This window comes from Dermacentor variabilis, chromosome 9 (genome assembly GCF_050947875.1).
Source record: "Dermacentor variabilis isolate Ectoservices chromosome 9, ASM5094787v1, whole genome shotgun sequence".
Lineage (NCBI taxonomy): Eukaryota > Metazoa > Arthropoda > Arachnida > Ixodida > Ixodidae > Dermacentor > Dermacentor variabilis.
The window spans coordinates 60,972,657-61,116,835 of record NC_134576.1 but is presented as its reverse complement, the minus strand read 5'-3'; the positions used below and the strand labels follow the sequence as shown (position 1 = coordinate 61,116,835).

Below are 144,179 nucleotides of genomic sequence, written 5' to 3'. Positions count from 1 at the left end.
ACACGAAAAGGCTTGTCTTTTTGTTATAGCCAAGGCGAAGCACCGGCACGGGATTCTGCTCTGTAGGCTTGTTGCCCAGAAAGTGCTCGGAGCAAACCTGCGTGTTACACATATTACGTTCGTAGGGCGCAAAGTTGAACGTGGCATTAAAATATACAGAGATCGAATACTCACTCGTGCATTTTCACTGGGTTGGTAGTTCTTCCTATTCACTGCAGCTATCCACTGGTGGCGCAGCTTGGCATTCTTCGTGGCGGATGGAAATCGGTGCAGGCTGAAAACACCGCACCGGCACGATTCCCTACGTGTGTTGTGCTCTTCGCAAACAGCGCTAAGCAACCTGCTCCTTTTGCGCTGGTTGTTTTGGCATCCAAACACGACGCAATGATGCCCAGATGACTTCCTGTACTTTGGATCCGCGTGAACGGGCACATTTCCGCACTTTGCAGTCCTAGCGCTGACGCTCGCCATGTGTGCCGGTCGCCGGCGAACACACTTTGGCAGCCCAGTACAAAATGGCGCCGGTCGATCGGGCAACCCGGGTGCGAGAGTATGCGTTCGGTTAGTCTGGGTGCGAGGCTGTTGTGTTCTGGTCTATAGTCGGCAAATGCTTCACAACAAATGTCTACGTCTACTAAATGACTATAATGAAAAACAAATCGATATTTGCGAAGTAAAATTATCTGACTTGTGCGCGTTCTTCCTAGGCTAACATTGACCTCTAGAACTGTTTATGATTTGAATTTAATTATACTGTTTAATGCCACTTTTACTACGCGTACGTTGTTATGAAATGTGCTGGCGTTCGAAGCTGAGGCGAAGTGACGTATGTTAACGCATGATGCCCCGTGTAGGGCAGTAATTAGTTATGTGTTTTTAAGTTTAGGTTTTGTCAAAGTGTATGACAATGTTGTGTTTAATATAATGGTTTTGTGAAAGTGTACGACCATGTGAAGAAATTGTGTGTGCCTCTGCTGCTGTGTTTGCCAGTACGGGGGCGAAGGACTTCCTCAAGCCATCCTCGAATGGCTTTTCCCTTCGCCTCCTATCGCATGTATATGTAATAAACCAATAAAGAATCAAGCAATCTATCAATGTCACGCAGTGAGGATAATTGGCTTTGCGACTCGTCGACGTTAGGTTAGGTTTACGTTATCTCAGGTTACGTTAGGTTAGCGTGAAAGGCTTTAGGCGTGACACAGCGTAATCTCACTGAAGTCTAGGGTTTGACGAAAACTCGTCTGGCGAGGAAATAACATGGCTGAATAAACGTACACTCGCCAACTGAAAAAATAATATTCAAAACACGGATTGACGTTTCGGCGCCCAATACGGGTGCCTTGTTCACAATGAGCGAAAGCATGCAGCTCATTCTACAGGCAGGTCTTTGGAACGGCAATGGGAGCATCGGTGTCAGTCTCATGTGCCAACATTGCTTTGGAAGCCCTTGAAGATAAAGCCCTCACGACGTTTCAGCCCACCCCAAAATTGTTCCTGCGGTATGTCGACGACTGTTTTTCTATTATCCGCCGCGAAGACGTCGTACCTTTTCTGTAGCACCTGAACTCTTTCCAAAGCACAATAGAATTCACCGTTGAAGAAGAAGTTAATGGTCGCTTGGCCTTCCTTGACGTTGAAGTCATGCGCACTGCATCCGGCCTTTCCACGAGTGTTTACCGAAAGCCTACACACACAGGGAAATATCTCCACTTTGATTCGGCCCACCCCCCCTTGGACAAAAACGATCTGTTGCCTCCACATTGTTCACCCGTGCATTCCGATTATGCTCGACTACTGACGCACGCAGAGCTGAGTTGAAGAGAGTGACGCAGGATTTGGTCAGCAATGGCTACCCCGGCCAGATTATAAAGACTGAAGAAAAGCGTGCAGCTGAACCCTCTGTAAGGCCGATGAGAACAAGAAAACGGGCGTCTCTCCCCTATGCACGAGGCGTGAGCGAGTCATTATCAAGAATTTTCATGGATTATGATGTACAAATCTGCCACGTCCCTTCAAGCAAGCTAAACCAACAACTCGTCCGAGTGAAAGACCGCCTCGAAAAAGAAAAGTTTCCGGGCGTCATCTACAAAATTCCTTGCCAGGACTGCCATGCGTGCTACGTAGGCGAGACGGGGAACTTTAAAAGAAGGCTACAGCAGCATCGCAATGATGTAGCCAAAGGACACACGGTCTCCAGCGCCCTGGCAGTGCACCACGAAAAGACTGGACACAGTATTAACTGGGATTCGGCTTCTATCATCGAAAGAGAGAAAAAATTATCATCCCGATTGCTCCTTGAATCATTCTGCTTACAATCTACTACTAACACGATAAACCGGACACGGGGACCCCTCCCTGAGTTGTACGCAAGCGCATTACGTCTTCTGACGCATATATAATAAAGACCACCATGCATTCGCTCATTGTGAACAAGGCACCCGTATTGGGCGCCGAAACGTCAATCCGGGTTTTGAATATTATTTTTTCATTTGGCGAGTGTAAGTTTATTCAGCCAGCGTAATCTCACTGCGGGTACGCCGTGCGGATTATTGTCTTTACCTCTAGGCCGTGTTATGTTCTGTTACATTAGGTTAATGTTAGCTTAACTTAGGTTGGGTTAGGTTAGGTTACCGGTACGTTAGGCTAGGTTAGCGTAAAAGCTGTCACGGTTGCGCCGCGTATTCTAACAACAGTTACTTCGTGAACATTATTGTCTTTTTGTCTCGACCTCCTTAGGTTAGATTTGCGTAGAGCGCGTTAGGGGCGGTGGCATATTCTCTTGGCGGTTGCGGGGGCGTCGATCATCACCGGCGCCCTTTCAGCCACTCGCGTTCAACCGCGGTTGCTAAGACAACTAGATTCCTTCTAGGCATTCCAGATTTTCAAAATTTAGAGGACGCTTAATATGACTGACAACTGGTTAGAACGTGTTGTCAGATGTTCATGTAATGACCATGATTTATAGTGATAGAATCCAGCACGCCGTTCGAGATATAAGTAGGAAATTTAATTTTAAATTGGCAAAGAAAGCCAGAAAGACCAGTAAGTGGTGAGGAATGGCGGTGAAATCATGACACTTCGAAATGAAGTCAAGAGGTTATTGTACGTAAGTCGACTGTCATTAAGTACCGTAAACTTATTGCTTAAAATTGGAGTTGCAATATTTTTAGACACTTGGGTTTTATTCTATGCATATTACGAAGTAAGGAAAGTCCACGCTAATGAGCCGCGCTCGCGTCGTCCCACATGCATGGCGGCGCACATGCTGTTGTACGCGCGGGAGTGTAGCACGAGTTTTCAAGTACCCAGAGTTTTATGATCTCCCTGTGATACAAGATGCCATCCACGAGTTGTGCCGTAAGTGGGTGCGTTTTTTACCTCCGTGTCGGCGCACTGTACTTACGCCGAGCTCTCCACCGACCGTCGGCAAAAGGAAAAAAGAAACTCTGTCGCCGACAGTCGGAAGACCGAGATCGGTGTCGGGTCGGCCTAGTGTGAGCGAGCATTTACCAATCGGCGTTCTCGCGGCGCGCTGCTTGTGGCGGGGATGGTGGTTTATAGTGCAAGTTGGATTCGTCGCTTCCCCTGCCGCATTCGTCCATCGAAACATTATGTTCGGATGCTGCTCCGTAAGGATCTAAATTCTGAGCACGCATGCGAGCGAAAAGCCTTTGTTCCAACTCGCTCAGGTCTTGAAGAGACGACATCGGAAATCAGAAGAGCACGCTTGGCTACAGCAACATGAACTGCGTATCACGTTGTTTCGTTTTCGATGCACTTTTTTCGTTTTAGTCAAATACCAAAGCAGTTGGACAGGAAATCGCAAAATATGCGTAGCTATTACCGCAGAACTACTTTAACGCTTTGGACAACATGAATCGCAGGAACAGAGCTACGGCCGCACTTGCCTGCCTCCCACTAGTGCGGCCCTATAATCGCTATCGCGCTGCAGATCCAAAAATTTCGATAAAGAAATGTTGCATGGCGTTTTCCGGGTTACTGCTTCAGTATTAGACGCTCTGGCCGGTAAGCTTTCCATTGCACTAAATAAAGTGGGTGCCATGAAATTTTGTTGTCAGTGCGTTTAAGCTACATCTTTAAGAGTGCAACGCGATAGCATTTAACCATCCCTGGCTGTTTCTCACGCTTCCGGGCAACTGGAGCGTATGTAACCTTGATGTTTGCCGGGAAAAGCTGGCCGCAAACGCTATGCACGAAGGCGAGCTTTGTGTTAGAAACGCGACCTCTTGCGTTGGCCGCGATGCGATAGTGTTCCTGTATATGCTCCCGCAGGGAACACAGTTTTGCATAACTTATCCGGCGCCGCTCGCACCAGTATTCGCAGAGCGCTATCACGCTGTGCAAAAAGACCTCAAATGTTGAACTGCACCACTACGACGCCAACTTTACTGGCGCGACGCCAACGTTTCCGTCAGTGTCACCGAAATTGCAATCAGTGGACCGTCGAGCGTGCGTTGCACCAAGCGGCCCCAGGTTGCAGGTACGGTATTCCGCGATGTTAAAGTAATGACTTTGGTGAAGCGCACCAAACTGGACAAACCGCACGGAAGGTGGCAAGGCTTCTTACGCGGTGCCTTGCGGACGGGCGAAACCGGCCCACTCCGAAAGGGACCGGGATATGCGAGATGTGTTCGCCTTGTTCACTGAGGTGAGTACGGTTTGTTTACCCTAAAACAGCATTTAGCTCGAGTAACACTCCTGTACACGCCGAAATGCGTACGCCGCCTGGCATTAGAGGTTGTTGTGCAATTTTTTTATGTATATGTGCAGCGCATGCAACACAGACGCGGCACAAAGAATGAACGACACGTCTGTGTCCCGCTGCACATGCACGCCGGGAACGTCAACTTGCCAACTCGACCAATTAGCTGTGCAGTTTGTACGATTGTTCTGTCTATGCCGGTCTAGAACAGTGTGTTCAAAACAGAGTAAAGAATGGCAGATACAATTGCCAGCTGCACCCTAATTTATCTCTACACTCTGTCTTTTCTTTTTTTTTGTCGACGTTCTGATTTTTCATGCGAGGTCGATTGACGTAATGGTTTTCATTGTTTTGTAGTAAGCGAAAACATCGTGCGCTTCCGCTGATGAGACAGCTGTGATAGCTTCAGCATATACCGCCCGCCCGCTTGTTCGATCAGCCTTAGTCGACGTGAGGGATGTAAAATTATTTTTGTATGCTTAATAAGCGTTGTGTTATAGAAAATGAACCTGAGTAGTATTTAGAGATAAAAAATTGTGTTCTCATATTACAGTCCGCAATATCTGAATAGTTACTTTGAAAGTTTGTTATCTTATGTGATTAATGTTATAAAAATGGCCGGTTGTTACTCTTAATAACTTGTTGCTTCTTCATTGGATTTGAATTCTGCCCCCCAAGGTTCCATGATCCAGCACTCATCCTCTGCTGCCACCAGCCATTGCTTATCCATTCCCATGTACGAAATGAATTTGATCTAGAAGCTCGTGCATTTTGAATCTTTTTTCCAAGGGCAGATTTGCTACTACGAAGCAGCCGTTACGTTCCCGGTATAAATCTTAAGAATAAGCTTTACATAAAATGTGCGCATGTGGACATTTGAAATGCGTTTAAATCTACGTATATGTACCGCTCATATCGAAAACGTGCAGCTGCTGTTAATGACGGTTAGCGATAAATGACTCTCACGGTTAACGGTCACTGACATAACTGCAGGCACGATAGTTGTCTCGGCGACGATCATTATTCGTCTGGTTTCGGCAGCCAAAATGTGCTCACATAATTGTCCACCACATGTGTGGGAAGTTTCCTTTAAACACTTTTTAAAGGATTTCTTGCCTTCCGCCCTCCGCGAGATAACTTTACATGCATGCTGAAAAACATTGCCTTTTGTCAACACGCAGGTCGCTTCCCTGTCTGTTTATATCGCTTTTATTGACATGAACTTGTTTTTGCAGCACGTATACACTCTCATAAAAACTAAAACCGTCACTTTAATTTGGCTTTGGTCCGAAACAAGTTTCCGGCGCTAAATATAGCTGCGTGCACATTCTTTCGATGCGGTGCGAGCAAAGCCGGATTTTGAAACATGCTGTGCTTAATATATTGCTTTTCGCCTTTCGTGCGTGGTTGGAGCGGCGCTTCAACCGCGTTATCAATGGGTTTTGTAATCAATTGTGATCATCGGCCTTGAGAAACGGATAAGTGTGACGTAGAGAGGAAGGAATAGCTGCGAAGCCCATGCGTACCATTATGGTGCTCCGTGCGTACCATTATCAAGCTGATGCGCTCCCCCTTCGACTTTGCGACAGGCAATGCAGTTGCTTTCAATCAGCTTGAGAGCGCTGCCTTATGATGCGGGTGGGAGCGCAGACGTGGTATTTTTTCATATTTCTTTAGGTTTGCTGGCCAGTGGTAAAAACATTGCACGCAATTAGTGTGTCGCTGAAAACACAGCAGTTAGATATCATTTGGAGGTACCTGTGGGTGCCTGGAAATGCCTCATTGACACTTTGATAATTAGAACAATACTTCTCGGATTAGATAATTAATTGCCTACAAATATCTTGGCGTCCATATTACTAGAAACCTCTCGTGGTCCATGCACGCTTCTTACGTAATTAAAAATGCTAACCGCATGCCGGGATACCTAAAACGCAATTTCACTAAGGCACCGTCTTCCCTAAAATTAATGTTATACAAGTCACTAGTCCGTTCAAAACTTGAGTACGCCGGAGAAGTTTGGGATCCCTTTCAGAAAAACCTAATTCACTCTTTAGAAATGGTACAAAATAACTCTGCTCGTTTCGTTTTTTCTAATTATAACCGAACTGCAGCACTTCTGTAATGAAATTAAACCTTGATTTGGCATCTTTAGTCTCTCGCCGTAAAGGCCTTAGACTTTCACTTTTTCATAAGATATTTCATCATCCTTCACTTCGCGATGAACTTATCTCCCCTCCTCAATACATTTCATCAAGGTTAGATCACAATAACAAAGTTGGAATTTCATTATGCCAAACCAATGTCATGTCTCATTCATTCCTTCCACGTACATCTGCCGAGTGGAATCGCCTACCAGCCTCAACCGCTACTATTGTTGACCATCAGCACTTCACGGCAGTATTAGATAACATTGTATAAACAGGAGCATTTCATTCGTGTTTCTCTACTGCCAATTGTATCACTGTTTTTGTATTACCGGAACACTGTATTACTGCACTGCATGCACCGTATTTAATTTTATTGACCAGCATTCCAGGAACACTCAGAGAACACTGTATAACCGAGAACCATCTATTTCTGTACTATTAACCATTTTCCTGCACTGTAATTTTTTTCTGTGTATTTGATGTAACCACTCCCCTCTTTAATGCCTCTGGCCCTGAGGGTACACGAAATAAATAAATAAATAAATTGCAATTGTCGCATTAAATTTCAGGAATGGAAGAATTACTGGCTGCTACTCCACTGTACTGGAACCAATATGCACTAGGTTTTCTTCGAGTAACGCAATTGCTCTTTTTTTATCTCTTGGTGCATGATAGTTTGGCCACCCTGTATAATTCACTCAGTAAGCAAAACGAGGCCAAGTCGGATTCACTCGAAATAAGAAGCAACAGTAGTCATGGGGAAAAATAAAACTGAGAGAGGCTGCAGTTTTGCCGGAAAGGCGAAGCAGCATTACTGATAGCGAAGTATATACGACAATTACACGAAGGATGATTACACCACCGAGAGATACCAGATTCTTGGTGGGAGAGGACTAAGGCTGTGAAACTGAACTGTCTGTCTCCTACTATGAGGTCTTTTAAATTCTGATATAAGGCCGTCCCTTGTTCAGTGAACAATTCTACGAGGTCACACAGGTGGGCTTCGCGGCTGTGCCACCACACGGACTGCTAACCAGTTCATCCTGATCATGCAGGTTTTCGCCCGCATCATCGTCGACCTCCTCGTGTCTGCCTTCTTGGCAGCCTCTTCTGCCACTTCGGGAAGCTTCGTGCCTGCTGCCAACGGAAGCGAACGCAGCGTCTGCCTCCTCCCTGTCGCCCATGCTTCAGGACGCTTGGCAGCGCCTCCAGCCCCGCTGTGGATCATCGAAACTAATCCGGCTACCGTATCGCCGTCGACAACATCATATGAGCAACCTATAAAGCTGCAACCACCGTCCACCGCGCACTGTGGGCTTCGCGGCTGTGCCACCACACAGACCGCTAAGCAGTTCGTCCTGATCATGCAGGTTAGTAGTTGGTATCAAGCTCCTTCTAAAAAATCAAGTGATTGCTTTTTGGTACAGCTGCCAAGCCCACAGTGCTGCATTTTACTTATTTCTGAATGAATTGAAGTCATACGCGCCTTGCTACTGCTATCAGGGGACATAGAGACAAACCCCGGTCCTGAAAAAGCCGTCCTCGACGAACTAAAAAAATTGTCTACTGGCCAGGCCACACTAATATCCGAAATGCAGAGCCTCAAGACCCAGCTAACGAACACAAACTGCACTATTGCTAATCTAAGCACCCACCTCACAGACTTAGAAAATCTCTGCAAAAATCTTTTAGCTCTCCGAACAGAAGTTGACGCCATTAGCACTAAGACCGGTCAACTAACCCATCGTATGTGCGATATTGAAGAGCGCCTTGACGACCTCGAGAAGCTTTTCCGGCGCAACAATTTAATATTCTACGGTCTTCCTGACACTAACCCGAAGGAAACATACGTTCAATCGGAGCAAATAATCATAAGCCACTGTCTTGAACGCTTTGGTCTTATAGTCGAGCCCAAAGATATAGAGCGAGCACATCGACTAGGGCGTTACACCACTAACCGCAAACGACCCATCATAGTGAAGCTTTTATCCTTCAAAACTAAAGAATCTATCCTCTCAAACAGTCCAAAACTAAAAGGCACAAATTTCAGCATTGGGGAAGACTTCACGCGTTCAGTTCGGACCGCCCGAAAACAGCTCATTGCCTTTGCTAGGAGCAAATCCGTACCATTTTCATTACGTTACAAAACATTGCATATTGGAGCCCAGCAATATATCTTCTACACTGCACCATGAATTGTCAAAGCCGTATCGTAGGGATGACGTCGCCGTCAGCAACCACGCCATCAGCACCATAAATGCGCAAGAGCGAATCTTTCATTTTCTGTACTTTATACTAACATACGTAGTTTTCTTCCCAAACGCGCGCTCCTGTCTAATCTAGTACAACCAACCGGCAGTAGTATACTGATACTAACAGAAACATGGCTCAATGACGACATTTCAGATACGGAGGCACTGGCTGACTTGCCGCACTTTAACATTTTTCGCCACGACCGCAAAAATGCACGTGGCGGGGGCGTACTCATCGCCACTAACAAAGAACTGTCATGCTCTCTAATCATTACATCTTCACAACTGGAATCGCTATGGGTAATGTGTCGTGCCCCTCCCGAAGCAATAATACTTGGGGTATGCTACAGGCCCCCTCGAACTGATCCATATTTTGCCCTCGAACTTAATGAAATATTATCCCAGCTTACTAAAAAACGCCCCAATGCACACATCCTCCTTTATGGAGACTTCAACTTCCCTAGCATTAATTGGCTCAATCAGGCTTCACAAACTTCAGGAAATACCGAAGCAAGCGAATTTATCAATGTTTGTCTCAACTTTGACCTCATCCAACAAGTAACAGAACCGACGCGCGTCACTTGTGAATCCTCAAACATTCTAGACCTTGTACTAACGAATAACCCCGAAAGCTTGAAATCTATCGCATATTTACGAGAAATCAGCGATCACAAAGTCATTCACGCCACTTTTAACTTCGTCCCCAAAACACGTCCCGTCTTCCGCAAAACAATTCACTTGTACGATAAGGCTTAACTGTGAAGCAATTATTAATGAATTACGAGATTTTCTGCCTGTTTTCCAATGCAATTTCGGTTCCCGTTCCCTCAATGACAACTGGCTAGCGATTACAGACAAAATTATTGACCTGACTAATAAATTCATTCCCACGGCGAGCTTTCTTGCCAATAAAATAAACCATGGTTCTGTAAAAATTTAAAAAGACTCGAAAATAAGAAAAAGCGCCTCTTTCGTACTGCGGAATGTGATGGAAGTCCGAGCGCATGGGACAGGTACTATTCTGCGGAAGACGCTTACTACGCTGCAATTCGGAAAGCGCAAGAAACATTTTATCATAACGACTTAGCTAAAATTCTAAAAACTAACCCTAGAAAATTTTGGGAAGTCATAAACCCGCAACAAACACATGACGTCACACTTACAAGCGATAAAGACGAAATTATGAGCGACGCTGTTTGTGCTGACACTTTGAACATCGCGTTTTCATCCGTGTTCACTGAAGTAGCCGACTTGCCTCTTCCTACGCCACCTACTGCGACACTGCCAATGATGGCCCCTGTTGAAATTTTGGTCGCTCGCATTTCATCCCTCATTGACAAATTAAAACTTTCATCATCGGCTGGTGTCGACGATATTAACTCAAAACTGTTAAAAAATACTAAAGAAATTATTGCAGTGTATTTTTCGATGCTCTTCTCACTTTCACTTGAAACAGGAATCTTACCAGACGACTGGAAAGAGGGCAAGGTCATTCCAGTCCACAAATCAGGCAACAAACAATCCCCCCTAAATTACCGCCCCATTTCTCTAACAAGCGTCCCAAGTAAAATTATGGAACACGTCATATACTCTCACATTAGGCACTTCCTTGACACTAACAATTTTTTTTCATCCTTCCCAGCACGGATTCCGTAAATCTTTATCTTGTGAAACCCAGCTTGCCATATTTCTTCATGATCTACACTCTAATCTCAACCTCAACCTTGAGACCGATGCAATCTTTCTCGACTTCACAAAAGCATTCGATACAGTATCACACAAACGCCTTATACTAAAACTCTCCGAGCTGAATTTGCACCCTAACGTTTTCGCATGGATCGTAGCATTTCTCAACAAACGCCCCGAGTTTGTTTCAATTAAAACTAGCCGCTCCAGCTCCCTCCCTGTAACATCCGGCGTTCCCCAAGGATCTGTACTCGCACCCCTCTTATTTCTCATATATATTAACGACCTGCCTGTACATATATCCTCCCATATCGGTTTATTTGCCGACGACTGTGTCATCTATCGCACAGTTACAAAGATTTCTGATCAAACTGCACTCCAACATGACCTTAACCTTGTACAACAGTGGTGTGATCTTTGGTTAATGAAGCTTAATCCTACTAAATGCAAGCTCGTTTCCTTTCATCGCAAACTTAATCCCCTATCATTGTCATACCTAATCTCCCACTCCACTGTCGAAAAAGTTCAAACATACAAATATCTAGGCGTCACCTTATCCTCTGACCTATCATGGAACGCACACATCAGCAATATCATATCACCGGCGAACAGATCCCTCGGTTTTTTAAAGCGTCATTTGGGTCACGCACCATCAGACATAAAACTTCTCGCGTACAAAGCACTCATCAGATCGAAACTAGAATATGCAGCGCCCATCTGGAGCCCGCACCAGGCATACTTAAGAAACGAACTAGAATCAGAACAAAATCGTGCCACTAGGTTCATCCATTCTTCATATTCATACGACATAAGCATATCATCCCTAAAACATAAAACTGATCTTGCTAATCTTTCTGTGCGTCGCCACATCGCCAGTCTTTGTTTGTTCCACAAATTATTTCACAGTCCGCTCAATCAAGCACCGTATATCATCCCACCGGCGCGCATATCCCCCCCGTACGTCCAATCCTTACTCAATCGCACGCGCACGTGCTCGCACCACTACTTTTGCAGCCTCATTTTTTCTTCGCACAGCAGTGGACTGGAATGGCCTTCCCCGGAACATTGCAGCGATCACGTGTTCATCAAATTTTGCGGACAACTTAACTACATTTGTCTCTCATGAAGATCACTCTCTCTAACCTTGATTTGTAAACCCACCCCTTATGTAATACCCCCTAACCGGGGTCTTTAAGGTAATAAAGTGATGTGATGTGATGTGAAGTTTCTTCAGGTGCCAAAAGTATATACTGATAAGGGTTAAGCGACAGCCGGAAAACCAGCGCAGTCTCAAGGGAACATCGGCCTCTGCACCAACAGCTCGTGATCTGCGCTCGCGTCCTACATTAATGATAGCGCCCATCTACTGCTTGCTTCCTGTTCTTGTTCTTCATTACAATAATAATAATAATAACAATAATAATCAGCCTGGTTACACCCACTGCAGGGCAAAGGCCTCTCCCATACTTCTCCAACTACCCCGGTCATGTACTAATTGTGGCCATGTTGTCCCTGCAAACGTCTTGATCTCATCCGCCCACCTAACTTTCTTCCGCCCTCTGCTACGCTTCCCTTCCCTTGGAATCCATCCCGTAACTCTTAATGACCATCGGTTATCCTTCCTCCTCATTACGTGTCCTGCCCATGCCTATTTTTCTTGATTTCAACTAAGATATCATTAACTCGCGTTTGTTCCCTCACCCAATCTGCTCTTTTGTTATCCCTTAACGTTACACCTATCATTCTTCTTTCCATAGCCTGTTGCGTCGTCCTCAATTTAAGTAGAACCCTTTTGGTAAGCCTCCCGGTTTCTGCCCCGTACGTGAGTACTGGTAAGACACAACTGTTATAAACTTTTCTCTTGAGGGATAATGGTAACCTACTGTTTATGATCTGCGAATGCCTGCCAAACGCACCCCAGCCCATTCTTATTCTTCTGATTATTTCCGTCTCATGATCCGGATCCGCAGTCACTACCTGTCCTAAGTAGATGTATTCCCTTACCACTTCTAGTGCCTCACTACCTATCGTAAACTGCTGTTCTCTTCCGAGACTGTTAAACATTTCTTTAGTTTTCTGCGGATTAATTTTTAGACCCACTCTCCTGCTTTGCCTCTCCAGGTCAGTCAGCATGCATTGCAGTTGGTCCGCTGAGTTACTAAGCAAGGCAATATCATCAGCGAATCGCAAGTTACTAAGGTATTCTCCATTAACTCTTATCCCCAATTCATTATTACATTAATCCCCGCGGCGAAATGGAGCCAACCTCGCGACTCAAGGTTATCAAAGGATGAAAGGGTCCTGATGCGGCTTGACGCGGCTGACGTGAGTCGATACCAAGGCGGCGCTTGTCCAAGGAGGGGTTGACCGGTTCAGTGACATAAGTGACGGGAGACCGGCACTCGATGACGCGGTATGGCCCGTGTACTTGGCAGCAAACTTGGGAGTGAGGCCAGGAGAGTTCGATGGTAGGTAGCTTACGCCAGACAAGGGATCCAACGGCAAAAGTCTGCACATGCTGATCGTTGTCGCTGCGATCTTTCTGGAAGGCTTGGCTGTCGGATGTGAATGAGCGTGCCAGCTGACGACACTCTTCTGCATGCTGTTCGCCGTGAGAAATTGGACTGAATTCGGAGGCGTCCGGGCGGTACCGTAAAATTGTGTCAAGTGTTGAGGACGGTTCACGGCCATATAAAAGAAAAAATGGTGAAAAACCAGTCGTTCACTGTTTCGCGGTGTTATATGCGTAAGTCGCAAAAGGGAGAACGACGTCCCGATTGGAGTGGTCAGATTCAATATACATCTAGAGCGTATCTCTCAGCGCGCGTTTGAAACGTTCGGTGAGGCCATTGGCTTCAGGGTGGTAGGCAGTAGATCTGCGGTGAACGACACGGCACGAGTAAAGGAGCTCTTGTATGACGCTGGACAAAAATCTCGGCCTCTGTCGCTCAGCGATTCCCGTGGTGCACCGTGACGGAGTATGAAACGACGAAATATGAAGGATGCGACGTCATGAGCACCGGCCGCAGGGAGTGAAGCTGTTTCTGCGTATCGCGTGAGATTGTCGACCGCGACAATTATTCAGCGATTGCCAGCGACAGAGCACGGAAGCGCTCCATGAAGGTCGATGCCAATGCGTTCGAAAGGGCGGGCTGGACATAGTAGAGGCTGCAGCTGGCCAGGAGTATGGCAACACATCTTCCGTTGTTGACATGCGGAACAGGACCGAATATATTCACGGGCAAATGTGTATATCATAGGCCAGTAGTAGTGTTGGCGGAGCCGCTAATACGTCTTCAACCCACCAGCGTGGGCATGTTGCAGATCAGCATGGAAGTGCGCACATAGATCGGTCCGCAAGTGCTTGGGTATGACCAGTAGACATGTACGTCCGTCGTCCTGGTAGTTGCGGCGGTATAAAAGCGTATCGCGCATTGTGAAATGCATGGCTTGGCGAAGAAGGGCGCGGGGTTTGCTAGCGGGTGAAGAGGCGCTCACTACATGCAAGAGGGAGGCAATCCACGTGCCTTTGCGCTGTTCTGAAGGTATGTCTGTGATGGTGAGAGCATTAAGCGAAAAGTTGACCGCTGGAGGTGGGCCTTCGCCGGATTTTATGGGCGATCGAGATAGCGCATCCGCGTCAGAATGCTTGCGCCCGGATCGGTAAACAGTGCGAACTTTGAATTCTTGTACACGAAGAGCCCAACGACCGAGGCGACCAGAGGGATTAGGGAAGCGAACCAGCAGAGTGCGTGATGGGCTCTTACCACGTCGAAAGGCCTGCCGTACAAATATGGGCGTAATTTTCCTAGCGTCCATGTAATTTCGAAGCACTCTTTTTCGGTGACCGAATAATTTCCTTCCGCCTTGGTGAGGGCGCGGCTTGCACATGCCCTAACATGCTCAGACAAGCCGGGCTTGCATTGCGCGAGAACTGCACCAAGGCCGACACTGCGGGCGTCTGTGTGTACTTCGGTTGGCACAGGAGGGTCTGAATGGCGTAGCACGGGTGGCGAAGTAAGTAAGCGGCGCAGTGTCGGAAAGGCGTCGTCGCAGGCGGGTGTCCAGTGAGAAAGATCGCTGGGGCCGGCGAGGAGCTTCGTAAGCGGAGTGATGATGGAGGCAAAATTTCGGGCGAAGGGACAAAAATAGGAGGCCAAGCCGACAAATCCTCGAAGCTCTTTGATGGTGGAAGGCTTCGGAAACTCGACATCAGCACGTACGTCCGATACCGGTAGAATTCCATCCTCGGAGACGACGTGGCCGAGGATGGCGAGACGGCGAGCCCCGAAGGGACATTTCTTCAGGTTCAGTTGAAGGCGTGCGCTCGTAAGGTAGCGGAGAAGCATGCGTAAACGAGAGATATGTGAGGCGAAATCAGGGGAGAACACGACGACGTCATCGAGGTATCAAAGACATATCTTCCATTTCAGACCGCGTAAAATGCCATCCATCATCCCCGCGAGCGTTGTGGGCGCAGCGCGAAGCCCTTGAGGCATCACTGTAAATTCATACAGGCCGTCCGGTGTAACGAACGCCGTCTTCGGACCATTACTCTCCGCCATAGGGATCTGCCAATATCCCGATCGCAAGTTGAGGGCAAAAAAATTCGGCACCTTGTAGGCAATCGAGGGCGTCGTCTATTCGAGGAAGAGAATAAACGACTTTGCGAGTAATCTTGCTGAGGCGCGGGTAGTCCACGCAGAGCCTAATAGAGCCATATTTCTTTTTGACCAGTACAACAGGAGAGGACTAGGGGCTGCAAGAAAGCGTGATGACCCCGCGCTGAATGATGGCAACTTTTTCCGTAATTACACAACGCTCCGCAGGTGACGCACGATATGGGCGCTGCCGTAAAGGAGCGTGAGTCTAAGTGTCAATCGTGTGAACAACCACATTAGTTCGGCCGAGTGACGCTTGCGGTCAGTAAAACGAAGTACGGAACTCGTGTAGAAGGGCAAGAAGCTGCGTTCGTTCAGCCGGAGCGAGGCCGCTGTCGATGGAACAGTGAAAAGAATCCGAGGGCGCGGCTTGGGACGCAAGGTGAAGTGTCAGGGCGTTCAGCTGATGATTTGGCTCAGGCTCAGAGGGATCCAGGGGCACGATAACATTAACGTCTATAGACGTTTTCATCGGGCGAGGAGGAAAGGTTGCGCGGCGAGCCTTTCCTCCTCTCTGGCTTGTGCGATCCGGCGCGGCGCTGCTTGAAAAAGTTGCTGTCGCGTGCTGCGAAACAAGTTCGAGATGTTTTAGATCCTACTTTGTAAAATTTACGCAATGTTCGTCTATATAAGGCCGTCAGGGAAGCCTTTAGGTGCATGGGTAACTACAGTACGTGGAAATATCCCTTGGGGGCGCAAACATCGGACGCGCATTACCAGCCGCGGTGTGTGCATATGTTGTGAACTATTTTGAGTATATCGGTTTTCATTCAACGAAGATAATCGGCGTCTCTGTATTACCAGCATGAAATGGTAAATGTGCTCACTATCTGATCGCTTGACATAGGAACTAAAACATAGGAACGCATGCTCGTGTGCGCCCAACCTAAGGCAACCATGAAACATCTAAGCGGCAGGCGCTACCAAATATTGGTGACACATCGTCATCGTTCTCCCGCATTTCAAGCGTACTAGGCTTGAAATCACTATATGTCTACGCTAGCCTTCTTACATGAGGCCGATGGCGCTGCTGAACACAGCGATCACTGTGGTTGGTGAACCAGCAAGATACATAAGCTATGTGCTTCGGCATTGCTTTCTTGCCCAGTAAAGCCATAATATATGATAGGGATCGCATAAAGAGAATGCAATGACTATTTTTGAGGAAAAAATTTTCGTAATACGTGTGAGTGCGTCGTAGAGAACGGAACGCACACAACCGGAAAAAGTGGTTATCAATTAATTAATTAAGTAAGTAAGTAATGCATTAATTCATTCATTCATTTTAGTTCGTCATTATGGTACATTATAGCATGTACAATATGCTGGGGGCACAGACTAAAAGCCGAAACTTCACTGGGTCTGTATCCGATAATTGCACTTTGACAGCGGCAACAAGAAATGTTCGTATGCGACAAACTTACAATGCCAAAACTATACATCTGAAAAATAAAAATAAAAGTGTTGAAATTAACATCACAAAGGAAGTACTTTACTTTTATGCACGACATCAAAGTTTATCAAAACTTGAAGAAACATTCCAGTAAAAAATCAAAACCTAACAGCAGCAGCATTACAGAAAACTACGAGTATGCTGGTTGTTTAAAAGAGTAGGCAATGTATATGCGATAATTTGTTGGCCATAGTTAGTACGGGTCCGGGGCGTAAAGCAATACGTGATTTCGTGCGTGTCATAAACGTGCACTCTTTCAGTCAAGTGAGCAAGTTCTTTCAAGCACAGATTGTTTATTTTAATGGCTTGTTTATAGCGTGTCATTAGTAAAGAATCGTACGAGTCGACAACAGGTATTACCTTTTGGTTTTTACAGATGGGCCCTCTGTGTGCGTTATACAGAGCATTGACAATCAAATGGACAGCCCTTTTCTGTCATCTAGAAAGCCTCAGAATGTTGGCAATTGTGGTGGTTCACCAAAAAAGGTAGCATTAGCACAGTTTTGAAAAGAAAAGTGAATTATACAACAACAGTTTTACTTTCTCAGCAATACAAAACGTATGCGCGGTAATATACCAACCGTGCGAGAAAGGCTGGAACAAAAAGAATCAGAACGATAACCCAAAGACATTGTTTTCATTTAAGAGTACGCCAAGACATTTCACAGCAGGAAACACCTCAATTTTTTGTGTACCAAGAAAAAGCGCTTTCGAATCATCAATAAATACTCCATATATGTAAAGTTGACGCTCGCGACGGTATAATATGATCTATTGTTGAAGAAGTAACGCGGATTCCGTGGAACGTGTAATACTAAAACCAAATTGCAACGGCGTCATGATGTTATGGCGACTCGAAACTTTTTCATTCTTATGTGTATCAACTTTTCAATAGCTTTGTAAAAATGGGCAGTATGGAAATAAGCCTGTAGTTTGACACATTATTTTCGTCACCGCCTTTGAAAATAACGGTAATTTTAGCAACTAGCGGCTGTCTCGGGAAATCGCCAGAAGAAAACATTAGATTTATCATACGCGTTAGGGCTGAGGCAATGACGTCAAGCGCGTACTTGACCGGTCGAATTTGTAGATGGTCAGGATCGGCGCAGTAGCTATATCTGAGGGATAAGAACACTGCTATAACTTCTGGCTGGGAGACGGGAAACAAATACGCAAATTCGAGTGTTCTCGAAGGCATAAATTCCATGCAGGAAGTATTATGCACACTGCTTGCGAAAGAAGAAAAAAAAATTGCTTAGAAGGCCAGCTAGCTTACGGCCAGTGAAAGTATTATGTAATTTGATCTTAGTGGAACCAGTGTTTTCTTTAGAATAACCTTCTAAGAACGAATTCAGCCTTTTCCAGACAAGTTCCGGTTTTCTAGATACTTCGTGACTAAACAAGTTATATAAGTATCGTTCTTTTTGTCTAAGAAAAAGGCTATTGGTTATATTCCAATGTTTCTTAAACGCTTGTAAATCGGAGGCGCTTTTTGTCCTAAGGAACCTTTGAAGCAGTGCATTTTTATCGATGATAGCTTTCAACCATTCCGAAGTAAGCCACGGCTTTCTTGCCTTAAGGGTACGGGTTTTTTGATGTGAGGAAAACTTATGGTGAAGGCTGTTTTAATTTTGTCTATTAGTAGTCCATACGCGCGAGTAGCGTTACAACTGCCATAGATGGAGCGCCAGTCTGTAGCTAATAAAATTGAACGAAAACGCTGCAACGTCTCCTGGTTTGCGTTACGGTATGTGACAGACTTTACATGTTTGTTTCTTAAGTTTCGTTTGTTAAAGCGTTGTATTATATATAGGGGCAAATGGTCACTAATTTCTGATCCGAGAACTACTGAGTCAATTGTCTGATTTTGACAGTTTGTCATAAAAGCATCAATACATGTTGACGTGCTTAACTGAATACGTGTCGGTTGTTTTATCACATTTACCAACGCATTTACTTCGAGCGTTTCCGCAAGCTGAGCCTGTGGCACTGAGTTCCTCAAGAAATCAATGTTAAGGGGGGGGGGGCGGAATGCTCATCCATCAGGGAGCGAAATGGATAAGAGTAAATTCAAAATGTCAAGAGCATCTTTGGTTATCAGGTACAATCAGTGCGAAAAAAACTTGCCTGGGCGTTACGTATTTGGGGACTGGAAATGATTGCACAGAAAAGAATAAGGAGATTGTGGAATGCATAAGCGCTGATATTAAGGGTTTCGCAAATCGTGCTGAAATTATCCTATTAGGTGACATGAATTCCCACACACAGGATTTAGATGGATTTAGAAATGTTTGGCAAATATGTATGTGAGTGATATGTCATGCTGCCTTGAACTGTAGGGGCGCAGAGGCTCTGTCAGGCATCTTGCCTTCACGTCTGCCCCCTGCACGGAGATAATCCGTGAAACAAACAATAAAGAAAGAAAGAAAGAAAAAAGAAAGAAAGATCACCTCCCAAATTCAGTTTGTAATTATTGTCGTAAATCCGAGCAAGAAATTTGTATAGAAAAGATAAAAATTAAGGCATTGTCCCTCCACGTGGGCAATATATAACCGATATAATACCATATTTCCACTTCACCGTAAGAATGGCATAATCATCTATAATTGCAGAATAATTCGAGAGCAGTTCGCTTTCACATCTGTCACGAACCATCAACGTAAGACCACCCCCTTTTCTACCGCGACGATTTAGAAAGTATGACTTATAACCAAGTAATTTGAGTACCTCCAGTTCATTTGCATACCAAGTTTCGGTCATCATAACTACGTCAAAACAAAATGGAGAGGGCGCTAGAATAGATGGAGGATGGAGAGGGCGCTATAAGGAAATAATATCGGGTTTAATCTCTCGTACAAACAGGCGGGTAACGTAGTAAAGCAGGAGCTCCCAGGTTTATTTTATGCGGACTACATTGTGTTGCTAGCTAACAAGCAAAGTGATTTGCAACGTCTGGCTAATATCTGTGGACAGGAAAACAACAATTTAGGTTTGAAATTCAGTGTTAGGAAATCAGGTGTTATGGTATTCAATGAAAACCGTGAACAGACAGTGGAGATACAGAGCCAGAAATACCTCGGTTAACAGAATATAAATACCTCGACATATAGATAAATGAAGGCAAGCGATATATGAAAACACAGGAAAGAACAGTCACAGTGAAGGGAAAAATAAATGCAGCCATGATGAAGCACAGAGCGCTATGGGGATACAATAGGTACGAGGTCCTCCGAGGTATGCAGAAAGGTGCAATGGCTCCACGACTTCCTTTGGAAATGCCGTTGTTTGCTTGAAATCAGAGGTACAATCAGGACTCGATGGGAATCGAAGATCAATGGGTCGTTTCGCATCGGGCGCTCACGGGAAGACTACAAATGAAGCTGTGCAGACTGATATGGCTGGACTAGTTTTGAAGTGAGGGAAGCTCGCAGTAAAATTGAGTATGAAGGAAGGCTGAGGAATATGGAAGAAAGTAAATGGGCTGGGAGAGTGTTCAGATATCTGTACAGGAAAAACATTGATTCACAGTGTAGGAAAAGAACTAGGAAGCTTACCAGCAAGTATGCGGCCTGTGGGGTGGGCAACACAGCAACAAAGAAGGTCAAGCGGAAAGTCAGAGACTGAAAGAATCTCATGAGCTGAGGCAATGGAAAAGAAACCTGCCATGAGTAACTACTTAAGAGGAAAAACGAAATCAGAAAAAAAAATTTATGATAACTCAAAGGGAAGCTCATTACTTTTCGAAGCGAGATCGGGATACCTTAGAACACGCCCCTATAAAGCGAAATATAAGCAGGAAGAAGAAGCATGTGCTTGCTTCGGTAAAGCTAGGGAAACTATGCAGCATGTTTTATTAGAATGTGAAGACGTCTACCCAGCGGTCCATTTAGGCACCACTGGCCTTGTTGAAGCGCTTGGGTTCATCGGGAGCAGTGGAAAAGCAACATGTCCGCAATAGGCATTAGTAAGAGGCGATTGAAGGATTGGGGAAAGAAAAGTAGGGAAACGACAAAAAACCGAGACGCACAAAAGCACAGTTCCCAATTGGGGATTAGAAAATTTGGGTGTAGTAGGTCATAGTATTTTTCCTTTTCTTATTGTTTAACCTAGGTAAGACATTAGGCAGCATAATAGCAAGAGCTTGGTGGTGAAACCCACCGGCCCGTTTCAAAGGGGACGCTCATAACATCCATTCATCCATCCATCCATGACAGCAGATTTATGGCAGGGAAATCCGAGCGGTGATATGGGCTCACAGCATCGGCAATCAGGCTGTAATATTTCAAAAAACGTCTTTCAACGGACATGCACCAGATGCTGCCGCTACTGCCAGAGTCATCCTCTTTCTCGAAAAGGAAAGAGAGAACAGGCTAACGCCGCTATACGACTTCGCATAGTCACGCAGCACAACATTTATACATCTATATAAACGTTGATGCAGTGTGCTTGTACCATGTGCTATATAGGACAAAGACATCTGTAATCTAAGCTGTCGAGTAACTTCCTCACGCACAGTCTCCTTGATCTGTGTCAGGAGCGCCGTGTGGTGGCCACCGATTTTGAGACTTTCTTTGCAAATTTAAAATTATAATTGGTACTTAAATTGCAAACATTGTCTTGGATTGTATCACTATAAACATGGTTTTTTCATTTCCATCAACGTATCGCAAAACATTCTGGCCAGTTGTCGATCCATTTAAGACCTGTTTTGGAAAACGAAACATTCTAAATGAATATGAAGTGTCTTACAAGACGTCGTAGGTATGGGCTTTTTTCAATTGCACGTAAATGAAATTTTTGATCCATGCATAGCACACAATGCTTATGCAAACTTTCTTCAATAGCTTCTGCTCTCCTGCAGCTGCTTGCAAATATTTTTCTGTGGATGCAATGTCCAGTACCTAACTACATTGGTTCAGTGGTCCTGGACAAGGGGCAACTGTTGCTGCCAGGGACAATCAAAAGTGAAAATGGGCGAGTTAACATGAAAGCATGGCTAAATTCAGAGCGCGAACTACTAGGACGCATGGTAAGGCATAAGAAAAGACAGGACACGGAGGTACTCGCAACTGAAACCTTTATTCGAAAGGTTAACGATTTTATAAACCCGATACACCCTACGTTATCAAACGCCATATAATGAGCAAAAAAACACAAAAGGAACAAAATAACCAACAAATCCGTGACTATTAATCGGTGTTAGCACGGCAAAAAAGAACCTATTGCGCTTCATGATGACGTGGGATGAAGTAGCACACAGGGTAAATGTGCCTGGTAGCGATGTTTCCTTAGAAGCCCATACATTTAAAAAATGGCGGTTCACCGGCGGTTCATGGTTCATGGGGCTAGCGCCACCTGTGTAAGGAGGGAACACTTCCGGCAGAAGAAAAAACAATGTGACGCCATATCCGTTAAAAACAGAAGTGACGTCATTTTGTTCTGAAAAGCACTAAATTTGTTTTGGTGGCCTGCCATTAGAGCTGTACATTCAAATGCCCCGCCATTCGACTTGATGGACGTTTTGAGGTTTCAGCGCGGAAAACGATGCAAGAAAAGGTCAGTCGTGCGGGTGTCTAACCGCACCCCTCAACAGAACATCCGCTCTTTCGAGGCCGTCGAAGGCTTTAGGTGTAGAGTGCTCATTCTATCTTCGGAGGCCAAGCCCGTTGGCCTGCCCAGTCGCACGAAAGCAACTAATGTAAGCAATTATCTAACGGTCATAAGTAACTACTTCTGACTGAACAGGTTGAGAAACGATGAAGCTACCCGCGTCACCAAATTGAGACAAGCGTCGACAAGCAAAAGAGCACAACGTGTGAAGGGGTACATAATATAACAGGTGAAATTTAAGAGCACACTTTTCTGCATACTTCAAGAGCTACATTGCTTTGCAAGCGATGGCACCGTTACGATGGGCACTAAAACAGGCATTTATTGATAATAATAAAATATGATACCGTTGTCTCTTCTTAACTCGTCACGCATATATAAAATTGATAAAGCATTTTATTTTTGTTGAATGAATCTAAATGCTTCTCACTTTAAAGAAACGCTTCTTTCCCAATGTTTTTTCCCTCCAAACGTAATCGCACTTCAATCGCTGCTCCCATAACCACCCTTATTGATGTCAGTGACATTTTCTTCTGAACCCCTTTTCGCCCGAAGCTTCGCGACCTATTTGGATAGACCTTTTAGGATATATCGGGTTTATAATGTCGTTAACCTTCCGACCAAAACTTTCAGTTGCGAATAGCGCTACGTCCTGTCTTTTCTTGTGCCTTAGTTTGTGTCCCAGTACTTTGCACTCTGAATTTAGCCATGCTAGGGATGCCCAGTAACAGAGTCCCTGAGGACGACGCCCAGTGGGTCCACTGTTTACCCAGACACGCAAGTGCTGAGGGACCCGTTTCTCAAGTTCTTATCAGTAGCATGAATGAATGCTGGGCTTTCCAGTGTGTGACATGGCACTGCTCGGGAGGTTTTGTTTCAATAAATATACAAGGCTGCTCATTTCTTTTGCAAAGGTTACAGTTGTATCCCTATTTATGGTTACGGTTGTGTCATAATAGTACCATAATTGGTTATAATTGCAATTCTATAATTGAGCAGCAGAGCAAAAACCAGTGCACGTATGGCATTGGTTTCCAGCCAGTGTGTGAAATACTAAAGTCACTATTTTAGTCAATGTAGTGGATACGTAGAAGTGGGTCAACGTCTACAACTGTATTTTCTCAGCTCACGCGCAAACGAAATATCGGTGCAGTCGTCATAGACCAGTCTTTAATGTGTTTCATCCACATTACAGTGGATTAAAGTATAGTGAGAAATGACATATTATTTACACTTGTGGTTCCTCCTGTCTGAACACTGGGCATTGACATTGAGCGGCAAGTCGGTTGCGTTCAGTCAGGATTTTGCCTTTCATGGCAAGAAGCGCTATAAGTCCATGTGCTTTCTCGACATAAACTTGCATTTTGTGTCGTACAGTACACCCCAGTCGACTCTCCGCAGTGTGCCCCTTGGAGGATACTCAGCCATAGTTTTCAAGCATGTTCTGTATCTGCTTTTGAAACCTCCCAGCGGGCTCCAATGATGAATGGTCAAGTTAGCACCTGACAGAGGGAGACAGATGTAAACGTGTTACTGTCAATGATATGTTTGTATATACATCTGTTCATAGGTGCATGTTGTCCTAGTCTAATGCATGCTCTTTTGTCGCAATGAAGCCCAGTGGGTCTTGAGTCTCTTTACTTGAGCCCAACGCCGCATGTTGTTTGAATGGAAAAGTAAACACATAGTCCTTCTACTAATCTGTATCTCAAAGATGTCTTGCCACAACACCAAGTTAACACAAACAACGATGAAAAGTTGACACAGTAGCATTGCCTCGTAGGCTGCAATATAACGGTACTCTCCATAAATTACTTTTGTTACAATATGTGATGAATTCAATATTGCATGTTTATACCATGCAAGTGCTCAATGCAGCTTAGCCAATCAACTGTCTTGGCCACAAGAGCTTTGCAAATGTCTTATCACATGCAGCTTGATTTTTGAATGTGCAACAGTACAATTACGTTTGCAGTACTCTGTTCATGGCATTCGCTTATCAAAGATCATATGCCTTTGATATTTGCTGTTTCTACTAATATCTGCGCTTACGGTTATGTATGATATAGTATGTGGTGTTTAGCCTCCGAAAGCTGCACATCGGCTATGAGATAAACAGTGCACAGCTTCTTAGCTACATTGTCAGTTGCAGTTAATTCATGTGTGAGCTCAATGTAAGGCAATTTTTGGCTGGTTAATGAATCAGATATGTACCAAAGACATTTGAAACGAATAATTCCCCATTTAATATTGATGGTTACCGAAACCCACTGCTTGCTCTGCACTACAATAGTGCATCAAACATTTTACCTGCGCAATTAGGATGATTAAACAAGTATTAGGATGGTTCTGCTAAAGGTTGCACAAAGACAGTTTATTTAGGCATAAATAATTGCACAACACCCTCAAACACAACTCGTGACTTCTTGGTGGCATTGGATAAGTGGCGAAAGGGACGCATTGGTAATGAGAGACGGCTCAGTGAAGGGCTCTGGAATAACTTCCTACAATCTGGGGTTCTTTAACACGCACTGACGTCACACAGTATACAGCCGCCTTGCGTTTAGCCTACGCCGAAACACGGCAGCGGCGGCTGGGATTGTACCCATCCGAGGGCGCAGAAACCAAGTTAGCCCGCAAGGACAGTGTTCACCGTTGCACTGCGCGAGAAATCATGAAACCGAGTTGAAAATTTTCTGCCTTTGGATAATGCTTAACAATTTCGCTATCTCAACTCAAAAGGACGCCCGCAGTGCCAGCGGCCAGCTTGGAAAGCACGCCAGCAAACAGACAGCGGTTCTTCAGTGGTCCTCTCCAACCAGCAAAATTGCGATGTAACGTATATATATGTAAACTGACCATAACGGTATGGCCCCGTAGGGGTGTCTGCGTCAGCAGGCGTTTGGTGTGTTGCGACACCACGGACCCGAGCACACGAGGGTTGGACCCTCCCGCGTGTAGCCGTGCGCGGCTTAGCCGTGTCTGGGGAAAGGAGGATCCTGGAGGTTGAGCTGATGTTGCGTGTTTGGAACTTCATGGCCCCCCGGCGGAGGCAACACACCTCTTTGGCCTCTGCTTCACATAGACGGCACCCTCGGACTGACCCACCCGGGGGAAATCGGTAGTTGCCTTTTCCTGTCTCTTTCTCCTCGAATCTTCGTCTTTCTCGCTCACTTTTTGATCTTTCCTGTCTTCTTCTCTCTTCGATTTACTTCCTTTCTCCACGGCGGCAAGGGTTAACCTTGTGTGGCTATCCTACCTTTGTTACACCATATTTGGTTATAGTGACGGCGTACGGCTGGCGTCGTGCAGGCTTGAACACAAGCTCTGCCGTGTCCCCTCGTTGGGCTCCGTGGTGGGCGGTCGGCGCTCTTGCCGAACACAAATATTTTCCTATGGCAGCGCAAGCCTCTGTTTTTTATGATCGGCGTCTGAAGAGATGCCACACCGAAGTACCATTTCATTTCTCCTTTAGCAGCAACGCTGCATCCTTCCCCAAATACTATGTAGTACACAGCGAAAGCAACATGCCAGTTAGAAAACTCTCCCCATTCCCTGTAGCCAAAAGCCTGAAAGATAAAATCGGACCGACATAAAATGTCTCCAAAATGTCTAGCGGGGACCTCCTCCTAGAAGTGAATATTAAAGATCAAGCAGATAAGCTGTCTGAACTTACCAGTATTGGCGACGCAACAGTGACTGTTTCAGCCCACAGAACACTTAATACAAGCAGGGGAGTAATATCTGAAGAAGACTTTATTGGATTAAGCGACGAGGAACTGCTGGAAGGTTTCCCGGAACAAAATGTTACCAAAGTACAGCGAATAGTAATCCGCAGAAACGATCAAGAAATCCCCACCAAACACGTTATACTCACCTTCGGAACAAGCGTAATGCCTACTTCACTCGATGGAGGTTATGTCAAAGTGAATGTGAGACCATATATCCCGAATCCCAGACGATGTTTCAAGTGCCAAAGATTTGGACATGCTTCACATGCATGCCGAGGACAAACAACTTGTGCTAAATGCAGCTCCAACGACCACCAATCAGAGCATTGTACCTCTTCGCCACATTGTGTTAACTGCAAGGGAGGTCACCCAGCTTATCCGCGGCCCTGCCCTTGCTGGAAAAAAGAAAAAGAAGTCATTGCTCTAACTGTTAAAGAAAAAATCTCGTTCTTCGAAGCCAGAAGAAGACTGTCGTACCTTCCCCGAAGAACTTATGCCGATGTGACGCAGGCGGGGGCAGCGTCACAGAGGCCTCCAGAGTCCTCCGAGCCCACGCGCAGTGGTGCCGCAGTGACTCCTCCTGCCCTCGTGATGGAAGCAGTCAGTACTGCTCCACCCTCTTCGACGGCCCTGCAGACACCAGTCCCGCAGGGCCCTAAAATCAAACGCACCCCAAGGCCCGAGGCACGTGTCTCGGGGCCTAACTCTCGGTCCTCCAGTGCCTCAGAGAGAGCGATGGAGGTCGACACAAAAACCCCGGTTTCATTGACAGCGGAGGACAAGCGCTCTCTCGCGCGCACGGTAAGACGGACAAAATCCCAATAACAACTCAAAATAAGAAAGCGTTAACCTAAAGGTTATAACTCATTTGTATTAGCCTTTTTAAATCCATGTCACCCATACCACACCTCTTAATTTTCCGTAGTGCCATTTCTTATCTTTGCATTTTAAGATGGCTTTTATTATCCACTGGAATTGTAGAGGGCTTTTACACAACTTAGGTGACATTAAAGACATATTAATAAACTTCTCTCCTATGGCCCTGTGCTTACAGGAAACAAACCTAGGCGAAAAACACAAAAACATTTTGAAAGGTTTCACTGTTGTACGGCACGACCGTACTCAGACGAACCGGCTGTCAAGTGGTGTAGCCATTGTCCTGCCAGGTGGTATAGCAGCCGCAGAAGTTCCCATTAACACTCATATAGAAGCCGTTGCTGCCACCGTTTTAGCTGATAGAACCATCACCACTTGTTCAGTATACATTCCGCCGCATTTACATTTTACCCTAAGAAACCTAGAGTTAATTTTAAACCAGCTACCCGAACCATTTTTATTAGCCGGTGATTTTAAGTCAAATAACACGTTGTGGAGTAGTCAAACAACTGACACCATGGGTCAAACGCTTGAAGATTTTATCCTAACAAAGGACATATGCCTTTTAAACACAGGTGCGGCAACTTACTACTCCCCGAGCACAGGAGCTATGAGTTGCTTAGATCTGGCACTGTGCTCTCCATCTCTTTTTGACGGTTTTCAATGGAGCGTTATTGACAACCCCAACGGTAGTGACCATATGCCTGCTATTATTAAAAGAAAATCTCCTTCTCCTACCATACCATTAGGACCACTCCGTTGGAAACTCCACCTAGCAGACTGGCCTCTCTTTACTGAAAATGCCATTCTGGATGACATATCAGATGAGTTAACCATAGATTATATGAATGAGAAGATTACCGCCTGCATGCTCGCTGCAGCAGAACAGACAATCCCACAATCCTCTGGCTTCTTAAGAAAAAACCTGAAACCCTGGTGGACGAAGGTATGTACACAAACAAACAAAACTACAAAACAAAGCGTGGGGTATCTTTCGGCGATACCCCCCCCCCGAACACAAGATAACCTACTCTCTTTCAAAAAAGCAAAAGCGAAAGCCAGGTACACAGGCAGACAAACCGATAGACAGTCCTGGAAAAATTATGTCTATAAACAACTCAATAACATCCAAACGAATGTGGGATCAGGTTCGCAAGTTTAGAGGCGACTACGCTTCTTACACTATCCCCATACTATCACCTTCAGGCACGCAAACAAATATAGAAGAACAAGCAGACATATTAGGGGAACACTTCCATGATATATCAAGCTCGGTAAACTATTCAGCTGCATTTCTTAAACATAAGCAATTAGCAGAAAAACTAAAGCTTCCGACCACAGGAAGTTTAGAAAGACTTGATAATGCCGCTTTAACACTGCCGGAAATCAATAGAGTACTCACAACTGACAAAAAAAACAGCACCTGGTCCGGACAGAGTGCATTACGTGATGCTCGCTCATTTATTTCCTAATGCAGTTGAAACCTTGCTTCGTTATTTTAATAAAATCTGGGAAACGCGAAAAATGCCGAAAGAGTGGAAGAAAGCCATCATTATCCCTTTCTAGAAAGCTGGAAAACCTCCCACAACAGCAACCAGCTATAGACCGATAGCACTCACAAGTTGTCTTGCAAACTCCTATGAAGCCATCATCAACATAAGATTGACATACGTCCTTGAAACAGAAAACATGCTAGATAACCATCAGTCTGGATACAAGAAAGGTTGCTCCACAACAGATCACCTAGTCCGGCTAGAAGCCGAGATACGTGCGGCCTTTCTACACAAACAATATTGTCTCACTGTTTTCTTTGACTTATAAAAGGCGTATGACACAGCATGGAGGTTTGGTATCTTAAGGGACTTAGCAGATTTAGGAATCCGAGGTAGAATGCTCAAATGTCTAGCCGATTTCATGTCCTACCGAACATTCCAGGTGCGTTTAGGAACGGCGCTGTCACGTGTATTCATTCAGGAAAATGGTGTGCCACAAGGATGCGTACTAAGCACAACACTCTTTATTGTAAAAATGAACTCTCTTAACAAAGTCATTCCCTCCTTTGTTATGCACTCCATATACGTCGATGATCTGCAAATAGCGTACCGCGCCTCAAACTTACAAACATGTGAAAAGCAGCTCCAGATAACAATTAATAAACTAACCGAGTGGGCTGAGAAAAATGGTTTCCGCTTCTCTACTCAAAAAACTGTTACACTGCTATTCCCGCAAAAACGAGGATTGTACTTAGACCCGGTTCTAAAATTGAATGATGTCGCACTGCCGGTAAAACAGGAATATAAATTCTTAGGAGTAATCTTTGACATAAAACTAAACTTCCTAGCCCACATTAAAACACTAAAGATTAAGGCAAATAAGGCATTGAATATCCTGAAAGTTTTATCCCAAAAGCACTGGGGTTCCGACCGAACGTGTCTTTTACGTATTTAACGGTGTCTTGTGCGTAGCTTTTTAGACTACGCTCTTGGTTTACGGCTCAGCCAGGCAGTCCTACATCCAACTACTTGATGCAGTACATAGCCTTGGATTGAGACTGGCAAGTGGTGCCTACAAAACGTCACCTATTCAAAGTTTATATGTTGAGTGTAATGAACCCTCATTACAGCAGCGCAAAGCATTACTAACATTCTCTTACCTACTCAGAATTCAGTCATCACCGCAACACATATGCTACAACATCCTCACACAGTGCAACTCACGCTTACACTACACAAATAAACCGAACATGATTAGGCCACTTGCCTTGCGGTATGAGCAATACTGTCAGGAATATGACATCCCCCACGAAGCCCTCCAGGTTGCCAAGAAACCACAAGGGTTGGCCCCATGGTACAATTTCACACAGTTGTGCGACTGGACATTAACACATTTAAGGAAAATAAACACTCCACACGAACACATCATACAATAATTCCGTGCTCTTCAGGACAAGTATCAAAATCTCATGGAATTCTACACGGATGGCTCCAAAACAAAAGAACACGTGGGTGTAGGGGCCGTAACAGAAAACTGGGAAACAAGTATCCATCTACCAACACATGCTTCTGTTTTCACTGCTGAAGTGTATGCTGTATGGGTTGCAGTTAAAAAGATTATCACTGGCAAGCACAAAAATAGTCATATACACTGATTCCTTAAGTACACTGAAGGCTCTAAACCTAAAATTTGAGTGTGAACGCCTGTTAGGGGACATACTAAACATGGTCGCGCTTAACAAATATGGGAGATCAATCCGCTTCTGCTGGTTACCGAGCCATGTTGGGATACCAGGTAATGAAGCAGCCGATAGATGTGCATCGATGGCAGCATTCAAAGACATAATAAACACAACACTTCCATATAAAGATAGTATCCGGGCCGTTAGGAACGCCCTAACTATCAAAGTGGCAACACGAATGGGACCATTGTAGAGAAAACAAGCTATATCTCACTGAACCCGTACTTGGTGAGTGGAAGTCGTGCAACCATCAGGAGCGCTTCTTTGAAGTAGTTCTATGCCGACTACAAATTGGGCACACACACCTCACGCACAATTATCTACTTACAAAAGAAGACGTGCCAACATGTGAAAAATGCCAAGAACAACTAACAGTCATGCATATACTACTCACATGCCCACACATTGAAGTACAAAGACAAAACTTTTTGCACAACCTATATCAAACGCACATACCGTTACATCCTGCTTTAATTTTAGGAGATGATTCGATAATCCCATTACCTGACCTGCGTAAATTCCTAGACGACACTGGCTTTTTAAACAAAATATACATTAACACGGCCTTTCTCCTCTTAAATAGTATTATAAAACACCTCGTGTTTGGCGCAGCATAGCCTTAGCCGCTTTTGCGCCACTAAACCACATTTACCCACCAACCAACCATAACGGTATGAACGCACGGGTACAACTGAATTTAGTTTGAGCCCTTCCTCAATAGCAATTCTCGTTAAAAATATGTTTCCGAACGGCTGATACAACACGCACGATCAATACGAAGAGACCTGGCTTTAGGGTGGAAAGTAAGGAAGTGCAAGGAGGTCACAAATACTGGCTTGCTTCGGTGCAACTTTGTATTGTCAAGAAGGATTTTTAGCTGGATTTGTTGGATGCATATTAATTTTGGCTGAACTATTCGATGACGGGACAAAAAAGGAAAGATAATCGAGCGCCAACTTGACAATATTTATTGTCAAGTTTCACTTCAGTTGGCAGTAAAGATTTAAATGAGCAATGAGTAATAAAACGAAGTTGGCAGCGAAATGAACTGTACCGCGGACCATTGAGGCATTAAATGCTCAGAATCCATACACTTTGTCCATGTCTGTTGCACATCTCATAGCTTCCGCCGATGAAAATACTCTTCAAGAACTGCAGACGCGCCAGAGCTATCAAGTACGACCCATTTCGAAGAGGTCGCATGATGACGATTTTGTTTGCTTCTTTGATTGGCTGGCGAAGTAGCACAACCCCGCGCGTTCCGTGTGCTTTGGTTCCCAACTGCTGTTTCTTTTTTAAGTTGTATCCTCCTATAGCACAGCCTCGCCTTCGAGGCTGTAGCTGCAGTGACATAAGTTTGTACTGCACGTGCCTCTCGGCCGTTTTATTCAAGAGCTCCTGGAGGCAGTTGTGCTTTTGTAGGGTTGTTATTTATTTACTTCAGAATACTGCACGCAGCATTGCTGCTCAAGCAAAAAGAGGTTTGCTTTTTTACGTCAACTGCAATGACAAAAGATCCACAAAGGCATTTATATTTGTACAATTCAACAACAAACGCTGCCAAACAATTCCACGCTTCCAAGTCTGAGCGCAAAAGACACTCAGGAAACGCCTCGTCCTCGCAGAGTACGGGTGGATAACATTCGAGTGAATAATTTTAGTTGACTGTGTTGGGCAGAAAAAAGCCACCAGGGGGCCGAGTGGAGCGCACGCGCTTCGCATGGGCTGCTGCTTTTATCGCGAGTTATTGCAGTTAACCTTAACCAAACTTCACGATATTGTGTCATTGAACTCGACAAGGCAATCGGCATCGAAAGTCGCCAGAATTACCGCGGTGAGTGGATTTGTTTTCCTTGAGACACCGAGCAACGAGCACCTCGACATATTCGAACACCGTTCTCCGAACGCCGCACGCGCCCCAGGAGCGGGCCCGCGTGGCCTCGCGAGCACCGAGAATGGCAGGGGAAACGAACGGCAGTGCTCACGAAATGGACATAGAGAACAATAGCCAAGACTCCACAGCGGTCCAGAGCAACATGGAATTCGACGAGAACAGCGGCAAGACGCTTAGTCAAGCTGGCCCATGGTTCCAAGCAATCAAGGCAAGAAAAAACAAGAAGGCGCTGAACGAGGACCGCATACAAGAGGGAGGAAAGCAAGAAAACCCCCAGAACCAGCAAGGAGGACTGAACGCGAGGAGCAACCCGAGAGTGGAAGCAAGCATGCAAGCCAACAGCAACCACCAACGGCAGCAAGATCAGGGAAGCCGACCCAACGGCAAGCCACCGCCGCGACGCGTGACGCCGCCGCTGCCAGAGAATGATTACAAGGTGGTATACCGACCAAGAACCGGCATGAAACTGTCCAGCTGGCCGGACGAGAAGATCGCCGAAGGACTTGCAAGGGCAAGTGGTTCTCCTTTCAAAGAATTTTGCGCGAACGTAACCATCCAAACGCAGTGGAAGCAGAACCTGATAATTGCCAGCACCGCAGACGAGGACTACGCACTGAAGCTCGGTTCCATCAGCAGCATCGAACTTGGGGCGGCCACATACGAGATGACGCCGTACATCAAACCGCTCCCAGGAACAGTACGTGGAGTCGTGCACGGTATCACTGCGTATACGACGGAGAAACGACTTGCGGAACTACTGGCAGCCAACAACTGTGGCATCCTGCATGCGAGGATGCTCGGCAAATCCACCTCAGCAGTTATCACCTTCGAAGGTCCGCACATCCCTTTCTATGTGAAGGTGGCCGGCTCGTACACACGTTGTCGCCCATACCGCAGATCGGTACAGTATTGCAAGGCCTGCGGAGAAATCGGCCACCGGCAGGACGTATGCCCCAACCCAGACAAACATATCTGCAACCGGTGCGGGGTGCAGAACCCACAAGTAGATCATGATTGCCAGTTGCAGTGCAAACTATGTGGACTACCTCACGAGACGGCAAGCAAGGAGTGCGAGAAAAGGCTCAAGCCAAGACCCCCACCCCTGTACGTGAGGGAGAGAAGTCAATCAAGAGGCCGACAACCACCTATAACAAGGGAGACAAGTTCAAGCTCCTCGCAATATGGAACAAGTAAGCCACAGCAACAACAGCAGAAGATCACCTGGGCGGAAGTGATAGCCAGTTCCAAGTCGACAACCGATTCATTTCCCTCACAGCCGACACAAGAGCGAAATTCGAGATACGAGGAAACCATCTCCTCTCTTAGAAGGCAAAACGCCGACCTGATCAAGCGGAATGAAGTGCTCATGAAACGTCTAGAAGAGCAAGAAGGTCGCCAGGAGGAACGCGACAGAAGAGCTCAGGCTAGGGAACAAGCCCTGGAGAGGAAGCTCCAACATCTCATTGACGAATTGCAAAAACAGCAGAAACTGACCACAACACCAACGCCGCCGAGGGAACATACTCTCCCGATGGAGGACCTCGATTCGGGAATAGAGTACAAGATGAACAAGGCCCGAACCGAAGACAAGGCCGAACTGAGAAATGAGTTCCGAGCCGAACTGGCTCAGGCCGTCGACACCATAAGCAAATCTGTGGCAGCCACCGTCCAAGCAGCCGTACAAACGCTCCGCCAGGAGATCACCCAGATGGGCAACGAACTCAACCAACGCATCTCCATTCTAGAAAGGGAAAAAGAGCAGGCAAGGAAAAAGCCAAAATGCCCCATCAGAGAATCCCAGATGAACGAGACTCTGGGAAGCCAGGATGGCGAATAGGATAGCAAAGAAGAAAGAAGCGACCGAAACCCTCAAAATTTGGCAGTGGAATTGCAGAGGAATAAATCGGAAACGGCAAAATTTACTTCACCTATGCGCCCTACACCAACCTGACGTCATCGCGTTACAGGAAACAGAAACAAATAATATTACGATGCGCGGCTACAAAACGTACATTGCCCAAGGAAGGACCCGGACCGCCGTCCTCATCAAGAAGCACTACACGACGCAGCAGCACCAAATCAACCACAGAATCGAACACACTCTGATTGAGCTGGTTCCTCCCAAGAAAACCCTGCAGAGCCTCTACATCCTGAATGTATACAGTCCTCCGCGCGACACACTAAAGGACTTGGACAAGTTCCTGAGAGAAGTGAAGAAAGTCACCAACGGTCAAAAACTTCTCGTGGTGGGTGACTTTAACGCTCCACATGTGGCTTGGGGCTACCGATCAACCAACAAGAAGGGTATGGACGTGCACAACGCGGCACAACACCACCAGCTGACGTTGTGGACCGATCCTCTAATACCAACTAGAATCGGCAACAGTGTCTCCAGAGACACCAGCCCAGACCTGACCTTCTCCACTGGCTTAAGGCAAGTCGAGTGGTCGAGACTGGACGAGACTCTGGGCAGCGACCATCATATCATCCAGACTGAAATCATGCACCACAAAACCCCTGTGAGATTAGGTCATGCCAAAATTACGGACTGGCCTGCTTTCCGGAAAGACGAACACCCCAGAAGCCTAGAGGACATCGAGGAGTGGACTAAGAACGTGATGGACTTGGTTACCAAGTACACAAAGACCATCCAACTCACTGCGGACAATCCCGAAGTCGACCCACACCTACTTCACCTCTGGGAGGCCAGGCGAGGACTTTTGAAGAGATGGAAGAAGCAGAAGAGAAACCGCAAACTCAAGATCCGCATTGCCGCAGTCTCGCGGCAGGCGGAGGAGTATGCTGAAAAACTCGGACGTCAGAACTGGAATCAAATGTGCGACCAGTTACAGGGAACCCTCAGCAACCGAAAGACCTGGGCCATTCTAAAGACCCTTCTCGCGAAGACGGAATCAAAAACTGTCACGGGGCAACACATACAAAGACTTATACACAACTTCCAGGGAACTGAAGAAGAAGCGCTCGAAGCCATCACCGAGAAATACATCGGAGACGAGCAACAACGGAAGACGCAGCCGGTCATTCACCCGGAGTACGAGGGGGAACCCAATCCGGATTTAGACCAACCTTTCACCAAGTCGGAGATCGTGGCAGCCTTAAGAAATCTGACAAGAAACACGACGCCCGGCAGGGATAAAATTAACAACAAGACCCTCCGTAACCTGGACGACGGGGCAACGGAGAGTTTACTAAAGTTTATCAATGAAAGCTGGGAGAACGGCAGTATACCGGCTTCCTGGAAGCACGCGGACGTAACGATGATCCCGAAACCCGGCAAGCCGATCAACCTACAGAACCTGCGTCCGATCTCTCTCACGTCGTGCGCGGGAAAACTCTTCGAGCACATGGTCCACAATCGTCTCTCGCCCTATCTGGAAGAAGGTGGGCACCTGCCGAACACTATGTTCGGTTTCCGGCCTAACCTCTCCACCCAGGACATTCTACTTCAACTGAAAGAAGAAGTCATCGACGGCCTCAGCACATTCCACAAGAGTGCCATCCTGGCACTCGACGTGAAGGGAGCCTTCGACAACGTCTCACACGAAGCAGTGCTAAACAGCCTACAACATACCAACTGCGGACGGCGGACATACAACTACGTCCGGGACTTCCTGACGGGTAGAACGGTGACCATAGGCCTGGGGAATCTCAGGACCGAGAAGTTCCAAATACCGCAGAAAGGAACCCCCCAGGGGTCGGTGATCTCCCCGTTGCTGTTCAATATAGCGATGAGGGGATTGCCGAACCTCTTGGAGAACATCAGGGGTATCCGTCACGCAATGTATGCAGACGACCTGACCATGTGGACGTGCACGGGATCGGCGGGCGAACAACAAGACGCCCTGCAGGAAGCCATCGACAGGACCGAGCATTATCTGCACCGCTGCGGTCTTTCATGCGCGCCGGAAAAGTCGGAGCTCCTGATCCTCAAAAAGAGGACAAGAGGGCGGCCTCCGCAGGAGACACCTGACCCAACGTTGACACTAAATGGAGTCAACATACCCAAGGTGGACACACTCTGTATTCTGGGCCTCACTCTCCAGAAGGACGGTGCCGGTCTCGCCGCCATTAAAAAACTGCAAGCGACAGTTACCCAAGTCGCGCACTTGGTGCGAAGAGTGACAAACAAAAAGCACGGCCTGAAAGAGCAGGACACAATCAGATTAATACAAGCCCTGGCAATCAGCAGAGTCACTTACGGCACCCCGTACCTGGGTCTCAAGAACAGCGAGAGAGACAAATTGAACACCCTAATACGAAAGACCTACAAGCTGGCACTGGGGCTTCCACCGACGACGTCGACGGAGAAGCTACTCAGCCTGGGCATCCACAATACTTGGGAGGAACTAGTAGAGGCCCACAAGACGAGCCAGATAGAGCGACTCAAGCTCACCAGCACGGGTAGGGACACGCTAATAAGACTGGGCTACCCAGTCGAATATGAGTCCAGAAAACAGCGGGTTCCTCTACCCCTGAGGGAGAAGATCACGGTGGCCAGCATCCCGAGAAACATGCACCCTGAATACCACAGAGAAAGGAGGCGAGCGAGAGTGAAAGCTCTGCGTAAGGCCTACGAAGGACCAAAACAAGGAGAAGTCCGATACACCGACGCGGCGAAGTACAAGAACAGAGCGGCCCACGCTATCAGCGTGATCAACGGCCAAGGACAAGAGGTAGCAGCGGCCTCGGTAAGCACTCCAGACATCGACTGCGCGGAAGAAACGGCGATAGCCCTGGCGGCCACTACGGGCCAGCAAGAGGAAGATCTAATCACGATCATCACCGACTCACAAACAGCATGTAGAAATTATCAAAAGGGCCGCATTTCCAAACAAGCCCTGAGCATCCTCGAAAAGCGAGACAATTTTCCAGAGGTGTACATTGTCTGGGCCCCGGGACACGAGTCCCTGGCGGGTAATGTAGCGGCTAATGCCGCTGCCCGAGATCACATTCTCCGGGCTATCCCACCAGGTTCACGAGCACCGGTAGACCAACAAGATAGCGTCCCGAAAAGATACGCCGATATCCTGAGCCACTACAGACTGGGTAGAAGGATCTATCCACCCCCGCATCCCCAGCTGACAAGAGAAGAGGCGGTGATCTTCCGAAAACTACAGACCGGCACATTCCCGCACGGCACCCTGCTACACGCAATGTACCCTACGACCTATGCTCACAAATGCGCCTTCTGCTCTACGCTTAATACCCTCTACCACATGGTATGGGAATTTCCACAAAATCCATCGACACCGCCCATCACCGGACCAACCGTCGAGCAGTGGGAGGCCCAACTGATAAGCTCGAGCCCTGAAGACCAGCATCGCCTGGTGAGCAGGGCCAAGCTATCAGCTCAAGCCCACGGCATCCTGGACTAGGGACGCCGCCCACCTCGGACGATTTTACCGTCGGCTCATTTCAACTAATAAAGTTTATTCCTCCTCCTCCTGTGTTGGGCACGTGAAACATAAGTTTCGCGCGGCAGAACAGTTCTATTCTGATAGATCAAATAAAGCATTTTTAGTCTCGTAACCTTTCGCCGCTTTCTTCATAGCAAAACCTTTATGCTATTTTTTTCTCACGAGTCATTGTCATTATCTTTTACGTAGTTAACAGCGGTCCGTTTTGAGACCTCTTTACAGTCATAATACACCTACATTTTCGACTTAACTTGATCAGATGTATGCCTTAAGAGGCAAAGCCGGAAATATCATTACTAATATAGATGAGATAGTTCAAGTGGCTGAGGAGTTCTACAGAGATTTGTACAGTGCCAGTGGCACCCACGACGATAATGGAAGAGAGAACAGCCTAGAGGAATTTGAAATCCCACAAGTACCGCCGGAAGAAATAAAGAAAGACTTGGGAGCTATGCGAAGGGGGAAGACAGCAGGGGAGGATCAGGTAACAGCAGATTTGTTGAAGGATGGTGGGCAAATTGTTCTAGAAGAACTGGCCCCCCTGTACACGCAAAGCCTCATGACCTCGAGCCTACCGGAATCTTCGAACAACGCTAAAATAACCCTAATCCATAAGAAAGGGGACGCCGAAGACTTGAAAAATTATCGACCAATCAGCTTACTGTCTGTTGCCTACAAAGTATTTACTAAAGTAATCGCAAATAGAATGAGGAACACCTTAGACTTCAGTCAATCAAAGTACCAGGCAGGATTCCCTAAATGCTACTCAACAATAGACCATATTCATACTATCAATCAGGTGATAGAGAAATGTGCGGTATATAACTAACCCTTATACATAGCTTTCATTGATTACGAGAAAGCGTTTGATTCAGTCGAAACCTCAGCAGTCATGGAGGCAATACGGAATCAGGGTGTAGACGAGCCGTATGTAAAAATACTGAAAGATATCTATAGCGGCTTCACAGCCATCGTAGTCCTCCATAAAGAAAGCAACAAAATCCCAATAAAGAAAGGCGTCAGGCAGGGCGATACAATCTCTCCAATGCAATTCACGGCGTGTTTACAGCAGGTATTCCGAGACCTGGAATGGGAAGAATTGGGGATAAGAGGTAGTGGAGAATACCTTAGTAACTCGGTATTCGCCGATGATATTGCCTTAGTTAGCAACTCAAGGGACCAATTGCAATGCATGCTCACTGACCTGGAGAGGCAAAGCAGAAGGTTGGGTCTAAAAATTCATCTGCAAGAAACTAGAGTAATGTTTAACAGTCTCGGAAGAACACAGCAGTTTACGATAGGTAGGGAGGCACTGCAAGTGGCAAGGGAATACTCCTACTTAAGGCAGGTAGTGACTGCGGATTCGGATCTTGAGACCGAAATAATCAGAAAAAATAATAATGGGCTAGGGTGCGCTCGGCAGGCACTATCAGCTCATGAACAGCAGGTTGCCATTATCCCTCAAAAGAAAACTGTATAACAGCTGTGTCTTACCAAAACTCACCTACCGGGAAGAAACCTGGAGGCTTACGAAAAGTTCTACTTAAATTGAGGACGACGCAACGAGCTATGGCAAGGAGAATGAGGGGTGTAACCTTAAGGGATAAGAAAAGAGCAGATTGGGTGAGGGAACAAACGGGAGTTAATGACATGTTAGTTGAAATCAAGAAAAAGAAAGGGCCATGGGCAGGATAAGTAATGAGGAGGGAAGATAACCGGTGGTCATTAAGGGTTACGGACTGGATTCGAAGGGAAGCGAAGCGTAGCAGGTGGCGGCAGAAAGTTAGGTGGGCGGATGAAATTAAGAAGTTTGCAGAGACAACATGGCCACAATTAGTACATGACCGGGGTAGTTGGAGAAGTATGGGAAAGGCCTTTGCCCTGCAGGGGGCGTAACCAGGCTGCTGCTGCTGCTGCTGCTGCTGCTGCTGCTGCTGCTGCTGCTGCTGCTGCTGCTGCTGCTGCTGCTGCTGCTGCTGCTGCTGCTGCTGCTGCTGCTGCTGCTGCTGCTGCTGCTGCTGCTGCTGCTGCTGCTGCTGCTGCTGCTGCTGCTGCTGCTGCTGCTGCTGCTGCTGCTGCTGCTGCTGCTGCTGCTGCTGCTGCTGCTGCTGCTGCTGCTGCTGCTGCTGCTGCTGCTGCTGCTGCTGCTGCTGCTGCTGCTGCTGCTGCTGCTGCTGCTGCTGCTGCTGCTGCTGCTGCTGCTGCTGCTGCTGCTGCTGCTGCTGCTGCTGCTGCTGCTGCTGCTGCTGCTGCTGCTGCTGCTGCTGCTGCTGCTGCTGCTGCTGCTGCTGCTGCTGCTGCTGCTGCTGCTGCTGCTGCTGCTGCTGCTGCTGCTGCTGCTGCTGCTGCTGCTGCTGCTGCTGCTGCTGCTGCTGCTGCTGCTGCTGCTGCTGCTGCTGCTGCTGCTGCTGCTGCTGCTGCTGCTGCTGCTGCTGCTGCTGCTGCTGCTGCTGCTGCTGCTGCTGCTGCTGCTGCTGCTGCTGCTGCTGCTGCTGCTGCTGCTGCTGCTGCTGCTGCTGCTGCTGCTGCTGCTGCTGCTGCTGCTGCTGCTGCTGCTGCTGCTGCTGCTGCTGCTGCTGCTGCTGCTGCTGCTGCTGCTGCTGCTGCTGCTGCTGCTGCTGCTGCTGCTGCTGCTGCTGCTGCTGCTGCTGCTGCTGCTGCTGCTGCTGCTGCTGCTGCTGCTGCTGCTGCTGCTGCTGCTGCTGCTGCTGCTGCTGCTGCTGCTGCTGCTGCTGCTGCTGCTGCTGCTGCTGCTGCTGCTGCTGCTGCTGCTGCTGCTGCTGCTGCTGCTGCTGCTGCTGCTGCTGCTGCTGCTGCTGCTGCTGCTGCTGCTGCTGCTGCTGCTGCTGCTGCTGCTGCTGCTGCTGCTGCTGCTGCTGCTGCTGCTGCTGCTGCTGCTGCTGCTGCTGCTGCTGCTGCTGCTGCTGCTGCTGCTGCTGCTGCTGCTGCTGCTGCTGCTGCTGCTGCTGCTGCTGCTGCTGCTGCTGCTGCTGCTGCTGCTGCTGCTGCTGCTGCTGCTGCTGCTGCTGCTGCTGCTGCTGCTGCTGCTGCTGCTGCTGCTGCTGCTGCTGCTGCTGCTGCTGCTGCTGCTGCTGCTGCTGCTGCTGCTGCTGCTGCTGCTGCTGCTGCTGCTGCTGCTGCTGCTGCTGCTGCTGCTGCTGCTGCTGCTGCTGCTGCTGCTGCTGCTGCTGCTGCTGCTGCTGCTGCTGCTGCTGCTGCTGCTGCTGCTGCTGCTGCTGCTGCTGCTGCTGCTGCTGCTGCTGCTGCTGCTGCTGCTGCTGCTGCTGCTGCTGCTGCTGCTGCTGCTGCTGCTGCTGCTGCTGCTGCTGCTGCTGCTGCTGCTGCTGCTGCTGCTGCTGCTGCTGCTGCTGCTGCTGCTGCTGCTGCTGCTGCTGCTGCTGCTGCTGCTGCTGCTGCTGCTGCTGCTGCTGCTGCTGCTGCTGCTGCTGCTGCTGCTGCTGCTGCTGCTGCTGCTGCTGCTGCTGCTGCTGCTGCTGCTGCTGCTGCTGCTGCTGCTGCTGCTGCTGCTGCTGCTGCTGCTGCTGCTGCTGCTGCTGCTGCTGCTGCTGCTGCTGCTGCTGCTGCTGCTGCTGCTGCTGCTGCTGCTGCTGCTGCTGCTGCTGCTGCTGCTGCTGCTGCTGCTGCTGCTGCTGCTGCTGCTGCTGCTGCTGCTGCTGCTGCTGCTGCTGCTGCTGCTGCTGCTGCTGCTGCTGCTGCTGCTGCTGCTGCTGCTGCTGCTGCTGCTGCTGCTGCTGCTGCTGCTGCTGCTGCTGCTGCTGCTGCTGCTGCTGCTGCTGCTGCTGCTGCTGCTGCTGCTGCTGCTGCTGCTGCTGCTGCTGCTGCTGCTGCTGCTGCTGCTGCTGCTGCTGCTGCTGCTGCTGCTGCTGCTGCTGCTGCTGCTGCTGCTGCTGCTGCTGCTGCTGCTGCTGCTGCTGCTGCTGCTGCTGCTGCTGCTGCTGCTGCTGCTGCTGCTGCTGCTGCTGCTGCTGCTGCTGCTGCTGCTGCTGCTGCTGCTGCTGCTGCTGCTGCTGCTGCTGCTGCTGCTGCTGCTGCTGCTGCTGCTGCTGCTGCTGCTGCTGCTGCTGCTGCTGCTGCTGCTGCTGCTGCTGCTGCTGCTGCTGCTGCTGCTGCTGCTGCTGCTGCTGCTGCTGCTGCTGCTGCTGCTGCTGCTGCTGCTGCTGCTGCTGCTGCTGCTGCTGCTGCTGCTGCTGCTGCTGCTGCTGCTGCTGCTGCTGCTGCTGCTGCTGCTGCTGCTGCTGCTGCTGCTGCTGCTGCTGCTGCTGCTGCTGCTGCTGCTGCTGCTGCTGCTGCTGCTGCTGCTGCTGCTGCTGCTGCTGCTGCTGCTGCTGCTGCTGCTGCTGCTGCTGCTGCTGCTGCTGCTGCTGCTGCTGCTGCTGCTGCTGCTGCTGCTGCTGCTGCTGCTGCTGCTGCTGCTGCTGCTGCTGCTGCTGCTGCTGCTGCTGCTGCTGCTGCTGCTGCTGCTGCTGCTGCTGCTGCTGCTGCTGCTGCTGCTGCTGCTGCTGCTGCTGCTGCTGCTGCTGCTGCTGCTGCTGCTGCTGCTGCTGCTGCTGCTGCTGCTGCTGCTGCTGCTGCTGCTGCTGCTGCTGCTGCTGCTGCTGCTGCTGCTGCTGCTGCTGCTGCTGCTGCTGCTGCTGCTGCTGCTGCTGCTGCTGCTGCTGCTGCTGCTGCTGCTGCTGCTGCTGCTGCTGCTGCTGCTGCTGCTGCTGCTGCTGCTGCTGCTGCTGCTGCTGCTGCTGCTGCTGCTGCTGCTGCTGCTGCTGCTGCTGCTGCTGCTGCTGCTGCTGCTGCTGCTGCTGCTGCTGCTGCTGCTGCTGCTGCTGCTGCTGCTGCTGCTGCTGCTGCTGCTGCTGCTGCTGCTGCTGCTGCTGCTGCTGCTGCTGCTGCTGCTGCTGCTGCTGCTGCTGCTGCTGCTGCTGCTGCTGCTGCTGCTGCTGCTGCTGCTGCTGCTGCTGCTGCTGCTGCTGCTGCTGCTGCTGCTGCTGCTGCTGCTGCTGCTGCTGCTGCTGCTGCTGCTGCTGCTGCTGCTGCTGCTGCTGCTGCTGCTGCTGCTGCTGCTGCTGCTGCTGCTGCTGCTGCTGCTGCTGCTGCTGCTGCTGCTGCTGCTGCTGCTGCTGCTGCTGCTGCTGCTGCTGCTGCTGCTGCTGCTGCTGCTGCTGCTGCTGCTGCTGCTGCTGCTGCTGCTGCTGCTGCTGCTGCTGCTGCTGCTGCTGCTGCTGCTGCTGCTGCTGCTGCTGCTGCTGCTGCTGCTGCTGCTGCTGCTGCTGCTGCTGCTGCTGCTGCTGCTGCTGCTGCTGCTGCTGCTGCTGCTGCTGCTGCTGCTGCTGCTGCTGCTGCTGCTGCTGCTGCTGCTGCTGCTGCTGCTGCTGCTGCTGCTGCTGCTGCTGCTGCTGCTGCTGCTGCTGCTGCTGCTGCTGCTGCTGCTGCTGCTGCTGCTGCTGCTGCTGCTGCTGCTGCTGCTGCTGCTGCTGCTGCTGCTGCTGCTGCTGCTGCTGCTGCTGCTGCTGCTGCTGCTGCTGCTGCTGCTGCTGCTGCTGCTGCTGCTGCTGCTGCTGCTGCTGCTGCTGCTGCTGCTGCTGCTGCTGCTGCTGCTGCTGCTGCTGCTGCTGCTGCTGCTGCTGCTGCTGCTGCTGCTGCTGCTGCTGCTGCTGCTGCTGCTGCTGCTGCTGCTGCTGCTGCTGCTGCTGCTGCTGCTGCTGCTGCTGCTGCTGCTGCTGCTGCTGCTGCTGCTGCTGCTGCTGCTGCTGCTGCTGCTGCTGCTGCTGCTGCTGCTGCTGCTGCTGCTGCTGCTGCTGCTGCTGCTGCTGCTGCTGCTGCTGCTGCTGCTGCTGCTGCTGCTGCTGCTGCTGCTGCTGCTGCTGCTGCTGCTGCTGCTGCTGCTGCTGCTGCTGCTGCTGCTGCTGCTGCTGCTGCTGCTGCTGCTGCTGCTGCTGCTGCTGCTGCTGCTGCTGCTGCTGCTGCTGCTGCTGCTGCTGCTGCTGCTGCTGCTGCTGCTGCTGCTGCTGCTGCTGCTGCTGCTGCTGCTGCTGCTGCTGCTGCTGCTGCTGCTGCTGCTGCTGCTGCTGCTGCTGCTGCTGCTGCTGCTGCTGCTGCTGCTGCTGCTGCTGCTGCTGCTGCTGCTGCTGCTGCTGCTGCTGCTGCTGCTGCTGCTGCTGCTGCTGCTGCTGCTGCTGCTGCTGCTGCTGCTGCTGCTGCTGCTGCTGCTGCTGCTGCTGCTGCTGCTGCTGCTGCTGCTGCTGCTGCTGCTGCTGCTGCTGCTGCTGCTGCTGCTGCTGCTGCTGCTGCTGCTGCTGCTGCTGCTGCTGCTGCTGCTGCTGCTGCTGCTGCTGCTGCTGCTGCTGCTGCTGCTGCTGCTGCTGCTGCTGCTGCTGCTGCTGCTGCTGCTGCTGCTGCTGCTGCTGCTGCTGCTGCTGCTGCTGCTGCTGCTGCTGCTGCTGCTGCTGCTGCTGCTGCTGCTGCTGCTGCTGCTGCTGCTGCTGCTGCTGCTGCTGCTGCTGCTGCTGCTGCTGCTGCTGCTGCTGCTGCTGCTGCTGCTGATGATGATGATGATGATGATTGATTCTTTGTCCCTTTGCGGCTTGTTGTTGCAGTTGCTGATGTTGTATTGTTTCTATGGAAACTTCTTTTAGTAGCTGGGGATGTAGAAGAGAATCCAGGCCCCGAGTTAAGCCAGATTACTAAACAACTAAAGGATATCGCAACCGATATAAAGATATCAAAGAACATCGGCTAACCGGAATTGAAAAGAAGATAGACGCCCTCTCCAAACTTGAAGAAAAAGTAATCTCATACAAAAAGAACATATTGCAGTTGGAAAAAGCTTTTAAAATATTAGGAAGCAGGGTTGATGATTTAGAAAACCACAGCAGAAGATCAAATCTTATTGTTTACGGACTTCCCGAGGATGAGGGCGAAAACAGCTCTACATTGGAACACAGTGTTAATCATCAAGGAAATCCTTGGCCTGGAGCCAGTTGCCATCGAACGAATACATCGCTTAGGCAGGCCGAATAAAGACAGAAACAGACCAGTAATCTTAAAGTTATTTCACTCAAGCAACAAACCAGCGATACTGAAGAAAGGCTATAAATTCAAGAACACTAAGTACTCTATAGGTGAAAACTTCAGTCGTAGAGTGCGGGAAAAGAGAAGAAACCTCTGGGAAATCGCTAAATCAAACCGTGAGAAAGGTGAAAAGGTATCCTTATTCTTTGATAAACTGTACATAAACGATAGCATGTTTGTCTGGGATGATGAAAGAAGCGTGAGAGTCGCAGTTCAAAAAAACGCCGAAAGAAGTCGATCAGTAACTCGAAGCCACAAACATTCACAGAAATAACACTGCTAAATGTAAACGCGAGAAGTATTGTAAATAAAACTGAAGCATTAGAAAACCTGTTACTCGAGCACAGCCCTGACATTGTTGCTATTACTGGAACATGGCTTTCATCTTTCATTAGAAATATACAGCCACGAAATAGCACCCCCAAATTACTCAGTTATCCGTAAAGATCGACCAACTCGAGGCGGAGGCGTAGCTCTGCTTATTAAGAAGCACTTACCCTTTGTATTGATGCCCGTCGTTCCAGATGTCGAGACTGTGTTCTGCAGGATTATGTGCGATGATTTTGCTATACTTGCTGGTTGCTTCTACAGAAATCGTCTTTCTAGTCACGAAAGTGTTATTGCTGTACAGGAGATTTTGCAGAAGCATGCTAGCAACCGAGTTATTCTTATGGGAGACCTCAATTTAGCTGATATTGACTGGAATACCATGCACCACACTTCACTCTCTTCAAATTCGCTCATTGATTTGATGCTAAATTTCGGGCTTCATCAAGTAGTAACCTCTCCTACGCGAACACAAGGAACAAGCGCTAACATCCTAGACTTAATACTGATTAGTGACAACTCCCCCCTTGATCTACTGAACTCGGAGATCATAAATGGTATCTCAGACCACAACATACCAAAATGCCAGCTGCCCCTCGGATGCACTGCAACAGCCAAAACTAGTGAAATTATTGTCCCTAATTTTGAAAAAGCAGATGATTCCGCTATACTAACCTATTTAGCGCATGAATACTAAGAATTTTACGAAACTGCCAACGAAAGTTCTGTCCACGTTAATGATCTCTGGCTTCATTTCAAGCGTATCGTATCGCACTGCATGCGTCATTACATCCCGAAAAAAAGTAAAAAATCGAACAAAAAAAATCCTTGGGTAACACGCGATATAATTCATGTCAAGCGCATAATAAAACGCTTGCGGCGTAAGATGAAAAAGAACGGTGCAAGTACACAAACAAAATCGCAACTCTCCCGCGCTGCCGACGAGCTCAAGTTAATGACGAAGCTTGCGATGCGTATATATTTCAATGAAACATTGCCTAACCTTGTGAATCACAACCCTAATGGCTTCTGGAACTTTTTCCGCGCACGCCCCGCAACGACACCAGATCGTCCACGCGAGGAAAAACTGGCACTCGCTGATAAATTTAACCAACACTTTCAATCAGACTTTACTAAAGATGACGACACGATTCCATATTTGCCACCGTCATCATTTCACACTATTGACACATTAACAATAAACGACTCCGGAATATTTAAGCAGTTACTTGAGTTAGACGTGAAGAAATCAAACGGTCCAGATAACATCCCCAACGAGTTCTTGAAAAGATATGCTGAATGTAATAGTAAATATCTTGGCCTTATTTACCGCAAGTCACTTTCGACGGCAGAGCTACCTGAAGACTGGAAAATTGCCAAAATTGTACCGATTCATAAGTCATCCAATACTAACCTGCCATCTAACTACAGACCAATTTCGCTTACCAGCACATCATGTAAAATTTTGGAACACATTATTGTCAAACACTTAACCGCATATTTCGAAGAACATATTCTAGTAGATGTTCAACACGGTTTTAGAAGAGGCTTATCGACAGTCACTCAGCTAACAGAGGTCGTACACGATCTTGCTTTAAGTATTAATAATCATAATCAAACTGACCTACTTTCACTAGATTTCAGTAAAGCGTTTGATTGTGTGTGCCATACTAAACTAACTGTCAAAATTACAGCTGCGATTGGCAATGGACCTATTACTGCATGGATAAAAAACTTTTTATCTCACCGATCCCAATTTGTCATCATCGAAAACATCCCATCTGCTCCGGTGCCTGTCACATCAGGGGTCCCACAGGGCTCAGTAATAGGTCCGCTGTTATTTTTACTTTTTATCAATGACATTACAAATAACATTGATTGTAAAATCAAACTGTTTGCAGACGACTGCATAATATACAGAGAAATACGCAATCACCAAGATCAAGTTCTGCTCGATAATGCACTACCAAAAATAACCGAATGGTGTGATAACTGCCAAATGACCATTAATACAAACAAAACGGTTTCCATGACAGTAACTAGAAAAAAGCACCCATAGTTTTTCCACTACACACTTAACAGCAGCCTCGTAACTAGAGTTCAACAGCATAAGTATGTTGGTTTAACAATAACGTCCGACCTTAACTGGACAGCACATATTAACAACATTACTTCTTGTGCATTACGAAAACTCTTCTTTCTCAAAAGGTACCTGCGGTTGGCACCAACTAACGTCAAACTTTTAACTTACATTACATTTGTGAGACCTGTCCTTGAGTATGCTAATGTCGTATGGTTCCCGCACACTAAATCAAACATATCTAAACTGGAAAGGATCCAGAGAAAGGCAATTAGGTTTATCCACCGAAAATACCGGCGCTGTGATTCCCCTACTCTTCTTCTAACACAGTCAGGGCTTGCAACTTTGGCTGTACGAGAAAAACGAGCTCGTCTAAAATTTCTGCATTAAATATTACACAGCCGACTAAAAATAAATGCCTCTGCATACGTTACCTTTTCTGAATCCCGCGTACTTCGTCATAATCATGCATATACACTAAACGAGTTCCTATGTAATAACGATACTTTTCAGTCTTCCTTTTTCCCCCGTGTTGTGCGCGAGTGAAATAACCTAGATGCATCTGTAACTAACACAGTATCGCAGTCTGATTTTGTTAAGTTATTAGAAAACGAAATAATTAATTAGGAAAGAATACATCTTACGCATATATAATTGTCAGAACCCCCATTTTTTTAACTGTAGCGAAACGTTTACCCCCTTTGTTTCTTTCTTTGTTTTTGTAACACAGTAATAATCCTTACGTACATGTAACCTGGCGTGTACTATTTCTGTGAGTTTCTCTTGTTATTCATATTATTAGTGTTGTAAAATTGTGCATTGAACCTGTTTTATGTATTTTCATTTACATGTTTTCATGTTCTTACCATTCGGTATATAAGCCATGAAATGTATGTATAATCATATGCCCACCTGCTATGGTCTCGATATGAGACTGGCAGTATTGTAAATAAATAAATAAATAAATAAATAAATAAATAAATAAATAATACAGATACAATGCATTACCATATGTCGTGGCGCTCTTTGGCCATAGCTACCTATGCGCCATTAAATCATCAAAGAGGATGAATGTAAAGCCTACGCGCTCTCGAGGCGTTCATCCAATTACTTGACATTATCATTAGAATGCTTTGTTCCTTCCTATTATTTGTTTTCTCCCACCAAAGGTCATGGGTTCAAATGTCTTAACTCTACCTTAATGAACTGTGTGCTAATTAACTTCGCCCTAATTAACACAAGTCGTGGATTCCACTCGAACCAAAGGTGGAGGGTTAGACTCCCACGAAGGGTCGTGGGTAAGAGTAGCTTAATTAACTGTGCATTAGTTAATGTCGCCTTAATTAACATGGGAAGTCCTAAGTACGACTCTCACCAAAGGTCGAGGGTTCTGCCGCCAATTTTGTGTCACTGAATTTTGATACCATAACTCCGGAGTGGTCAAATTTTCGACCCATGAGTCACCTAAGGCTCTCCCCTGAACAACAAAAAAATGCCGCAGCCTCCGCTTAGGCTTATATTGGAGTCACACTGTGCGTTTTCGATACCGATCAAGCTTCATCGCGATTAGAAATAGCGTACAAAGACTGCAAGTTGGGCAAGTTCCTTTTCGCATCGTTTATAATGGATAAAAGCGCGCTGTCTAGCACCAGTATTACCCAGAATTCCACCCTTATTCAGCGGCAGGCGATTGTGTATATCGCGCATAAAAAATAAAGAGCGTGAAAACAAAAATGCGGTACATAAAGCGTTCTATCCTATAACGCACGTTGCTCTTCCTGTTGCGTGTGATCAAAAACAAAAGAAGGAAAACTGTTTCTGTGTCACACAAAGTGACATTCACTTTGAAGCAACTGAAAGCAGGTGTTTTGTGTTACCTAGAGTGACGGCACTCTACCGGTAACCGGCGAAGTACATGGACATTTCAAATTTTCCATCACACAGCCTTTGGACAGCCACAGAGCCTTTGGACAGCCGTAAGATGGCTTGCATCGCCAGCATCTCGGTAAGCCTCCGTCTGAATTAACATTGGCCCGATAGGAAATTAAATGTCACTGGGAACATATTCGTCGTTCGCAAAAAAATTTTTTATGCGCCAAGGTCTGGCAGCCGAAATGTGGGCCGCTAACGTTCCCTTTGAATATGAAAAAGTTCTTGTTATAGCGAGTTATATTTCTAGCCTCCATTTAAACTTTGATCTTCTTGGTCGTATATCTACATGCGCTTACCTAACATATCTATTCAAGGCAATTTAGTCTTATTTTTCTCTCTAATTTCGCACATGCACCAAATTCGGTTTTAGAATATGAGTACAATGGTACGCTAGGTAAGTTGTTATTGTTGCATCGTGGGAAAATCGGTTGATGTGAGTGTCCTAAAAACCTTACTTTCGCGTTCTTTCTTGCGTTTGTCGTTTTACTGCTAGATTGAACACAGCAAAACATTCTGTCCTCTAAATGTGTGTCTATGAGAACCTGCATGGCTCGGTTTATGTTTCATGTGCTTTATTACAAACTCAGTGTTATTAATGTGTAGCAACGGCTTCTCTATGCTGTACTCAAACGTTATAATGCTTGAAATGCTTGGGATGTAAAATATATATGAAAAGAAAAAGAATGCTGACGCAGGCTTTACAACGGTTACGCCTCACACAAAATTTAGATATGCATCGTAAAGGCTTCGGTAAAATTTCTAACGTTACTTAGACTGGCGCGTATTAGTTTCTATCTTTTGCAGAAGGGAGAGAGACGCGGAAAGAATAGAAGAAATGGGCGGACCGATCCAAGATGTCGCTGTAATAAAATATCAAATGCAACATTTTATCCGCTAGTAGACGAAACCGCAACATTAAAATGTTAGGAGCAACGCGACATGCTGATTTAAAAAAGAACGACGCAGCATTCTAATTTATCGCAATGTTTCTAAGGGTACGATGAAAAATTATCAGCAGTTTCTTGAAATAATATGTATAGTGGCAGATGCATATTTGAAGTTTCGAATGCGAATGGAATATTAGTATTCTTAGTCATATTCCAAAAGTAACTATTCGGTAGTTTCGAATAAATGAAGCTAGCCAAACATTTCGCAACAACTGACTGTTCAAGTCTTCATTCTGTGCTCCGTCTGCTAAATACAGTATTGCAAGTTATCAGAAGTGAACAAGAAAACGACAAAGGTTATCGAAAAAATGCAGAAACAGTGGGCAGAACGGGTTTTCTTTTCGATTTTCACGCAAAAGCTTACGTAACAATCTGAGGGTATTGGTTGTAGTCTGTCTTTTAATAGTATTGAAACTCTATCCACGTAGCATTTTTATCTTTCACGAAACGTCCAGAGATGTTTTTCCTTCAAATTAGCGCTTTTACTCGTGCTTCCGGTGCATAAGTCCTAGGCATCTGTTTTTCCGTTTTTTAGCCATAACGTCTGATATTTTTCGGCAACCATTTATTTAGCGTTTTGTAAAGGTCTATTTCATACAGCAGGCATTCATCCTTGGAAGCCTTGTTTACAACCAAGCTCTAAAGATGATGAGAGCCTATTCGCGCAGTTTTTATTGACGACTACTCATCCTGTGTTTAGGTCTGATTCTTTATCCCTTCAAGTAAATTTTTCTTTTTCTTAGTATAGGAGTGGTACTTACAGCAGAAATAAGTATTCCTGCTGTGTAAACGTAGATGCAGTTCGATATTCGATTATTACTATCAGTATTTCAATACGTATTCGAAAAATTTGGTATTTGCCCACCTCTAACTAACATCCACTTTCTCTAAGATCAGTAGTTTTAGCCACACGCAGAGGAATCGTTTTACAAAGAACGTAAAGCAACAAATGCTTCCGAAACAGTGGTTGATTCCCATTCAAAGTGGAAACTTCACTCCTCTTATACGTCGCGCTGGGGTCGTCTGCGTCAGCAGGTGTTCGGTGTGTTGCGACACCACAGACATGGGTGTCGGACCCTCCTGAGCTTAGCCGCGCGGCCTTACCAATGTCCGGGAAAAAGTAGATCCTGGGGGCTGAGCCAGTGCCCCTCGGCGCGTCCCTAGCTTCATAAAGGCGCCACCCCCGTGACAGACACGCCCGGGGTCGCCCCCCTCTTCCTATACACCTCTTCATTCTTTCACTTTCGTCTCTTCTTTACATCGTGTCCTGCCTCCTCTTGCCTTCTCTTCAATTTAATGGCGGCTAAGGTGAACGCGGTGTGAGGTATCCAGCCTTTGGTGTGTTAGATTAGGTTACAGTGAGGATGTAGGCTCGGTGCATACAATTGACTCTTCGAGGGCTTCGTAGCGTCCCCTGGTAGCGTCCGTGGTGGGCGGCTGCTATGGCTGCCTGAACAAGCCTGAATCTGCATCGCTTAATCTTCATTCCCGGAACTACCCCATCGTCCTTCATCAAAAAGAGGACGCACCAGTGAAATATTTGCTGTACTGAATGACGCGAAAAAAGAAGTTTCCGCGGCATATCACGTGTAAATCAGGGACAGCGCCTGCGCTAACAAAGTACCGGTGGCTACTACTGGGAAAGGAAGCGATTTTTTTTCGATCGCCGCTGCCGTTGCTATCGTTAAAGGCGTGCACGCGCGCTCCGGCTTCCTGCTGGTTGGACTTTCCGTTTCCCTTTATGGGCACGCCGTTTTGCCAGGAATGTGAACATTGAGCCGCGGTTTCTCTCTTTTTTCTTTCGACCTTTTTTGTATTTCATCTTTGAACACGCAGTTTTCTGGTTCCTGTACGAAAAAATCGCCAATTTCGAATAGGAATCGAATGTTTTCTATTCTCCTTGGTCTTTGAATCCAATAGTCGCTACCAATAAGTACGAATATTATCACGTGGTGGTGACGTTGAAGAACACAGTAGCAATGCTGTGAAAGACAAAACTAACTTTTATTGGGCGAACCGGTGCCCACAAAAAACAGGCTACACTTATAGCAGAGCGATGGCGGCGAACACGGTCAGCGATCGTCGAAAATCTGATCAGCGGGTCAAGCGTGTCGGCTTTTTTACATCAGTCATCGAATGCTCCAGAGTAATCGTTGGGACCCGCGTGCCTTCCACAAAGTTCTACATTATTCGCGTCGCGCACACATGCAATCATATTACACAAGGTTCGGTCACAGTCAGCGGATGGAAGCATCGATAACATTCCAGAAACTCCCGATACGTGCAGGCGCGCCCTGCGCTGTGCGATAACATTTGTTAGGCGGTGAAACGTGTCGCCCGATAAAGACAAACAAGTACCCGTGCCAATATATTTCGAACATTTTTCTAATATTCCTAAAACTAAGCTACGAAGAAATCTTCCTTTTAACGGAGCAGGCTGCATTGTCCAGGGAACGGGACTTTTCTGACTTTAGAACGATCAGTTACACTTTCCAAGAAGTTGCTGTATATGCGAACAAACAGCTCATTTATTCCTAATGGCTCATATTTGGTGTTAATAAAGAGGGCTTCATAACGTAAAATGTTATGGGAGAAATTTGGTGATGGTATTTATTTATTTATTTCACCATCAACAGCTTCTTGTTCAACATTATTCATCAATAACCACTTCCCCAACTGGCGGTTGTCCTGCAGCACCCTAAAATTCTGTGCTTTTCAGGGTAATTCAGTTGGGTTCACTTACTTTTTACTCACAACTTCCCGCTAAGTGCCTTGTAGCAAGGCAATCACACCTGCAATCAATACATTTTAAAACAAGGTCTTCCTTGGCGAGTTCAAATCACCTTATGATTCGTTGGATGTCTGTATGTAACCACTTTCTCCTCGTAATTCGATTATTTGAGGCATTGTAATGTGTGTTCGACAGCGAAAAGGCGTCCAAATATAGCTTGGAATGAATAACACGAACCTGATTAGCGTAGCGGTATGTACGGAGCAGTATTAGGCAACCTTCCTCACGATACCGTCGCCATCACCTGTCCATTATGACTTATTAAACATGTCTAAGCATCTTTTGAACTGACACATCGTCGTAATAAATTCGCTTTAATTGTTTCTGTTATTGCTCATTATGCGACAGCCCCTCGTGGGGTTCTTAGGAAAATATAAATGAAATGAAATAATTTGAGAAGAAAGGCCGAAATAAAACCCAGATGACCTCGTGGAAACTGCACGCGCCTAAAACCGGAGCTGCAAGTGTGGCTTTATTTAACGAAAAATGTGGGCCGATTCCGAAGGCAGTGTTGTCTAAAAAGGACAAAGGTAAAATTAACAAATGTCCAGTAAATGGCAAGAGTAGGTCGGTGCTAAAGAAGTGCAGAAAGGTGTAGGTGAAGTTGAAGTGACTCAACAGCGGTTGGCTTTGAAGAAATAAAGACCAGGTCTTCTGGGGGACCGTCTCTCTCCTGCGAATAACGAACACGGAAAAGAATGGAAAAACCTGCTTTTTCGATGTGAACCGCTGTTGACTCACCTTTCTTATAGGTGTAAACGACACATTACAGGTATTGTAGTCCTACCTATCCACGGTACACACGCACAATGGAAGTGAAGAATATCTCTCTGCATACGGTAGAACGAAGCTGCAAAGGTAACTCATATTGGTTTCTGAGAAGAAATAGCCACAATTGAAGAAAAATTCTAACCGACCTGGCGTTCAAACTTGGGGCCCACGCCTCTATAGGGTGGTCGCTCGACCTTCTGGGCAAACCAGAATGCTAGCGGGCCATAGAGCGACGTCAAATTTACGAGGTTAAGGATAAAAGAAATGCTATCCTTTTGCGATCACTTTCGTGTTATTACTTTAAACACACCCTAGGGGGTGGTAGGGTTACACGAATGAAAATATTAAATGCTGTACAGTTTGCTACGACGCCTTACGCAAGGTAACTGCTGCTGTGAAGTCAGATGAACTGGCGATGGCCGGGATGTCGTAACCGATGTCGTTGCAGTCTGGCTGCTCGATGAAAAAAATACGAAGGAACTCGCCTCACGATGAATGTCGACAGTAATGCGACTAGCATAGTAGCAATGTAGTGATATACCCTATTCCTGTAGTGACAATAAAACTTTCGTTGCTTCGTGTCTGCCACAAACTCCGATATCGTCCCACTTTGCACTTACTTATGCCAATATTACCCATGAGCATGGTGGCACGACGACGACGAAGGCGGTATAACGACAACGGCATGAGTACAATGAGATGCCGATTCTTTAGTTGTGATTATGGTGTAACCGCAGCACCACGACCATGACCACATGAGGGCGATGAAATGACGGCTGTATGACGACGATGGTGCGACGATGCCTGTATGAGGACAACCGGCTGAAGCTGTAGTGACGGCCATGTCACGACCACGGCGACATGAAGGCGACGGTATGACAACGGATGCCTGATAGCGTCTGTCTCACGAGGACGCAGTGACGCTGATGGTATGACGACGGTGGCGTAATCACGACTGAATGATGACAGCAGGATTAGAATAGAATGCCGAACAAGGAAAGATGTCGATAGACCGACGAAGGTGGTATGACAACGGCAGAAAGACGACAACGGGACGACGTTACTGAAGTGATGAGGATAGTGAAATGACAGCGTGACCAAAATGGTCCGCCAAGACGGCATGATAAGCGTAGGATGTCGAAGTTAAAATTACGACGATGTAATGACCGCAACAGCATCACGACAACGGCATCACAACGAATGCAACATTCTTCCTCACATCCTTGTGAATTTAAATCTGGCGTCCCTCAAGGCACAGTGCTAGGTACTTTAGTCTTTTTAAGCTATATCAATGACATTTCGCCTAACATCAAGTCACCCATAAAACCGCCTGCAGACGACTGTGTCCTGTGCCCTAGAAAACCCACAACTTTCTTCAAGCCGACCCTAATCGTGTCACTGACAGGTGTAGTACTTGGCTACTGACCCTTAACGCGACTTAATGTAAAAGTATGTCAATCTCGCGTTTTTATTCCTCTTGTAAACTTTACATTGAATGGAACGAAATCAGAACAGATAGTACTTACAGTTTACCTGGTGTTTACATGCCGAATGACTTATCATGCCCTCTCACGTCACCTACATTACTAACAGCATTAGTTATACTCTTGGTTACATTCGCCGAAACTTTCGTAAAGCGCCAGCGCACCTTAAACGATAGCTGTATCAAACATTATTTCGTCCAAAGCTCGAATACGCTTCTGCCGTATGGGACCCACCTCAATGAGAATTGACACCTTAGAATCTGTCCAGAACCAGTCAACTTGATTTATACTCAGTTTTTATGCTCGTACTGCCAGTGTCACGACGACGCTGACGGAGTGCACACGCCTCGTATGGGCTCCGTATATTTCAAACTCTTGTGGCCAAACAACCATCGCTGGACCCAAACTAACGTCGGAACCAGTTTCCTGAAGTGGTCAGCTACCGATCAAGACCAGTGCCGACGCCAGGGACCCAGGACAAGGGTTTCTACAACCAGAATATTGCTATCCCTAACGAAATCTTCAGCTCTGCCGTCTGGCCGAGAAACAGGTGAGCCGCAGCTATGAACGTGCGCGGCGTCGCTGTCACCAGCGCGGCTTCCGAGGACTTCGCCCAACGACTCGCACCTCCGTAAGTAAGCCTCCTCTCGTTATGGAGGTAGTAGAGGCTGAAGGCACCGAAATAGCCCACGAATAAATTTCCCTTGAAGCAGGGTGGCTTGTCAGCCACCGTAAGCAACTGCAGACCACGCAGGCATCATCCCTACTCATAAACGGATCCCTCCGTGCTACAGCAAGTGCACGCAGAGAGTACCCAGCAGTCCGCACTACGCCCACGCGCACCATGGCAACCACGATTTCAGAAGAACGATATCAAGTTCGTCATTCGCCCGAGAGACGGTGTCAACGTGTCCGAACTAGGAGATGCCCAGATACGCGACTCAATACTACAGATCACAGACATTACAACCAAAGAAGCCGTGTACGACATTTACCGCTCATGCGCGGATAATAACGTCATTGTAGTTGGCATGCCAGTCATGTCTAACGCCGAAACATACTGCCGTATCCGCAGTGTCCCCATCTGAGCCATCCGCTACGCTGCCACAGCATACACCACACCGCCGGAGGACACAGCCAAAGGAGTTATACATAACATGCTTTCATATGACACGGAACAAGACATTACCAAGTTTCGTTTACAAGAAGAACCCTGCGAACCTGCAGGCCCGACGCATGGGCAATACTAATTCAGTGCTCATCGTATTCGATGGAAAGCAAGTAGAGTACCATGCATAATACCGCGGAGCAGAATACAAATGCTATCTACATAAGAAGAGCATCGAGTTCTGCGAAATCTGCGGGACCATCGGCCACAGGGACGATGTATGCCCCACTCCAACCCAGAAGAAATGCAAGAGCTGGGACACAATAAATCCGCCGGCTGATCATCCCTGCCACCCTTGCTACGCGCTCTGCGCCAAAGACCACCAGGCTGGTGATAGGGCCTGCCATCGCCGCTTCCAGGAACCACACCTCCTACTCCAACGACCATGGGAACGCCTACGACTGGAAGAGCGCGGACCAGGAGACGGGGCCATCGACTTCTGCAAATGGAGACTCAGCTCCCCCAAAACTGAAGTCGACGCCACAACCGCAGTCCCCCGAACGCAGCAACTCACGAGGACGCAGTCGGTCTCACGGACGCAGCCACTCCCGAAGTCGCAGTTAGTCACATGGACGCAGCCACTCCCGCAGCAGACCGGATTCCACGCGTATGCAGCAGCAAGGAAATGCCAGCCTTAGAACTACCACAGTTAAAGTGCAAGCTAGGCCAGCATTGTCTCCCACACAGGTCACACCACACCACTTATAGCAACCGCAGTGAACACAGTTAGTGACGCTACCATGCACAGCTTCATGCAGGAGCCCCGATCTTTACGTGCTGAGATACAAGACCTCGTGACAGAAAATGCTAAGCTCAAATCAAAACTTACAGACACACAAACCAAACACTTACCATCAAATGCGGACATCCTTCCTGTACCTGCAGTAGATTGCCCGCAAGCCATCCAACAACCAACAGCGCAAAAACGCAAAGGTCTCGAACGAATCTCAAAAGCACCAACACTAGCATACACTTCAGAAGGAAATGCAGCTGATTGAGGGCCTCTCAGCTGACAACAGCGGATAGAACGCAACCTCAGCGAAGCATTAGACTGTAAGCTTGCCACATTGCTCGACGCCTCCATTGCAAAGACTCTCGAACGTGCAGTGGACACCCTCCTTACTGCGAAATGCGAAGCGCTACTACTGCCCAGAATTGAGCAAGCCTTTGCAGCAAGAGAACAACAGTCACAGGAAAAAATGGACGACACGCGCAAAGTGCTTCAAGACATGGTTGCGACTCTGGCTCAAAATCACAACACCCGGTTGACAGAATTGGAAAACACCCTACTCCGTCCCAGAGCAGGTCCCCTAAAAAAAGCCGCACTCGCCTCCCGACAACAATGGCTGCGAGTAATCCCGAACGAGTTACCTACTGCATTGGCAGACGAACTGCCGGGACTTCCGGCGAAAACAAGCGCATTCAAAGCAATACGTTACCCCTCTCGCACCACATACTTCTTCCCCCGATGGTATCGCATTACAACAGACCGGAGAACCGGCTAAGCTGTCGGGATACGCGGCATACACCGCAGTTTGCGATCATAGCCGCAGGTCCCAAGTAACCACACTAGTCAAGCGAAACATTCTGGTTATACAGCACCATACGGGCATTGATACAACAGTCCGCATTGTCTTGGAGATCATCCTGTCCGCAAGGCGCATGCAAAAGACCTCCTTCATCCTCAATGTATACAGCAGCCCCAAACAACAACATAGGTTTCTACTACTTTTCACCAAAGCGGATCAAGTAGCCAGGGGTCCTCCCTGTTCATCATAGGGGACCAAAGCACCCCTGCTGTAGCATGCGGATACCCAATGGTATCCAATGGCAAAGTTGGCCGCAGCGATGGCGTAGAGGTAGAACACACGCCTCGCGTGCAGAGAGGTCCGTGGTTCGAATCCCGGTGCCGCGCAATTTTCCACCGGATTAAAAAAAATCCGCGTGTTTATAAAATTGCATAAACAGGCCTGGAGTATGGCCTGATCCTGGTGACCAGAACCGGTAACGCACTCCCTCACCAGAGCAGGATTGCCCACCCTGGTGTAGTACCTGGCCACAATCTCCTATATGAATACAACACGCAAACCCCGGCCCTCAGTCCCCAGCAGCTGCGAAGCAACTGACCACGGCGGTGGTCACACCTGCGACGCAGCAGAGGGTGCTAAGAATCCCTGGCTCCGGACAGGCCGCCATTGGAATATGAACCTGGCAACGTTTAACGCTAGAACGTTATCTAGTGAGGCGAGTCTAGCAGTGCAATTGGAGGAATTAGAGGGCAGTAAATGGCATATAATAGGGCTCAGTGAAGTTAGCAGGCCAAAAGAAGCATATACAGTGCTAAAATGCGGGCACGTCCTGTGTTACCGGGGCTTAGCGGAGAGACGAGAACTAGGAGTCGGATTCCTGATTAATAAGAATATAGCTGGTAACATACAGGAATTCTATAGCATTAACGAGGGGGTGGCAGGTCTTGTTGTGAAACTTAATAAGAGGTACAAAATGAAGGTTGTACAGGTTTACGCCCCTACATCCAGTCATGATGACCAGCAAATCGAAAGCTTCTATGAAGACGTGGAATCGGCGATGGGTAAAGTCAAAACAAAATACACTATACTGATGGGCGACTTCAATGCCAAGGTAGGCAAGAAGCAGGCTGGAGACCAGGCAGTGGGGGAATATGGCATAGGCACTAGGAATACCAGGGGAGAGTTATTGGTAGAGTCTGTGGAACAGAATAATATGTGGATAATGAATACCTTCTTCTGCAAGCGGGATAGCCGAAAGTGGACGTGGAGGAGCCCGAATGGCGAGACTAAAAATGAAATAGACTTCATACTCTGCGCTAACCCTGGCATCATACAAGATGTGGACCTGCTCAGCAAGGTGCGCTGCAGTGACCAAAGGATGGTAAGAACTCGAATTAGCCTCGACCTGAGGAGGGAACGGAAGAAACTGGTACATAAGAATCCGATCAATGAGTTAGCGGTAAGAGGGAAAATAGAGGAGTTCCAGATCAAGCTACCGAACAGGTATTCGGCTTTAACTCAGGAAGAGGACCTTAGTGTTGAATCAGTGAACGACAATCTTGTGGGCATCATTAAGGAGTGTGATAGAAGTCAGTGGTAACCCCGTTAGACAGGATACCAGTAAGCTGTCGCAGGAGATGAAAGATCTGATCAAGAAACGCCAATGTATGAAAGCCTCTAACCCTACAGCTAGAATAGAACTGGCAGAACTTTCGAAGTTAATCAACAAGCGTAAGACAGCTGACATAAGGAAGTATAATATGGATAGAATTGAACAGGCTCTCAGGAACGGAGGAAGCCTAAAAACAGTGAAGAAGAAACTAGGAATAGGCAAGAATCAGATGTATGCCTTAAGAGACAAATCCGGCAATATCATTACCAATATGGATGAGATAGTTCAAGTGGCTGAGGAATTCTATAGAGATTTATACAGTACCAGTGGCACCCACGACGATAATAGTAGAGATAATAGTCTAGAGGAATTCGAAATCGCACAGGTAACGCCGGAAGATGTAAAGAAAGCCTTGGGAGCTATGCAAAGGGGGAAGGCAGCTAGGGAGGATCAGGTAACAGCAGATTTGTTGAAGGATGGTGAGCAGATTGTTCTAGAGAAACTGGCCACCCTGTATACGCAATGCCTCATGACTTCGAGCGTGCCGGAATCTCGGAAAAACGCTAACACAGTCCTAATCCATAAGAAAGGGGATGCCAAAGACATGAAAAATTATAGACCGATCAGCTTACTTTCCGTTGCCTACAAAGTATTTACTAAGGTAATTGCAAATAGAATCAGGAACACCTTAGACTGCCTTCAACGAAAGGACCAGGCAGGATTCCGTAAAGGCTACTCAACAATAGACCACATTCACACTATCAATCAGGTGATAGAAAAATGTGCGGAATATAACCAACCTTTATATATAGCTTTCATTGATTACGAGAAAGCGTTTGATTCAGTCGAAACCTCAGCAGTCATGGAGGCATTGCGGAATCAGAGTGTAGACGAGCCGTATGTAAAAATACTGAAGGATATCTATAGCGACTGCACAGCCATCGTAGTCCTCCATAAAGAAAGCAACAAAATTCCAATAAAGAAAGGCGTCAGGCAGGGAGATACGATCTCACCAATGCTATTCACAGCATGTTTACAGGAGGTATTCCGAGACCTGGATTGGGAAGACTTGGGGATAAGAGTTAATGGAGAATACCTTAGTAACTTGCGATTCGCTGATGATATTGCTGGAGGGGCAAAGCAGAAGAGTGGGTCTAAAAATTAATCTGCAGAAAACTAAAGTAATGCTTAACAGTCTCGGAAGAGAACAGCAATTTACAATAGGCAGCGAGGCACTGGAAGTCGTAAGGGAATACATCTACTTAGGGGAGGTAGTGACGGCGGATCCGGATCATGAGACGGAAATAATCAGAAGAATAAAAATGGGCTGGGGTGCGTTTGGCAGGCATTCTCAGATCATGAACAGCAGGTTGCCATTATCCCTGAAGAGAAAAGTTTATAATAGCTGTGTCTTACCAGTACTCACCTACGGGTCAGAAACATGGAGGCTTACGAAAAGAGTTCTACTCAAATTGAGGACGACGCAACGAGCTATGGAAAGAAGAATGATAGGTGTAACGTTAAGGGATAAGAAAAGAGCAGATTGGTGAGGGAACAAACGCGAGTTAATGACATGTTAGTTGAAATCAGGAAAAATAAATGGACATGGGCAGGACATGTAATGAGGAGGGAAGATAACCGATGGTCATTAAGGGTTGCGGACTGGATCCCAAGGGAAGGGAAGCGTAGCAGGGGGCGGCAGAAAGTTAGGTGGGCGGAGGAGATTAAGAAGTTCGCAGGCATGGCATGGCCACAATTAGTACATGACCGGGGTTGTTGGAGAAGTATCGGAGAGTCCTTTGCCCTGCAGTGGGCGTAACCAGGCTGATGATGATGATGATGATTGCGAAGGCAGCCCAGAAATTGTCTCACCTCAGTAAGTGTTTCAGTGCTGTGCTCGTAGTAGTCCATAAGAGTACAAGTGAAAGCATGTTTGTGTGCTAGACGCCCACCCACGCACAAAAAAAAACACAGGACTTGTGCACTGGCCCTTTCAGAATCACAATCCAATTTCGAACGAAGCTCTTTCTCTTGATCAGTTGCATTACATAATTGAGGTGCCCGTAGTAATTAAACTACTTGCTTCAACACGTTGCCCCTAAATGACGCGCCCATTCAAAACATTAACAGGACAATTTTCACACATCTTCTACATATCCACACACATTTTGTTTCTTAGTAATACCCCCGTTTTCAATAAATTTTATCTCGGTGACATTTGTAGTTATACCAAAAAACAAAGAAAATTCTTCTGTTTTCGTGAAGCGTAGGAATAACGCTTCACTTTTGGTTTAGTTATTGTTCAATTATGGGGTTTTACGCGCCAAAACCACTTTCTGATTATGAGGCACGCCGTAGTGGAGGGCTCCGGTAATTTCGACCACCAGGGGTTCTTTAACGTGCACCTAAATCTAAGTACACGGGTGTTTTCGCATTTCGCCCCCATCGAAATGCGGCCGCCGTGGCCGGGATTCGATCCCGCGACCTCGTGATCAGCAGCCTAACACCATAGCCACTGAGCAGCCACCGCGGGTGGTTTAGTTATTGTTAACCCACACACTCTTAACTTTGTCCATAACCTGTTCCTTACTATAATTAAATATAAACAGGCTGCCTCAACAATTCATCGAGAACACCAGGCAAATCTACTACAAACAATGCGTAACGCACGGAAATGCAAGTAGAAGAGGGTGCAGTAATTATTGCCAAAGCTTTTTATTCGAGCCATCAACGTCGAGGTTCCTGATAACTCAGGTACCCACGTTTCCATCAAATGTAAACTCGGTGTGACGTCGGGTTCTCCTGGGACACTGGGAAACAGTGTAAAATGCCTATATAAAGCTTCTGAGCACTTGCGAAAGGAATCTTTTTTAAAAGGTCTCTATTTTATCCACTCACATATTACTTCGTGTACATATTTTACATAGTGTTGTTCTCCTTGTTTTGATGCGAAAGCGTCGAATGGCCTATTGAGCGAAAAAGTTGGCGTCTGTTAACTGTAGCAGCGAAACAACACCTAAATTCGCATTGCCATTGGCTGCGACGCCACGTTCCGAGATGCGCCTCGACCGGCCTCGACAGAGCAGAGCGGGCGAAAGGGAACGCCGGCTGCCGCGATAGCGCGATAGGCGTTGCGTGAGGAAAGAGGCCATTTCCGCACCCTTGCTGAGGGCCTTGCTGATAGGACCTCGTGTGCAACGCCAGGTGCTTTCAGCAGCTATCTCCCTGGGCACCTCGCATCTACTCTGGAGGAGTTACTAGCCGACGCGTTTCCCTCCCGGCCCCTGGTACAGCGGCTCCTGTCTCCGCCAGCTAGTGGGCCTCCGTGCCTCCCCCCCCTCCATTTGTCACCACGCGGAATGGGTGCTCGAGCAGGTCAATGCTCTGTGCTGCAAGTTCACCGGGTGCATGAGCTGAAGGCAGCCCTAGGACAAAGCAAGCGACGGAGCGTTCCGGTAGCCGATATAATAACGTTCCAAATGCTTCTGAACCTGCAAGATGCAGAGCAAGATCGTCTCCTGGAGTACTTCAACACTATCTGGAGCACTGGGACTCTCCCGGACAGCAGGCTCACCGCGGTGATGGCGCCACTCCTTAAGCCACGGAAACTTGCGGCGGCGCCCTCCTCGTACCGGCCAGTGTCTCTCCCCTCTGCCGCCTGTAAGGTGATGGACAGGATTGTCTTGGCACGCATGGAGTAGATCGCCGCGCAGGTACAGTACATCCCGGAGCAGCAGACCGGCTTCAGGCGCCACTGCTGCACTGCCGACTCCATTGCCAACGTCGTGGCCACGCTGGAGGATGCAAAGAACAGTGGTGACGTGGCCCTTCTCGTGCTGCTTAACGTGCAAAGGGCCTTTGACAGCCTGCCCCACGTGTCATCGAGGCCTCCTTAGATATCCTCGGTATCACTGACAGCCTCAGGCGCTTTGTCTCTGCCTTCCTTGCGTGAAGAACGTTCCGAGTACGAGTGGGCCAGGCGCCCAGCACCCATCGAGCCATCGCCACCGGCGTGCCGCAGGGATCGGTGCTGGGCCCGTTTCTGTTCAATGCAGCCCTGGCAGATCTGCCAGCTGCACTACCGGCAGGCACCCCTTACCACACACAATGCTCCATCTACGCTGATGGTGTGGCGTTCTGGATCCAGGGACGAAGGCGGTGTCATCTGGAGAAGCCATCTGGAGATCACTGCAGGGGGCCCTGATCGCGGTGACAACATTCTTCGCGAGCGTCGGCTTACCCGTCTCTCCTGCATAGGAGGTCCTACTGATCCACCAGTTGAGAATCGGCACCGACCCCCTTTCGTGGAAGCAGACAGTGACTCAAGGCACTCCAAGATCCAAGAACACTGACTGATGCCGGCTAATGACCACTGTCACTGCTCGTGTTGCAACGGGGACTGGGGCATATGACAGGCTACATCATGCACCAGACGGCCAAGTTCTCCTGGACCGGCTACGAAGCCTGCCGGCTTCACGTATGGGTAGCCTGTGCCGCCTCTAGAGGAGACAGTTCCCCACCTACCTTTGGCAGTGGCTCTTCTTTCTCCCCATCACGCACCTGCGGACATGCACTTCTCCCTCAAGGTTATAGCTAAGCGGAGAGCACCAGCCGCAGCCCTGCAGCAGGCGGCAGCCTGCAAGTTCCAGGTGTATTTGGAAGGACACCTGCTGGTGTTCGCGGATGGTTCAGTCCTCCCCAGCGAGTCCGAAGCAGCGGCGTGCACAGTTGCAGCTCTGGCCTGTCACAGGCAGTGTAGGCTCCCGTTAACAGCAAGTTCTACTGCAGCTGAGCTCGTGGGGCTGCACCTGGCTGCCGAACTTCTTGCTGAGCGTCCTCCCCAGCAGCCGGTGGCGGTGGTGTGGGGCTCTAAGCCAGCGCTCCAGGCCCTCGTCAACCCACGGCGGGCAGGACTCACAGGGGTGCTGATGCTTGCCAAGTTAACGGGTCTAGCCACCGCCGGAATCCCAGTATCCTTCCACTCGCTGCCCTCACATGTCGGGGTACGCAATAACGAGGAGGTGGATACCTACGCCAAAGTTGCCCATCATAATACAGTCCCGGTTCCCAGAGCGGTAGTGGCTTCGGACTACACGAGATATGAACTATGGTTCCTGCTGACTTCCATTCACCCGTACCCCCGGATTGCTAGTGGCAGGGCCCCGAAGCCTCTTCCAGAGAACGGCCTGTCTGGAAGAGAACACTCCACACTCCTGCGCTTGCGGACTGGCTGCACCTGTACTGCAGGCCGGCTGTTCGCTAAGGGCCGCGCCACGTCACCTGCCTGCAAGAGGAGCGGAGACCCTGAGACTCTGGAGTACCTTCTCTGTGCCTGCCCATCCTTGGCACAGGAACGCTCCATAGTCATCAGCACTTACAGACGCGACGGCCTTATAGCGGCCACAGAGACGGACCTGCTGTTTCTGGTGTGTCCCCAGCTCCCTGCACTGTGAAGCCTGCTGGAGTTTATCAATTCGACTGGAATAGACACCCGGTAAGCGCCCGCTGCAACGCTGGCTACTTTACTGAGGACTGCCGCCTGCCGCGCATAGTGCAGCCTGTTAGGCAACATCCTCCCTCTTTCTCTATTATCTTTCAATTCTTACTCCCTCTCCCTTGAGGACGCTTCGATGTGCTCCTTCCCGAGTTGTAGAATCAAGCGTCTTTACTTTCTTTAGATCAATCTCAACATCATTTCCGCAACGCGTTGACCGATGGGCATCACCGTGTAGCTGGCATGCGGCGTTGGCACTGCAGGCTGCTGCTGCTGCTTGCTGGCTCGGGCAGTACATATCGCTGTGGTACATTACTCGCAGTGCGAAACTCGCAGGACCGCTCAGCGCCGTTCAAGTGGACATTAACTATTTCGCATTCAGAACTTATAAGAAGTGCTTAGGTCCGACTCAGGGTATCGACCAAACGGTAAAACCGGGGAATTCTCAGAGATTTTCAATAGTCTGGAAATACTGAGGGAAAAGTCAGGCAACTTGTGCTTCTATCAGGGAAAAATAGCTGTCATTTCATTGAATGGGAATGAATGATGGCTTGAGTATAAGAGGAGGCAAATCGTAACGAATTGTCTTTGACGCTGTGTCGTCGGCTGGAGGAGTTGCCAGTATAGAATCGACGACCGATCTTCTGGACACACAATTTTTGGGACATGCCCAATAATGCAGACGGCTTCGCGGGGCCACCACCTACACCATAGAGTCAATACGTAAGAACGTCAATGATCAAAGCGAACGCTGCCTACAGGTCTTAGAGCTTTTTCCGACGTGCCTGCGGTGATTTGAGCCCTTAAGGGCAGTAAAAGACATGCATTTATTTTTTCGGCCTGCTCGATTTTTCTGACGCTTTCGCGTCCCCTAGGGAGTTCGAAAAATTGCACGTTGACTGTACAAGTGACCAAGAGGATGGTTCAAATGGTCCGCGGGGCGAGCGCGTGGCGTAACGAGGACGCGAACAGAAAGGCCTGTCGCATTGGGGAATGACTGAGATCGCAACTGTGCCGCCTCGTTTTTGAAGGACCTTGATCTCAAAAAGCAAAACGTTGGCTCACTCCGAGATGCAGGCGACCCTCATCCGAACTAAAATAAACTCTTTAACGCAGTGAAATGCAACACTGATGCCTTGAGTGTGGGCTGAGAGTATGTCAGAACAGCTGAGATTGACTTTCCAGCTGCTGAGAGACTCTCACTTGTGACAAGGCTCGGGCCTAATAACAATGAACTTGCTATCGGTTCATAGAAATAGCTCATTTCCGAAAATATTTGCTCCTGTATACATCTCTTTTTATTCGTAATTGAATATGTTGGACTCAATTTTCATTGGTGCTTACCATTCCTTTTTGAAGATATTTTATTTGTGTGCATTTCACTGACCCCTCCCTTCATTTTTCTATTTTGAATAGAATGGACACTACTGTTTACTATTCAAACTGACTGAAATCGTTTTCCTAATGTATACTAGAAAGTGACAGCATTGGTCGACATGGTGTGAGCCCGTCTTGACATAAAACAAAGTTCTGTGTCACTTAGAAAATTTTGCAAAGGCACTCAGGGATCACCTGGAAAAGTCAGGGGACATGAAAATATCAACTTGGTAGACAACCTTTAATGCTATAAACTTGATATTTTGATTTTCTGGACATATCCTATTTTGAAACATTTTTGTAAACAAAACGAAAGCCTAAATCAGACATCTGCTTCTAGCAGTCACTGGATATTTACTTTTCCTTGAAATTCAACTAGCCTCGTCAAATTTCGTGCATTGGTTGCCGGGAAAAACGATTTCTCATTTACCCTACATTTAGATAGGAGCCTCCTACCTAACACATGCACTTGACACCTTCGCCGTAAAACATTGAGCACAATCCCGTAGAAATTGAAGTTACGCGGATTCATCTTTAAGATCCAGTTAAATGTTTGTTCAGCAGGAAAGAGCCCGATGACACTCACATGAAGCTTTCGCAAAAAGCAAGAATATGGACAACGTCTTTCTTCCCACAAAAAGGTGCAGTATATACCAGCACATGCCATAAAACAACAGCCCAACTGGTGTGGACAACACCAAAACAAAGGATTTTAAGTTTATTTGACTTCTTGATACTGTGTTGACCCCTGCGTAGCATGTAATCTTCCCTGAAGTAATAAGGAAGGCCAAACCACAAGTAACCTACAAAAATGTGACTACTCACTATATAGGGGAAACTATGTACAAGTGCACGTTAGGTCATTTTTTCTCCAAATTAGCTGGTACAATGAACACCGCGTTTCATACTTAACTAGAAATAATACACGTTTCCAAATTTGTTTTTTATTAGATTCACGCATATGGCTTTGATTATTCTGTAAAAATGGAGTGATTACGTGTTAATATACCACTAGATGAATTTATGGTTGTAAGAAGGCGTTTAGATTATATTGCACATAGAGATTCGTTTAAAAGTCACCATCTTGTCGAAGAGGCGCTCCTCTGAAACTCATGGTTTCAGTATTAGGCTATAAATGCCATGCAGTCAGATCATAAATCAATGAGAAGGGGATGTTTTGCAAGGTGAAATAGAGCTAAATAAAATATTTTTACATTTACTAACAATTTTAATATTATTTCCAACCCTGCAATTGCATTACCTGAAAAATGCACACAAGTTTGTCTTATATGTAATCTGTAATATAAAGATTATAAGGTTATCATCTTTGAAAAATTGTCGATACGGCTGTTTTACCAGAACAATAAAATCCAACTGCAGGAACTGAAACATTCTTTTAGAGCATAGCGTAGATACGTACTTAACCATTCCTTGTACTTTTACAACTATTTTTTTAACTTGCGAATGGCACGGACAAGTCATGTAGACTAGGTTTACAGTAAACTTACCCGAGAAATCGGCATAAATCAATCCGAAATTTTGTCGAAGAAACGTACATTCCTCCAATAGAATTTGACTTTCACTGTTGGGGCTACGCATACAGATACAAATTGCTTAAGACGGGAAAAAAACGTGATGGACTCACCAATAAAATAGCATTCAGAAACTGTACTCCCCGATACTGGAGTAAGCGTACAATATTTTTCAGATGAATTACAGACTGAATGGTGACCTCTGGGACGACACCGCGTCGTCTGCAATAATCGTAATCACTACCACCGTGTGTGAATCCAGCGAACGTTCTCCTGACAACTGACGACGTTCTGCTTCTACGCGCGAACGTTAAAGCAATGACGAGTCATGGTTATCAAGAACAAAAATATTGAAAAACCAATCCCTTAAACACTAATAGCCACCTCAAAGAAATAACTGAAGATTTGAATGTCAATGTATAAAAGAAGCGCTACAAATTTTTTAACAGAGTGATTGCGATCAAAGGCAAAGAATGAAAGGCTGTCTGTTATTTGTGCCATGATATTGAAAGTGAAATTGATATTGATATTGATATTGAAAGTCAAAAAGATATTGAAAGTGAAATGTGCTTTACCACGTGCTTTCTGACCTCGTCAATGGGCACCGTGACTGCATACTTGCGTTAGAAGCTATCTGAAATCATGCATTGACATTTTGTAGGATCTTTACTTTCTGTAAATTTTGCACGCACTACTTGTAGTGGACCACAATTCGCATTCCGTATGTTAAACATTCTGTTTTAATAGCCATGTGCCTGTAAGTCTGTGTTCTAAGGGCGTACATAGTCCACGTTGCCTTTTCTTTACTTCCTAAATGTCTAACTTGCACTGTGCTAAAACTTACTGATTTCGCTGAGCAATTTATGAAACGGGTATTTTATGAGGTGATAGTGACATTCCCCGAGGAACATATCGTGATATTGTCACTTGGTGGTGACGTTAAGAACACATTAGCAATACTGTGAAAGACAAAACTAACTTTTATTGGGCGAACCATGCCCACAAAAACAGGCTACACTTGTAGCACAACGATAGCGGCGAACACGGTCGGCGATCGTCGAAAATCTGATCAACGTGTCAAGCGCGTCGGCTTTTATACAGCAGTCGTCGAACGTTCCAGACTAATCGCTGGGACCCGCGTGCCTTCCACAAAGTTCTACACCATCCGCGTCACGCGATCAAATCAGATACCAAAAGGATCGGCGACAACAGCCAGCGGATAGAAGCATCGATAACTTTCCAGGAACTTCTTATACATGCAGGTGCGTCCTGCGCTGTGCGATAGCATTTCTTAAGCGGTGAATTTCACCCAGGAAAGATCAACATGTAGACGTGTCAATACCCCCTCTTAAAAAGCATCGACCCAATGCTGTAAACAAACAAAACTAATAAACAAAAACACCCGTAGCAAAGAAACAACAAAATAAGGAAGTTCATCAGCGTGCGTGAAAGGGTTTTAGACGCACTACGTGGACCACTTCAGATCGTGCCCGGCGCCACTGTGACTGCGAAATGCCGTCTGGCACGACCTGATAGTCCAGTTCGCCAACACGTCGGATGATCTTGTAGGGTCTGAAATAACGTCGCAATAGTTTCTCACTGAGTCCTCGTCGACGTATTGGGGTCCAAACCCAAATACGGTCACCGGGCTGGTGCTCGACGAAGCGTCGTCGGAGGTTGTAGTGTAGGCAGTCGGTACGCTGCTGGTTCTTGATCCGTAGGCGGGCGAGCTGTCGGGCTTCTTCGGCGCGCTGGAGATAGGTAGCGACGTCAAGATTCTCCTCCTCAGTGACGCGCGGCAGCATGGCGTAGAGCATCGTCGTCGGGTTCCTGCCGTAAACCAGCTTAAACGGCTTGATGTGTGTTGTTTCTTGCACCGCCGTGTTGTAAGCGAAGGTTACGTACGGTAGGACGGCATCCCAGGTCTTGTGTTCGACGTCGATGTACATTGCTAGCATGTCGGCTAGGGTTTTATTCAGGCGCTCCGTAAGACAATTCGTCCGTGGGTGATAGGCAGTTGTCTTCCTGTGCCTTGTCTAACTGTACTGAAGAAGGACTTTACAGCTCCGCTGTAAAGGCCATTCCTCTGTCGGTGATGAGGACTTCTGGGGCGCCATGTCGCAGCAGAATGCTTTCGACGAAAAATTTTGCCACTTCGGCTGCGCTGCCTTTCGGCAGGGCTTTAGTTTCAGCAAAGCGGGTGAGCTGGTCCGTCGCCACGATGATCCACTCATTTCCGCGCGTTGACATCAGAAACGGCCCCAACAAGAACATCCAGATCTGCTGAAAAGTTCGGCAAGGAGGCTTGATCGGCTGTAGTAATCCGGCTGGCCTAGTGGTTGGTGTCTTGCGTCGCTGACAGTCTCGGCATGTCTTGACGTAACGGGCAACGTCGCCAGTTAGGCGCGGCCATTATTACCTTTCTTGTATCCTCGACAGCGTCCGAGAGAAGCCGAGGTGCCCGGCGGTCGGATCGTCATGTACGGCGCGCAGTACTTCTGGACGCAGCGCCGACGGAACAACAAGAAGGTAGTTCGCGCGGACTGGTGAGAAGTTCTTCACAAGCAGATTGTTTTAAAGTGTGAAGGAAGATAATCCACGCTTAAATACCCTAGGGACAATGTCGGTGTGCCCTTCCAAATATTCGACGAGGCCTTTTAACTCCGGGTCTGCCCGTTGCTCTTCAGTGAAGTCTTCCGCGCTTATCATTCCAAGGAAGGTCTCGCCATTCTCGTCATCTTGCGGCGGCGAGTCAAAGGGGGCGCGTGATAGGCAATCGGCATTGGAGTGTTATCGTCCGGACTTGTAGGTTACAGTGATATCGTATTCTTGTAGTCAGAGGCTCCACTGCGCCAGTCGTCTTGAAGGATCCTTTATATTCGCTAGCCAGCACAACGCGTGATGGTCGCTGACCACTTTGAATGGCCTGCCATAAAGATAAGGGCGAAATTTAGCTGTAGCCCAAACGATGGCGAGGCATTCCTTTTCGGTCGTGGAATAGTTGCCTTCCGCTTTTGACAGCGACCAGCTAACGTAAGCTATCACCTGTTCAACTCCGTTTCTTCTCTGGACTAGAACGGCATCGAGGCCTAGGCTACTGGCGTCAGTATGGATTTCTGTATCCGCGTACTCGTCGAAGTGCGCAAGTACCGGCGGTGACTGCATGCGTCGTTTGAGTTGTTCAAATGCGTCGGCCTGCGGCGTTTCCCACTTGAACTCAACATCACATTTAGACGTGTGAATGGCTCAGCCATGCGTGAAAAGTCCTTGACAAAGCGCCTGTAGTAGGCACACATGCCAAGGAATCTACGCACTGCCTTCTTGTCGATGGGTTGCGGGAACTGTGCGATGGCAGCTGTCTTTTCCGGGTCTGGACGGACACCAGATTTGTTGATCACGTGGCCTAGGTACAGAAGCTCATTTTAAGCGAAGAGGCATTTTTCCGGCTTCAGAGTAAGCCTTCACTTGATGACTTGATGGCCTCTAGTACTGTCGCAAGTCGCCTGAGGTGATCGTCGAAATTTCCGGCGAAAACGACGACGTCATCCAAGTAAACGAGACAGGTCTGCGACTTCAATCCTGCTAAAACCGTGTCCATCACGCGCTGGAACGTTGCAGGTGCCGAGCGCAGTCCGAATGGCATAACCTTGATCTCGTAGAGGCCGTCTGGGGTGATGAAGGCAGTATTTTCGCGATCTCTTTCATCGACTTCTATTTGCCAATAGCCAGACTTGAGGTCCATCGACGAGAAGTATTTAGCGTCGCAGAGCCGGTCCAATGCGTCGTCTATTCGTGGGAGGGGGTACACGTCCTTCTTCGTGATCTTGTTCAGACGACGATAATCGACGCGGAAACGTAGGGTTCCGTCCTTTTTCTTCATCAAGACTACAGGAGATGCCCACGTACTTTTCGACGGTTGGATGATGCCGTCGCGCAGCATTTCGTCGACCTGGTGCCTTATAGCCTCACGTTCTCGCGTAGAAACTCGATAAGGGCTCTAGCGGAGGGGTCGATCACACGCGTATGTTATTATGCGATGCTTTGCGACTAGCGTTTGTCGAAGCCTTGATGACATCGAAAAGCACTCTTTGTATCGTCGAAGTAAGCTTCTCAGCTGTTGTTGCTTAATCATGGGGAGGCTTGGATTTATGTCGAAGTCTGGTTCGGGAACTACGGTCGTCGGGGTACGTGCGGCAGAATCCGAGAGGACAAACACATTGCTGGTTTCCAGAATTTCCTCGATGTAAGCGATCGTCGTGCCCTTGCTGATGTGCTTGAACTCTTGGCTGAAGTTTATCAGCAACATTTTCGCGTTTCCTCAGTGCAGTCGAGCGATTCCTCTAGCGACGCCAATTTCACGGTCGAGCAGTAGACGTTGGTCCCCTTCGATGACGCCTTCTACGTCAGCGGGTATTTCGGTGCCGACGGAAATAACAATGCTCGAGCGAGGCGGGATGCTCACTTGATCTTAGAGAACACTCAAGGCGTGGTGACTACGAAAGCTCTTCGGCGGTATCGCTTGATCTTCCGACAGCGTTATCGATTTTGACTTCAGGTCTATGATTGCGCCGTGTTGGTTCAGGAGATCCGTGCCGAGAATGACGTCTCGTGAACACTGCTGGAGATGTCACGTGGTGGTGACGTTAAGAACACAGTAGCAATACTGTGAAAGACAAAACTAACTTTTATTGGGCGAACCTGTGCCCAGAAAAACAGGCTACACTTATAGCACAACGATAGCGGCGAACATGGTCGGCGATCGTCGAAAATCGGATCAGCGGGTCAAGCGAGTCGGCTTTTATACAGCAGTCGTCGAATGTTCCAGACTAATCGCTGGGACTCGCGTGTCTTCCACAAAGTTCTACACCATTCGCGTCACGCGATGAAATCAGATACCACAAGGTTCGGCGACAAGAGACAGCGGATAGAAGCATCGATAACATTCCAGAAACTTCCTATACATGCAGGCGCGTCCTGCGCTGTGCGATAGCATTTGTTAAGCGGTGAAACATGGCCACCCGGGAAAGATCAACATGTACACGTGTCAATATACAGCAATTGGTAGAGCAACAATTATTAGCTGGCACATCACCTATCTATTTATTTTCATTTTTAAACCTAAAGGTATTGCCGATTACTTTGTTAGGAGCACCCAGAAATCGTTATCTTCAAAAAAAGCTGAGGTTGAAGATGCCAAACTTGGGACTGTTTCATTCTTAAAATACTTGCATTTTTTTCTCACATTTCAAAGGCTGCCATCTTGAGCACCTATTCTGCGCTTCAAAAGTGTGCCACCGGTGACCTCCGCGGCCTGTCCATCTACACCATTGCCCTAGCAGTCACCGTTCTTGTTGCGGCGTTTACCTGGCGCTCCCGAAGAAAATGTCAGGGTCTACACCCCAAGCTGCAGCCGCCCGGACCGAGAGGAATTCCCTTTTTGGGAAACTTTGATATCAACAAACCGGGCTTCTTTCACACCAAAGCAATGGACTGGGTCAGACAGTACGGACCCTTGTTCAGGCAAGTACACACGATTTCTTTTTCGTCTTGTCATAAGCACACCGTATTAATAAATAAGGTGCTCCCAGAAAAGGACTTCGTTCAATGGAATGAGTTCTCCATTGAGTTTTCTCTCAGGTATCACCTGTCATGTTCGTCAGAGTTTCTTGTGGTTATATATATATATATATATATATATATATATATATATATATATATATATATATATATATATATATATATATATATATATATATATATATATATATATATAGTGAAGTACAGTAAATCCTTGTCAGCCGACACAAATGGAAACTCGCAGGCTCAACAGGAGCAAGTCTGGCGGGCCCTTTACTGACCTAAATTACGAAACGATCCTATATTTCTCAACACATAAGACAATAGGACTCTGTACACGCGTGTAATCAAGGCATAATGCTACATTTTTAATGCAATATATCGCTGAAATTTATTAAAGGCACAAAGTTGTTTGCAGCCAGAAGTGCAGAGTTTAGGAAAATGCATGTCCTCTAGGATTAGAACTTATTTATAGTACCAGTGTGCCGCTGGGCTAAACGCGCTGCATGAGAATGAGGAAGTAGGAATCCGTTGAGCGGCACAAGCAGTTTGACACGCCGACGAACAAGAGATGTCTCCGGCCTAGCACTGCTCTCGACGGGAGTTGACTCGCCAGTATGTGGTATGCAGAGGCAGTTTGGCATGGGCTTGCGTATTCAGTAAAAATCAACTATGCATGCATTTTCCATTTATTCGTGAGTGTTGCCAAACATCATGCTGTTGAGGTTGTGCACGACACTGCAGCGTAGGGTACAAGAAAACTAATTCATTGTATTCATTTCTGTTAATAGAACAGCTTTAAACTATGAACACAGAGAGAATGATGATTTGGGTGAGTTATACCATAAAATATTTTTACGAAGAGGAAGCTCGATACAGAAATGTACGTGCAACAATTTGCATGGGAAAAAGTTAGTAGTAATAGCGCTGGCTGGTACAGAGGTCGCAGCTTCCCGAGACAGTCTACCACTTCCCCTTGGTCTCCGTCTTGCGCGCACAGTCCTGTCCAAGTGCACCGTAACATAACCCCTCGGGGCTGGGGCGCCATCCCGGCGCTTGTTAGATTGATAGCGAACCATATGAACACTGCAGTTTCGAAGGGGACACGTGGACGACGTCAGTGCGTAGCTGGGACGAGGACAGTGTATCAACAGTGGCGATTTCGTAATTTAAGTTACCTAATAGTCGCAATACCAGGTAGGGCCCGGTATGGCGTGGCAGCAGTTTTTCGGACAGGCCGACATGGCGACTTTCAGTCTACAGAAGAGCTAGATTTCGGAGAGAGAACTGAAAATTCGGGTGGCGACTGTCGTAGCGAGTCTCTTGTGACGCCTCTGCCATTGTGAGTCGTGGCATATTCCGTCGTAGTCCGCGGCACCGAAGGTAACAAGGTGCCTAATGGCAGAGTAGTATGGCGACCAAACAAGGGGTAGAAAGACGAGAAACCGGTGGAATCATGACGAGACGAATTGTACGCAAATGTCACTGAGAGCAAAGTGCAGTGCCAGTCGCGATGGTCAGCTGAAAGGCACTTAGACAACATCTCTGTAAAGGTGTGATTCAGTCGTTCAATCAGTACGTTCGTTTGTAGGCGATATGCAGTTTCGAGCTTGTGTTCGGTGGAGCAGGAACGAAGTACATCTTCGACAACTTGGAGCAAGAAGTAGCGCCCACGTATGTCAGCAGGTGCCTTGGCGCGCCATTGTGAAAGATCACGTCTTGAAGTAAGGAGTCTGCTTGATCTGTAGCACAGCAGGACATGTCTAATGGCATATCGCGTCGCTATAGGCAACGACTATCAATTTGTTCTCTTTTTTGGATACGCGGAAGCGGCCAAAGAGATTCATGTCGACACGGAAGAAAGGCTCCGTTGGAACACCAATTGGATGAAGGGGCTAGCAGGCTGGGCACATAGCCTCTTTCGGCGCTGGGAGGGATCGCAAGCTGCAACGTATCGTCGCACACAGCGGTAAATGCCTGGCCAGAAGAAACGACGTCGAACTCTGCCGTAATTCTGCGGGAAGTGCCAAGATGTCAGCCATGGGCGAGTCGTGGAACTCAGTAAGAACAGTAGAACGGAGATGATGAGGTACAACTAGCACTAAATTTGGTCCATCAGAGCTGATGTGGCGTCGATAAAGAATGTCCTCATGGAGCACAAGCATTCTGGTTGAGCGATCTGATTGTCCTGAGGTCAAGTGCCCAGCGATCGGTCGGAGATAATCATCATTTCGCTACTTAGTAACGATGGCGCAAAAATCAGAAATATCCAAAGGGCAAGTGTCAGAATCCAGTTCATTGTTGTCAGGAGGATCGAAGGAATGGTGAGACAAGCAGTCGGTGTCCAGTTGTAAGCGGGCGGACATGTATAGGTACATCACAATGAAAGGATACTCCTGAAGTCTGAATGGCCAGCGACCAAGGTGGGCAGTTGGGTCTTTCAGTAATAATAGCCACCACCGGGCATGGTGGTCCGTGATGACATAAAATGGGTGGCGAAAGAAGTAAGGGCAAAATTTAGCCACTGCCCATACCAGAGTGAGGCACTCGCTCTCGGTGATAGAAAAATTGCGCTCTGAAGGGGACAAGAGGCGACTGGCGTAGGCAATGATACTCTCGACTCCATTTTGCTGTTGGACGAGGACCGTGCCTATTACATAGCTACTGGCGCCTGTGCGAACTTGAGCTGGTGCCGATAGACCAATGTGGCCTAATGTCGGAGGCTTTATCAATAAGTGGATGCGGGTGTAGAAGGCGTCCGCTTGTTTGTGGCCCAAAAAGAACGCAGTGTCCTTGAGAAGATCAGTCAGTGGCCAGGCGATATGCGTAAAAGTTTTAACAAACCGACGAAAATAAGAGTATAAGCCCACAAAGCTGCGCACACGTTTTTCTGAGCAGGGTACAGGAAAGGTATTCAATGCATGAATCGTATCAGGATCAGGATGTATACTGGCAGCCTTGACAGCGTGGTCGAAAACTTGGACTTCGTCGTGTCCGAAATGGCACTTTGGAGTTAAGTTGAAGGCTAGCCTCCCTGAAGAGTTCAATAATAGTGGCCGAGTGACTGAGGTGGCTGTCAAACGTAGGGGAAGATATAATGGTATCGTACAGATAACATAAGCAGGTGGAGCCGAAGGAAAGAGTTCATGATTCTTTCGAAAGTTGCTGGGGCATTACACATTCCGAAAGGCATAACATTTAAATGGTAAAGGCCGTTCGGTGTAACGAAAGCGGTATTCTCATGGTCGAGTTCATACCGGTTTGAAGGCCAGTTGAAGACAAGTATTTTGATCTGTGAAGCCAGTCGAGAGGCGTCGTCAACCCGAAACAGAGGATACACATCATTTTTCGTGATCTAGTTCAGTTGACGGTAGTTGACACAAAATCGCCAGCTGCCATCCTTCTTTTTGACCAAGGCAGCCGGCGATGACCAAGGACTCGAAGAGGGCTCAATTAGACTTTGATTAGCATCTGGTCTACTTCACTTGGATAACTTGGCGTTCTGCCTGAGACACGCAATAAGGTTGCTGGAGGATAGGACTAGCATCAACGGTGTCATCTTATGGGTCACAACGGAAGCCTGTCCCAGCGGGTGATACTCAAAGACGTCGCGATAAAACACCAGGACGCGATAAAGATCCGCAGTCTGTTCGGGAAGCAGGTGTTGAGCGAACATCTTCGAATACATGGCGGGATTGGACGTTGCGTAATTGATCGGACAGCAGTTGGCTGCAGACGGGCACGGAACATGTGGTACAGAGATGGCGGTATCATTCGTGGGTGAAGCGTTACCAAGTTACGTGCCTTTCAGGATAACTTGCTTACATGAACCGAAGTTTAAAACACGAAGAAAACGCCGTTATCGGCGACTGTCGCAATTGTATGAGGAACGGCAACTGTGCGTACTAGGAGAACACTGACATTAGCAGTCAGCATATAGTCACCGTTAGTAGCAGGTGGTAAGCATGTCAAAGGCATATACATGTCGGCTTCAGGCGGCAACCGTACGAAGCCTACAGAACATAAAGGAGGCTTATCTGATTTTGGAGGACAGCAGTGAATAGGCAGCTCGAGTTGGAAGATGCTAGCAGCGTAGTCAATCGGTGCTGAATGGTGCGGAAAAGTCAAGGTCAAAGATCAAGTCGTGGGAACGCCATTCCAGAACAGCAAAGAAAATGGATGTGTCGAAACTAGCAACAGATAATCGGGCAGTGCACATACGAAGGATAGTGTGCGTTCCTTCATCAGCAACCCGGATAGCACGAGATGCGGTAGGTGTAAGGACGTTCTTCAGGTGGCAACGAAGACGGTTGCTCATCACCGAGATATGGGCCCCAGTATCAACAAGCACTGGCACAAATATACCGTCAACTACTACATCAACTATACTGCGTCTAGTCGGCAGGGTGAGACGATTTGTCGGAGAGGTCGACAATGCAGCGTCCCCACCGGGAGCTGCATCTTTTAGTTTTACGAAAGTATGAAGCCAGGTCGGAACGACGGCGACAGGCGACAGGATTGAGGTGACCTGGACAACGGGCGACGACTTTGCGGCGAACGGGACGGTGACTGCTCGGCGATGGTAACTGACGATGCCACGCAGTCGTACCGTCAGTGGCGTGCAGCTTCGGCTCCGCTTGCGGCTGGATTTGGCGAAAAGCGCCCTCTGGTTGAGGGCTGTTCGAGAACGGCATCTAGGACCAGTGGTTGCAACAGTATCGGGCGACGTGACGAACGCGGTGACAGGTGAAGCAAATAGGTCGTTCATACGGTGTTCGCCACTCTGCCATGTTGCGAAAACATCGAGGGATCCATTGATTGGGAGTATGCGTGAGCGAAGGACGCTTGGTTGGCAGGGAACTGGCAACGGTGTAAATTCACTGGAAGCTGACATTGGCGAGTTCTTGGCGCACAATTGCTTGAGCAAGGGGAGCCATAGGAGCGCATGTGTCATTAGCATGCGCATACAAAGCCGCGGGACGCATGGCTTCAAGCTCACGGCGTACGATCTTCGTCAGCTGCTCTGAAGGCAGCTGCTGCCACGAAGGAGAGTCCTGTCTGTTTTCAAAAGACGATGTTGCAGCCGTATCGGGAAGCTGTGCAAGTGACCGAAACATACGACGGATTTTCACCTGCTTGAAACGCTTGTACTTGGTGCTAATGTCATTAACCGATGTCCAGTTCTTGTAAATGAATAAATTGAAGGCGTCAACGGCGATACCTCTTAAGACATGCGCGACTTTTTCAGACTCCGGCATTTCAGCGTAGCCCTTGCGGTAGAGTGCCAGCACGTCTTGTATATAGGCGACGTAGCCTTTGGCGGACGTCTGAACTCGTGATGCAACATCTTTCTTGGCGACAGCCTTCCAACCCAGTGGTTTCCTGGATCACGCGGATGCGTGATCCAGGAACCTCCTTGCAGTCGACAGTCGACACAGGCGCTGCCAATCTAGGCAACATCTACTACGACATCGGTGAAGATCCGAAGCGGAAGCCACTGCGAAGCTCCGTTCTGAGTCGTTAACCCCGGACTTCCGCGAAATGTTACGAAGACACAGCCCGATGCACAAATAGAAATGTATGTAACTATTTACATGGGGAAAAGTTAGTATTAATTGCGCAGGCTGGTAGAAAGTTCACAGCACCAGGATAATAGGTTAGGATAAAGTAGGATATCTTCCTACGATGGCGCGCACCCGCTGCGGGAGACTGGCCAAGGTTTGGACGGTATTAGGAAGACGCTGTTATCACAAAAAGCGGTAAAAGTGTCAGGTGGAAATGAAGAAAAATATTGCTTGAAGACATTCGGAGAATCGCCTTGAAGCAACTATGAATTCTTCCACGGCTGAGTAAACATCCCTGTGGTAGTTTCCAAGAATTTCCTAGATAAAGCTATTTAACATTGAAAAATTTAAACTAAGTTGCCTGAACGTTGGGCCTAAGATATTTTTTCCTTAAGGAAGAAAAATGGTGGCAGAACAAGAAAAAATGTTCGGAAGTCTCATCTTCTCTACATACTGGGCACAGAGGGGAGGGTGCTAGACCAGCCTTGTGACGATAAAAGTTAATTACTGGTGTTCCACAGCGTAATCTGGTAAAAATTCAGTTTTTCTGGTGTGCAAGGAGTTTTTGTGCTAAGAAAATAGGAGATGTCGATAGTCTGAAAAATTTGCTATAGCTGGATTTGAAAAGTCTTGAGCAATTGCATATCTCCTGCACCTAGCTGTAGCTAAGTAAGGTGATGAAGGAAGTAGCGATAGCACAGGGCAATTGAGGGCCACTTTCGCGAGACTGCCAACCATGTCATTCATATATGATCCCTTATCACCAGGAATCCAGAGTAATCTAATTATGTTTATGTGGATAAGCTCCAGAAACCTATACGTAGCAGTTTCAGGACAGGCTACCACTTCCTCTTCGTATCCCTATTGTACGCACGGTCCAGCCCAAATGCGCCGTATCAATATGATTTTATGAGAGAGTTTAACGGTATTTTCTACTTAATAAATATCGGGGTTATGCAATCGAGGAAGCAGTACAAAGAAGAAAGAAGCGGTAATCTTCTCGTGCGACATATCGAATATGTAGATTTTTAAGCTGGAAAACATGGCACCGACGTTAACCTGCAACATGCTACAAAAAATTGGAGGCTTATCAAGGTTAAGCTCAGTGGATGCGAAGCATCCACTGGGCTTAACCTTAGCGTATCCTTAGCGTTTGGAGGCATCTTGACCGCATACACGCCCGGCGCAAAGACGCTGGCGCGGTTGCGGGCACAGAGACTGATGCGACGGCGGGCGCGCGCCGCTTCATCCCTGGCGTGACGTCACATATCACGTGATGCAGCGATGGTGGCGTCGCCGCCGCGTCGCGCGCGACGGCGCGAACCGAAGCGTGGAGGCCTCCGCCGGGCGACGTCCGACGGCGCGATATGAGGCCCCATCTGCAGCCGGTGTGACGTCATTACGTGACGTCACATCATGTGATCTCACTTCAGGGTCAATGGTGGCCACCGCCGGGAGGCGACCGACGGCGCGATATGAGGCCCCTTCTGCAGCCGGTGTGACGTCATAACGTGACGTCATGTCACGCGACCTACTTGAAGGTCACTTGAAGGGCAATGGTGGCCACCGCCAGGAGGCGACCGACGGCGCGATATGAGGTCGCATCTGCAGCCTGTGTGACGTCATCACGTGACGTCATGTCACGTGACCCCACTTCAGGGTCAATGGTGGCCACCGCCGGGCGTCGCGCGAAGGCCCGAAACCTACGTTAATATGCTTCGCATAATAGAACGGCCTCTTGGAAAATGAACAGAAGATATCTTCAATGCATTTTGAATATCTGCCTCCAAGTTGTCGGGGGTCTACTGCGGCACCAGTACTAATACTGGCGTAGATATCTTATAAAGGGTTGTCCAAAAGGAAACAAAACAAAATTTTGATTTGTTGCTATAAAAATGACTTCCAGTTAGCATCTTTCACTCATGTTTTTCGGTCCCGCGGCATTGGCGACAGCGTCACGCAAGGCATTGCAGTTTCCGAGAGCATATTCTCCTCAAATGGAAGTTCATGACAAAATTCGCTGTCTTCTTCTGTAAACAGAAATTACCGGCTAAGGAATGCACGAGGTGTGGTAGTTGGTTTGTTCGCCCGTTTTAGTTCAGGGACCGCATTACGTGGCCTCGGACGGAGCCGAAGGTTTTAAGGTGGAGCGTAATTCTTGTAACAAACTGTAGGTTTGTTACAAGAACTACCAAATGGAGCTACGAATCATTTCAACTACTATGACAATGATAAGTAGCACATGGGATTGCCTGACCTGCAATCCGAATGGTTCCAGCAGGCGCATCAGCAGACACGCGCTGTTCACAGCGCTAACCAACACATGCGATACAAGCCTACTTAGCTGGCGCTCCCCATGGTAAATCAGTGGATACAGCCATGTGCTATTCGTGGGCAATGTTCACATTGTCGCACATGCGCAAGAAAGTAGGCAGAGACTGATTTATTTAAATCAGATGCTTTATGTATATCGTGCAAAAAGCTGTTCAGATTGTGGAGGGAAGCTTAAGCCAGTTGGTTCACGTTGACACACCAGCCAGCAAATAGCGCCAACATACGAAGAATTTTGATCAGTTAGCAGGCACTTTTTAACTAATAAAAAGCATTAACTTTTTATTAGTTAAATGGAAGAGAAAAAAAGACAGCCTCCTCGTGTGCTCACCTCTCTCTGAAAATATTTAGATCAGTTATCTGTGCATTGCTTATGTGCGTGTGTGTGGGTGCGCCACGTGAAACGAATGAATTGTTGGGCTACGAGTTTCGCGAGTGTTGTGGCGACCTTTCTTAGCTCTTCGAACGTTGTATTAGGGCGGGGCTGTTTACTGTCAAACATTAGGTACCGCCTTTTACAACATCCGTCTGCCCACTTTCTTTCTTGAAAACGCTGACTTAGATATAGACTTCTGCTGGAACTCAGAAGAAACTTGATATAATGATGGCATCGAGGATTTCAAACCATGGTGGCTTCATTTCAGATTCAAGATGCTTGCAGTGAATGTGGTCGTTATCAATGATTACGATCTCATCAGAGACACGTTGTCGAAGGCAGAGATACTGCACCGCCCGACAGCTTGGTTACTGAAGGAGACCACAGAAGGTTTGGGCACTTCATATATTTTCTTCCATAATTTTGTATCCTTGTAGGGATGCGCTGGTCCCACATGAGCGCAACTGCAGCACCAGTCAATAACCATCACCTCGAAAAGAAACTGCAGTAGTCAGCGAAATTACCTTTGCATTCAAATAATTTGTAGGCCAGATTTTGAAATATTTAGGGATAGCAGGTTGCTAATGGGAATAGACCACGTTACTCCTCGTGACAAATTTGCTGCGTGCCCACTCGACAACCATTGTCTGGTTCTAGCTCGAAGAGGTATGGGATGATTACGTTTTACACTCGAAAAACAATTATTATATTTATAACACTTCGACCAGACCGCCTGCGTGCCATCACTCAGAGATTACTGGAAAAAAATACACTAGGCCAATACCCAAGCAATACAGAGGCTCGAAGGCAGCAAGAGAACTTCATGCGTTTGCCAGTGATCCAACAGGGACTGTCGCTGAAGCCAACGTTTGGACAAGGTGGCCCTGACAATAAAGAAACGCTGGCTTCAGCGACATTTTGTTCGGTCACTGGTAAACAAGGGGAACAGAACAAATCCCGAAGCACGAAAATATCGACTCGCCGAGGCATATATTTACCTTCTTTGGGTATATATAAATAAGTACATCTACTGAGGGCAGGTAGTGATGAGACTGAAATAATCAGAAGAATAAGAATGGGCCGGGGTGCGTTTGGCAGGCATTCTCAGATCATGAACAGCAGGTTGCCATTATCCCTCAAGAGAAAAGTGTATAACAGCTGTGTCTTACCAGTACTCACGTGCGGGGCAGAAACCTGGAAGCTTACGAAAAGGGTTCTACTTAAATTGAGGATGACGCAAGGAGCCGTGGAAAGAAGAATGATGGGTGTAACGTGAAGGGATAAGATATCATGTGCGGTCTCTCTTTCTCCATCAAGAGGTTCCCGTGTCCATAATTTCTTTAGTATGTCCATTGGTCGTCTAATGTGTCGACCATAAAATAAGTCAAAAGGAAAATGCCGAGACTGGACTGGGGCCCTTCTCTATAAGCAAATAATAATGGCGCCAAGTATCTGTCCCAATTCTTCGGGCTTTCCTAGCACATGCGCCGTGCCATTTGCATTAAGGTATCATTGAAAAGCTCAACAAGATCATTTGGCTTACAGTGCTTTGGTACCGTTGGCAAACGTGGAAAGGACAGTAGTTTTTGGATTAAGCGTGAAGTAAATGATGGACCTCGGACGCTCACGATTTCCGCGGTATTCCCACTCGCGAGAACATTTCCACCTGAGCTGCTACCATCTCTGCTTCAATACTCGGTAATGCAACGTCGTCAGGATACCCCTTTGCGCAGTCTACCGTTGTTAGGCTAAAGCGATTTCCTTTTGCCGATGTCGGTGAGAGTAGCCCGATTATACCAATAGCCACAAAGGCGTGTCAGTCACCGGCATGTTCTTTAGGGGGACATGTCAGACCAGGTCTCTCAGAACAGTACGCTGAGAGTCGTCACAAGAGCGCACAAATGGGGTCATCCCAGCCTGCATGCCTGGCCAATAAAATTCTGACATTCTAGCGGTGGTTAGGTGATACCTTTATGGCCTGCTAAAACTCCTTCATGCGCCATCTTAAGGACGATCCCTCTGGCGGAGGCTTAGGGAAAAAAGTTGGTCAACTTCCTTCCTATCAGCCATCTGTAGTGTCGGTAAAGTATGCCCTTTATCAAAACAAATTCTACGTTTGCTCATCTCTTCGTCGTTGCCTTCACGATCGACGAAAAACAGCCCTACAAGATACGGTATGCTCGCTGCAATTATTGCAGAACTTGTGGACTCACATCTAGGGCGTTCCATGCAGCAACAGGTAACTTTATTTTCTTGGTTCTCCTCGTTGACGCTGCATTCACAGCCGCTCATTCTTCGGACATGCAGAGGCGTTGAACAGGCTCCTCTACTGGTGCCGATTCTTTATGTAGACTTGCGACATCAGACGAGCCATGTGACGTGTTAGAACCAGTGGGGTAGAGTACCCCGCCGATGTTTCCAAGCACAACGTCATAGAGTGGCCTTTCCATGGACAATGCCAGTGCTGTTCCTCGGAAGAAGGGGAGTCTACGTAGACTGTTGCCTTTGGAAGCTGCTTACATGAACCGTCCAGAAGGTAAATAGACGCATGACACCAATCGAATTATTCTCCTGTACCAGCGAGCGCCTGACAACCACGGTATTGCATCCGGAATCTCTCAGCGCTGTCACAGGATACCCATCGTGATATCCGGTTGCCGTTGGTATCTCCCGGGTCAGAAGACCAAGATAAATATCCTATCCATCTGTTTTCGTAGGTGTCCTTACTTTCTTTTCTGGTTTAATGGTAGAAGCCGGACATTCCTCATTCTGAGTGGCAGGCATCCGGTCGCAGTCAGCAATAGCACTTGACGCCTCCTCGTTGTGGCTGTTTACGTTCGGGCAGTCGTCAGCTTTGTATCCATGTTTCTTGCGTTCCCAGCAAGACGAGGACTTCGGTCTATTTGACCGCGTCCAACAATCTGCAGCACGGCGTTCTTGGCTGCCACACAGAATCATCATCATCAGCCTGGTTACGCCCACTGCAGGGCAAAGGCCTCTCCCATACTTCTCCAACAACCCCGGTCATGTACTAATTGTGGCCATGCCGTCCCTGCAAACTTCTTAATCTCATCCGCCCACCTAACTTTCTGCCGCCCCCTGCTACGCTTCCCTTCCCTTGGAATCCATGCTGTAACTCTTTATGACCATCGGTTATCATCCCTCCTCATTACGTGTCCTGCCCATGCCCATTTCTTTTTCTTGATTTTAACTAAGATATCATTAACTCGCGTTTGTTGCCTAACCCAATCTGCTCTTTTCTTATCCCTTAACATTACACCTATCATTCTTCTTTCCATAGCTCGTTGTGTCGTCCTCAATTTGAGTAGAACCCTTTTAGTAAGCCTCCAGGTTTCTGCCCCGTGGGTGAGTACTGGTAAGACACAGCTATTATATACTTTTCTCTTGAGGGATAGTGGCAACCTGCTGTTCATGATTTGGGAATGCCTGCCAAACGCACCCCAGCCCATTCTTATTCTTCTGATTATTTCCGTCTCATGATCCGGATCCGCCGTCACTACCTGCCCTAAATAGATGTATTCCCTTACGACTTCCAGTGCCTCGCTGCCTATTGTAAATTGCTGTTCTCTCCCGAGATTGTTAAGCATTACTTTAGTTTTCTGCAGATTAATTTTTAGACCCACTCTTCTGCTTTGCCTCTCCAGGTCAGTGAGCATGCATTGCAATTGGTCCCCTGAGTTACTAAGCAAGGCAATATCATCAGCGAATCGCAAGTTACAAAGGTATTCTCCATTAACTTTTATCCCCAATTCTTCCCAATCCAGGTCTCTGAATACCTCCTGTAAACACGCTGTGAATAGCATTGGAGATATCGTATCTCCCTGCCTGACGCCTTTCTGTATTGGGATTTTGTTGCTTGCTTTATGGAGGACTACGGTGGCTGTGGAGCCGCTATAGATATCTTCCAGTATTTTTACATATGGCTCATCTACACCCCTATTCCGTAATGCCTCCATGACTGCTGAGGTTTCGACTGAATCAAACGCTTTCTCGTAATCAATGAAAGCTATATATAAGGGTTGGTTATATTCTGCACATTTCTCTATCACTTGATTGATAGTGTGAATATGGTTTATTGTTGAGTAGCCTTTACGGAATCCTGCCTGGTCCTTTGGTTGACAGAAGTCTAAGGTGTTCCTGATTCTATTTGCAATTACCTTAGTAAATACTTTGTAGGCTACGGACAGTAAGCTGATCGGTCTATAATTTTTCAAGTCTTTGGCGTCCCCTTTCTTATGGATTAGGATTATGTTAGCGTTCTTCCAAGATTCCGGTACACTCGAGGTCATGAGGCATTGCGTATACAGGGTGGCCAGTTTCTCTAGAACAATCTGTCCACCGTCCTTCAACAAATCTGCTGTTACCTGATCCTCCCCAGCTGCCTTCCCCCTTTGCATATCTCCTAAGGCTTTCTTTACTTCTTCCGGCGTTACCTTTGGGATTTCGAATTCCTCTAGACTATTTTCTCTTCCATTATCGTCGTGGATGCCACTGGTACTGTATAAATCTCTATAGAACTCCTCAGCCACTTGAACTATCTCATCCATATTAGTAATGATATTGCCGGCTTTGTCTCTTAACGCATACATCTGATTCTTGCCAATTCCTAGTTTCTTCTTCACTGTTTTTAGGCTTCCTCCGTTCCTGAGAGCATGTTCAATTCTATCCATATTATACTTCCTTATGTCAGCTGTCTTACGCTTGTTGATTAACTTCGAAAGTTCTGCAAGTTCTATTCTAGCTGTAGGGTTAGATGCTTTCATACATTGGCGTTTCTTGATCAGATCTTTCGTCTCCTGCGATAGTTTGCTGGTATCCTGCCTAACGGAGTTACCACCGACTTCCATTGCACACTCCTTAATGATGCCCACAAGATTGTCGTTTATTGCTTCAACACTAAGGTCCTCTTCCTGAGTTAAAGCTGAATACCTGTTCTGTAGCTTGATCTAGAATTCCTCTATTTTCCCTCTTACCGCTAACTCATTGATCGGCTTCTTATGTACCAGTTTCTTCCGTTCCCTCCTCAGGTCTAGGCTAATTCGAGTTCTTACCATCCTGTGGTCACTGCAGCGCACCTTGCCGAGCACGTCCACATCTTGTATGATGCCAGGGTTAGCGCAGAGTATGAAGTCTATTTCATTTCTAGTCTCGCCGTTCGGGCTCCTCCACGTCCACTTTCGGCTATCCCGCTTGCGGAAGAAGGTATTCATTATCCTCATATTATGCCACACAGAATGCACTGAACTTTTTCTTTCCCGCCCTCTGTTTCACACTTCTTGCTGGGCAAGACTGATTTAGTAGTCTCTCTGTCCTGTTTTCCTCTGGAGATGTTTGTCGCGCCTTGCGTCTCTGAATAATTGTCAGCTGCTTGGGCTAGCTGGCCGAGGTCGCGGCATCGTCGCTCTTTCAGGAAGACGGCGAGCCTCTCATGGCAGCGCACCAAAAACTGTTCCACCACAATCTTATATTTTAATGCATCATACGTTTTGTGTTTTCGCCATCTACTGCCAATAATCAAAGTACCCGAGAAGTCGACCAGCAAACCGCCCTGCTGTCTCGAGATTATGTCGCTTAGCTTCGCGAAAGTTTTGTCGGTATCCTACCTTGCACCGGAACCTCTGAAGCAAAGTTTGCTTATGGTTTTCATGATCTGTGGCATCTTCCCAAGCTATGCGTCCCACCACACTTAAGGCTTCACCTGACAGGCACAAGCTTAAAAACAGCACCCACCTGTCTCTTCTCCATTCCTGGCTGGTGGCTACCCGCTCGAAGCACTGTATGTACGTGTCGAGTTCGTCGCGCCCCTCGTTGTAGGGAGGAATAAGCCTGTGAGAACTTTCGTATGCTTCACCGCTGATTTCCCCACGTTCTGTACCGGTTTCGACCATCCTGGCCGCGTGCGCTGCAAGGAAACATATAGTCTCTAGCAGAGTTCGGTCTGGCGTCAGACGAGCGATCTCCTGTTCGTGAGCCACTCGTGCTGCTTCCCTGTCCTGAGCTCGTTTATCACGCTCTGTTATGTTGCTCATCAACCCACTCTTTCAGTTCTTTACCTGACAAGCCAAGGTCTTCGCCAATCGCAAGAACATCTCTCAGTCCATTTCCATTCATAAAACACAAGCGAAGTGTGGCTCTGAAGGTAGGGAGTAGCGCTTACTCCTGTCGCGGAGTCCAGAAATTGTAGCGCTTAGGACTATTCGGCACCTTTGCTAGTGCACAGTGATGCGGAAGAAAGAGAGACTTGTTTGTGGACCTCGTTCTATTGTGAACATTGAAGGAAATTGAAAGAACAACAAAAGAATAGAAAGAAAGTTAATAAGCTGTGTAACGGGGCATTCAGTACGTCCACACACGAGCACTCGAGAATGAATGAGTTGAAGCACTCCCGTGCGGAGAGGCTCACGGTTCCGTCGTCACCGCACTGTAGAATCCCCGTGCTTGAGCCGGATGCGACGATGACACGTTCAGGCATGGTTCTCAGGCATGGTTCCCAGCATGGTTCTCGGATGGCACGCTCACGAGAAGCAGCGGCAGCCTGCAGACGCCATTTATAGCACGGCCACGGAGCCTGGTTCGTACGCCGCTTGCAACCCACATGCGGCGTTCGCACGTGGGGACCGCGTCTAGCACAGCAACTACTGTGTCATACTGGAACGCTGCTCGGCGCAGCTCCGGTATGGCAGCTCACGGACCTGTGACCCTTGGGTCCACCAGCATCTCGAACACTGGCAGCTGGAGCCCTGGTACTTCGGACACCCTCGTCCGCGCACGGGTCTGCCGTCTTCCGCACTTTGCAACACACGTCTCGCCCGGCAGGACCTAGTTTACCCCAGGAGCTCGGAGTTGCTGTCCACCTGGTTGAAACACTTTGAGATCGCTTTGTGCTGCCGCTCTTGTGCACCCGTTCACTTTTTCCTTACCTAGGGAGCTTGGGTGTCCGCTCCAATTTTCTCGCGGCACTTGCATATTACAACAACCAACATATATACCTTTTTTCCACTTTTTTGCGTGTGTGTGAAAATGCCATGGTATTGCTTTTTATTGTTTCCACAGAAAATTGAACAGTATCTGCGTTTCCTCTTGTGAAATATTTTCCTGCTTGTCTGAAGTTTGTGTGGGTTCTGTATATTGTCTTCACAAACTTTGGTGCTATGTTGTGCTTCACCCAAATGAAATTTCCAAGAGTCAGAATAACGAAAAACGTTGATAGAAGAGCGGACATATTTGTACGCCTTTTGGGAGGGCGAGATTGATACATATTTTCTCGTGGTACTAAGATGCAAACGTGCCCATTTCAACACTAGCATTTACATTGCATTGGATGACAAGAAGCCACGGTAAACACTGCAGGGTGCAGGAAGTACTGAGCTTATTCACAGTTACCTACGCATCATTAATACAGCTTGCCAAGTTGCTGTTGATGGAGGTTCCAAAGGGGAGAGGTGTCTTACGCCTCCATGCATTAGCAAGACGTTACATTTTTGTGTGATTTCGGAGAAACAGGAAGGACGGGATTTCGAGATTTGGTGTGCCGTAATTTGCAATTGATCACCCCGTAACTTGCAATTTGGCTGGGTCGGGGCGGGGGAAGACACTATGCTGCGTACATACGTAGTATTCATCGGGTTGCAGCTTGTGTTGTAGTTAAGTGCCCCATTCGCCACGCATAGACGCATACACCTAATAAAACAGGAAACTTAGGTGAAAAAAAACGTCATAACGTCCTAGATTGAAATACGAATAGGTTCTGAAATTGCTCTATTGATTGCTCTAGGTTATAGGTTTTCATTTAGCAGACAACAGCAATGACAGAAAATGTATTTGCTATTTTGCTTTGTAGCATAGTAAGCGTGCATTATCTGCAGCATACTTTCCTGCATATTGTTGGATCCTTTATTAAAGCAACAAGCTCTTGTTCCAGCTGCAGGCTCTCAAAAGCAGCCTTGGCCGCACGCTCTTTTCCTATGTGATGCAGTGCCGCACAAAGCTTGCAGGACGCTTCTTGCGGTTCCTTTTATTCATTGTACTTGCGCTGCTGCTTCCACTTCGAGGTTCTGGAGACTGACTTTCCACTGTAGAATCCATGGTGGATGCGGAATCATCCGTGTGTACACTGCCGCTTAGCTCCATGTCCTATGTGGCCGCAACCTCACCGTCGTCTGGTGCATAGTATACTTGTGCGTAGTATACATGACAGGAAAGTGCACCTGTTAGTGAACCTGGTAGCAGTTTTACAGCTCCACTTTGAAGCCGGAATAGCAACCATTGGCACTGTATATGTCGAACAAACAAAAAACACCTCAAATAAAAGCGCGTCACATGACAGCTGGCTAGCAAGAAGCATCTTTGATTGAACATTCATCCCGTACAGCATCTAGTACAATATATGATTTGACCTTCAATGTGACCAATTTCAGCCAGTATAGCTATATCGCAGGCTGTGATAAGTTACACACAACAAATCGCAAAAAAGAGATGGCGTGTTTACAGGCACCACACAGCTTCATCAATTTTCAGCGTAGTACTCTAGCAACATCACATGTGATCTGAAATATCACACTGAAAAGCTTGCACGCTTATAATGTACAAAAAGCCGGCTTATGGTAATAAGCCATTAGTAGCTTTAGTGTAATGATGAAAATAGATGATTACGTCCAAACTTTCCTCCACAAGGTCGCGGTCATTTGTTTGGAGAGATCCAAGGAAAGAATGAAGTTGCCAATAATATGGCAATTCAATTTCCATCGCACCTGTTGTTCTACCGCAACATCGCAGCTTTCTGCAAAGAAAGGTTTCTTTAAAGCATGAAATTCTGCACCATATAAATGTACGTATCTGGAGCATTATCAAAGGTAAAAACGTGAAAAACAAACAGGGTGCCAGCTTCACTTGAAAGGAGCGGTGAAGCACCGACCTGCCCCTCCAGACAGAGATAGTACATTCGCAAAATCAAGACAATAGCGCAGCGGTACACGAACAGCGCATTCAAAATTAACTTTTTAACACATTAGGTATCTGCAGTGAATCTAGATATCGTTTATTTTCGATATATTCGTTGACCCACAGGCAATCACTGAGGGGAGTGGCACACAGAATAAAAATGCACAGCATGAAATAAAGTTCATCAGGGTGGCTGTTTGGGCTCTTGGCACTGCATCAGTAAGTTTTAAAAAGCGCAAACCGTAAACGGACGAAAGGGCATATAACCCAGCGTCTGTGAATGTCTGATATGTGCCTTCTCGTCCGTGTCGGCTTCGCACTTTTTTTTTACGCAGCTTGAAGGGCAGAACGGGCTTGTACCTAATTAATAGGAGATGTTAAAGCTGTCAGGCACTCAGGCAAATTTAAGCAGGAAGAAAATGTCATAGTTCTTAAATGAAAATCTACGAACGCGAAATGCACACTACCTTTCTGCGGCAATATACTTGCAGACGTGTCGCGAGCGCAGTTTTAATTTTTGTCCGCTTAGCGCGAGCCGACGTTAGAGCATTGAAACAGCCCAGCGGCGTTGAACCTGTATAGAGCGATTAGTAAAAATGATCACGCAAGATAAGAAACGGTGCGCTTTTGCCAAAACCTAGCCCAGGAACGCTGCGTATCATTCGTTGTTTGCAACGTGTCGCACCAGGGTCGTGAAGGCGGAGGCATAACATTTCGGTGCGCTGTGCTTACACGTCACACACATTGCCAACACAATTCATCGTTTCGTTGTAAGCAAAAAAATAATACCACTTCCCGGTATTGCTTTATTCAGATTTGAAAGCTTCTGTCGTACTTGCTTGTCGTTATACGGACCTGCTCCCGCCGGCCGACCAGAGTTCAGAGTCTAGTTGCCCAGAGTTCAGTTGTATATATATGCGAGTAGCGCGTGTTTGCGCGTGCAGAGCGGTCGGGTTCACCTCCCAAATGCGTATCAGGGCCTCCGTCATCACGACGGGCACGTTTTTAGGAGAATGTTTTGCCGCTAGCCGAGCTGCACGCGTCGGAAGTGGGGGCCGCCATTTTTATCACTTGCGGTTTTTACTGAAGTGTCCCACCTCAGTTTTCGGCAACCATGGTTAACGGAAGAACTATACCAGTCAGGTTTATCGTGTGACTGAGTGTAACTGCGGTTAGCCTTAACTGCGCTCAAACTTAACTGCGGTTAGACTACCCGTGTTACATGGGTATTAGTGTTCATACATTATTAACTACAGCGCGACAGGACGACAACCGACAAGAACGCACTGCGCTCTGTGCGTTCATTGTGTTCTTGCCATTTGCATTTCGGTCATTCTTTAGTTAATGATATCTCTTTTCACTGCTTTAGTTCGTGCAAGCGTAGCATAGTCTGCCATTACCGGGGGTTTTGTAGTTCGACTTGGTGTTTCAAGAGTGACGCATTGTGGCGCACGCTCAGACCACGTCAGGGAACATCCGGTTTCTGCAGGTCTCGCTGTTCTTGGCGGTCGGGAATGGCGGGAGAACAGGCGGTTCGTGACGCAAGCGCTCGTGGACCTCGGCTACGGAAAGCAAACCATGTGGGACCGAGTTCAGGCAAGTTTGCAACTATGGGCAGAAAAATGGCATGGGCAGAACCATGTGGCTTCTGCTGACTGCACACGGCGATATTGGTATTTATTATGCAGGCAAAAGTGGTTGAATATGGCTTTTCAAGTGTTTAACATTTCATATGTTACTTGTGCAAACATGCAATGGTCAGGGCGAGACTAGAAATGAAATAGACTTCATACCCTGCGCTAACCCTGGCATCATACAAGAAGTAGACGTGCTCGGCTAGGTGCGCTGCAGTGACGACAGGATGGTAAGAACTTGAATTAGCCTAAACTTGAAGTGGGAACGGAAGAAACTGGTAGATAAGAAGCTGATCAATGAGTTAGCGGTAAGAGGGAAAATAGAGGAATTCCGGTTCAAGCTACAGAACCGGTATTCGGCTTTAACTCTAGAAGAGGACCTTAGTCTTGAAGCAATGAACGACGGTCTTATGGACATCATTAAGGAGTGTGCAATAGAAGTCGGTGGTAACTTCGTCAGACAGGATACCAGTAAGCTATCGCAGGAGGCGAAAAATCAGTTTTAGAAACCCGAATGAATGAAAGTCACTAACCCAACAGCTAGAATAGGACTGGCACAACTTTTGAAGTTAATCAACAAGCGTAAGACAGCTCACATATGGAAGTTTATAGGGGATAGAATTGAACATGCTCGCAGGAACGGAGGAAGCCTAAAAGCAATGAAGAAGAAACTAGGGATAGGCAAGAACCAGATATATGCGTTAAGAGACAAAGCCGGCAATATGATTACTAATATGGATGAGATGGTTCAAGTGGCTGAGGAGTTCTATAGAGATTTATACAGTACCAGGGGCACCCACTACGATAATGGAAGAGGGAATGGTCTAGTGGAATTTCGCATCTGTGGACAATTGCTCTAAAATTTATGACAATGAAGGCATAAAAAGCGCAACAAACAAAGCGACAAGAACATCTGAACCCACAAGCACGAAGATCAGAGAAATCCATGCACTTCCCATCATCACCATGGTGGGCCAGCGACTGCAGTGCCAGAGTTCCTTCTAGTATATTGCAGGGAACTCTATGATGAAAGTAGCATCGCGCAGCCAACACCTTCTCTATTTTTTAATGCCAGTGCAATTGCTCGCTCCCCTATGGGAGGTGTTGGTGCGCCTTAATTCAGTAAGTTGCCGCGATGGGCCACTACCCAAATGGTACGACTAATTAATGGTGAATTCCATTGAGAGAACAGGAGCAGAGCGCAGCGCACTGCGGAGTCGGTTGGCAGCGCAGTAAGAACCGTAACACTCGACCCGCCACTGCAATGCGGCGTACATCCGGAGAGCAGGTTAGAGGGAGACGTGTGTGGTGAAATGTACCATGTGACCCAAGCAATCGACGTCCCAGCATTCTCTGTGGGAGAGCGGCAAGAAATGTGTAATCGTGTTGTGGTCGTAAGGTGTTCGCCAGTTCGCGGCCACGTATAACATACATTTGTGCAACGCCGACGTAGCATCCGACGCATTCGGTGACAGAAGATTTCGCTGCTGTCACCGTCAGGCCTCTGAAGCGCTTCAGCAAGGCAAGACGCTTTGCTGCCGCTGTCCTCCGTGCATCCGACGAGAAGCAAGATCGTCTAGAAATGCCAGTATGTGTCGCTGAATCGTTACGAAGCTCGTTCATATCTATGACGTCAAAGTCAAAGCAGCAACCACGCTTGGCTGCCGCCATTGCCGCCGCGCTCGCCGGCTGAAGCAAAGTAAATACAAATAAAGGGGATATGGTGGCTTGAATCACGTGACTTTCCCAATACTCCGTTTTTCAGGCGAGAGCAGTGCGGACTGCTCCCGACTGATCTCAGCGCAGCGAAACTGGTCTTGTTCCAGCGCCGGCTGACGGCGGTGCCATGCACTCTTGTTCGACCAGTGAAAGACGCCACACCTGGAAAGACCACTTTCAGCGTGCTTTTGAGTGCTCCTTTTCTTCCCCTGGAATTCACGATTAGCTACGCATGCTCTCCTAACGCAGGCGTCTGGGCACGCGCCACTGCCGTTCCCGATAAGAAGTATACTCGCGGACAACTTTTCTTGGCTATGAAGCGAAGGCTACGAAAACTAAGCGTGCCTCTTTCACCGCTGCTGGAAGTAGGCCCGCAGTTTTGCTCTCGTTTTCTTTCGTGGGAAATAGAAAACAATACTTTTTCGATTTTTACAGCACGTAACTTGAAATGATACGTAACATTCACCGGTCAGCTATTGGTATTTTACTGTATTTTTAGTTTGCTCTTTCGAGCTTTCGCACACCCGAGGCTGTCGCACTTTTTGCACATTCATCAAACGCAAAATGCCGCCTGTGTCTTCTGGTGAGTGTCTGTCGCTTGCTGTTCTGCTAATCAACTCCCCTGAGAGGCTGGTGGCCGACTTTAGCAACAAAACACTGTTGAAGCACACAAAAACAGTTTGTCCAGCGTCTACGCGTAAACCAAGTGAACCAGTAAGGGAATCGCAACCATCAGCATCTACGAACTAGTGAGCCAGCGGACTGCTGCGCCGGCTCTACCGACGCCAGCGTCGGTTGCGTGTCCGAGTCCTAATCCACGCTATACAGCTTCTTCGGAGCTCCGACGCAGGCTGTGATGCTCGCTGTTCAGAACATGGTATGCGAGTAAACATTGATTCACGCCGAGGTAATCTGCCTTGACTAAAGTAAAGAGATCGTGCAACTTTGGCTAAACCGAAACCGGTGCCGAGCGTGCCTGGACTACAATGCGTACGAATACAGTCATGTGCGGAAGCTCCGGAGCTTTTGCTTCATAGCCAAGAAAAGTTGTGTGTGGGTATAGTAAACGCTCCGTCCCTGCGTCTGTCAGGTGTCAGGTTGTTACTAAAGCCCCTTAAACCTCGTAAAGTAGCGACACTCTCCTCCTCCGCCTTCACTCCTCCTCGCTTCCCCTCTCTTTCACGCTCCCTCCTCGACCGTGGCGCCACCTACACTCCTCGAGCGTAGCAACGGCGCCAACATGCGCTCCTCGCCACTGCGTGGACGCTTCTCGAGCAAAAAAGGCGCTGATGCACGGCACCAGGGCCCACGTGATGCTATTAAGCCAATAGTGACGCGGCGTCGGCCTCGGCCAGAGCGTGCGAGAAGGAGGCGGCATTCTTCAAAGCATGGCACTACTTTACGAAGTTTAAGGGGTTCTAGTTATTACGCGTCTGTCATCCTTCCTCCGACTTCCGCTTGAGGCGCCACCCAGAGGGTGCTCTCCCCCACCGCCCTAAAGCAGGCGCGAACGCTAGCCCACGGGGGAGAGCGCGGAAGGATGATAGGAGAGGTTGTTGACCGGTCGGGACGGCCGCATCTGGCGGGCATTGAAAAAAATTGAGGAGGTGCTGGCGTAGTATAGCGACTCGGCGAGGGTGTGTGGAGCCTAGCGAGTATAAAGTTGGCGTTGCACAGCTAGCAGCGCGGCGAGGGTCGGTTGAGCGTTGCGCGGGAGAAGGAACGGTGCGGCGGCGACACAGGTGCTCTGACTTCACTGCTCTCCGATAAAAACCCGCGCGCACGCTTCAGCGGTCCTGTTTCTCGCACTGGAAAAAAAATTAGGCGTTGCTCTGCTATCGCAAACACCAGAGAGCAGCGGAGCTGTGGGAAGCCCAGCAAAAGTTAGACTAAGGGTGCGATTTGGCACTACTTAACTGGCCTTCTTCCAGCTCCGCTGGTCTCTAGTGTTTGCGATAACAGAGCTACGCATAATTTTTTAATAATGTTTTCCATTCTTTCCTTTTGGTTACCCGTACATAAAAAGAGCCCATCGGATTGCCTCAGCAGCCACTCTAGCACAGTACACCCTCCACAAGCCCATTCTAACAGTCATTTTTTTCTGCGCACAGCACGGGACTGGAATGGCCTGCCCACCGAAGTTGCCAATATCATCGACCCACGTGCATTTCAATTCAACTAAGTTTATTCAAACATCTCTAGATGTTTAGGGGCACGGACAGAAAGCCGTGAAAAACTTCACGCAACTCATCGAGAACATCCTATTGTAACTTGGGTTATCTTTGTTGGCCATTTAACCGCCCACTCCCTCATGTAATGTCTCAGCAAGAGGCCCCTTAACGAAATAAATAAACAAAAAAAACTGATGCGACTGGTGCTCCCTCTAGAATATGGTAATCGTTTTCTTAAATCCACTGAAAGTTAGTTCAGAAAAAGTGCATAAAATATTGGCTAAAGAACACTAAATTTTATTTACAATGGTATGGCTATTGGCTCTGAAGGAATGCGCTGGGGCGGCCAGGGAAAGCGAAAGAGGCCTGCCGTGGTTGCTTAGTGACTTTGATGTTGCGCTGCTGAGCAAGAGGTTCCGGAATCAAATGGCGGCCACAGCGGCCGCCTTTTGATGAGGGCGAAATGCAAGAACACCTGTGTACTTGGATATAGGTGCATGTCAGAGAACCCCAGGCGGTCAAAAATATTCCCGAGTCCCCCAGTAGAACCTGCCTCATAATCAGATTCTGGTGTTCACACGTAAAACCCCATAACTTAAGCTTAAAACACAACAGCTTTGATTCTGTGTATACTGCCGCAGGCTTCCATAGTGAAGGCCCACAGTGATCGGAGCGTTCGTCTCCTGGTGTTTCTTCAAGGTTTGATGCATGACCACAGGGATGAAGGATCGCAGTGTTTTAACGCTAAAATTACTTTGCAAATAAAACCAAAATTTTGCCCCTACACCTAGCCATTACTGCTAAAACCGCATCCCCGCATTCGGATCCCTGGCGGTCATCTTCCAAGCTCCTTGAGAAAGCGCCTTTATTCTCTGATTCCCCGCAGGGGCGTCTGCGTCAGCAGGCGTTTGGTGTGTTGCGACACCACGTACCCGAGCACACGAGGGTTGCACCCTCCCGCGTGTAACCGTGCGCGGCTTAGCCGTGTCCGGGGAAAGGGGGATCCTGGAGGTTGAGCCGATGCTGGGTGTTCGGACCTTTAAGGCCCCCCGGCGGAGGCAACACACCTCTTTGGCCTCTGCTTCACGTAGACGGCACCCCCGGACTGACCCACCCGGGGGAAATCGGCAGTCGCCTTTTCCGGTCTCTCTCTACCCTCATCTTCGCCTTTCTCTTCTACCTTTAATCTTTCCTGTCCTCTCTTTCACTTCTTGTTCCTTCCTTTCCTGGCGGCTAGGGTTAACCTTTGTGTGGCTAACTACCCTGTGTTACGCCATATTAGGTTATAGCCGCAGTATACAGCTGGCGTGGGCAAGGCTTGCTTGCAAGCTCCTGTCCCGTCCCCTCGTTGGTCTCCGTGGTGGGCGGCTGGTACCGCCACCGAAAAATACAATTTTTATGGCGAACTCTTTTGCTTCAAGCGATCGCCCTCCTAACAAGAGAGGGCGCACCGATGTCACTGCCGAGTTCTTTACGAAAACCAAAAGCAACTTTCCCAAATTCCACGTAGTTCATAGTGAGCATTCAGAAATTTCTGCACGATATGTCTCTCCTTTCAATGTTACAAGGACTCTAACAGACACCATTGGACAAGGATATAAAATAAAGAAACTAGCAAATGGGGTCCTTCTTTTGGAATTGTTGTACCAACATCAGTACGAGAAACTTTCAGGAGTAACAGCCTTCGGTGACATTCCCGTAACAATCAGCCCTCACCGATCACTAAATACCATTCGTGGCGTCATTTCAGACGATGACCTTAAGTATATGACCGAACAAGAACTCCTTAACGGACTAAAAGAACAAATGTCACAGATGTGTACAGAATAAAGATCAGACGGGAAAACAAGGAAATCGAAACAAAGCACTTCGTCCTAACGTTCGCATTGAGCACACTTCCTGAATCTGTGGAGGTAGGCTACACCAATCTGAAACTCCGACCTTACATACCCAACCCGCGACGCTGTTTCAACTGCCAAAGGTATGGCCACGGCTCACAGAGCTGCCGGGGCCAAATCACATGCGCTAAGTGTGCTTCCCATGATCACCCTTCAGACAACTGTGAAGTTGAATTACACCATTGTATAAACTGCGAGGGCAATCATCCTGCCTACTCGCGTAGCTGCCCAACATGGAAACAAGAAAAAGAGATAATCACACTCAAAGTAAAAGAAAATATCACTTTCAGGGAAGCGCGAAAGCGACTTTCATTGGTGCAAAAAAAAAAGCTATTCCGTTGTGCTGCAACAGGGCGCGGCAACACAGTGGTCTTCCCAGCCTGCCCAGGTCACACACAGTGAGGCTCGGGCGGAGACTCCAGCGCCCACAGTGGACGCAGCTAGCGTTGCGCCACTACCTCAAAAGCAAGCCGTGCGGACCCCCAGGTCAGCAGGCTCTAGGGTCCCTCCCCACGCGGCGAGGCCCAACTTGAAAGAAACTGTGCGTCCAGCCCGGGCGTCCAGCGTATCTGAGGATACAATGGACACAAGTCAAGGAAGCCCTGTACCGTCGACGTCGGGTGAACGGCGGGGCTCCTTGGATCGCCACCATAAAGAGAGGCTTCCAATCAAGTGGCCTGAAAACACAGCTTAGATCCTCTTTCACTCCACACATATAATACAAAATGGCTTTCGTACACTGTAATTGGAGGGGACTTTTACATAACATAAACGACATAAAAGACATACTGACCACCCTCTCACCCGTGGCCGTGTGTCTACAAGAAACATACTTAGGTTCCAAACATGAAAACATACTCAAAAAGTATAAGGTGTTCCGCCGCGACCGAGAGCACGAAAACAGGCTCTCAGGTGGCGTTGCTATTATAGTTAAAGAGGGGATCGCAGCTAAAGAACACCATCTTAATACTAAATTAGAAGCTGTGGCAGCCATCCTGCACACATTTAAAACAATTACACTATGCTGTCTATACCTGGAGCCGCATCTAGGAGTAACTATACATGAACTGGAGCACCTTATAGAACAGTTACCCGAGCCATATTTGATAGTCGGAGATTTTAACTCGCACTCCAGCTTTTGGGGTAGTGACAAAACCGATAAAAGAGGCCAAATTATTGAGGATCTTATACTGAGTAATAACCTATGTTTACTAAACACTGGAAAACCAACCTATTGTTCATCTACCTGAGGAAAAATGAGCTGCATCGATCTCTCCATTTGTTCACCCTTTAAAATGGGACGTACTAGACAACCCATATGGAAGAGATCACCTACCTGTACTAATCAGCTTAATATCCTCACCGGAAGTAATCCCGACAAAACCACAACGGTGGAAGCTCCATTTAGCCGACTGGGCCCTTTTTCAAGAGAAAGCCAGCCTAGAAAAAATTGTGTCAGATAATCTCACCATCGACGAAATAAATGAAGCTTTTACAAACTGTATTATTGACGCTGCAAACCTAGCTATACCCCAGTCGTCTGGAGTAGTAAAACTATATCACAAAATTTGGTATACACAAGAATGTCGTGAAGCGAAAAAAGAACAAAACAAAGCTTGGGGAATATTTCGCAGATACCCAACTGCAGAAAACTTTATAAGCTTTAAGAATGCGAGAGCAAAAGCTCGATATATCCGCCGCAGTGCTGAAAAGAATTCATGGAAAAGCTACGTGTCCTCTATAAGCAGCTCAACCACATCAAAACAAATGTGGGAGAAGGTACGAAAGCTAAATAACAGCTATTCGCCATTTACAGTTCCACTTCTCGCAGCCCCCGGTATACAGACAAGCATAGAAGAACAGGCAGATATATTGGGCGAATATTTCTCGGCAGCTTCCAGTTCATCACATTATACAGAATCATTTCTAAAAATCAAAAACACGGCTGAGAAACAAAGACTACCGATAAATAGCAGCAGAAATGAACCATACAATACTTTAATTAAAGTTCAAGAAATCCATAGGGTACTGTCCGCTGGTAAAAAAACTGCACCTGGCCCCGATAGAATACATTACCAAATGCTAGGCCATCTATATGAACATGCCGTAAAAGCCCTTTTAAATTTTTTTAACAAAATTTGGATATCGGGGAAGATACCTGAAGCATGGAAGAAAGCTATAATTATTCCACTTTTGAAACCCGGTAAACCACCAAACTCCCCCAGTAGCTATAGGCCTATAGCCCTTACCAGCTGCCTGGCGAAGTCATTCGAAAATGTCCTGAATATTAGATTAACCTTCGTGCTAGAAATCCGTGAGCTGCTCGATATCCATCAATGTGGTTTTAAAGAAGGATCATCCGCTAATGACCATCTAGTTCGCCTTGAAAACACAGTACGAGAAGCATTTATACACAAACAACACTGCCTTGCTGTTTTTTTCGATTTAGAGATGGCATATGACACAACCTGGAGGTTCGGGATTCTTAAAGATCTGGCCGACCTTGGCATCCACGGCGGGATGTTGAACAGCATAAAAGATTTTTTGTCTAACCGTTCGTTCCATGTGCGCCTAGGCTCAACCCTGTCGAAAAATTTCGTTCAGGAAAATGGAATACCTCAGGGGTGTATTTTAAGCACAACATTTTTATTATAAAAATGAATTCCATTAGCAAAATAATCCCAAAGTCCATTATGTATTCAGTATACGTCGACGATCTTCAGATAGCCTGTACATCATCAAACATATCAACATGCGAAAGGCAGGTACAGCTTACAATAAATAAACTAGCAACATGGGCAGACAGAAATGGTTTCCGCTTTTCTCCACAGAAAACAGTGGTCATTCTCTTTTCACTGAAACGAGGAGTACAGACAGACCCCACCCTACACCTGAACGAAGCCACATTACCTGTCCAAAACGAGCACAAATTTCTAGGCGTAATTTTTGACAAAAAACTCACCTTCCTTCCGCACATCAACGCGCTGAAAAAGAAAGCATCTCGATCCCTGATCATACTTAAGGTCCTTTCACGCAAACACTGGGGTTCTGATAGGGTATGCCTCCTGCACATTTACCGTTCTGTTACAGGCTCCTGCTTAGAATATGGGTCCATAGTGTATGGCTCAGCAAGGAAGTCATATTTGAACCGCCTTGACCCAGTACATAATTTAGGTTTACGTCTTTCAACTGGTGCATACAGGACGTCTCCTATACACAGTCTATATGTAGAAACAAATGAACCACCCCTTTCAGACAGAAGAACCATGCTTACATGCTCATAAATCCTAAAAATTCGTTCACTGCCGAAACACATCTGCTACCCAATAGTTACAAGGTGCCCATCACGAATACTATTTACAAACAAACCCCAAGCAATAAGAACACTTCTTCTCCGCTTCGAGGAGAGATGCCAAGAACTAGATATAAGGGACACATTGCCTCAGATAGCCCGAAAACCCGATCCACTCCCACCTTGGTATTGCCAGCCTTCAGTGTGCGACTTCACATTAACACATCTTCAAAAAAAAACAAACACCACATGAACACATAACACAAGAATTCTTGGCACTAAACGAAAAATACATGGAATACACAGCGTTTTATACTGATGGCTCCAAATCGGCAGGATACGTGGGCAGTGCCGCAATACAAAACATTTGGGAAAATACGGTACGCCTACCTGAGTGTGCATCCATTTTTACTGCAGAGTGCTACGCAATCTCTCTAGCTGTAGAAAAAATATTAAATGAGAATATTGAAAACAGCATAATTTACACAGATTCACTAAGCGTACTAACAGCACTTCAACCTAGAAATGCAATTACACCATTAATCGGCGTCATCCTACATAACATACGAAAAACCACTAGAAAAGGACACAACATAAAATTTTGCTGGGTGCCCAGTCACGTCGGAATCGGTGGCAACGAAAAAGCAGATTAATGTGCAGCGAAAGCTCGACATAAAAAAATCATCCAAACAAAAATTTCTTACAAAGACTGTATGAAATTAGTGAACCATAAACTGAGGAATAAATGGCAGACTACATGGAATAGTGAAGTAACCAATAAACTACACCTAGTAAAACCTGTTATAAAAGAATGGAAGACATGCTCACACCAAGAACGCTTCATCGAAGTAATTTTATGTCGCCTTCGCATAGGACACACGCACCTTACACACAACTTCCTCCTGACAAAACAAGACAAGCCTTGCTGTGAAAAATGCGGAAATGAACTTACTGTAAACCACATCTTATTAACATGCGTAAAACTCGAAACACTAAGGAAAAAATACTTTACTTCGTTTTATAATCAACACATCCCCTTTCATCCAGCATTGATCTTAGGCGAAGATGCACTTGTGGATACCACACATGTTATTAGCTTCTTAAGAGAAGCAGGTATCATTGAAAAACTATAAATGAGCCTATCCCCAACTTCATCTTGGTGTACACCTCACCCACCTTCTCATATTTGAGAAGAAGACTGAGGTCTTTAGTTTGTTGGGATCCTCGGAGTCCTTGCCCAGACAAGGATCGTCGCCGAGGTGACCCAACTTTTTAAAAAGAAATTTGACCTTGCGTTTGGCGCATGATAGCCTAAGTTGCTTATGTGCCATTAAACGCAACACAACACAACACAACACATTATTCTCTGATTGGGCGCAGGTCGAAGCTCATCATCTCGTTGGCACAATTGACAAATTCGGCGGTGCCCCCATTTTGCCGCGCGACTTGTTGTTCCGGTCTGCGTGCAACAACGTGGTAACGTTCCTGTTCGGTCGACGTCTGGACCTCGACGATCCACGCCGGAGGGACATGGACGAGCACCTCGAGGGATTTCTGCTGGGCAGCGCTGCCTCGGCGATCGACTGCCGCCCGCAATGGCTGAAGAGGCTCGAGCGCCGCCTATGTCCCCGTTCGCCCCGCGTGACCGTTGAGAACCTGGCTAATGAACTTGAAGCCATGTCCAAGTGAGTTCACACACCTAGAGTAATGGGAGAGGAACGCGAACATTTGTGTGAAGGCCCCGCGGATGTGTGGCGCGATTGCCGCTGATAAAAGCACAGCACTCGCGGTATGATTTTTGCGGTAATAGAAATGATACAAATATGTACATGCAGCAGCTAGACCTACGTGAACATTAAATGAATGCAGGAGTCGTGGACTTGGTGGCTGCTCTTCCCTCTCATGACACTTTTATATCTCAATCTCATTCCTGTTCGCTTCCCTTACATACTGACTTAAAGAGCTAACCTTATTCTACTAGCTTAATTAAATTAAGCTAGTAGAATAAGGCTAGCTCGTTAAGTCAAATTCTACGAAAGAGAACCTTTATACGATATTTGACTTTTTGGCATGTTATTCAACAACAGATTTTCGCCCTTCAGCAACGTCTGAGCAGTCTAACTTTTTCACGTGAGCATGAGCTCACTCCGGACGGCAGGCATCCGGTCTCACTCAGCAATAGCACTTCGCGCCTCCTTGTTGCTGCTCTTTACGTTCGCGCACTCGTCAGCTTTGTAGTCACGTTTGCTGCGTTTCCAGCAAGACGAGTACTTCGGTCTTTTTTACCGCGTCCCAAAATCTGCAGCATGGTGTCCTTGCTTTCCACACAGAAAGCACTGAACTTTTTCTTTCCCGGCCTCTGTTTCGCAGGTCTTGTTCTGCAAGACTGATTTACTAGTCTCTCTGTCCTCTTTACCTTTGGCAAGGTTTGTCAGGCTTCGCGCCTCCAGATAAGGGTCAGCCGCTTCAGCTAGCTTGTCGAGGTCGTGGCATTCTCGCTTTTTGGCGAGAATGGCGAGCCTCTCATCGCAACATACGAAAAACTGTTCCGCTACAATCATATGTCTTGAACTTCGTATACAGGTGAATATAGGCGAACTTCGTATATAGGCCAAGTAGTTACGGGCCCCCATAACTATCTGGCACATATACAGCTATATGAACGTGCTTATACATACAGCTTTCACGAGGCTGTCTACTATAATCACTAACTTTCTTCTCTTGCTAGAGTGCCCGAACGTTACTGTATTCGTTTACACACTAACTCTCCACATCCCCAACATTGCTCAATAACTACAAACTGCAACTAGCTAAAAAGTTCTTCATTGGGATCAGGCCTAATCCTTCCTAATCCAGTATATTTAACTGTTCTTGCAAGTATACAGTGTAAGACGTTGGAGCGAAGGCTTCTTTATCACTGACACCTTCTTTCGCAAGTATTTTTCCTCTTTTCTTGCGAAGAATCAGCGTAGCCACGACATTTCTGCAAATACTGACATATTCGCATAAGCTACCGCTCATCTTTGACGACGCGTAGAAAAAGTGCGTAAATATGAACAAGTTGGCTTGCAATCCACCAGCTTGCAACTCAAATTCTAGATCCTTAAAATAATCAGCAAGAGCACGTTCGTCTCCCTTGCAGGAGAGAAGTCCAGCGAGCGATGCACATGGACGTATCCCAGCGTAACAAAGCTCTCATCGACATCTACAACGAAAAGCTAGAGGACCTCGGCTGCGGACATGACATCTTTACAGGCAAGTACTGTGCCTTTCGTCAATTCATCAACATCACGCAGGACCAGCGTCCTGCTTTAGCTACACGATAAGGACTTTGGCGGATGCAGTTAGCATAAAGGGTGTTGATACTATGAGTGACAGCGGAAATACTTTCGAACTTTCGAAAAGGCAAAGCTAGCAAAGTCAACGACATCGCCATCGGGCTCTCTAAGAATGCACAGTAGGCTATACGGGACATCGTAATAAACGACTTGGGTTTAATTTTGACCACCTCTCGCGTTCTTAAACTGCGCAAAACATATTTGCATTGCATAAAAACCTGAAGAAAGGCGCATTTGGTGGCGATGTAGAGGATTATTTGACGAATGACGACAGTGCGAACCAGGAGAGCATCAACGCTTGGTCAGCGCGGTGCGTGATTGTAACCATCACATGGAGTGGGATGGCTACAGGCATTAGGAGGACAACAGAGAGAGAAAATTGTAAGTGGAAGGCAGGGAGGTTAACCAGGACTGAGCGCGGTTGGCTACCAAAGTTCACGGAACACCAATGCGTCTGAGCCAGTGTGAAAGATTGGAATGGCGGGGCGGTTGGAGTTGGCGACAGGCAACGAGAATGGGGCAACTTGAACAATAGGCGACGAATTTTCGGCGAAAGAAAATGCGGAGTGCGTGGGGATGCTTATAGAGGGTGCCATTTGGTCGTACCTTCCGAGGTACGCATCATCGGCTCAGTTACGCTATGCGGAAGCTTGGTGGAGGAGCATAATCGTAAGTGTATTGCGCGAAGGTTGAGCGTGGACGAGACAAGTGACAATGATGAGCGCGTTCAGACAACTCAAGTCTTATTATCAATGTTCCGTATTATAGAAGGAAGTCAAAGAGCTATCTGAAAAAGAAACAAGAATTAGTGAAGGCGGAAGCAAGGAAAACTAGCAAGTAGCAAAAAGTGAAGCCATCATAAAGAAACAAGAAAAATGAAAACCAATTCAGCGCCGAAAACACACTAACATAGAGGGGATCATGTACCGGCAGGAGGAGTGAATAAAGAGACTAAAGCGCTCGTCCTGCCTTCATGGATGCGATCGCGTTGATGACGGTAAGTTAATGATTGACATGCACCAACTAGCCCAATGCAAGTACTGCGAGAAAAACAAGAGATTCAAAAAGAAATGTACAGTAGCACAACAACCGCCTGTCATAAGCGCGCTTTCCTAAAAGCTGGAGCGCTTTGTCGGATAGGGCAATGGATGGCTGGCTGACGCATGCGCGCTGCTCTCGCGTCCCTTGTGCCGCTTTGAGACACATACGCAGGTTCACTGAATGAATTTTTGTTATTTTAACACTTTAATTGAATGGGATAGCTACATGGGCTTGTATATATGTTGCCTTCTACCTTCTCGTAGCGCAGGCAGAATGAGAGGGACGCGGAAAGTCAAATTATAGACAAACGCACAACGCAACAGATTTATTTCCAGTTCGTGCAGGCGTACTCATATTTCTCAAAACACCATAAGACAAGTGTACATTGTCGGCAAATATGAAAAAGACCGGAAAAGCCACTCGAAGGACACTTTTGTAACCAGATTGATTATTTATAAGCGTGTCCGTTTAACGCGCACAGAAGTAATCGAGCTCTTTTATTGATAAAGAAATTGACGGCTTACAGGCGCAAGTGCTTAAATTTTGGTGCCATAACGCCGGACGGTCGTCGACCCGTGAGCCATCTAAGTATTTCGCCTTGAGAGTTGAGGTCCTTTCGAACCAAGCAGTACCAACATGCGCTTGTGTTTTGTGCCAAAAAAGCCTTCTTTCCTGTTGCGCACATTGCACGCGTATTCACGCCAGCGCTCGTTAAGGTATCTGTTAGCTCCACGTAACAGGCGCCAGACGATAGAGGAATTCTGAACACAAGCTTCTGTGAAGAGTCAACATGCTAGGTTTCCTGTCTGACCATGAAGAAGCCTTTACGCTTTTCGTCAGCCCATGTTTTCTTTGAAAGGTGGCAGCGCCTGCGTGGAGCTGAGAAGACTGACACCCGTGCACACCCGTGCGTTGGTCGACCTCCTTAAACCGATGGGATACCGGGTGCATTTATGGGATCGCTGCGACCTTGTCGAGCTTTCCTGTGTCCCTTCCATTCGCATCACTGTGGTCACTCTCCCAGGCCTTCATTTTCCTTAGGATGGGCTGAGCGACTGGCATCACTGTATTGAAAATCGGAATTTAAACTTAAGGAAGAAACAACTTTTACTACCAGTAAAAGAAAGCCCAAGTTTAAGAAAAGCCCGAGTTAAGTTTCAAAAACTCCACTTAGGGCCTACTTGTAGATGTGTCACTTTCGTGGGTAATCAAGCGTCATAGAAACGAGGCTGCAAAGGATTAATTAATCTGTCATAAATTGAAGCATAAAGGATCAGGTTCCAGTCTTTTGATCGCAACATGGACGCAATATCGAAAGTAAAGCTTGCGACTTTTAGAAAGGAACCACAGCATAACGAAGCGTAGAAATGTTGGTTAATTTTGTCGATTCATTGTTTTTCCTCCACAACTGCCACAACTGGCAGCCGTGGCTATAATGTGGCCTTCACTATGGTCATTCTGTCGGCGTCTCTCGTGCCCACGTGTGCTTCGCTAACCTCGTGTGTGTCGCCTTTGTGTTTTGCTGCTTGTTATTTAAATGCATTAACATTCTTAGCATACTTCACGCACAATCCGAGGGCTGTGTATGTATGTATGTATGTATGTATGCATGTATGTATGTATGTATGTATGTATGTATGTATGTATGTATGTATGTATGTATGTCAATGCCTACCGCCATCGTTACGTTGGCCAACTAACCAAACTCTCTCGTGATGCGGCGAATCGTCAGGGTTTCGAAGCCGCGGCAATGTAACATGACGTCAAAAACTGAGCCCAAATTATTTTTGTTGATGAGGAAATCACAGCCGTCCTCAGCGATCCCCTTGAGTAGATGGCCAACTTTGTCCTCTTCTGACATACGTGGGTTCGCCTGCTTACACAGCGTCAAGAGCTCCTCGGCGCAAGCCTCACCAAGTTGAGCCCTTTGGGCGAGTGATAGTCCGGAACGCTTTTTTTTTTTTTGCAGTGGTGTCACCAGCATACCTTTTGATTTCTTCAACGACAGTGCTGCAGGCTGTCGGGGTGTCCTAGTGATGCTCTTACCAGACCAGCGCGGCATCAGTTAACGAGAACACTACATTTCTAAGCTGCTACTTCGAGTCACATTTGTTGGTCTTCCTCACCCTTTTGTAATGCGTCAGCCATTCATCGACGTCTGGCCTAGTTTTTCCTCCGAAGGAGCGTGGCTCCCGATGCGGCTGGTAAAGACCAGGAGGCGAGCACGTCGAAGTGCCGGCGTCAGTGGACATATGTCGGGTAGCGATGGCGGACGGCAGGCAAGACGATAACAGCGTCGAAGACTTGGAGGGAAAAGTTCCGTGGTCGCACGGGCTAACCAGCACGTCCACCACAAATGTCGCAAGGCGTGAGGCGTTTATTTAGAAGGCTCGGCGCTAACGCTCTGGATGGGGTGAGACCAGCCGACAAAAGCAAAGTCCTCGTCTTCCTTCTTTTCCACCTCTCCTTTGCTTAGTATGGATGTGCACAAACTGCGCATATGCAATATTAACAACCAACCGGCTAATCGGTAGGCTATCTTCTGCGACTCATAGGTGGCCCTAGAATGTATTTTCTCGGCTCTACGTCGCGGGTCGTGCGAACAACTCGTGTCGGAGATACGGGAAACGCACCGTCGTGTGATCGCAAAAGGACACGAACGTCGTGTTTCAGCGGCTGATGACGTGTGTATTGTCAGCACGGAACACCCAGAAACAGCGGAAGAGATGGCGATTGCGCTTGCGCTTACCGACCGACCCCTTCGGTGAGGTAGGTCTTAGCGACTCATAAGCCGCAGTTCGTGACTACGCGCGAGAGCGCATTTCCTCCGAAGCTCTCCAGATCCTAAGGAAAGCTGGTCGACAGCACTTCGATAGCACCGCGACCATGCGGTTCCCAGCTCATGCCGCCACCCCCACCGACGAGGCCCGCCCCCTAACTTGAACGAGGTAGCACACCGCTCTGCTCGAGAACTGACCCACTGCGCAGAGCTTTGAGTTCGTACCTCGTGGTTCGAAACATGCGAGAACGCTTAGTCAGATACAACGACATCACAAGCACTACCAGGTAGGCAGGAGGATGATTCCTGCACCTCACTCCAAACTGAAATGTCGCGAGGCAGCCGTCTGGCGACAACTGCAGACACACACCTTCCTAAATCCGGTGCGATTGCGGCACATTTTCCACGCGCACTACCCGAGTGCTCTTTGCAAGTTATGTCAGGCAGCTAGAGCTACGCTCTCGCAAATGTTGTGAGAGTGTCGTGTTACATCAGCTAAAATGGCAGTAGCTCCGGCGGCTCTTGCGTCTGCGCGGCTCCCACCTCAATATCGACGCAAGAGTGGCCGCTCCACCGGGCCCGAGAGGCGGCGACAAGGCAAGGCCTCAAAGTCCCCTCATGGGAGACCTGAGCCCAGGTCGTTAAACTTTGCCGGATTTAAAATAAAGTTGTTTCCATCGATCCAGCGGCTGCCGGGTCATTGCGGTATTTCCGGCAACGACCTAACAGACGCGGATGCTAGGAAAGACCACGAAGGAACAAACCTTCTTGTTTCTGTACAAGGTGGTTGTTAAGGACTGACCCAGCCAATTGTTTAGCAAGCTAGCGCACCCTATGGAATTGAAGAAGCGGCACGCTCCTGAATTCAATCACCATGGATTGCATTCTCTTGACAGCATTGATCTATGCAACTGCGGCTGTTACCTGGGCTTCCGCGAAGTGAAGAAAAAACTCACTGCCGCTTACACGTGGGGGCTACGTTAACTAATGCATATATATGTTTGATTCTAATGACAGATAGAGGACTATAGAGCATCTACTGTGCTACTGCCCATCTTTTGAAAATGACAGGCAGGACATCTGCACAGCTCTAAATCATTTGTATAGAAAACCATTGAATTTGAACAAGATGTTGGGACCATGCCCTCGCATATCTCAGCCGCAAAAGGTCACAAAAGTGCTGCTGCAATTTTTCAAAGCTACCGAATTGAGTGACAGATTGTGTTGCGGACTTAGTGATCATCAGTGATATAGAACATAAAACTGTTGCTACGGTCGCCGATATCCACAGCGGACTTTCTCTTCTTCTCTTAATCTTTCCCTTCCTTTTTCCCTTCCACCAATGTTGAGTAGCCAACCAGTCCCAGTCGTGGTTAACGTCCTTGCCTTTCATTTATCATTTTTTTCTCTCTCTGGGTATTTGCCGCTCATGAATAAACCTCTTTTACGCCAACTTCAGACACTAGGTATGTGTCGCTTGGCATATGCGGCATTTCATAATAATTGTAATATAAAACATATTTTACTTCAGCTTCATTACCTTAAGGACCCCTCGATAAGGGGTGGGAATGCATCGTGCAGATGGGGAATGACGGCGGAATTAACCTCAAGGCAGTTCTCCAGCGCCTTCGACAGTACGGTGTCAAGCTAAGGAAGGATAAGTGTACCTTCAGGATGCCTGAGGTTTCGTACCTTGGCCACAAGGTCAGTATGGGAAGGCAGCAACCTCTGAAGAAGAACATGGACGCTATCATGAAGGCGCCAACACCCAAGAACGTGAGTGAACTGCGTTGCTACTTGGGTCTTCCCAAATATTATAGCAAGTTCCTTCCCAATATGGCCAGCCTGCTATTCCCGCTCTACAATTTGCTAACGAAAGAGCGTCGCTGGAATTGGGGCTGTCAACGACGGGAAGCGTTTCAGGAGTCAAAAAACGCTTTTTGCAATGCCAAAATGCTCACTCATTTCAACCCCTCACTGCCGCTGCACTTGGAATGCGATGCGTCACCGAACGGAATCGGAGCGGTACTGTCCCATTGCATTGGCAATGTGGACAAGCCTATAGGTTTTCGCTCTCGAAGTCTTACAAAGCGAAAAGAAATTATTCCCAACTGCCGCTTGAAGCGTTCGCCCTAGCATTCGGGGTATCAAAGTTCCGAGACTACCTACTGGGAAGAACATTCACCTTGATCATAGGTCAGAAGCCGATGGTGGGTCTATTTCGCGGAGATCGTCCCACGCCCATCATGGCTGCCAGAAAAATTCAGCGTTGGTCCTTGCTGCTGGGAGCATACCAGTACAAGATCGAGTACAAACCTGGTTCGGTCAACCTGAATGTAGACGCGCTCAGTCGCCTTCCTCTAGAAACCACCGAGGACACATCAGAGAAGCTGCACGAGTACGTGCACTCGCTGCAGCAGCCGGATTACACACCCGTTTCTTCGCAGGCAATGAGACAGTTGACCGAGAAAGATCAACAACTTAGAAATGCCAAGTCCTACGTGCTTCGTGGTTGGCCAAAGGAGCGCAAAGCACCCGATCCGTGGTTGGACCCATACTTCGCACGAAAGAGTGAGCCGACCGTTTACGAAGGTTTCAGTTACTGGGGCCACAGAGTCGTAATTACCGAAGCTGCTCGTGGTGACATGCTTCAATTCCTGCACGAGACGCACCAGGGAATGTCTGCAATGAAGGCATTGGCCCGTACGGTCGTGTGGTGGCCCGGCATTGACGGAGTTATCGAACAGATCAGTAGGAATCGTACTACATGCATACTAGCAAGCGCAATGCCACCGGCAAAAATACCAGTAAGCTGGCCACTAACGCACGAGAATTGGTCACGTGTACATTTGGACTATGCCGGTCTAGTGAATAACACCATGATCCTAGTGGCCATAGATTCACATTCGAAAGGGATGGAAGCAAATCCAGTGCGTCATGCCACAGCACGATCAACAGGTACATCCTTGCGTGCAGTCTTCAGCTGGCTTGGCATACCAAGAACCATTGTGACAGAGAACGGAACTAAGTTCATGTCAGAGACTTTCATGAAGCTTCTCACAGGAAATAACTTAAAGCACTTTCGTACGGCACCATATCACCCCCAATCGAACGGGCTTGCTGAACGTGCCGTGCGGACGTTGAAAGATCGTCTGAAGAAGGTTCGGTCAGGTGACTTGGCTGAGCGATTGGCTAAACTGCTCTTTATCAACCGTAGAACGCCCCTGGATGATGGAAGATCACCGTATCAACGTCTTTTGGGTTATCAAATCCGTTCTCGGTCAGACACGTGCCTTCCGCTGCCCGTAACCTTCCCTATCTCTCCACAGGCAGATCAAGAAAGCAAGCTCAACCCGGACACTCATGTTCGGGCTCGCAACTTCGGAGAGGGAGGAAGGTGGCTGCCAGCCACAGTAAAAGAAACAACAGGATCCCGAATTATCACCGTTGAAACGGCAGAAGGTGAGCTTCATCGTCACGTGGATCAAGTCCGTCCTCCATGCAGTCCTGTGCCGGCATAACCTTCGCAAGATCAACCATCTGGTGTGCCGACGCTGCCGGAAGAGGATGGACCAGCTGTGCCTCGTCGATCGACCCGTACAAGAAATTCCGTATAGCGGTACTTACCTTAAGGAGGGAAGGGTGCTTCAAAGTGAAAACTACAACGAAGAGTAAAAAACCGCGTTCGCCTTGGCGTGACACTGACGTCATCAAAAGCGACGCAGCGGCTTCGGAACGTCTGAGAAAAGGGCTGTCACTGAATAAACGGGCGCAGTGTTCCCGTTCTTGCGTGAGCGTTAATATGCTCCTGGCCGTTCAGCTGGATACCGTTCCCGACCGGTAGCAGTCATAACAGTTGAGTTATAACATCAACGCTATACTAGCTATAGCCAGGAAGGCTCGAATTACTACTCAGTCTCTCCAGTATGAAGGCCACTCAATGCCCGTGTTTTTAAATGAGCACCTTAGCGCAAAAACAAGTGGTTGCTGGGTGCTGCCATTTCTGATAAAAAATTGTCAGCTCGAGTGCTTGCGCGCCGAGGAGAGTCAACGCCTGCTCTGCGCATTGCATCGATGAGACATCGCATCACTGCATCAAACCACATTGCAGTTCCTGAGACTGAGCAGGCAGATACGTGAGCGGCTTATTTTGGACAAAGATTTTTGCGCATTTTTCGCTGAGAAATGTCTGCCCAGGGGCCAGGTGACTACATGAAGCCTGAGCAGATGAAAGGGCACATTGGCTCTCTGTTCCTGCTGTTCCGTTAGATGCTTACGTATCAGTTCTCGTTCAACTGTTTAGGTGATCTTGTTTGGTACGCTACTGAAAATAATTACCCAATTTTCTGTGGTGGAGACTTTGACATCAATATGTCGGACAATAGTACACTGCGATTTGACTTTGATGTCACGGTGTCTTCTAATGCAAGTTCAGATGTGATTAATTTGCCAACTCGTGTTACGCAGCAGTCAGCGACACTTCTTGACACATTTGTAACTAACTTTGAGCTGTCACTGAAAAAAAATTACGCGTTGTTTGCTGTGACCTGAGGGATCACATGGGAATAATTTTGTGTGCGCTGAAATAAACGACTAAACGCCCATTATTGTATGATCAATTCTATCAGACGATAACCGATTACACCCTTGAATCATTTCGTACCACAATACAAAATGCGTCATGGAATGATGTATACCGCACAGTTGCAGTACTCAGAACTTCATATGAAAAATGTATGAACTAATTTAAAACATTTTATTCTGAGCACTTCCCATTCAAGGAAACATCAAAAATCAAGATGGGGGAAAATTCGATAGCCCTTGGTTATCTCTTCTTTGGTTCAACGCATCAGTGTTAAAAACCAGCTTTACAGAACCTTTGTCCAAATTACCGACGTTTTAACTCTATCGCGATACAAGGCGTATCGAAAATGAAGTAAACGAGGACATCAGAGTTGTTAAGACTCAATATTATGCCGACACTGGCCAGCATAGCAGTGGTCGCAGTGACGCTGTCTGGCGGAAACTATCCACTCTTTTTAATCCAGCAGGTAAAAGTGAAATACTTCGTAAAATCACCATGAACGGACCGGAGACGTGTGGTCCCTCGCTGGCAAATTCCTTCAAAAACTCTTTCCTAGTGAATTCCCAGTTCAGGGGTAATTCAGAAGCGCTGAAATTTCTTTCATCGGCAGCCACGACAGTGTTTTTTTTTCTTTCTCCGGTTGATAGCCAGGAAGTTAGCACCACATTTCGTAGCCTTAAAGGTAGGAGTTTGCTGGATGATGACGACTCACAGATGCTACCTGTTAATCATGTCATCGACATGATCGCACCTCCGCTGGTCCATGCTTTAAACGTTTGTCTTACGACATCCACTTTCCCTGTTCAAATGCAAGTCGCTAAGGTCATTCCTGTTTTTAAAACGAGTGATAAAAACAGCATTGCTAACTATAGGCCAATATCTTTCGGTTTTTTCAAGGGTCTAGAAAAAATCATTTAAACTCCTCTCTCCCATTTTATCGAGCAACATAACGTTTTAACGCCACTCCAAGATGGTCTCACACAAAAAAAAAAATAGATCGACTGAAATGGCGCGGCTTGAGCAAAAATAATTTATTCTCAGAAACATTTAGAATAAACGACTAGTATTAGCCCTCTATATTGATTTTTAAAAAGTCTACGATAGTTTAAATCATAAAATACTTCATGCTAAGCTTATCCCGAGAATCCAACAAAGAGATCAAGGAAAACATAGGGGAAATTACTTGTACCTACTAATTTAATTACAGAAACGATAAATTAATGGCAATGAAAGTGGATGAAAAAAATAACTTGCCGCAGGCGGGGAACGATCCCACGTCCTCGCATTACGCGTGCGGCACTCTAACGAATTGAGCTACCGCGGCGCAGTTTCCCTAACCACTTTCTTTTGTATTTATGTGTTACTAGTAGAACTAACCTTGGGAGTGTTAGCCAGCGCCACCACTCACAAACCTTGGCGCCGGCGCTGCTTAACACTCCCAAGGTTAACACTCCCACCTGCTGCAAGTAGTTTTTTCATTCACTTTATTTGCGAATAATTTATCTTTTATTTTTTTAATTAGGTACAACTAATTCCCCCCGTGTTTTCCTTGCCGTCTTCGTTTGTTGGCTTCTCATGATAGGATTTGTAAAAATTGGGCTCCTCAGTTTACCCCCTTTCTTCTCCTTCTTGCTAAGCCTGAGAGCTATGGCATTCAATGGCGTGCTCTTGAACTTGTGACTTCTCATTTGTCGCGTCAACGCCAGGTGTGCCGCAGGGATGTATACTGGTACCTTTCTTGTTTAATTCATAAATTAACAACATCGTCAATATTTAACCTACGGTCGCGGGGTCGAATCCCGGCCACAGTGGCCGCATTTCGATGAGGGCGAAATGCGAAAATACCCGTGTACTTAGATTTAGCTGCACGTTAAAGAACCTCAGGTGGGCGAAATTTCCGGAGCCCCCCACTACGGCGTGAATTCATCAGATCTTGGTTTTGGCACGTAAAATGCCATAATTATTTTATTTATGCTAACTCATTTTATGTTATATGCGCTGATGACACCAGCGTGTTTTTCAGTGGTAAAGAACCTGACGAATCAGTTAGAAAAGCTAACGAAATGTTAGTCATATTCGAGCGTTGGTCTCAATAAATACATTTGAAATTAGAGCGGCCAAAACAAAAGCGATCATTTTTCACCCTAAGGGTAAACGTGTATTACGCTCTGAATCGTTTACTTATAGCTCGAATAACACAGCAATTGTGTTAGCATTCAAAGCCTTTGGTTTTTGGTTTACAAAAATGTTGCTGTAGGATGTGCATGTCAGTCACGTGTGTCTAGCTGTCTCACGTCTTATTGGTCTCTTATACCATAACACTAAAGTCCTTCTTACTAATACCAAATTGCTGCTTTTCAAATCTTTGTTCATCTGACAAGTGTATTATTGCCACCTCGTATGGGGCACTGCCACGCACAGAACCTTACAACACGTCTACATCCTTCAAATGAAAGCTTTACGCATCATTGAAAACTTAGCCAGAGATCATCCTTCCGCACAGCTCTTCAATATTGCTGAAATTGAAACGGTTTTTATTATTTGTAACCTACGCCTAGTTCTTCGATAAAAATACGAAGTAAAGAACAATATCTCAGTGCTTAAAGAAATAGCAGAGTTAACCGAATGCGCTTCTGTGTATCCTTTACGGCTGATGAAAAAATTTGAAACAAGAACACCACGTACAAATTACGGAGGCCAAACGTTGAAATTAACTCTACCCTACGTATTCAATGTTTTAACATGAAATGATTTTGATATCTCATGTTACAGGTCTGAGCTTCATGCTTTCTTCGTGTGGAGCTTAAATCTGGAATTCCAAACATGAAAATTGTCTTCGATGTGTTTCTCTTCGCTTTACGCTTTTTTCCTCGATCATTGCATACAAGCATAATGCATGGTTTTGTCTTATGTTTATGTTTATGTACGCAGATTATGTATACCGCCACTCCCCACTACATGTTGCTAAACTGTAATAGGCTGGGAAGCCTAGTCAAGCTCACTAGAGCTTTTGCTTCCCATGCCCTCCGCTCTCTGAAGTGGCAAATAAATAAACAAATAATTGATTGATTGATTGATTGATTGATTGATTGATTGATTGATTGATTGATTGATTGATTGATTGATTGATTGATTGATTGATTGATTGATTGATTGATTGAAGTCGAATGAACTGTGCTAATTTGGTTGCACCTGAACTAGCACAGCCCTACTGGCTTTCGACAAAGCGTTTTGCTGGTTTCAGGCACCACACCAAGCCTGAAAAGTGTATTGGCTTGTACGTTGATCTTAAAATCTCACCTTGATCATCGAGACTATGTATTCTACCTGTATACAATGCCGTTACTCGATCAGTATTATTTACTGCACTTTTCTTGCCAAGCTTTGCCAAGTGAAATTTCATTGCAGTAGGCCCTTCCGTCTAGGTTGTGAAGTTCGATGCTTTCATGGTACGACCTGTCACAGCGTGAGATTTTCTGCATTGCCTACAGCGATGATTTCCTTCGTCGCCTGCAGAGGGCCGGCTGGTGGGCAACGTGACCGACTACCTGCTGGGCGCCACAGCCGTGGTGGCACTGTTTCTTCAAAGCCACGTGCTCAACTTTGCCGCCCATGCAGACACTCTGCAGGAGCAGGTGCGGCAGGAGATTGACCGCGTTGTGGGCAGAGAGCGGCTGCCGACGTGGGCGGACCACGTCCGCATGCCGCTCACCATGGCCACCATCTGGGAGATGTACCGGTGGAAAGCGTGCACACCTTTTGGCATCCCTCGCGGGTATGACGATCACGCCTGTGCTGGTTATGTCGCAAAAGTATATATCGAACTATATCGCACATGATTAACCGACAACGTTGGAAAAGCACTCTGATCTGAAATTTGGCAGCTATTGCTGCCGCTGCTAGCACCAGCCGTACTCTTGCGAGTATATGTAATTACGAATACTCATTTTGGTTTCAAATAGCCGCTAACACATAATGTGTTACTATTAATAACAACAATAATAATAATAATAACTATATCCATAAGTTCCATCCCATTATTTAGAAATGTTGTCGTTACTTTCTATACGAAAGAACAGAAAAGTGCTGCTGGAGGCTCGAAGTCAGCGTATTATAGTCGGTCCATCGTAGAAAAAGAACACGGCGGAGATTCCGCATACATTTTACTATAAGCTACCCGATTATTGGCCAAGCCCCTGTGGTAATCTACTATGGAAATCGGTGTGCGCGAAGCTTTCCTGGGGCAAAATGACGCATTGCGATAAGAAACGTCGTTGCAGGTTTCAGTGACCAACGCGTCCATTAAACAGCATGCCCATTTCTGCGGAGGAAACCCAAGGTAATTTCATCGTTAAAACGTGCTGAATCGCAAGACACGACGGGCTCGACATTTTAGAATGCACCACAGCGCCACACTACGATGATACGCGCAGCGAGTTTCCGCGAACAATGTTTCCGCTAATTTCTATGCTCACCATTTTCACATCAGTGCAGTCAATGGCGCCAATGACAGCGGTTAGATTATACCTCCAAATTTCAGAAAGAGTCTACGAAAGCATCGCTTCGAGATTCCAGCAGATAATCACTCTCAACGTAAATGCAGATATCATTCAAGCAATGAACCCACACATCGCATTGTCGAAGACACCTTTGTTTGCGGTCTCTAGTGGTTATTCGGAGATTTCCATTGCTTCGTGTTCGTTACCGATTGAACATATCGGTGTACATTCAAGCTCGGCAGCTGACGAGGCCTACTTAGGCGGCATGTCCTACCTGCAAGGCAGACCCTGTAAGCGGTTCTGTGAATTTTCTTTAATGATATTATGGAGGGGGCAATGCACGCAGCTGTTGTATCCCGTATTGGGTGACTCTGAGCACATTTGGACGCCACTAAGAAATCTTCACTAAGCACGACATCCGAACCGTACCCAGTTTCGTACCGCTACCACTGCAAAATTGGAGTTCAGTATAACTGGCTTCGAAAAAACTGCGACGCGATTGAATAGGCTTCCTTTGCAGGCGTAAACCAAATTTTTTTCTTCATCTGGAAGAGCGAGCGCCCCCACTTTTATCGATAAATTGTTGCCTCATGTTCGAAAGCATCTCAAACCGCTGACTTGCAAGATCGAAAAAGTAAGTCTGCTACGTGAAGTTTTGAGGCGTGTGTCCATGGTCTAATGGGTATAACATCGCGCTGATGTGCTGAGGGAACCGGGTTCGAACCAAATCGATGGACATGTACCTATTTCTGTCTATCGAATCACTGCGACGACTCTGGAGCTAGAAATCAAGCAGAAGCAGCACGGCAAAGTGAGGGAAATATGCTAGGAATGCTGATGGCGTTAAAGAATTACGTTCCTAATGAATTATACCTCCCCGCCGGTCACCGAGGTTGTGGCGTACGGTTCCAAGCTCGTGGCCCCCGCATTCTTTTGAGGACGCAGCTGTGCCTGGGCAACGCCTGAAGCGAATGAGCTCAGCTCCTAGTAACGTATTAACCAACCTGCTCCCAGCGCAGCCGGTGACACCAGCAGCGCTGTTTGGAATCAACGAGAAGCAGACCACCGCAGCGTATGACGGGGAAACGGAATGCAGCGATAATGAAATGACGAGCACTATGAGACAGCAATACATATAGACGGTGTGAGGAATTCGAAATAGAGTAATTGTGTCGGCGCCAAAGCTCGCTAAAATCATTGTGTGGTTAAAATCAGCGATCTTGTCGGGGTTAGCAGTAAACAAAAGACTGGCAGGCCGATTAGCAGTGGGGACCCACAGTAAAACAACTAATTATTAAGCACAGGATATCATGGGTTGGGTCGCTTTTAACACCTGAGAATCGCAGAGACCCGCCGTGGTTGCTCAGTGGCTATGGTGTTGCGCTGCTGAGCACGAGTTCGCGAGATCGAATCCCGGCCACGGCGGCCGCATTTCAATGGGGGCGAAATGCGAAAAAAAAACCGTGTACTTAAATTTAGGTGCACGTTAAAGAACCCCAGGTGCTCGAAATTGCCGGAGTCCTCCACTACGGCGTGCCTCATAATCAGAAAGTGGTTTCGGCACGTAAAACCCCATAATTAAAAATCAGAATCGCAGAGTACAATTACATTTGAAAAAAAAAAACACTCAGTGACATGAATGAAAAGAAACTCGCAGCTGAAGCGCACAAATGCCTGTACCTCAAAGCCTGGACACGAAATAGAGGAAGAGGTCAACGAAGATGGCATGCAAGTACACGGTAATCCCCCACTGTGGGTATGTGCCACGGCCACTCAGGACAACAACAACAACAACATAAGTGAAGGTGTAGATAGACATGCAGAAGACATCAGAAAGAAAGTGCGAGAAACACGATAAATTGTGGGCAAAGGTTGTAAACAGACAAGGCTATACAAAATCACAAATACTACAATAACGAAATCTTTGTGTCATCTGTACGATGACACAAAGAGCATTGCCTAGCTATTTCAGCTTTGAGCTGGCTAGTTGCCATAGCACAAAAGTATACCGGAGCAATTTCATTAGCAACTTGATGAGGCGTGTGTCTACTGCGGCAATAGTCCAGACACAACTCAACACATCGTAATGTAATACTAATGCATTTGCCCAGCAAGGCCCGTAGGGAAGGTTCACCTTCGAGAAACGCTGAGGTTCAGGTGAGGCAGAATCATTCGCGGGTAAGCAATCGAGGCTTTGGGACAAATAAAAGCAGGGAAGAGGTTGATGGATTTGTAGCCGTTACAGGTATAGGTAGCTGTACAATTTGGAGATAGTTTTACTGAAGAGAGCGAAGATCAAGGCAAAATGCTAGACTGCAATGGATCTATGTAAAAAGTTCGGCAAGGACACTTCAAACTGCTTATGTATGGGTTTGCGAGGGCATTGTAGTCGCCTTGGAAAAATGTTTTCGCTTAGGTATTCATCCGGATGTGGTCCTGCACGTTGTAAACTTACACGACATTCCTTTTCGTGTTCCCTTGCTTCGTCTTCTGCGGAGTGCTTCCCTGGGCGACCACGCCTCACAGATGGCGGTGAGGTAGACGCTTCGGAGTGCACCCCAGCAGACGCAGCACTGATAAAATCACAAGAGTAAGTGACACGCGAGAGGCAGTGACAGAGGCCGTGCAATGACGTGCGCACTAGGCACAACTTTAGTCAACCATAACCATTTAACCACAATAGCGGTAGGAAAGCGTGCTCGTCGCGAATTCCGGAGGCCCAGGTTTGATTCCCACCCCGGACCGAAACGTGCCAAATTTTCTTTTCAATTCTGTCAATTGTTTCTGTTCACGGAAACCTGCCTTATAAATTCGACGTCAATCGAAGCATTTTTGATGCCTTTTTACTGTTCACGCCGTTGACCATTTTTGGTACCATCTTTCGGTCACGCCGCCAACGACAACGCCGGATTTTCACGCAATGGGGCATATAATGCTTTCGCATTAATACCTGACTGGGTCAAGGTGGCTAGGCAACTATTTGTCACGGGCCCATTTCGAAGGAGATCCGAACACACATCATGAAATCATCGTGATCACTATAATGTTAGCAGGCTGACAAACTCTCCTCTAGGCATAGTGTTGAGATAGGTGGCATCAAACGGAGTGGCAAACTGAATTGTTTTCAAGCACGTACCCAGCCCCTCCCCCCCCCCCCACCGAAACGAAGCGGTATACACCTCCCCCCCCCACCCCACGCCACCACATTCCTAAAGCGCCGCCAAATCAATCTTCAGACTTGACAGCTCTTCGGCGTTCAACATTTTGCTGCCTTTTTCACTCCTTTTGGATGGGGGTAGTTATCGGCATCTCCTGTGGTGTGAAGGCCAGTTTTGTCATCTATTCGGTGCCCGCACGGTTAACACGAGTGCGTTCAGTTGTCACCATGTATTGCAACGGTCACGTGCATCGCTGTTGCTTTGTAAGTTCGACCTTCTTTGTTTAGACTAATCCAGTGACCAGGAAAGGGATTCAGTTCATATTCCGCTGGTCCGTATGCTCGCGGAACGAGTTGCGCCCGGGGGCAATGCCAGTTGCGTTTAAATTTTCCTTTTGCTTCATTACTTCCTTCAGCGACGGTTCGCCGCGACGCTGGCAGATCCTTGGAACCGTACACCCGCAATACAAGTTAGATATGCTGGAAAATAAAATAATGAGAGACAGCGTATATCATCAAACCCTGCAATAACTATTAAACCGATAAGCAATATGACTGTCACCCGTTACCTCATCTGGTTTTTCCCTAATTCTACACCACTTTTCGTGCAAAATTGGCAATGGGAAACAAGAGTCGCAAGGAGTTAAAAAAATTAAGTGATATATTTAGGGCAGAGCCGAGGCAACAACCAAACAGGAAGAAAAGGCAAGAATTTTGCGTTGGTGTTTACAATATTTATGGGTCAAAACCTTTTTAATTAAAAAGGAAGTAGACAAAACACCGCCGGAAATGAAGAAGGATTTCGTGTGCTTTGAATGACGCTTCTACCTTTATTAGTCTAACCACCTGACGTAGCCATTTCTCTGCTATGCTTATGTGGGTGCTTTTCTAACATTCCGAGGTGGGTGCAGTACTTCTAGAACCGCAGCGTCCTGCACTCTACGTGGTTGTACGGGACTGGAAGCCACGCATCGTTGCACAACTTACTAAACAACAATACGCGTCACTTTTGGCACTTAACTTGGTAGAGCAGTAAACGACGGATCCAAAAGAACTGTGATTCTTCCGCAAATAAAGCTTTCTGTGTATTTCTTCCAGAGCTCATTAAAGAAGCTATACTAGAAATCGTTATTTTACACTTTCGCTGGTTTACTTGTTCTTGGCAGTGTTCTTCCTGCGCTTCTTCCTTGCGCGAGTCCATTTGATGTGGTTCCTTGTTTGTCAAGCAAGGACGAGGTCAATCTCACAGGCGTACACCTGTGAGATGCACCTGACTTTATTTCTTTTTTACGGGTTTACGCGTTTTTATGGGCGAATAGTGGGCATTACTCCCATTTACACTAGTAAAGGTACCCTGACCGCTCATTCGCACAGAAAAGTTAACTTGGGTTGGCCGCCTCTCCCACGAAAAAAAAAAATGCTGGGTGCGTGTCGCATTGTCTTCATTCATCTCTGCGAAACACCGTCAGATTTAATTATATTAGGTCTAAGTGCACGTTAACGAACGCCCGAGTGGTTTAAGTAATTCCGGCGCGCTCCGCTGCGGCGTCCGTCATAACCCTGAGCAGTTTCGAGACGCGCAATGTCACAAGTAATGTTTATTTTTATGAGAACCGAGAGCACGTCGTGTGGGCTCACTATATTTTTAGCGAACAGCACTATGTTTTTAGCGTACAGCACCAGTGAAACGGGCAATGGCTCGGAAGGGAACAGTGAACTGGGCCAGGTGGTAACAGTTCGTAACTACATCAGCGCCAAAGATGGCCGCTTGCTTGTCAGCGCTTTGACCTGTCTTTAATTTGATGGCGTTCCTTGCGCTTTTGTGAAATAAATAGTTTTAAGGATATATTCACGGTGTGAGCTACGACAACTGCGTTTTCTCACCATTTTAAAACGGTCTTTGCAGTGCCATTCCAACTTTGAACAGTGTTTTTAAAGCCTATATAAACGTGCAATTTGCTCGAATTACGCCACTGGGAATGAATTATCTGTCCAGGCGGATGTGATTTGCAATGAAAACTAAACCAATCCGCTCACTAATAAGAAACGGAGTCGATTTTTTTTTCAGCGCCCGCATGAGGGTGACGTGAGGAAACCGAAAAAAAAATGTGACGGTCATTTTAGCACATGCTACAGAGGATGACGGCGAAATTGTAAAGCCTACGCACCCACGAGGCATTCATCAAATTACGCTGACATTCGAATGCGTTCTCACTTCCTATCACTTGCTTTTTATTTACTTGTTTTGCTCTTCACTTGTTCTCTTTTTCGGTAGCCTAGACATCTCCTCTGGTTCTGCGCGGTTAATCGCACGTTAGAACGACCGTGGCAAGTCTATAAGGACCATTAAGACACATACGGCGGTTTCACTGAATGATTTCTTTATGTTAACAAAACACACAGCGTTAACTTTCAACAACTGATTTCCTTCCAGTTCTTCCAAGTGTACTTATTTTCCTCAGAATGTCACAAGGCACGTGTACATTGCTCGGCAAATGTGAACGAAACCGGGACACCGCACGCAGATACTTTTGTGGCAGCAATTATTAATGTCAACGTTCAACGCAAAAAATCTAATCTAGCTACCTTTCTTTTTATTGATAAAGAAATACTGACGCATGCGCTTGAAATTTTTGTGCCTTTTTCGACCCTTGAGCCATCTAAGGCTTTCGCTATAAAAGACTTGGAAAAGGCTCGATGAAAGTCGCTGCCTACCCCCCCCCCCCCGGCATTTTCATCGTAATCGCTCAAATGTAAAGATAGTATTATGCCCCCCCCCCCAAGGAGCAGTGACACCAAAATAAAGCCGACGCTAAAATTTTGATAATGAGACAGTAATTAGCTATCCATTCTGTAACGACGTACAAGTTATGCGAGATATAAAATTATAATGTAACATTCGTCGGATATATTTAGTTCACGCCATTGGAATCAGCCAAGAAGGACAAGTACGTACATTGTGAACAGTTGTATTCCTCTTTAACTATAAGAATTTGGGAATAAAAGAGCTACTATGCGTAATGCTGGTTCTCTAAGGCTTGATCAAAATGTATTCATGCCATTTCGGAATTTCCGCTTCGCGAAGTGATGACAAAAATAGGATCAGTATGGTCAAACAACGAAACCTTAACAACGTTGTGAACCACTCTACTTTGTATTAAATGCAACTTCTGAATAGTGTTGAACGACGTTCTTCCCCATACTGATTAAAATTAGGGCGGAACTCATCTCACGGTGAACGTCAATGGTAATTAGATATATGTTATCATTTTAAGGTGATGTGGTAGCTTGTGTTGAATATGGACAAAATGCCAACCGTTTTTTTTTCACAGCTTACCTCTGACCATCGCAATGTGATTGTTCTATGATAAGTTTCGATGGAAAATTATCGCAAGGTAGTTCGCCGCCGGCGCAGTTTCGTCGGCGCGCGGCTTATTTTCAGAGATAATGAAGAGGTGTCTACAAACTCTTTTCCTTGTCTGAAAAGTACAGCTATTGTTTTTTCATAAAGGCGGCGTTAACATTACGGAGTCCCTTTCGGTAGAGAACACATGTCAGGCGTTCAAAAAACAAGCCTCTGTTCTAAGCGTATATAATGACAATGGCTCTTCTCTGATGAAAACAATATTATGAGCATCCATGAGAACAACAGAATGCTACTTTGAGGAACACCGGCTCATTCTTGTGTTCATGTAATTGAGTGGTTGAAAATTTTAATTGTGGGGTTTTACGTGCCAAAACCCCTTTCTGATTATGAGGCACGTTGTAGTGGAGAACTCCGCAAACTTTGACCACCTGGGGTTCTTTAACGCGCACCTTATTCTAAGCATACTAGTGTTTTCGCATTTCTCCTCCATCGAAATGCAGCCCCCGTGGCCGGGATTCGATCCCGCGACCTTGTGGTCAGCAGCCCAACACCATAGCCACTGAGCAACCACGGTGGATGTAATTGTGTGGCTAATATTTATTTCTACTTGCTGGCCCTAAAACAAGTATGATTCGATTATTCGTAGAAACTTTTGTGGCTTTTTATCGGAATGTTGTGATCTTTAAATTATATAGATCAGTTACTTTTGTAATTACAAACGTTACAAACTTACAAACATATACTAACAAACATATCGGCTGAAGAGAATCGTTCTAAAATTCAACTTACGTGTTTCTACAATTCAAGATTGCCATGTAATCTAAATACTTGGCATCAGATTATTCGTTCACTTTCCTGGTTACGGACACGTAATCGCTAAGCTTGCCTTGTGGCCCAGCTTGTCTGTGACGTAGAAGGATCCGCGGGCGAAATGACGTGAAATTAACAAATAATTTGATGGCAGTTATACCGATCTGCAGGGCTTCGTCTCTTGCTTTGTCTTCGATTGTTCGTGTCTGTTGCAGTGCATATCTAAAATGCACCAAGGGATGCTCTTTGGGGACGGGACACGAACTTTTCGACACGAGCACTCGTAAATTATGCGAGGCAGCTTCTGATGCAGCACATCAAGAATGTGTTGGGACTGAAGGGCTGAGTCTACAATAGAGCGGCTAAAAAATACTGGGCCCGCATCTATACTTCCGTTGAAGCTAACAAATCTTTACATTTCCTCCTCCTCTTCCTCCCATCATAGTCACTAGTGGGGTTGCGAGCTTTGTCGCCAGAGCGTGTAGGCCTATACAGTTGCATCGGAATATCGCTGATATTTTGGAACAGATCGCTGAACTGAGTAGAAACGAGACATGTAGCAACGGCGGTATGGTGTACGTAGGCGTGCAGCTGTCATTTTCGCGTTGTATGCCAACCTTTGTGTTTCCATTGTCTACACCGCACCTGCAGAGTAGCGGAAGACACAGTGATTGGCGGCTACCACGTTCCCAAGGGCACCGTGTTGCTGCCGAACTTTTGGGCCGTCCACCAGAGCACCAAACTCTGGAAGGAGCCTGAAAAGTTCGACCCGTCGCGGTTTATCGGACCAGACGGCAGCGCACCCTCCACTAGGCCTGCACACATAATCACCTTCTCGTTAGGTAAGTCCTAGAGGAAAGTAAACGTAGGACTTGTTTGCCTTATGGAACGTTTGGAATCACTTTTATTTCGTATCGTTATTCTAGAGATTCCGGTTAGCAGGGTATTACCAACGTCTCCTTTACTAGATGCCTACCGCGTTGCTCGTTTTCCCATTGCCTTGGAGGTTCCCGCCGTTCAGGGTAGTAGCAGAGAGATGGCGCTCACGGCCGACAGTAGAGGGGGTTAAGCGTGAGATTTTGTGGCGGATGGACGTATGTTTCCAGGGCTCCGTGGCAGCGACGAAATCATATTTTTTGTGCATGCTTTGAGCTTGCTTTTGTTTTTATTTGCTGATTTTTTAGCTTTTAAATTATAATTTGTAAGTATCCTTTCGTTTTCTTTTTTTGTGCGCGCGGGTGTGTTTCGTGCATATTTCGTTTTGTAGGATAGTCAGAGCGTCCTTAAGAGCCACGTGCTTCAACACGTGCAACCAGGTGGGACGTTAAGTCTTTATAGACTTTAAATAGTAGCTTGGCAGTGGCAAGCCCAATAGCTTTTAGTGGTTTTACTGTGTGTGTTTTTGTATCGGGAATATTGCTTTGGTAGGAAAGTGAGAGCGTGGCCGCGTGGTTGAACACGTGCGAAGACCTGTCATACCTTAAGTCATTGCAGCATTGATTGCTTTTAAAACATTGGTGAGAATTACATTGCGGCATTTTAAGGATTTAGATATTGTGCGTATCGGCTTTTGCTAGAAGGCTCATGCTCTGAGTTAGCATTATAGCATTTGCATTTGAAATAACCGTGCAATACATGGCGAGAAAGCCGGGAAACCATGCGGTGTGCGGGGGTCACTCAAGGCAGTCGAAGGGATGGAGGAGAATGGAGAGGGAATCGAGTCAATCAGCACACACTATGATGTCGATGGTAGGATGAAGAAAATGGAGGCTTTCCAGGATGAGCTTCTCAAACAGGTCGAAGACCTCCAAAATGAGCTAAATATGGAGCATGATGGCCGGAAGGCAGTGCAAGAAAGACTTCAAGCAGCTTAGGAAAAGCTTAACAGAGCCACCATTTTGAACCGGAATGGTCGTGACGGTGAAACGCACTCCCCCAACGTGACAGGAGAGGGGGGGTCAGAAAAGTACGCGGCATGCGTGCAACGTCGTGAGGAAGTATTTGGAAAGAGCGGCATCTATCTTGAGGCCGCCACTTGAAAAAAGCAGGAACGCAGGGCTCAATGCCACTTGTCAAGTCCGAATCACGCGGAAAAGGACAAAGGGAAGCAGGGAGAGAAAGGAGAGAGTGAAATGGTGAACATCGCCTGCGATTCAAACTTGCTCGATGCTCAGAAGCAATTCTGGAGAGGGTGAAAGGTGATAAAAGAGTGGCGGTAGTGACATTTCCAGGGCGTACACTGAGTTTTGTCATGGAGCGAGCAAAAGCATAGCTCGCGGAAAATGCCCACGTGCGCAACCTTGTCATATTAGCAGGTAGGTAAAATAACGAAGGGACACCATTAGTCCAGTGCTTGGGGAAGGCGGTAGACGACTTGCGCAAACTGTCCCCTCACGTGGAGATCGTGGTGTGCACGGTGCCGGAGGTGCCTGTACGTGACAGTCAAAGTACAAAGTACAAGTGCAAAGATGCATAGTGGCTGCTAATGCGGCGACAGAGAAAATTAGCCCAGAAAAACGTTTCGAAGGTTGTCGAAATAAACAGGGAATTGAGGAGGTGCGGTGGTTTTGAACGAGACAGGATCCACTTCAATTACAGGCTTGGACGAGAAGTAGGGTGGCGACTTGCTGGTCGTGCTGTTACATTTTTGGGGGATCTTGGGTGCTCAGGAGGCCAAAGTAGGTAGTAATGAAGAAGGTCCCCTAGGGAAATCTCAGAATAGCATCGCCGTCAATAAAAGAAAAAGGAGGAAAGCAAGAGCTTACTATGTAATAGGCTACATCAACATGCAGGGCGGCAGAAGAAAGGAAAATTGGACAGAGATTAAGGAGCAGTTAAATAGAGACCAAATAGGGGTGCATGCAGTTACAGAAATGCATCTTAGAGGCTTAGAAGAGCCGCCAGTGATTTAGAATTGTGTTTGGAAAGGGTGCAACAGGACTAAGTCAGAATGAAAGAGAGGGGGAATTGGAATGCTCATTCGTCAGGGAGCGAAAGCGAAAAGAGTAAATTCAAAATGTCAAGAGCTTCTTCGGTTATCAGGTACAATGAGTGAAAAGAAAAACTTGACTGGGCGTAGCGTATTTTTGAACCTCAAATAATTGCACAGAGAAAAATCAAGAATTATTGGAATGCATAAGTGCTGATATTAAGGGTTGCAGGAATGATGCGGGAATTATCCTGTTAGATGACATGAATGCCCACATACAGGATCTAGATGACTATACCGGCAACAACGGGAAGTCAATGCTAGATATTTGTGAGCAACATAACCTCTTTATCGTGAATACAGGGCCTAAGTGTGAAGGGCAGATCACGTGGGAAGTGGGAAACCGGCAGCCTATACCCATTGATTACTGTCTGATGATCGAAGGAATTCATGATAAGTTGAGAGGAATGGTCATTGACGAGGAAGGGAGTGACGACGAAGGGAGTGAGCAACATATGGAACGACCATAAACGCATCCTTTTGAAAATGGGATATGTAGTTGGAAAAGAGAGCAAGCGGTGCAAAATTGTCAGTCCAAATTTGAAAGCTGAACACATAATAAATATAGTCACTGGAGTCGAGGAAGAACATAGCGGCCAAGTAAAGAGTGGGAATATAATGAGCTTCTAAGTATAATGACGACAGAAATACGGAAAGACAAGCAACAGGTTCCTTGGAAAGGAAGAAAGAAACCGAATAGCTGGTGGAACAGGGAGATACGAGAAGCCGATCGCCGAACGACAGAAATCATCCCTAGAGCACAGGCAGGCAAAGAAGGCGCAGTTGCATCAGGATGAAGTGGCCAGTAAATGGGAAATGTACCTGGAGAAAACGTCTATGGTTCAAATACTGGTGCAAGCAAAGATAAAAGGTGAAAGTGAACGCTGATTGTCAGAAATACTTGAGAAAAAGAAGGGCGCACCTTGAATATTTTGGAAACACAAAAATTATTAGGCAGGAAGTCAAGAACAATACAACATATCCTAGGCGAACATGGAAACCAAGTGAAAGGGGAAGCGGCATTAAATTACTTCCGTAAAATAACGGCCCAATCTTTCCAAGGCAATGACGAGGTTGTATTTGAAGAAAAAAGAGCACGAAAGAGAACCAGATGAAAAAGGAGGTGGTGCTGGCACATTTCAACTAGAAGAAAGCCGAAGAGAAAATTCCTAAACGCACAGCCACAAGGCTAGGTTCCCGTTAGGCTGATTAATGAACTAGGACCAAAAAGTATGGAAGCTCTGGCGAAAGCAGTGGAAAAAATCTTTAAGTATAGAAGAATACCACACAGTTGGCGACAAACTAGAACGAATTTAATTTATAAAGGTGAGGGGGAGAGAAATAGAATTCACTCGTATAGACCGTTGACCATTACATCGCTAATATACAAGTTAGCAATGCAGGCAATTAAATTAAAGCTGGAAGCATGGACATAGAATAGCGAAATTTTGGGAGAATTTCAGAATGGCTTCAGAATATGTAGGCGTTTGGATTATAACTTATTTGTTCTTACTCAGTGCATTGAAATATCAGCAGCAGAAAGCAGACCGCTATATGAGACCTTTTTAGACATTACAAAGCGTATGACAACGTAGAGCGCAATATATTGTGGGATATTCTGGAAAGGGAAGGCTGAGGCGACGACTGTCTACAGCGTTTGAGAGAGATTTACCTAGATAATACCCTTTGCTTTTAATAGGAAGGGACGAGGAGCGAGGAGAAAGTTGATATCAAGAAGGGACTGAGGCAGGGTTATCCTCACTGCTGTTTATGATGTACATGGTGAGAATGGAGAGGGCTCTAGAAGGAAGCGATATCGGGTTTAGACTCTCATACAAACGGGCGGGTACAGTAGTAGAGCAGCAGTTTCCAGGTTTATTTTATTCGGACGACATTCTGTTGCTAGCGAACAAGCAAAGTGATTTGCAACGTCTGGCTAATATCTGTGGACAGGAAGGCGAGCATTTAGGTTTGAAATTTAGTGTTAGAAACTCAGGTGTTATGGTATTCAGAGATAACAGTGAACAGTCAGGGGTAGTACAGGGCCAGGAAATACCTCGGGTAAAAGAATATAAATGTCTTGGTATATGGATAAACGAAGGCAATGGAATATATGGAGATATACGGAAACAGGAAAAAACAATAACAGTAAAGGGAAGCGAAATGCGGCTATATTGAAGCACAGAGTGCTGTGGAGTTACAATAGGTACAAGGTGCTATAACCATGCCTTCTTTGTGCCGTTCGCCTCCAGTTCCCTTTTCTCGTGCTTCCAAATCTCACCGGCAAGCTGTCTGGCCAATGCCGCGGACCCCGCGCTATACAGCTCCAGAAAATAATGTCACTGTTCCAGAGAGTAATTCGTTCTTCAGTACTCTCCATTCGGGAAGACGTCCTTACGAAGGCACCACTCGATACTCAAGCTCCTGCATATTCTTTCTACGTGTCGTGCATCTGGTTGACCGTGACATTTTTATGGCCACTGTCACCAGGTCGTTTTATCGAGTATTTCTTGCTAATTGCCATTCCGGTCGAGTTATCTTAGTTGTATTTTGTGAACCTTGATGCCCGAGTCCCAGGCAAACAATGCTTAGAAAGTCGTACAACAAAAATTTTAGAAGCACGAAAGTTAGCAAAACTTATTTCCTCAGAGCTTCGCTAGTTACGTAAATTGGGATGTTTGCTAGTGCGACATGCCGCATGCCATGCGGAAGCACGTCTTATTGTTTCGCCTGAAATATACCTTATTAGAGTTCAAGGGTAGGCAAACAATAATATCGCGTTGCTCGTATGTTATGCATGAACAATGTTCAGGCTTCCCTCGTCCAATATTTATATGGCGGACAGACCTGTGGCAGCGCATCTAAGCCCGTTTCCATTCATTATTGAGGTGATATACAAGTTCAAAGCTCGGTAACGACACGCTAAGAAGTTTCCCAATCACAAAAACTTATTCACGCCTTTCAGAAAAAAGTGAAAACTTGCCACTCGTCGTCATCAGTACGTTCGCTGGGCATCCTCCAGAGCGATCCCACATACCACCATGATACCACGTGATAGACGGCGCTGTGGACGCCATATGACGGCGCCCTCAATAAAACGGTCTATAGAAGAAACTAAAAATGCTACCGGCCTTATTACAACTGGCCTGTAGGACGAACAATTTGCGTAACTCCGCTGACGCTACGGCCAGAACCCGGACGTTTTCAATACGCCGAGCCACCAGCAACCTTTGAAAAGCCGCCTACGTGGACGCATATATGGGCGCATGCTCGCTTCCACGAAGAAGAAACGAAAAACTTTATGCAGTACATACAGATAGTGGATGATCGCGTACAGGTAGCAGTAGGAGCGCATCAGACCGACTGGGCGGCTGCAAGCGACTCTCTCTCCTCAGAATAGGCAGGTTTACCCTTAAATCCCTTCGCTGACCCCTCGCCGGCAGGAACCGATTTGGGCGAGTTCTCGTCGGCAGGAACCAGGCGACGGTTCCAGGCGATGACCAGGCGATGACTTCGCCGGTGTCGAATTCTTTATTCGTCGCGGAGATGGCAAGGCGCCACGGAGATGGCTGGGCGCTCTTTGAAGTCACCTCCCGTGTCGAATTCTCGATTCGTCGCGGGGAAATGGGAGCACTCGTCGCCACGTGGTAACCACTTGGTGCATGTAGCATGGCAGCACCCGTCGCCTCGTGGTAGCCTCGTGGTCATCACATGGTGCTCGTGGTATGGCACAAAACTATCTAACTTTTCTTAGAGCGTCCTTTTTCCCTGAAGAAAAAAGGATCAATATGATTTTTGTGCTTCTTTTTTTTCAACTGAGACACGTTAAGATGTGGTAGAAAACAAATTTGCTCAATTTATTAACTCGTCATCACCTACTTGAAAGAACTAACTCTTTATTTGTAGAAATGCAGGCATTGCTGGGATGCACAAATATTTCCGAAAGAAACAACAGTTTTTTTTAACCTGCAGGTCGAAACTGCCTTATAGTTCATTGCAGCTGTCGGTCAGTTGCATACAAATTTTTATATGAAAGCTGCAAAGAAACAGCAACATGCAGTGGGCATGTAAACATTTTTTTACGCTTAGAACGGTAGAAAAACTTCTTCGTATGTAACTGCCTGAATAAGGTTAAAACTTTCAACCGGCATCCTAAAACACATCGGGGCCAGAAATTTATATCTTGCTACAAGTTGCTTCTTTACCATCAATGCCGCCATGATACATATCGCCTAATCTACCCGTAACTACAGTGCCCACTAGCCTCAAGCCGTGATTTTGACATTCCAAAGCAGTGGTTTCTCCTCGTTGCGTCGTATTATGCTTTTGGAGGGGAAGTTCCGGAATCCTACGTTGCGCTAACTTGTGACGACACGCATGCGCAGACGCGTGGAGAGTAGAGTTACCTTTGTTCGTAGCGTGTTATTCATTGCTCCCCTGCTTGAGAAGATCCTATGCTTGAGGCAGGCAAAAGAATTAAACAAGACAAGACAAAATGTCAAGTGAAGCTGGATTAACTTAAAAAAGAAATCTTTGTACTTAAATGGCGCGTCGGTCTCGCCGACGAGAAATATCGGCGGCGGCGGCGGCGCAGCGAGAACCGTCGTTGGCGGCGCGCCGACGCGTCGACGGCATTGCACTTATCTCTTCCATGTCTCTTTAAAAAATCACTTCGCACTACATCGAAGAACTTTATGGGCGCAAACCTCTAGCTACAAACCATTTTATTGAAGGCGCCGCTGTTTGACGATTACAGCACCGTCTATCGTCCGGCGCCATGCCGGTATGTGGGATCGCGCTGGAGCTTGCACGGCGAACGTGCTCTTCAAGACGAGTGACAAGATTTCGGGTTTTCCTGCGAGGTCTCAACCAGTTATTGTGATTGGGAAACTACTTAGCGCGTCTTTACTAAGCTTTGCGCTTCGATATAGCCGCAATATCAAAGGCCGATGAGCTTAATGGAACTGTCATAGCTCTTGCTGGCCGCGATCTAAATGGCACACGAGCCAACTTTGAGCATTGTCAATAGGCAGCATACCTGCAACGCGTTATCACTATGATCACCTTGAACTCTGTTAAGATATCACTCTGGCGACAACAATGAGAAGTGTATCGGCGTGCCATGCGGTGGGTCACACCAACGTGCATCATTTTCGTGGCCAGGGGAGGCGGTTTGTGGGTCTCCCAAAATTTTCTGACGGACCTCCCCCTTTCCCACTGAACAGGAAGTTTCAGGAAGTGGGCTCCGAAAGAACGATATGGATGAAAGGGAAAGCTCGCATGTGAAAGCGAGGAGAGGGCTAGTGGCGGTGCTAGTATGGGTCCGAGAGGGAGTAGAATGTCATTGGGGCGATCCGCTTTCGCTGGCACAGAACATTGTCGCCCCCCTCATTGCGCGCCTCTGCTTCATTCCGCGCCGTCTTAACCATAACTGCTGTTGGGGGATCGACACTCAAAATTCCACACAGAGATAAAGATGGGACGAGCGCGTGCATAAACCTTGCATCCAAGCCTTCGTGCAGTCGAAGAGCTTTTCATTTCTGGTACGTCACCGAATCGTCGACCAGGCTACGCGAAAAAAAGAAAGCATTCCTAAATGTTTGCGACTTGCTTGTTTAGGAAACGCATAGAATGCACCCCCCCCTTTTCCCCCTATTTTCGCCTTGTCCCTGCCGTTCGTTATGTTCATAGTTTGAGAAAAGCTTGCTGTCCGGCTAGTTTGTACCCACTGTGAAGAATGAAAACGGGGCGAAAAACGGGACTAGAAAGGAGGACCTAGAGAATGCTGACTTGCGCACGACAAAATATATCAAGGCCGGGGGTGCTGGACCAGAGAAAACCGCCACAGCGAGCAGGCGGGAGGGCAAGCAGGTGAATGGCCTCGAAGTTCATTCGAAGGCCAGAAACAGAAATATAGGAATGTTAGGGGCCGCCGTGCCTTTCCACAGCCCGGTGAATGTTGAAGAGTGAGACAGTGACTAAAGGAAAATAATTTTAAGAAAGGGAATTGGGAAATGGACAGGAGTAGGGGTACAGGGAGGACGCGCATGAAAGGCGTCATGAACGAAGTTGGAGGAATGTGGGTTATTATGGACATAGGGTCAGCGTCTGGTCACTACCCGATCGCTCAACACCAGACAACCGTGGCCAGTCTCATAATTGAGTTTCACCTACCCTGGCTGCTTGGTGCGGAGAGCCCAACCTACGTAAACAACTCGGCAATTTTCCGAATAAACGGGTGTCAGGAAACACGAAACTTTCAAATATCGGAGCTACTGGACCTGATTTTATTGCGAACTACGGATGCCGGAACTACAGATTATTATTGTAATATAACATGCACCATGTTTTTTAATTGAAGCGACTGTTTCTTGTTATGCTTTCTTTTTGTCATTTGTATTATGTATATATTCCCCTCTCCACTCTTCCAAGTTTTTATTGTGCATGTGACGATGTGCCTGCGTTATAGAATTTCATTTCTTGGGCCCATAACTAGCCTACGGCTACGGGTCAAAACAGTACTGGACACATTTTATTGTGTTCTCATGGATAAATAAAGAATTTGAATTTGATGCCACAATTTTCACAAAGGCTTCTAAACAGAAAGCAGCCCTACTTCGGACTGTCTGCCTTATCGATTCCCGAGTGTGATGAAATATACGTCGCGTAATGACTACAATACCATGATGAGAAGTTACTTCCAAACATTTGTTCATGCATGTCGGACAGCAGGTAACCGAAAGTGAGCGAAACTTCAATCATATGATACGATCGAATCTCTAGCGCAAAACTTCATCCTGTATTTTAAATCAAGAGTAACATGCCCACCATGCCGAAAGCGCGATTGAGTGCTAGGCGACTTGCAAAATAGTGCCCGCCTTCTTCCGTACGTAGTAGCCGTGTCCTTTCGACTTACTAGATCTGGCTAGAAAACAACGGTTATCTCCATTGTTACGTGGGCTACGAAAATTGTGGCCCAGAAACACGAAGACTCACGATAGTACGCCGTCTTATCTTTGCTTGGCCCCGTTTTTAGCGCTATTCGTGTTTCCAAGTATGTATGTCGACACATTCTGTAAATGCATCAATTTGTAAACGAAATTTCAGTTTTTTTACTATTACGATTTTTCAAGATATTGACACGTGTACTTATTTGTCCTTTCCTCGGGGACTGAATTTCACCCGCTAAGAAAAAGTTATCGCTCAGCGCAAGACGCACCTGCATGATTGGAACTTACTGGAATGTTACCGATGGTTCTATCCGCTGTCTGTTGTCACTGCAGCTTGTGTAATCTGATCGTATGTGCGCCGCGAATTGTGTAGTACTTTTTGAAAAAAGTACTACACAATTCACTACAATCTACACGCAGGGACCAGCGAATACTCTGGAAACCTCGATGGCTCAAAAATAAAAACCAATGCGCTTGAGCGGCATATCAGATTTCGATTATCACCGGCTGTGTTCGCCGCTATCTTTGTGCATTGAGTGTAACTTGCTTTTGTGGGCACAGGTTCGCCCAATGAAAAGTTAGTTTCGTCGTTCACTGTTTTGCTACTGTGCTTTTCACCGTCAATACTGCGTGACACCTGGACCTCCCACCTCCACCGCCTTTTGCATAGTAATAGTAAAAAAAATTAAATTATGGGGTTTTACGTGCCAAAACCACTTTCTGATTATGAGGCACGCCGTAGTGGAGGACTCCGGAAATTTTGACCACCTAGGGTTCTTTAATGTGCACCTAAATCTAAGTACACGGGTGTTTTCACATTTCGCCCCCATCGAAATGCGGCCGCCGAGATAGTAATAGTACGACTGACCTTGAAGGGTCCGTCGTATGGTGGTCGTAGTAGTGGTCGGACTGCGTCGTGTCGCACGAAGGCGTGTTTGCAATCACGGTCAGAATGACTGACAAAGTAATGTAGTGATTGTTGGTGGGATTGAATAGGAGACATGCCTTCCTTGGCAACTGAGGTGACTGGCATGATCGCCGACGTCATCCGTTCGCACAGGTGAAAGGTAGAAAAATTGTCCCACAAGCCTTAGGGGAGTACCGAAAACAAGCTCAGCTGGTGAGCAAGACCGGTCAGTCCGTATCGTGCTGCGAAAAGCAGGAAGGACGAGCGCAAGACGAGAGCACAACGAACTTCATAACCTACGACTGAAAGAAAATTCACAGATGTGCAAATTCGAGGCTGCACAATTGGTTTGCCACACCACTACCGCGGTTAATTCCACACTGCGCTGCCATCCCCCTCGCAATCACTTCCACCTCGAACGCTTCCACCTCTTGGACAGACGATGTTGCGTCAGCTTTCAGCTCCATCAAGGAAGCTCTCGCCAACGCGACACTCCAAGCGTCTTCGATGCCTTGAGAATATTACGGCGTACGATTGAGAGATTTCTAGAATAGCTGAGCTAGTTGTGGAATATATTATCATGCGAGAACATTCAAGGCCTAAAGACGGCATGTGAATTGCAAGACCATGTCTGTGCCTCGTTAGATGTGTTTTTAGCACCTGCTTTGTAACATGAGGACCCACGTTGCAGAGTGTCGCGGAAGTGGCGGAAATGTTTCATAACCAAGTAGCCCGCCAACAGTTCCCGACCGAAAGTGATGTAACGGCGCTCGGATTGCGAGAGCTTCCTCGAGAGGAACGCAACCAGCTGCGACACTGTATCGACCAAGTGCTGCAGTACTTCGACGGCGGCGACCGCGGTGTCCACCGTGGTGTCCATAGAGATTTATACAGTACCAGTGGTGCCCGCAACGATAATGGAAGACGGAATGGTCTAGAGGAATTATACATCCCAAAAGTAACGCTGGAGGAAGTAAACAAAGCGTTGGGAGCTATGCAAAGGAGGAAGGCAGCTGGGCAGGATCAGGTAACAGCAGATATGTTGAACGATGGGGGACAGATTGTTCTAGAAAAACTGGCCACCCTGTATACGCAATGCCTCGTGACCTCGAGCATATAGGAATCTTGAAAGAACGCTAACGTAATCTTAATCCATAAAAAAGGGGACGCCAAAGACTTCAAATACTATAGACCGATCAGCTTACCGTCCGTTGCCTACAAAGTATTTACTAAGGTAATCGCAAATGGATTCAGGAGCATCTTAGACTTCTCTCAACCAAAGGACCAGGCAGGATTTCGTAAAGGCTACTGAACATAAACCATATTGTCACGTAGCCGTGACGGTGAAGGAGGCAGCAAAACTGTGCTTAACGAAACTAGCGTTTTATTGGGCAAACTTGTGCCCTCAAAATCAGACTACACTCACAGGACAACGATAGCGGCGAACACACTCGGCGATCACCGAAAATCTGATCAGCGGGTCAAGCGCGTCGGCTTTTATACATCAGTCGTCGAATGTTCCAGAGTAATCACTGGGACCCGCGTGTCTTCCACAAAGTTCTACATTATTCGCGTCGTGCATACATGCAATCAGATTACACAAGGCTACGCCACATATAGTGGATGGAACTATCGATAACATTCAACCAACTTCCTGTACATGCAGGCGCGTCCTGCGTTGTGCGATAACATTTATTAGGCGGTGAAGCCTGGTCGTCTGATAAAGATAAAGAAGTACACGTGTCAATATTCACACTATCAATCAGGTGATAGAGAAATGTGCGGAATATAACCAACCCTTATATATACCTTTCGTTGATTACGAGAAAGCGTTTGATTCAGTCGAAACCTCAGCAGTCATGCAGGCATTACAAAATCAGGGTGTAGACGAGCCGTATGTAAAAATACTGAAAGATATCTATAGCGGCTCCACAGCCACTGTAATCTTCCATAAAGAAAGCAACAAAATCTCAATAAAGGAGGGCGTCAGGCAGGGAGATACGATCTCTCCAATACTATTCACAGCGTGTTTACAGGATGCATTCAGAGACTTGCATTGGGAAGAATTGGGGGTAAGATTTAATAGAGAATACCTTAGTAACTTGCAATTCGCTGATGATACTGCCTTGCTTAGTAACTCAGGGGACCAAATGCAATGCATGCTCGCTGACTTGGAGAGGCAAAGCAGAAGGGTGGGTCTAAAAATTAATCTGCAGAAAACTAAAGTAATGTGTAACAGTCTGGGAAGAGAACAGCAGTTTACGATAGGCAGAGAGGCACTGGAAGTGGTAAGGGCATACATCTACTTAGGGTAGGTAGTGACCGCTGATCCGGATCATGATACTGAAATAATCAAAAGAATAAAAATGGGCTGGGGTGTGTTTGGCACGCATTCTCCGATCATGAACAGCAGGTTGCCATTATCCCTCGAGAGAAAAGTGCATAGCAGCTGTGTCTTACCAGTACGCACCTACGGGGAAGAAACCTGCAGGCTTACGAAAAGGGTTCTACTTAAATTGAGTACTACCCAACGAGCTATGGAAAGAAGAATGATGGGTGTAACGTTAAGGGGGATAAGAAGAGAGCAGATTGGGTGAGGGAACAAACGCGAGTTAATGACATCTTAGTCGAAATCAAGAAAAATAAATGGGCATGGGCAGGGCTTGTAATGAGGAAGGAAGATAACCGGTGGTCATTAAGGGTTACGGACTGATTCCAAGAGAAGGGAAGCGTAGCAGGAGGCGGCAGGAAGTTAGGTGGGCGGATGAGATGAAGAAGGTTGCAGGAGCAACATAGACACAATTAGCACATGACCGGGGTAGTTGGAGAAGTATGGGAGATGCCTTTGCCCTGCAGTGGGCGTAGCCATGCTGATGATGAACTCACACAACCATGGTACCTTTCGTTCTTGCTCGGATGTTCTTCTCTCCTGCTCTGGTTCGTGCGCACGAGCCGCAATGGTTGCTTAGTGGCTTTGGTTTTGCATGGCTGAGCACGAGGTCGTGCGATCAAATCCCGGCCACGGCAGCCGCATTTTGATGGAGGTGAAATGCAACAACACCCGTGTACTTACATTTAGGTGCACGTTAAAAAACCCCAATTGTTCAACCTTATTACGAGTCCGGCACGCCACTCAGATGGTGGCTTTGGCACGTAAAACCCCGTAATTTAACCTTTTTTAGAGTGCGCGGAACTGCGGAGGCACAACTTTGTCATCGTCCTCCAAGCGCTGGCAGCACACCATAAAGCGCATTCCGGGACACCAAACTAAGCAACAAGGGCACATCAACAAGACCAAATAAGGGCGCAAGTCAACACATATACCTAGCAGAGCGCACAACACTGTGGTCGTGCCGCTAAACAATAGACTGCACATGCGCATACTAAAATCAACCGCTAACTTCCGAAAGGCACAGAAACCTTGCACCACTGGCCAGTGGTCGTGTGCTTCGGCGAGTTTTGCTTTAGAGGAAAGACAACAATTGGGCGCGTAACGTTGTGCTTCGCGATAAATGATGAATAAACGTTTACGCACGCTTGTGGTACAGCACACGCCATTGAAAAAAATATTCACGCCTTTCACGTTTGTGTCGTGAAGTGGCGCACGGTTGTGACATTATTACATTATATAAGGGGGGGGGGCATATTTCTTTAAGGCTCAAATAAGATTCCCTGTAATCTGGGCACTTTGGTCTATGTGCAAAACAACTTTGGACAATAACAAAGTATATAGATGCTCATGTCTTCTGTAAATATGGCTTCACGCAGGAGACCGTGTTGTTGGCTCAACAACTTGCGCTATGACATCATTTCATCATCACTTCCAGCTAAAAGCCTAACTGATTTAAAATGAAATGTCAAATGAAATTTGCACTATATCATGTGCAGTCTGTTCGCTTAGCACAAACGATACGTTTTCATTATAGAATTTAGATTGACAAACGGGACAACCACATTGTGCAAAAATCTAGGGTCATCTTGGGAGTTTTTATGTATGCTGGGGGGAAGCTGACTTTGAGGGTTGGCACCACCCAACGGATTTCGGCCTTGACCACAAGCTTAGAGCACGTGTGTCGCTCTGCGTCCCGAATCTTGTAGTGCTGACCACTCCTTAACGATGTAATTAAACGTTCTCGTTAGTCGTTACGTCGAACGTCCGTGTCTTCTGCCTGGCCTTCTGGGGAGTCGTGAGCCGCTGCAGAGCGGAATCAGCGGCACGCTCCATACCAGCGGGAGCACAGTTCAACAGTCTCTAGCTCGCGACGAGCATTTTATCAGCTCCAAGTTTTACAGAAGCTTGAAAGCTTTGCACACACAAAAAAAATACTTGCTGCAATGTCGCTCCCCCCCCCCCACCAAAAAAAGTGGCAAATTTCGTGCAAGTGTCACTAGTTTTTTTTTTCAAGAATTCGCTATCATTTGCCCAAATGTTTCCAGCACTAGATAAATACAAGAATTTGTAAAATGCGCTCCGCAACATGGGCCCTCATGCCGCAAAGCAAGTGATAAAAAAAACAAAAGGCACAGACATGGTCATAGTGGCACAGACATGGCCTTGCGATTCAGACATAGAGGCACAGACATATGGTGCTGCAATTCACATGCCGTCTTTAGGCCCTGAATGTTTTCGCATAATAATATATTACACGACTAGTTCAGCTACTCTAGAAATCTCTCAATCGTACGCTGTAATATTCTCTCTGTACATGCATTTCACTGAGAAAAATAGCCACAAGAAATGTTGCATGGAAGGTAAGAGCCAGTTCGCTGAAAATTTAATAAGAAAGAAAGGAAATGCGGGCGCAGCTATTATTGGGGTGTCAAGCCAAGCTACTGTAACCAGCTTATGCTAGTTCGAGAATCACCTCTGGTACGAGTCAATAAGAGTATCATTGACACCATCTGTTGCAGGCAAAAGAATCTGCCCTGGAGAAAGCTTGGCGACGGCTGAGGTTTTCCTGTACTTGACCATGCTGCTTCAGAAGTTCAGAATCCTTCCAGAAGAAGGTGCCACCTTACAAATCGGATCGTACCAGCCGCTATACGAGCACGCTGGTACAAAAATACGTTTCCTGCCCCGCTCTGATTAAACTCTACATAGAAAAGAGCTGAGGAAGCAGCAATATTGTCTCCGTACACTTCGTCTGGTTCCTTCCGTGCGATGGATCCTTCTATTCGTTTACACGATGGCTGTTTTCACATGAACCATGATTGCATTATATGAGAAGGAACTTTCCTATCTTGCTACAGTGAGGTGGTGATGTTCTCTGGCCACTGCGTGACACTGCGTTCGTGTTTCTTTTTTTTCACAATTACTAGTAACTTGGTTGACCTGATCACTTCCGCTTATGGCACTCGGCGATCTCGCGTTACCCGCTAGCTTCCGGTTCCCTTGATTTCATGTTATTTTACTTGATTTCATGTGAAATTTAAATGGAAGAGAAGTTTTTCTTGTGGTTATTTCGTTTACGGGTTTCTTTCCCGCATCTTCACATAAGTGTTGCGCACACGTGTATTAAACTCACTTGCAAATGCAGCGCATGTGTGTGTCTGTTTCTGATATTCACCAAGTTTGCTCTAGGAGCTCGCTCAAGCAAGCACCCTGCTGAATTCCAAAAGGCCTCGCGCTGTTGAAGAACATGTGCGACAGTTGCTACTTTGTAGGGTAACTTGCGCTTTGCTTTAACGCATACACATGGTTTTGGTGTGAAAGATGGGACAAAGTGGCTTATACGAAACCTGAAGGCTTTTACCTTGCAGGTGTCATAGGGCCATTGAAGAAATACCCAAGGGGCTTGAATGGACTACTCATGAAGCTAAGTGCGGTTATGAAGTTATTGAAAAAGCGAGAGCGTTTGGAAGGTGGCATGCTTGATCCTCCAGCTTGGTGTTTCTTTATAGTGCCGTCACACGTGTCCATCATGAACGATCGGTGAACAAAAAGACTCGAGGGCACGGTTTGAAAGGCATTAGATCACGCCAAACAGTTATTTGTGGTGAAGATTGCAAACATTTTACGCATATTTCACCTGTGGACAGATCAGAGTAACGTATATGCAAGTCTTGCATAGATGAGAGCACACGTTTTGATTCAGTAAGCCGAAATAGAATGTGCCTCTTGGGCACTAAATTCGAGCTCGAATGAACATTGTACTTGCGGGCCCATTCTGTTGGCATGTCAATGACGATTCTATTTCAGCACGGCGAAAGCGCAATGAGGGTAACGTTTGTTTCAAAAAGATTTGGTAGCATTTACCATGTTCAGCATCACGTAATAATTAGGTCAATATCAGATTGAAGGAAAGCGCGTTATTGTCAGAATCAGAATCACGTTTTATTGATTTATTAGATGTCATACATAACTGAAGACACACAATGAGGTCCAAGAGCACAATAAAATTTACGGTTAAATATACGCAGTCGTAACGAAATGAAAACATTTTAAATAAACATTACGTTAAATTTTGTTATAGACTAGAATGAGCTTCAGCCAAAACGCGCCACCCTCTAGCACCCTAGACACGAAGTCGCCCAAAGAAGAGCTGTGGATATTGGCATAGGTGTACCAGGGAAGAAGAGGGGTTTATACTGCGCTGGAAAAGAAAGGAAGTATTTTCCTAGGTATGGCGCCAAGCTCAGACATAATATTTTAGGGGTGGGTTTAATACGAATTATTATTTTATGTTGTACAGCCCAATTCTCTAGGCTAATCGATGTGTTATGTAATGTGGTACAGAATATTAAAAATTTATCATTCTAAATAAGTGACAGTCTCGGCCGAAACGCCAAGCATCGATTGCGATAGCACATTTGTAGGCAGCTATACCAAGCAAGTATAGTAGTTTTATCGGCCGTGCGAACTTGTAAACAATCGCTAACTAACGTGTCACGCGCGCACAAGCAAACACGAACACACCTCACTTGATGACCTCGGAAACTCGATGTCAAAACGCTGAAGTCAGAAAGCGCGGCAGCATCAGCGAGCGAACTGACTTTCGTGCTTCCTCTTGCTTCAACCTCAACTAAGTGGCTAAAACACTTCGCACACAAAGCTATTAGCACTTATCGAGTCTGTAACCAACGCAGATTGCTTTCAGATAGGACCCGTGTGGCCGCACCATACGTAGCAGTCACCAGAGTAGAACGCCCTTTTCTGTTCTCCCCTTGGTGCCTTGCGCACGACGAAATACTACACTCTTACCCAAAGTTACACCCTTTGGGGTGTATCTCTGCGACACAACGATAAGCCTCATGTGCCTTGCTTGCGTTACCTTTCTTGAAAACACCGCACCCGCTACTTTCCTGTCGGGAATGCTATGTCATGCTGATAACGCGCATGCCGTTCGTTACGGGGAAGTATCGGGCTCGGCGCGTTAAAAAAGAAATGCGGACAAGACAGACGACGGCTATCGTTGTGTGGCAAAAGGGTGTAATTTTGCTTAAGAGTGTACGCGCTTCCGGCCTTGCACGCGCGATATTGAGCCGCCAATGTAGCCTCACCCCCACACGCTTTCACTCGTACATACGGAGCGCAGCGACAAAGTATCACCCTTGAACTTTAACACTTAACGTCATGGCGACGGCGATGACGACGGCAGAAATGTGTCTGGAGTGTCCATATAATTGCTGTCGCAACGAAATTGTTCACTAATGGGGCCTAGAAGAGTGCCGGAAACCAAAGAGCGAGGACAAGGAAAAGCAAGTAGCGGTAATTCGACATGATCACGCACTGTCTAATCGACTGAAGAAGGCTGCCAGCGATTATAACGTAGAAGTAATGTTTTCGTCGCCAAACTTGAAATCATTTGCTCAGCGGTAAATCACTGGTCTGCCCCAGTGCTCCCGAACGAGGTGCTTGCAAAGTCAAGCACCACGTGCAGTCTATGCTTTGTAAAAGCTGGGTTGCATACCGTCTATCCCTTTCTTGCTGTCGACCATATTTATGACAGACCGGGATATGTATACACTAACGATGCATCACATCTCATATAAAGGTGCAGCACACTCCCAATTGCCTTGCTCTGCTAAAGTTGCATTTGTGCGCCAGTTTTCAGTGAAGCTGATGTGCTTTTCCAGCATGGAAATCAGAGGTCTGCATGCTATAGACAGCTATCATCAGTCAAAAAGAAGGAATGCACATCATGGGCCACGCCATGCCTTTTGTCCACAATTTCCTTATTCATAGCATTACCCGAGCTCAACTTGGAAGTACGAAATATCTACTACAAGATAAGTTCTTGGGCGAGTCGGTGTTTACTGTATGACATGATTTTGTAGGGCGAAAATTCTGTAAAGGAAAAAACCTGTGAAAGGAAAGAGACAGAAAGACGGGCGCTACACGAAAGACTTTCTGCCTGCTCTTTTCTTTCATGCTTTTTCATTTCCTAAATTGCTATAT

At 47.0% G+C, this 144,179-nt stretch overlaps 1 protein-coding gene across 1 annotated transcript; it reads left to right on the top strand.

The window, feature by feature from the left end:
* The first annotated feature begins 49,109 nt into the window (after positions 1–49,109).
* LOC142558022 (cytochrome P450 2J4-like) lies at positions 49,110–141,317 on the top strand. The gene is made up of 9 exons (XM_075670189.1): positions 49,110–49,204; positions 73,088–73,356; positions 81,953–82,074; positions 92,135–92,241; positions 102,740–103,044; positions 104,502–104,614; positions 116,619–116,877; positions 125,587–125,777; positions 140,693–141,317. Exons 1-9 carry the CDS (start codon positions 49,115–49,117, stop codon positions 140,869–140,871), a joined length of 1,635 nt encoding a protein of 544 aa, XP_075526304.1. The 5' UTR covers positions 49,110–49,114; the 3' UTR covers positions 140,872–141,317.
* The last annotated feature ends 2,862 nt before the right edge of the window (positions 141,318–144,179 follow it).

What these genes read in the sequence shown, in the direction of transcription:
- LOC142558022 (XM_075670189.1), top strand. Translation starts at nt 49,115, where the DNA reads ATGGACATTTCAAATTTTCCATCACACAGCCTTTGGACAGCCACAGAG. An exon ending in ACTGAAGGAGACCACAGAAG is followed by an intron (nt 82,075 to 92,134) that starts GTTTGGGCACTT and finishes CGGTTTCTGCAG; the next exon opens with GTCTCGCTGTTCTTGGCGGT. An exon ending in CCATGTGGGACCGAGTTCAG is followed by an intron (nt 92,242 to 102,739) that starts GCAAGTTTGCAA and finishes GATTGGGCGCAG; the next exon opens with GTCGAAGCTCATCATCTCGT.